General features: G+C 33.1%; 12 protein-coding genes across 17 annotated transcripts in view; 5 read left to right on the top strand and 7 right to left on the bottom strand.

The window, feature by feature from the left end:
• Positions 1-5,614, top strand: part of LOC125860816 (uncharacterized) — a 20,659-nt gene extending 15,045 nt beyond the window's left edge. Inside the window, exons 2-5 of one of the 5 annotated variants that reach the window (XM_049540839.1) lie at positions 3,539-3,631; positions 3,722-3,818; positions 5,040-5,169; positions 5,295-5,614. In XM_049540839.1, the coding sequence (XP_049396796.1) occupies positions 3,575-3,631; positions 3,722-3,818; positions 5,040-5,169; positions 5,295-5,391 (381 nt within the window). In that variant the 5' untranslated portion in view covers positions 3,539-3,574 and the 3' untranslated portion in view covers positions 5,392-5,614. Of the gene's footprint in view, positions 1-3,538; positions 3,632-3,721; positions 3,896-4,902 lie in introns of those variants that run through there. The other 4 variants (XM_049540840.1, XM_049540841.1, XR_007445882.1 and 1 more) reach the window with 4 other exon arrangements.
• An 18,858-nt stretch (positions 5,615-24,472) lies between these two features.
• On the top strand, positions 24,473-28,728 carry LOC125859620 (leucine-rich repeat receptor-like protein kinase TDR). The gene is made up of 2 exons (XM_049539403.1): positions 24,473-27,301; positions 28,239-28,728. Exons 1-2 carry the CDS (start codon positions 24,652-24,654, stop codon positions 28,634-28,636), a joined length of 3,048 nt encoding a protein of 1,015 aa, XP_049395360.1. The 5' UTR covers positions 24,473-24,651; the 3' UTR covers positions 28,637-28,728.
• Positions 28,729-55,459: 26,731 nt separating this feature from the next.
• Positions 55,460-57,937, top strand: LOC125860842 (F-box protein At5g07670-like). The gene is made up of 2 exons (XM_049540873.1): positions 55,460-56,777; positions 57,642-57,937. The coding sequence occupies exons 1-2, from the start codon at positions 55,570-55,572 to the stop codon at positions 57,934-57,936; spliced, it is 1,503 nt and encodes a 500-aa protein (XP_049396830.1). The 5' UTR covers positions 55,460-55,569; the 3' UTR covers position 57,937.
• Positions 57,938-59,942: 2,005 nt separating this feature from the next.
• On the top strand, positions 59,943-72,496 carry LOC125859838 (uncharacterized). Its single transcript, XM_049539669.1, has 15 exons — positions 59,943-60,351; positions 60,453-60,536; positions 61,361-61,434; positions 61,520-61,553; positions 62,077-62,135; positions 62,307-62,421; positions 62,529-62,566; positions 62,719-62,816; positions 62,887-62,942; positions 66,775-67,036; positions 67,179-67,294; positions 68,669-68,725; positions 70,812-70,877; positions 71,931-72,005; positions 72,159-72,496. Exons 1-15 carry the CDS (start codon positions 60,208-60,210, stop codon positions 72,219-72,221), a joined length of 1,341 nt encoding a protein of 446 aa, XP_049395626.1. The 5' UTR covers positions 59,943-60,207; the 3' UTR covers positions 72,222-72,496.
• A 998-nt stretch (positions 72,497-73,494) lies between these two features.
• Positions 73,495-74,841, bottom strand: LOC125860214 (NADPH-dependent aldo-keto reductase, chloroplastic-like). Its single transcript, XM_049540137.1, has 5 exons — positions 74,712-74,841; positions 74,442-74,617; positions 74,105-74,348; positions 73,814-73,993; positions 73,495-73,722 (listed from the first exon to the last, which is right to left on the bottom strand). The coding sequence occupies exons 1-5, from the start codon at positions 74,829-74,831 to the stop codon at positions 73,495-73,497; spliced, it is 948 nt and encodes a 315-aa protein (XP_049396094.1). The 5' UTR covers positions 74,832-74,841.
• Positions 74,842-77,651: 2,810 nt separating this feature from the next.
• Positions 77,652-78,994, bottom strand: LOC125860215 (NADPH-dependent aldo-keto reductase, chloroplastic-like). Its single transcript, XM_049540139.1, has 5 exons — positions 78,875-78,994; positions 78,621-78,796; positions 78,265-78,508; positions 77,971-78,150; positions 77,652-77,879 (listed from the first exon to the last, which is right to left on the bottom strand). Exons 1-5 carry the CDS (start codon positions 78,992-78,994, stop codon positions 77,652-77,654), a joined length of 948 nt encoding a protein of 315 aa, XP_049396096.1.
• Positions 78,995-89,184: 10,190 nt separating this feature from the next.
• Positions 89,185-91,040, bottom strand: LOC125860320 (NADPH-dependent aldo-keto reductase, chloroplastic-like). Its single transcript, XM_049540251.1, has 5 exons — positions 90,913-91,040; positions 90,605-90,780; positions 90,256-90,499; positions 89,499-89,678; positions 89,185-89,420 (listed from the first exon to the last, which is right to left on the bottom strand). The coding sequence occupies exons 1-5, from the start codon at positions 91,030-91,032 to the stop codon at positions 89,193-89,195; spliced, it is 948 nt and encodes a 315-aa protein (XP_049396208.1). The 5' UTR covers positions 91,033-91,040; the 3' UTR covers positions 89,185-89,192.
• Positions 91,041-96,093: 5,053 nt separating this feature from the next.
• Positions 96,094-110,211, bottom strand: LOC125859494 (structural maintenance of chromosomes protein 2-1-like). Its single transcript, XM_049539263.1, has 21 exons — positions 109,717-110,211; positions 107,945-108,625; positions 107,651-107,794; positions 107,270-107,560; positions 106,975-107,160; positions 106,690-106,854; positions 106,553-106,612; positions 106,322-106,384; positions 102,206-102,297; positions 101,963-102,059; positions 101,056-101,172; positions 100,672-100,890; positions 99,436-99,576; positions 99,138-99,305; positions 98,859-99,043; positions 98,618-98,711; positions 98,461-98,549; positions 98,098-98,323; positions 96,867-96,941; positions 96,473-96,601; positions 96,094-96,339 (listed from the first exon to the last, which is right to left on the bottom strand). Exons 1-20 carry the CDS (start codon positions 110,032-110,034, stop codon positions 96,485-96,487), a joined length of 3,528 nt encoding a protein of 1,175 aa, XP_049395220.1. The 5' UTR covers positions 110,035-110,211; the 3' UTR covers positions 96,094-96,339; positions 96,473-96,484.
• Positions 110,212-112,213: 2,002 nt separating this feature from the next.
• LOC125859429 (putative nitric oxide synthase) lies at positions 112,214-118,611 on the bottom strand. Its single transcript, XM_049539180.1, has 13 exons — positions 118,161-118,611; positions 117,755-117,940; positions 116,573-116,659; positions 116,391-116,470; positions 115,999-116,080; positions 115,117-115,137; positions 114,935-114,980; positions 114,222-114,340; positions 113,560-113,673; positions 113,351-113,458; positions 113,175-113,264; positions 112,679-112,788; positions 112,214-112,594 (listed from the first exon to the last, which is right to left on the bottom strand). The coding sequence occupies exons 1-13, from the start codon at positions 118,551-118,553 to the stop codon at positions 112,345-112,347; spliced, it is 1,686 nt and encodes a 561-aa protein (XP_049395137.1). The 5' UTR covers positions 118,554-118,611; the 3' UTR covers positions 112,214-112,344.
• A 1,671-nt stretch (positions 118,612-120,282) lies between these two features.
• LOC125859430 (probable aquaporin TIP5-1) lies at positions 120,283-121,531 on the bottom strand. The gene is made up of 3 exons (XM_049539181.1): positions 121,372-121,531; positions 121,038-121,282; positions 120,283-120,674 (listed from the first exon to the last, which is right to left on the bottom strand). The coding sequence occupies exons 1-3, from the start codon at positions 121,493-121,495 to the stop codon at positions 120,288-120,290; spliced, it is 756 nt and encodes a 251-aa protein (XP_049395138.1). The 5' UTR covers positions 121,496-121,531; the 3' UTR covers positions 120,283-120,287.
• Positions 121,532-124,736: 3,205 nt separating this feature from the next.
• On the top strand, positions 124,737-128,399 carry LOC125860820 (uncharacterized). The gene is made up of 2 exons (XM_049540846.1): positions 124,737-124,906; positions 127,771-128,399. Exons 1-2 carry the CDS (start codon positions 124,857-124,859, stop codon positions 128,006-128,008), a joined length of 288 nt encoding a protein of 95 aa, XP_049396803.1. The 5' UTR covers positions 124,737-124,856; the 3' UTR covers positions 128,009-128,399.
• An 869-nt stretch (positions 128,400-129,268) lies between these two features.
• LOC125860794 (uncharacterized) lies at positions 129,269-134,968 on the bottom strand. Of its 2 annotated transcripts, none has more exons than XM_049540813.1 (7): positions 134,794-134,968; positions 134,576-134,720; positions 133,537-133,638; positions 131,736-131,848; positions 130,349-130,623; positions 130,160-130,250; positions 129,269-129,806 (listed from the first exon to the last, which is right to left on the bottom strand). In XM_049540813.1, exons 1-7 carry the CDS (start codon positions 134,902-134,904, stop codon positions 129,357-129,359), a joined length of 1,287 nt encoding a protein of 428 aa, XP_049396770.1. In that variant the 5' UTR covers positions 134,905-134,968; the 3' UTR covers positions 129,269-129,356. The 2 variants fall into 2 exon arrangements, with proteins under 2 accessions (XP_049396770.1, XP_049396771.1); XM_049540814.1 differs by having other exon boundaries at positions 134,670-134,720; positions 134,794-134,957.
• Positions 134,969-144,179: the final 9,211 nt, after the last annotated feature.

The following is a 144,179-nucleotide window of genomic DNA, read 5'->3' as shown; positions in this document are numbered from 1 at the left end:
CTACCTGGGCCTATTGTTGAGATCCCTCCTGCTATTGAGGTACCTCATAGAAGGTCAACTAGGTCCAGCAAACAACCACTATAGTTGCAGGATTTTGTTACTAAGCCTAAGTCTTCTGCCTGTTCTTATTCACTCGCAGATCACCTGTCCTACAAACACTTATCCTCCTCATATAGAGAGGTTTTGAATGCTTACTCAGTTGTCTCTGAACCTGGTTCTTTTAAAGAAGCTGCTACTGATCCTGAGTGGAGACAGGCTATGCAATTAAAGATTGATGCTCTGGAAAGTAATAAGACTTGGAGCATAGTTGATCTACCACCTGGAAAGAGACCTATTGGATGCAAATGGATATATAATATTAAGTTCTTAGCTTCAGGGGAGGTTGAAAGGTACAAAGCCAGGCTTGTGGCTAGAGGTTTCAGTCAACAAGAGGGGCTTGATTATGGTGAGACTTTTAGTTTTGTTGCAAAAATGGTGATTATCAGATCTGTGGTAGCTTTGGCTGCATCCAAAGGGTGGTATATCTATCAGATGGATGTCCACAATGCCTTCTTGAATGGTGACTTGCAAGAGGAGGTCTACATGGAGATTCCCTGTGGTTTTGCCAGAAAGGGGAGAGTCACAAGGTCTGCAAACTCCACAAGTCATTTTATGGCTTGAAACAAGCACCTAGACAGTGGAATCTAAAGTTAACTGAGGCACTAGTTCAGATGGGGTTCAAACAAAGCCACTATGACACTCTCTATTCACACAGCAAAGTGGGAGTGACATTGAGGTGGTGCTGGTGTATGTAGATGATCTTTTGATCACCGGAAGTAATCACCAACTTCTATGCAACACAAGACAGAAGATTCAAAAGAAGTTCAAAATGCAGGACCTAGGGGAACTAAAATTCTTCTTAGGTATTGAGTTTTCTAGATCAAACAAGGGTATACTGATGACACAGAGGAAATATGCCTTGGAGCTGATTTCTAAGACTGGCCTAGGAGGAGCAAAGCCTGCTAATACACCATTGGAGCTGAACAAAAAACTCACATCAGTTCAATATGATGAACATGTGACTGGTTCAAATCCTGATCATGATAAGCCACTTGCTAATCCCACAATGTATCAAAAGCTGGTAGGAAAACTTCTTTATCTAACCATGACTAGGCCTGATCTTGCTTTTACTTCACAAGTTCTTAGCCAGTTCATGCATTGTCCTAAGGAATCACATATGGAAGCAGCATTAAGAGCAGTAAGGTATATCAAAGAAGCCCCTAGTCTAGGACTACTAATGCCAGCAGAACAAACTACACAGCTAACAACTTATTGTGACTCTGACTGGGGGGCATGTCTTGAAACAAGGAAGTCAATTACAGGGTATCTGGTGAAGTTTGGAGGAGGATTAATATCTTGGAAGTCGAAGAAGCAAGGAACTGTGTCAAGAAGCTCAACTGAGGCAGAATTCAGGAGCATGACTACATGTGCAGCTGAAATAACTTGGTTAATAGGCTTATACAAGGAGTTGGGAATCAATGTAACATTACCAGTCAAAATGGTATGTGATAGCAAGGCAGCCATCCAAATAGCTGCCAATCCTATCTTTCATGAGCGTACAAAACACATAGACATAGACAGTCACTTTGTGAGAAGAATCTATCAAGGAGTACTGCAGACAGAATACATTAACACCAAGCATCAACTGGCTGATCTACTTACAAAGAGTCTTGGACAAGAACAACACAATCTACTACTAAGCAAACCTGGAATGAAGAATGTATTTCAACCATAAGCTTGAGGGGGAGTGTTAGCAAGTGCAGTGAAGAACTAACAAGTTGTATGGTTATGTTAGGTATAGCATTTAGAAATTAGTTACAAGCTGATGAGGTGGCAGTAGTTAGTTACAAAGTAGTTAAGAGATATTTTGCACCCTTTCATTGATAGTGTAGTATAAAAGGGATACATGTATAGATTCATTGTATTAAGACATTAATAAATCCTTTCGTCTTTCGTCTTCTCTCAAATGCTCTGTAATTGCTTCTAGTTCTCAACCTCCATTCATGGAGTTATCAACCTCATTATTCCTTTCTAATTTGAGTCATTTATGAAAAATTTGAGTCTATATTTTAAGGTGATTTAGGAGTCTGTAGTTTGCCTAACGACCTGTATATGGAAATTTTTGAGTCAAAATTAGCAATATTTTATTGTGATTTAGGAGTATGTAGTTTGCATATCAACCTTTATATGAATCTAGGGTAGTTCCCACCAGCCTCAACCTGTTTATTCCATTCATTTCACCAAAATGACTAAAAAATCGGCTTCATTTGCAGCTGGTTTGTTTAAATATTGTACATGATAGTAGATAATGGTAAGATGAGCTTAAATGGAGCATCATTATCAACGATAATTCATGTAGTTGACCTCAACTTGCTTGTGATTGATGGATTATAGTAGTTGTTGCATAGATAATCATAGGGAAAGCTGATTCAACTTGTCAGATTATGAATCCAAATGAGATGGATCGCGTGAAATGTTAAAGAGATCTTAGGTTTAATAAGTACATCGAAGCATGGATAAGCTCCAGGATTAGAGAAGAATTCTTTTTGAGGGTGGGGGAGGCAGCATAGATTGGAGTTCAGATTAAGGGTTGATCTAAGGCTGGCTTCTCAGCTTTTGAAGAAATTTCAATGACGAGGAGGTGAAAGAAATCGGTGAGCTGTTGAGTTTATTGGATAACATCAGCATTGCTGCAAGAAGAATAGATTCTAAAGTACGGACTGTTAGTAAAAGTAAGAAATTTAGTGTGAAGAGTTGTTACAAGCTATTGGAGAGGCAGATTGATTCGTGGAGAATAACTGGCCATGTGAGATGTTTTGGAAGACTAGAGCTTGATTCTCCTAAAGCAGTTTGTTTTGGATACGTAGCAACTAAGAATGCATGCCTCACTCAAGACGTGTTGCAACGATAGAGAGGCTTTTGTTTTATGCAATAGATGCTTCCTATGTGAAGAAGCCGCAGAATCTGCTAGTCATCTGCTTATTAAGTGTGGACAGTTTACACAAATCTACGTGGGGTGGACTGGACAAGCCACTCAAGTCTCAGTATGAGAAACCTGTTGGAATGACGGCAGCATAAGAGGGTTGACATTAGAGCAAAGGAAATCTGGAGAACTATCCCTTCATGCATAATGTGGATGGTCTGGTTGGAAAGAAATAGGAGGTGTTTTGAAGGCCAAAAAGTCATATCCGTTGTTAATTTTGTTTAGACATTTGTTGAATCTTTTTTTCCTGGTGCAAGGCAAGGACAGCTGATATTTTTTGGCAATTTCTAGATTTCGTGAATATGCTTAATTGAAATTGTAACAACTTTCCTACTTGGTACTTACTACTCAATTATCTTACCTTGTAAAAAACACACCATGTTATTTGGTACTTCCAAGCCAATGTACCTTTGGATACTTGCCTGATATAGGTTCTACAATTTTTCTGAAGGCTAACTAATTACATAGAAAATTGGATGCAATAGGTGATATTTGTGGTGCATTGTACTTCTGCAGGGATTTGATATCACAGATTATCCCGTACAGTGTGTGATGACAACTGTCTACCCAGTGCCATACTACTTGAATGATCCTAAGAATGATGAAACGGTATACTGTAGATGCACTTTCCTTGTCTTTACTAGTTGTCCTTTTCCTTTGTCTCCTTTCAGTATCTAAGAAATTACTTGACTGATTTAGGGCATCAATTATGAGGTCAATGGCATTTTGATGGTGAATGGAGGTGGTTGTCATGACTTCATCTTCTATATCACCTCTTCTGTTAAAACGTCTGATGGTAAGGATATCATTTTTCAAGCAAAAGTTATGAAAGATTTAAATTATTGCTTGCCGTTTCCGGTGATCAGGCCGAAGGTAAAAGATTTTATTGGTTAAGGCTGTTATCAGCACCATTATGTCATACATTCTATTTCTTCTGATAGTTTAAGTGTGCTGATATTTCTTCAGATGCTTTCAGCATGTTTTATTTCTAACCAGAGTCTTAATAGAATCATGTGTTCTATGAGATTAGGCTGTTGTACCACAAAGTCAGTAATCATGTATCAGAATGGATACCAGAGTTGCTTTGTCATGATTATGTAATTAGCGTGTCTTGTAAATTTAACTGATAGTAGTGTTATATCCCCTTTGTCAATGATCTTTAGTTTTTAGTTTTATGAATAGCTACATTAATTTTGAAGGGCGAAATTTCAATAAAAATAGCACTCCCCGAGAAGTTCTTCACTGCCTTTTTTCCTCTTAGCACTGCTTTGTATTCACCTTAAGGAGGTTATATAAGTGCTTGGGTAACTAGAAGCTTAGAGAGCAGTGATGCTCCAGTAGTTCCTAAATTGGCGTGGAAATCTCTAGTCTGAAACATGAGTTCTCTGAGTCGAACCCGCCNCCCCCCCCCCCCCCCCACCACCACCTTATAGTAGGGTTCACAGAGATGGTGACTAAATTTATGATACTCATAAGTTTTACTCGGCCCAAGTAGATAGCTGAGTGGTCAAATGAACCGCGTTTGTGCCTTTTCGCCGTCTCTCAACCAATCATTTGCAAAAAAATAATCATCTCTGTTGAGATGTGCAGGCAGGTTTGGCATTCTGTTACAAGGCAGAGCTTTTCTGGTTGATAGAGCTTTTTAGTAGATTGATTGCAATGGAGTCTCTGATTGATAATCAAAAATGAAGTTTGAGGTCTAATCGCATTGTTTTGTTGTTGTTATTGCTTCCATCTTTGCATCCTCTTTTCAAACTATTTGGCAAAGCTTATTTAAGGTCTATTCAAAACAACCTCTCTATTTCTACGAGGTAGGGATAAGGTATGCGTACACTCTACCCTCCTACCTCACTTGTGGGATTACAGTATGTTGTTGTATAGCAGTCTTGCTTTGCAAAATGGATTTCCTCTTGTTCTTCTCCTTATATGAGTTCCTGGAGTCTCCGTTGGTATTATCTTTTTGGATCTTCAGCTATAGTCATGAGACAATCTTTATTAACGAAATTACACATTTCAGGGATCATACTGACTGAAGAATTAAGTCAGTCTAGCGAGATCAATCTACCCCCCACGATCAGTGCTCAGACTTATGGATACTCTATCTTGAGGTTCGCTTTGACATGGTGCCTCTGTGTCCTGGTAAAAGCGTAAATTTTGCCAAAACATGATTAGCATTTGTCAACAGTGAGATGGCATTCAACTTGTTAATGTATATCATACATTGTTTTTAACATTTTTATTTTACCAAAATTTAGTTTTAATTTTTGTGCAGGTATAAGTATCTTATGCAATCTACTCTTCATTTCCCCTTGCTCTTGCACGTGAAACGTAGAAACATTTGTTCAGTTGGAAAACTAACAAAGTGGTAGTAAGAATGCTGCATTGCTACCTGATGGTTTCGTTGCATTACGTTATAAACTTTGCTTCGGTTTCTCTTCCTTTGTATTTTTCGAGATCAAGCTGAGTTTAATGCAGCATTATTAAGGTGGAATCTAAGATGTAATTACTATACAGTAACAGAATAAGCTCTCTGTTCAGAGGCTTTACTATTTATTTATTTATTAGTACCTAAAAATGTTCTGTTCAGTATCATAGGATGCTGCATATTACGTTTAAGTTCATATATCCTGTATAGATTTTCATTCTACTCATTATGTCAGTTCTCTTTTATCATTGTGTGGACTGTCTCTAGATACTTTGTTTGGTTCCACTTGTAGATAAATCGCGCTCTCACTTTATGCAACTTCACAGTACAGACTGATGATCCTAATATAACAGTAAAACATGGTCAAATAGAACTAAAGTATGATGGAATTCAAGTGATCATAGGGACTCCCATGGATGTATGCATGTCTAATGTCCCTACAACTTTTTTTTTTCAAACAACTCTATGAGTGACCTACAATGGCAATGTTTTATGATTATATGCTTTGAAAGGTTGAACAGATAAAGTAGCCAAAGTGGGGAAGTGAAGGTTGTGATGATTAAGTAGACTTAGCGCTTAGTCCAGTATACAAAGAATAGGAAAAAGTGAACAAAACTTAAATTTTCTAAATATCAATGATTATTAGTTTGAAGTTTTTGGTCGTTAGGTTGGACTTCTTAATGGAATTCATGCAACCTTGCTTGAAATTGTAGGATATTAGATGGATTCCATGAAGACATAATGTGTCTTTTGAAAGATAGCTAGAGGGAACTTGATGTAGTTTTGTAGTCCTAGTCAATAATAGGAGAGTGTTTGTTTGACCACTCGATTCCTATAGAGATATTCTGATTGTGTATTTAATCTTTTTTATTTGATGATTGTCATGTTCGGACCAGCTATTGTGCATTTCGATTAATTTCACAGAATATCTACCACCTTCCACCAGCAATAGGTATCAAATAACTATGTCCACTAAAGCCAGGACAAATGAGAAGATTGTGTATTTAATCTTCCAGAAAATACTTGTGAGATATTGTGCTAAGAGCTAATTCACCTTGGTAAGTAGTGTTTTTTTATCCGACTTTTCACTTAAGTCCACCATGGTGAAATTAGAAGTTGTTTAACTTTTAACCATTTTTACCCAAGTTGACATCTGGTGCTATTACAAGGTCAGAGAAGTCTTTAGTTTTATTGGGTTAAAACATATTTATAAAGAGTGTTTATATCAAAACAATAAATATAACACACATGTCTTGTATACGTACTTTTTAACACTTGGTTAAGTGATACACATTTTCATTTCGATGTGTTGATTCTTAAAGTTAATTGTTTAGTTAGATGGAAATTAAACCTGCGGTGAGTGTATTGGCAGGGAACACTTTTTGTTCTCCACTATCTATAGCTACTAAAAGCTTCACTTAATTATATATTATATAGGTGTAATGTTTAGATCAATTATATCTCTCCACATCTATGAAAATGCTACTCTAGCATTCTTAGTTGCATGCTATTAGACTTAATCATCCATACTCTAATTCATCTATTTAATATAAGAGGAAAAAAGAGGTAATTTTGAGTAACACAAAGGGCAAATAGAATTTAATCACCTCCCAAAGATGATATATATGTAATGATTATAAATAGGAAAATAAGAACATAGTGATGCCTTTCCCTTTTCCATTAGCTAAGCATGTCAATTATATTTGGAGTAATTCCCAACAACCTTGTCAATTTAGTTTCCATCCCTTTTTAATTTATACATACTTTAGAAGGTCCAAATCATTTTCTTGTCTATTAGTAATAATAATAAAAAATAAAACTTTGGAAACTCATGGAGGTGGGATTTTCCACTCCAATATATCTTCACTTTAAAGCAACTTTATTTATGATATAACATGAGTTGTAATTATATTTATGGGACCTTCTTTGAAATCTTTTTTTGTTCTCATCAGTCTCAAAATTTCTTACCGCACTCCCAAATAATTCAAAATGGGTGATTATGTCACATGCATGCCTCAATTACTTTCTTTATTAATTACCTATCTAATCATCAAAAAGATTTAAACAAAGAACTCAATAGCCTAACTCTATTAATGAAATATCCCTATGTCCAATAATAGCTATCAACTATTAAGAAAGAATAAACAATAGGGGTAAATTACCCTTTGAATATATTAAATGTAATGCTTTGAAAAATGTATTAGATATTGAATAGTAAGGATAAAATAGACACAAAAGGGTTAACTATCTCTTGATTATCCAAACTGAACAAGTTGTATTACTGGACAACTATTTTTAGTATAGTGGATAAGTAAAGATGGACAGAGGGACAAGTGAAGAACGAATTTAGTTAGACTAATCTAATCTTTGCGAGGTAATACTAGGTTAGGGGAAATATTTTTTGACTTAAGATAAGGTCTTTCACATGGCAATTTCACTCACCTTCAAAGCCTAATGATTATGTTCTCCATTAATGGCAAAGGAAAGTCGTTTTATGTGATGAAATTTAAGGGCCTACTCTCTACTTTGTGTGTGTGAGAAAGATGAAAATTAGCCCTAGCATGGCCCAAAGTTGGAGGAAAGTTATGACTGTGAAGTCAAACCACTAGGAGTCACCTTTAGTCATGCTTGGTTATGGTTTCTTTGTTTGGAGTTTACACTGTTGATAGCAGCCTTTTTGTGCAGTGAAGTGGCTATCCTTGTGGTCCTTTTGCGCTTGCTAAATAACTAGTACATATAGTTGATTATATGAATTTTTACTGATCATATCGTCCTTTATAGTTTATTGTAGTATTGTAGGTGGTGTTGATTTTCAGCCACTTGCCAAATTTCATCATGCAAGGGCCATCTCCTTATTATGTAAAATGAAATAAAAAGGTATTAAAATTCTCTATATTTTTTATTATTGAAATGAGTTTTTTTTTAATATGTGTAAAAGATTTTTAGAAAGTATAAGATCTAAAATATAACTTTTTAATAGATAATTAGTGAGGCTTGCTTAAGTGGTTAAGCATCTTCAGTCTTCACCATCGATCCATAGGTTGAGCTTTCGAATCACGCCGATAAAGAATAAGTGAAAACACTATTGATTTTGTTGGCTGTGGTGAAAAACAAAAGAAAAAAGAAACCTTACTTCGGCTAGTAAGGATTTTCATTTTAGGCAAGCAGGCAAACCAACTAAACCATATCATTTTTACTTCTCACCAATCAATACTTTTCAAACATTTGCTACAAGTGGGCAGTGGTGGAGTCACATTTATCAAAAATGTTTAACTAATTTTCATCCAAAATAATCATACTATGTACATACATAAATTGTTTTATTGAGATACGTATCAATGATTAAATTTCCTAAAACACAAGAGACTATAGTTTTTTCATCTTCATGATAAAATTTCCACCTTTTTTTGTTACAAGTGAGTGTAAACAAATATCACCTGGCTAATAAAATTTAAATTCTTACTACAATCTACACCTTTCTCAATATCCAAAATCTTGTTTGGATTGTTCACAATTCATTTCCTAGATTTACAGATAATTAAGTACTTCACTACACTCACAAAAAAACTAATTAAGTTAAAAACAAATATAGACTGGCATGGCTAACAATAAATTGGACCACAATGTTACATCTATAGCTAGACCTCCTAACAATGTACTCTTTGTTTGTTCCCAATATTTGAGTATATGCATGGTTTTGTGAGAAGGAGAAAGTGCAAATTTTGTCGTTTATTTTATGTTATTATTAAAACTGGTTAGTTGGAACTAAAGGAACTTTTACTTTTTTTTTCCTTTTCATCCTATAATAATGTGTTTTAAAAGTTTGTTTTTTGTGTTAAAAGGTTAAAGAGTTAATTGTACCTTTATACATGTTACTTCCCCTCCTTTGCTGTTAATCTCAGTTACAGGCATTTTAATAGTTGTATTGCTAAATTACCTTTTGGAGGTGTGATTATTCCGATAATTAAGTTGACAAATGACAAGTAGTGCGGCATTTAAACAAATTGTGTACAAAAAAAAAACTATAAATATGCATGCACTTAGTGAAGACACTTGAAGAAAAAAACTTGAAGTGAATTTCAATTTTAATATGTGTCAAAGCATTCTATACCATCAGATTGATCACTACTAAAGAAACGTTTAAGATCGAGGATCAAAATTGATAGATAGTTTCAGTTTTTCTGTAAAATTGATGGACTCAACTATGTCAGTAAGTGATGTGTTGGTTTAAGTAAACCAACGGATTATCTCGGTTAAAATTAAGGAATATCCGTTAATTTTATTATTAAAATAGTGATATTAATTTATTTATTTTTAAAATCGACTGACTGCGTAGATTTCCTTAAATAAAAAGACCATGGACGACATAGATTTGGTCGTTTTTTCATGAGATTCATAAAGTAGTAGCTTGTAATTGAACCCAGGTATTTTACTACGACATTGAACAATTCTATCACTAGACCACATATTTGATAAAATACTTTTGGTGTTTTTAATTTGAAATTTATACTACTCAACCCCAGTTTTCCACTTAAAAAATTGACGAGCCCCTCGGTTTTCGTTTAAAAAAACCTTGAGGACTTGGTCGGGTTTTTTATTTTAAAAAATTATTATTATTTTTTGATAGTTTCCGCCTATTTTTGCACAGAAGTTAAATGAAGGAACTATCACCAAATAATTATTATGAAACACATCTAAGCATTGACTAGACTAAATGTTTGTCTACAAATACTTTTAGACGTGTTTGATCATTAAGTCTTCCTCCACCTGACATATATAACAAGTCATATTAATCTTTTATATATAAAATTTCTCAATTGATTTCTTTAAAACTCAAAACTCTCTCCTTTCAAGTCGGAGTTATTGACGACATGGCTGAGACGAGACCACGGCTAAGAAGGTGGAGATGAAGATGTCAGATGTCTTGGTGGAGAATAAATCAATTTATACAGTGACAATTTTGTCTGTGGTAGAACTTTTAACAAAAGAGAGTGTAGTACAACACCATACAAAATTAGTCGAATTGTATTTTCCTAACCATTAAGTGATAGTTCGGAAACTCACACTCTCAATAATATCACGTTTGATAGTTAAGTTATTCATGTATAAAATTAATATGATATTTAATTTACAACATAGAAATTCACACATATAATTATACAAGTACAAGTTAGGAGGAATTCATATATTATTTTATACATAATCAAAGATGGAATAACCAATAAATCTGCATAAAATAATACTATAGACAATAAAATTATGAAGAAACATAATTTTATTGATAAACATTGTGGGTATAAATCTGTTTATTTCCTTGATTTTTCTCTTCTAAGATTTTTCTGTAATTCCAGGGTTGTTAGTTACATATTTCTCAAATTAGTATGATTTGGACTTGATCTCCATGAAAAGATTTATGGATTTTTTTTTTGAAGTATTTGATTATCATACATATTTTGATTTCTTTATGAATATCCCAAGAGTTTACCGAATCTCTTTAAAGAAATATAATACCCTTTATATAGGCATACCGCATACACTAGGATTTATGATAGAGTAATCTACAAAAATCTTAAATAGAATCGAATACATCTTGTAATTGTTTAATCACATTTTTTAGAGTTTTATAAAGTTTCAATATCTACGAGTACTTACAAAAATTTTCTCATAATAATCTCTCCATAATTAATACTTTCATAATTGAGGACAAATAACCCAATTTACACTACACGGGTATTTTCAAACAAAAAGTCTTGCTTACACTAAAATGGAAATAGGTTTATTTTCCCCCCTCCTTCCCTCCCTCCAAAATTTGAAAAAAAAAAGAAAAGTATTTCCCAAGAAGGAAAAAAAGAGATATAGCTACATCAAATAATGAAGAATGTTCACTGAATAGAATGTGGTTGAGCACTTGTAATTTTGTACCCCCATCACTACATCAACATCAACATCAGCATGCATTCTTTTAGATACAGAAACTCAAAACTCCTTTGCTGGTAGCCTAGGCCACTGTGCCACCACGCCACACATGCACCTAATTGATATTGGGGCCCTCTTACCATCGGTGACGGAGTTAGGATTTTCAATTAGGTGGTTCGAAATTTGAAGAAATAGACACATAAGGTAGCCGAAGAGGGTTCGATATCTACTATGTATATCTAAAAATTTATTTTAATCATGTATAAATAATATAATTTTCTGCCAAAGGGAGTTTGAATGAACCCCTGACTATAAGGTGGCTCCGCCACGGCCTACAACAATGAAACTATCGCCATGATCAAATAGTTACCTTTCACCGAAATTTTTACTCAAGTTATTTTTGAATTTTCTTCCATCATTTGAATATTAATAAGATTTTATTTAAGTCACTTATAATTTATTTTTTCTTCTTAATAAGATCATTTCATAGTAGCTTTATGGCGTTGGAAGTAATATTCATAATTCAAACCTCTTTTTCTTATGTGATTTCTTGGTTGACATGTCATGTTAGATCAATTTCTTATTTTTATGTTATGCAGTACAAAATCTATATGTGAATTTTATATACACAATAAAAAAATGAAATTGAGCTATTTAATTTTAAGCATACCAACCAAAGATTTCAACAAGGAAAAAAAATACTAGTGACACTGTTGTATGAAGTTTAAGGACTTATGTCAAGTAATTATTTACTTCAAAAAATATACTGTATAATTTTATTTGTAATATGCTTTATTCAAACATTTGATAATGGATTAATTATTTAATTTGTAGGAATATAAATTCACATTCAAAATTTACAAAAAAAAGAATAAAAAAAATCTATACTTAAATTAATGAATAATTGCACCAAAATTAAAATCATTCTCGCTACGACAATAAGACTTCAATTTTAAATGTTTAAACCTTAGACAGACATATAGTTAAAACTAAACGAGTATTTTTGTATTCAAAATTAGTCTAGGTTTTATCGCATACATGACATCAAATATAAGAAATTAATATGATGTGGCATGTTAACTAAGAAATTTATTGAGATAAAGAGACGCTACTTTTTTTTAAGATATAAGAATTGGAAAAATTTAAAAGTGACTTTAATGAAATCTTTTCAATAGTTGAATGATCATATAGGAAAGAAAAATTTAAAATTAACTCTAGTGGATCTTCTCAATACTTAGATGACCATATGTGATATTAACTCCATCTCAATCATATTTTTAAAATATAATATTATTCATTACTTTCTTCGTTTTTATTTTTGTGATCATATTAAATCGAAATTTTAAACCAACCCATGAAAATAGTTGAAAGTACATTTGCAATTGAATTAGCCTGGTACACATATATAGTATAGTACCACTACTATTTAACGAGCACTCTATCTGACATGTCAATGATGAATGTTTTTTTGGAAGGATTTGTTGTTTGGTCATGCTCAATCTTTCCTTTTACACTACGAATATTATATCCCTTTGTATTTATTTTTTCTCCGTTTCAAATTATTTATCGTTTAAAAGTTAATTATTTAAAATTAATTATTATGTTAGAAATTTGAGATAAATTGATTGTTTTTTCCCGTATTTTATCTTTAATGTTAATTGTTCTTGAAAGCTCCAAGAATCTTAATTATAGGTTGATAACATATAGTAGAATTCAATATAGAGTGATTATATCTCAAGTACTGTATAACAAATAAGATTAAAATAATCAAAATTTGTCTTAGTTAATATTTTTTTTAGAAAAAACATGTAAAAAAGAAATGCGATAAATAGTTTGAAACGAAAGTATGTTTTTTGAATTTACCATGAGATTAGAAGTGCTCTCTCATAAAAAGAGACAATGCCACCCTTATACTACTTTTTGAAGATAAAGGCTCAGTTCCTTTTGTTTGATAAACACCAAAAATTGTTTATGATTTATGTTGGTAAAACACAAAAATAAATTGCTTATAAGTACTCTTTTAGTTTATCCACGTGTATAGCAAACACTAAAACTATGCTTATAAGACAAAATCAACTTAAAATCATAGTTGATCATTCTTAGCTTATAAGTTTTCACTTTATAAAACACTTCAAATTTGATATTTTTTTTAATTCTTTAAAGTATTGTTTCCAAAATAAAATTCCTAACTTTCTGTTCACTATGTATAGGTATATGTCGTTTCTCCTTTTCTTTAGAAGGATACTTTAAAATTTATAATTTTTTATCAAAAATAAAAGAGTTCTTTTTTATATTAGAAGAAGAAAAGTTTATCAATATTCTTTTATCAAATAAATAAATTGTTTATTGTTAATCTCAATACTTTAATTCAAATACGTAAATAAGTTACTAATTGATGTATTCTGATTTTAGAGTGAATTTTCAAATGTCATTCAAGATAAGAAAATTATGAAGCACAGTCATTTTTTCTAATTTTATATCAATAAAATCGCTTAATTTGTAATATCACGCTTTAGAAAATTAGATATTACCGAAATATGAACTAAGATTTCAATGGATTTTCATATTTCCATTTTAAGTTTTATTATTAAAAAAATGCCTACATGACTACTAGATGGTGTATGAAATAGAAATTTTAAACTAACAATGCCAACCAAGATTTTCGATGAATTTTAATTCACAAATGCGGAAATAATAATCTTTGAGATAGGCTAACCAATAAATTAAGTGATTTAATTGAGACAAAACAAATAAAATAACTTTTGCTCCATTGATCATTTGAAAATTTTACTCTCTAACTTTATTCAAGACTTAATATATAGCTAGCTACATTATTAAACTTGTAAGGATATTTTGTTTAGGAATTCAAACTAAATTTTGTTTCAATTGAACATTCCAACTCCTAATAAGTAATCGAAATAGACACTTTTGCTTTAAATTTTGAACAAACTTTTCCGTGTATTTTCATCCATCTATTAAATAATTAAGTTAATCACATAAAATATATCATATTCTTTAATGATAAGCATCAATCTTATATAACTTATTGAGGTGTATGTATATAATCAAAGAAAACGACATATTTTATGAACTAACTTAACTACCTAAGCTAATGATGAATAAGAGCACATAAAACAAATTCATATTGTTTTAATTGTATTGACAACACTTTTCCGAACACTTTATTCGAAAGTGTCTAGTTGAAACACTTTATTAGGAGTTGTTGTGTTCAATTACAACAAAGTTTAGTTCAAGTTTACAAATAGAATATTCTAACAAGTTTAAGAGGGTGATAATATATCATGAGTATTTAGTACTTACCTTCTCTATTCTTTTTTACTTGTCACAAATTTTTTTTAAATCAACTGATATGAATTTTGACCAATATTTTAAGATGTATTTTATCATCAACTTGATATGGATAAATTGCAGATTATGATACTTTTCATATAGTACTCTATTTTATTAGTTTAATTTTTGATTTAACATAATTATAAATCAAAAAATTAATAAATTAAATAAATAATACATAAAATCGAACCGACACATGATGCATAGTGGGGACTTGGCAGTCACGCGAGTGACGCGTGATGAGGCACCTACTATTAAGGGAACAACATAGAAATTATTTCCAAAAGCTAATATGGGCCTGATGGGTATGAGGGAGACAAACAAATTCCCCTCCTTCTAGGGCCCACTTCATTCTGGCCCACCTATTCCTCACTAACTTGGCTTCAACCTTTTTTAAAAAAAATAAATAAATACAAAATTGGCATATATAGTGATGGAGTAGTTCCTTTCCTAATAATGAAAAGGAAAAATTACTTATCTACGATCCTTTTTTGCCATATTTTTTTAATTATTTTTGACCATTTTAAAAAATTGCAAAAATTTCTTTTTTCGACAATTTTTCTTTTTTTTTTGGATACATCACTGTAAACTATTATCCAAAATTTGAAATTCAAAAAAGAGTGACGGAGATAATTGATGATATCATTGCGTGATTTTAGGCGTGTAATACCATTATCATCCCTAATACTTATGCCTAGTTAATACTCAAACTATTACCCAAGATTTTTTTTTTCTTTTTTCACTCCTAAAATCACGTAATGATATCACCAATTATCTCCATCACTCTTTTTTGAATTTCAAATCTTTTCTCTTTTCTATTTATGATAAGGGGTAACTCTTCTTCATCCATTTTTCCTTCCACTTCATCAAGTATCGTTTATTATTTTTTTAATTTCTTAACTTTTTCATTTGCAAATTTAGTCGAAGAAGGATTCATCTTTGACTTCAAAATCTATTGTGGAAAAAATGCCCAAAAAAAGGGGAAAAAGTCGAGTTCTTGGTGGCTCCGATAAGTGCTTTGGGTCGAGATTCATGGGTGACGCCATAGTTGAAAGTGAAAAAAAACTACAAAAATTAATACAGAGCAAAAGAAAAGGCGTGGAAGGATTTAGTCATCTTTTTTTTTTTGCTTCCAGTAGATCAGATTGTTGACTTTTATTATTATTATTATTATTATTATTATTATTATTATTTGTTGTTCATCTTTTTCTGATACATATGAGTTAGTTTTTTAATGTATCTAGTTGTTTTGTTTCTTAAATTAATGTATAATGCATTCGTTTCAACGTTATGATACATTACAATTTTATTAAAGGCATAATACATAAGCATGACCTTTAACTTGGCTTCAACAGACAACTATGCCCTCGAACTTTGAGTGTGCACAAGTAGACACTTAAACTTGTGTAAAATTGAACAAGTAGACACACGTATCCTACATGGCATAATACACGTAGGACTTCACATAGGACACAAAATTGCCATTTAGGGTGCCATGAGGGATGAATGTGTCTATTAGTTCAATTTTATACAAGTTTAAGTACCTACTTGTGCACACTCAAAGTTAAAGATCATAGTTGCAAGTTGACTCCAAGTTAAGGGTCATGTTTATGTATTATGTCTTTATTAAAAGTTGTTGGTGGCTCCGATAAGGGCTTCGGGTCAAGATTCATGGGTGACGCCACTGTTGAGAGTAAAAAAAGCTACAATAGTTGATATAGAGCAAAGGAGAAATTAAAGTGTGAAGGATTTCTTTATATATATTTTTTCTTTTGCTTTTAGCAGATCAAATTGTTGGCTTTTTTTGTAATTGCTTTCAACAAATCTTTTAATGTATCCAGGTTATTTTGATTCTTAAATTAATGTATAATTCGTTCGTTTCACCTTTATGATATATTACAATTTTATCATGTACAATATATCGTTTTTAGATATTAGTTTTGATACATAACTCTAATTTATTGAAACACAAATTAGTATGTATCATGTTCATAGTTATGTATTGGATACATGACTATTACAAATTTCATTATCTTTTATTAGTGATACATACACTCAGCCTTATTCTACTAGTACAAAGCTATGTATATGTAGACATTATCAAATATTCATGTTGATATATAAACACTAATGTTTTATAACAAAATCAATTTGTATTACATTCATAGTTATGTATATGACACATAACATAGTTATGTATCAGATGTTGTGATGCATCACATGTTGTTAAGTATCTGCAAAACTGTTTTATAAATAAATCAGTGTATATCATATTCATAATTTTTTTTATATGATACATAACTATATAAAATTGTCAACTTTTTTTTCAATCTGTTACGATTTGGGAGAGATTTGGGAGAAGAAAATTTGAAATTTGAATTGTTTGAAGCTGTTATTAGGGAGAGATTGACATCAATTTGATTTGCATGATTTAGAGACCTAACATTTGATTTTATATTTAATTTCCTTTATAATCGCAATAAACTAATTGTATAATGTATCAAATGTGATGTGTCCAGAAAAATGGAGTGTATCCGGATGATAGCAATTTTGAGGGATTTTTGTAAATTGAAAAAAATAGGAATATGATGTAATTTGCTCCTTACGAAATTTTCAAAATTTTTACATAATGAAACATAATTATAATTTGTGTATTTATAAGATAATAAAAAAACATAAATATCACTAGCTTAAGAGTAAATTAATTTTTTATATGAGAGTTTTTGGAAATTGGAAAACAATATAGATTCCATTAGTTTTGGAATAAATTACTTTTCTTCATACAAGTTTTTAATTGTCGAAGAAGCAATGTCACTTGATCATTATCAAACTGACTGCAATCTTTTTTTGTCTCTGAAGATCCCACCAGAGCGCCCTATTACGAACTTTATCACATTTTGGACTTTGGACACAAGTATCTGATGCATTCAAAAATATGTATCTCAAATATATGAAATCAAAATTAGGTGCAATTTGTTCTAAATACATTGTATTCAAGTGGATTCGTATGTATCTCTCTCCCCCTCTCTCCCCTCTCTTCCTATGTATATGAATTTCAAAATGTATCTGATATCACAGATACATATATCTAGTGTGGGATACATAGACTATCTCGTCTCTCCCTGTTTCAGTGCATTAGATAGCAAAAACATATGCATCTAGGTGTAACTAACCTAAAATATGACATAAAATTATTAATTATTGAAGACAATATATAATTATTTTAAACTATAGGGAGAATTATTAAATATGATAAAAATATTCGTGTAAAATATAGTAACAATTGATTTCATAATGAAACAAAATATCGTGTATTCATAGTATTTTATTTTTATTATAGGACACTTGTGTTATCATCAGAGGTTATCTCAATCACCATATATATGACTGTATTTTACGAGATATATATGCATTTCAGATTTGAAATAAGAAAATACACAAATTGCTATATGCAAGCTAAATTCCAATTCTTGTTATGTACTCTTCATTAAATACTTACTCGGTAACTCTATTGAGATGTTTGTGGTCTTTAAAATGATTACTATTAAAAATAAAATAAAATAAAAATTATTTTATTTTAAATTTTTAAAAATTATAAATAATTTGAAGCAAAAAGCATCACTACCCTATAAAGGAATTAATTAGAAACACTGGACGAGGTTGGACTTAAATTTGAATGTTAGATTTTTCTCTATGTATGAGAAATCCATTGGGTTACCAAGAATCAATGGACATTTAATTTTTTCATTTCCCCTACTGGTATTTCTACAATAATTCATCTTTTGAGACCATGAATAGCATTTATAACATCAAAAGATGCAAATCTTTATTAGAGTTGTATCTTGAAATTGTACAAAGATTAGTCAAAACCCTTGCTTGGTTCTCTATACTTCTCACTTTTCATGTTTTACTCTTGATTTAATTATTTATTGCTCAAATTATTTTTCAAGATCTTAAAATAAATATAAATTAATATGAAAATTATGGTAAAACACTCATATCTACTTTTTATTCTTTCTCACAAAATGTGCAAATTCAAATTGGACAAGTAAAAGTGAGAAGATGAAGTACTTGTCAATTTACAAAATCAAGATAAAATAAATTAAAACTTTCTCATTTTTCCATTAAAATTAATTCTTTTTGAAATTAAGTGTAAACAATATTTGATCACTTACTGCATAAATATTGTAAAATTTCTAAAAAGTTACTTCATTATTAAGGACTTGTTTGACTATGCGATATAAAATCATGATATAGAATTAGAGAAAATAGCCAAAAGCCTCTCCAATCTATAGCCGGATTCCCAACTACACACTTATTATACTTTTCGAGGACCCTATTACCCACCTTGAACTATTTTAAAATGGAATTAATGTCACCCTATATGCTGAGGTGGCAAAGAAAGTATATTCACTTTCTCAAAGAGAATGAGAAGACACTTTTTTTTTTATTAAAACTTTAACTTTGCAAGTAATTTTCCCTTTTCATATTAAGTTTCTAATTTTTTTTTTAAAATTATGTTATCTTTTCTTTTTAATTTTTTTTTGTCTTCTTTCTTTTTCTCTTCAACACTTCTCCGAAAAATGTCATAAATTTATTTCATTATTCAGCTATTACTAATCGTATCTTTTTCCTCTTTTTTTCAGAAGAAATTGGCTCTCCTTCTTTTAATCATAAACTTCAATTTTTCATTCTCACATACTAAGTTTGTTGTTGTCATGTCGCTATTTTCACCATCTTTTTTTTCAGATCTATCATAGTACGTGTTGTTATTGAATTTTGAGTAATAGTAAATTAAGAAATATTTAAAAGTGAGACGGATAGATTAATTTCTAAACACTAAAAAATAATTTTCGTAGACAGTGATTATAACAACGAGATTAAAAATAGAAAAAATAATTTTTTATACTTCAAATCACGAATTCACTTTGAATTTGCAATCATATTCAACTCCAATATGCCATCTACTTTTCGAAAACTAATTGACCACACGAACTTATCAATGTTGTCATCTAATTTTATTTTTTTTCTGAACAGAGATATCGATGATTTTTCATTGCAACTGGTTCCAGAGCTAGCTTCAATTGTCATCACGCTATTACCCCGAATTACCACCATGCCAATCTCATTCTTATTGTTTCCATTGACCTCAACAGTATTGTCGATAACCAAATTCATGAACTGATCGAACCCACGAAGAGTCCCCACAACTTGGCGGCTGGCATTCAACTTGATTTGAAGCTGCTTGTCCATATACTTTTTGAGATCTGGAGGCTGACCTGATCTGCTCATCGTTTCTTCCTCTTTTTGTCTTTTGAGAGAGAAGCAATGGAGGAGCTGAAAAAATTTCCGATGCTCGATTCTAGGTTTCATATCAATGGAGAAAAAGTTGGTGTCAAAGAAAAGTCAAAAGAGGATTAAAAAATAAAAGAGAAAGGAAAATATAAAAGAAAAATATAAAATAAAGACAAAGAATAATAACATTTTTACTAAAAAAATAATTATATATGATGTGGCAGGCGAGTGTATCTCACTCCTTAACATAAATTTGGGTATGACTTTTTAAAGGGTATATATTTCACTTTTAAAATGTTAGGGGGTAATAGGACACCCGTGAAATTAGAGTGTGTAGTTGGGATTTCAGGTATAGATTGGGGGGGCGGGGGCGGGTTTAGACCATTTTCTCTATAAAATTATATTGATATGAAGTTTTTATTCGGACATGCAACTTGAATTTTTTATATTATATTTTATCATAAATACAAATTGTGAAAACTATTAAAACCAAGTTTCATATATATTTTATAAATTGAACAAGAAAATATATATTGGGTTTGTACGAACAAAGACTCGTATATTTTTTGCGACTCGAAATAATTGTATTCAATTTGGAACAAATGTAGAGTGACGACAACATTGCTCCTCATAGGCATTTTCTAGTACGGAACCATCAACCATCGTCTCTTTTTTCATTTTATTATTCGAACTTTAATTCTTTTGGTTTTTGTTTGTACGCTAAGAAGTGTCAATTGGTGTGCTAGCTAGTAACCGTTTTCTTTGTGAATTATGTTTGTTTGTTTGTTTGTTACACTTTGTCACATACATAATACCACACTTAACTTTAATTCCAATGTCATGAAGATCGCATGTTGTCACTTGCTTCTCTTGCTTATTCACTATCATGAATATGAATAAGACAATTTGTGTTTGTTACAATCTATGACTTTATCACAATTATTCTGTTAAATCAATTATAAATTATCTTTTTGATATGTATCGCTTTCTCTTTCATGTGAAAATTTTCGGTATGAATTTGAATTAATGAAATTTTCAAATAGAGGTATCAAAGATTGAATTGTTTTAAAAAATGTAGAAAATAATTATTTATGCCAAAATTCTCTCTCCGATAAAAACTAGATAATTGATTATTGATAAATTTTGATTTTTGTTTTTATAATATTTTAATAAGCATATTTAATTAATCAAAATGTGCATTTTTGATTTATTTACTTGTGGATATTTCATATATTTATTCTAATTATTAGTCATTCAACTACTTAAGTATTCATGTAGTATGTTAAGTTTACATTGTTATTTTATATTTAGTTCAAGAAGTGGATAGTAATATAGTTTTAAAATAAATCAAATATAACATACTTTCTTTATAAAGGGAATAAACACATTTCAACTTATTAAAAATTGAATATACTTGATAAAAATATTATGTACTAGAATCAAAATCAAAATCAAAATTTACTTATAACCGATCGAGGTGCTAAAAGTATTATTATCCATTTTAACAAATTCAGAATTGATTTCCCCTCAATATCTTCTTAATCGAGTCTATCGCATATGACTTGTGTAGTGAGATTTTCATTCTCTATATCGTTTGCAGTTTAATACACAGTAAGACATTTAACTAATACGCACAAAGTGCTCACCACAGAATGTTCACTCAAAGGGCAGAGCCTGTGAAACAAGTTTTTTTATAAGTAGATTTCAATAGACTAGAGTTACACGTAAATTTTATCCCTTTCCCTTTAAGTTGATAAGTATACCTTAACAATTGGTGGGCAAAAAGATGATCAAATACTATGAGTAAAGGTAAAGTAGAATGGTAGGTGACAAAAGATACTAATTAAGTTATATATCATCAAAAGTACATTTCGTAGTATGGTAGAGGGAAAACACTGAGAAATGAGAATCATTATGTTGATTTAAGTTTTATTCTTTATCAAATCGAATACACCTTACAAAACATTAATGATAGTTCCCATCATTTTAAGTGTTTACAAAAGTAAAAAAAAAAATGTTGATGTAAAATAGCTGGAATTTAATGCATCCAGTTCCTCCGATTCGTCTCTTTATTTGTTTATATTTATATAATATGAAATACCTCTTAAATAATAATAATAATAATAATAATAATAATAAATAATTTACTATATCATTTTTTGAATATAATAAACTCATATTTTAAAAATGTGTTAAAAATAACTATAATTAATAATAAGAATATTTAGAACCTGGGAGATAAATTATCTCTTATTTCATGTAACCCCGTTAATATTTATAATGAGTTTACTTTTCAGATAGTCGTAGACATTGAATTTTATTGGATAAAAATTCATATTACAAACCTTAAAAGTCAACGAATTTTGAATTTAAGGTTTTAATCCAAAATTTAATGTAAACTTATAATATTTAATACTTCTATAAGAATTATTTTTAAAGTTAAAATAGATTTTTTTTTTACCTATTTTGATTTTGTAAACAAATACTAATAGAATATGAGATGAAGAGAATATTAATTGAGAATCAAATTGCATTGTGTTTGACCAATAATTTAAAATATAGTATTATGACTTTTTAAACATTAGTCAAAATTCATATAATTTGATATTTTTTATAATGGAGGGATAATCTTTACAGTATTTTGTACATATACTTAGAATTTCAACCTCGGTACAATAAAAATTTCTCACTTGAAAGTACCAATATTAAATGTTAAAAACAGTCATCTATATTTAATGAATCCCAATGTACTATCTTTGAAAAGGCCATACTTGTTCACATTGGAGTAATGCATTTTTTATTTTTATTTTTATTTTTATTTTTATTTTGTAGGTTTCTCACTTTTCCTCTTTTTGTTTTTCCTTCTTTGCTTTGCCTTTAAGAGGAGAGTAGTGGATAATAGATTAAAATCTTATCTAATAGATTATATTATAAAGTAGTATTAATTCAATAATGGAACATTATAGATTTGTTTGTAATATATACTTATGACCACATGGAAAGATAATTAATTGATTAGTAATCATCATTAATCAAGTTAATATTAGAGCCACCTGATGATTAAATTAACATTTTGAAGGTTTTTTTTCAGTTAAAGATAAATATATGTGGTCCTTCTAGCATGGCCCAATGTCACAAGGTGCTTTCATCTGCTAGTTCAAAGTGGAAATAAAATTAAAGGAACAAGAATTGCCAATAGGGATAAAAAGGGGGAGCAAATAAGATTAAAGGAATAATGTGGGGAAGTGGGAAAATCGAAATTAAACTTTCTTGGATCCTGCCCTTATAATATTCTGTCAATTCATTACAAAATAAGTGGTATTTTTAATTTAAATGTATATTCATTCTTGGAAAATATAAAAATAGTTTTTTCAATTATTTCTAATAAAAAAAAAGTTAATTAATAGTTCTTGATTACAGTAATATCACTTAGAGGGTGTTTGGATTAACTTAAGTTGGTCAAACCTACTAGTTTTTGAATTCTGAAAGTGTTTGACAAATATAAAAATTAACTTAAAATAAGTCAAAAATGACTTAAAATAAGTTAGGAAGTGTTTTGACAAAGTCACAAATACTTAAAATAAGTCAAAAATCAAAAGTAGGTCTCTTTTTACTTTTTATTTTTTGACTTAAAAGTCATTTCAGTTTAACTTTTTATTTTTGACTTAAAAACTACTTCATCCGTTTAAAAAAGAATGACATAGTTTGACTTGACATGAAGTTTAAGAAAAAAAAAAGACTTTTGAATCTTGTGGTCATAAATTAAAGTTATGTCAAATGTACAAAATTGTCCTTTAATCTTGTGGCCTTAAACATGCCTTGTGGAAAACTGAAATTAAAATGTTACGAGAAAAAGAAAGAGGTCATTCTTTTTTAAATTGACTAAAAAGGAAATGAGGTCATTCTTTTTTAAACGGAGTAAGTACTTTTTTAAGTCAATCCAAACAGGCTATTAGAGTTTGTTTGAATTGACTTATCCAAGTGTTTTAAGTACTTTTAGAGTGTTTGGGTAAATTAAAAAGTCCTTATAAGCACTCAATTTTAAGATAAAAAGACACAAATAACTCAAAAGTCATAAGTCAGAAATTTTAACTTATAACGACTTATAAGTGAAAAGCAATAAGTCAATCCAAACGAGTTATTATTTTGAAAGGAGTACTACTCAAATTCAATTTATTTTTGGTTGGCTAAAGATAAAGGTACAAGGAATGATGCAAAAGTGGTGGGGAAAATATATTAAAAAAGAAAAGAGGAATGAAATCTAAGAAAACCAAAAAGTATTTCTAAGAGAGCAGAAAAAGTATGAAAATACTGAGAAAAAAAAGAGAGACAAACAAAGAAATTAAAGCAAAAGAAAACAGAGCAAGACATGATATTTATCATTATCAAGAAATAGTGAGTGATGAAATGTGTGAGTACAAGTATTGGAGTTAGAAACTACTAAATAACAAGAAGAAGTATAATTCTTTTTCAAATTTACTTTCCTTTCTTTTGTCTCTCTCTTCACACCAAACTTAACCCACTAAAATCATCATGAAACACACTCTATTTTTCCAGCACTCCTAAAAAGCATTTTTCTCTCAAATTTACCTCTCTTTACATACCCCATTTCTCAACCATTTCCACCATAAACAACATCACCATGAGACACTTGTTTCCTTTCTTTCTTACTGCAGTTTTATTCTTCCTAACAAGAATTTCACTTGTTTTCTCCATTACCAATCTTCCTCTACAACTTATATCTCTTTTGACTTTAAAATCTTCTTTGCATGATCACCACAATACCTTCAATGACTGGGATCCCACCCTCGCCTTCGCTAGACCGGGTTCTCACATTTGGTGTTCCTGGTCTGGTATCAAATGTGACAAGAAAACTAACCAAATCACCTCTCTTGATCTATCGAAGCGCAATCTTTCTGGTACAATTCCAGAAGATATCAGAAACCTGGTACACCTTCATCACTTGAATTTGAGTGGAAATGCTTTGGAGGGTCCTCTTCAAACAGTCATTTTTGAATTGCCTTTTCTCAAGACACTTGATATTAGTCACAACTTGTTTAATTCAACTTTTCCCTCTGGTGTGTTAAGGCTCAAGTCTCTAACATACCTAAATGCTTATAGTAATGACTTCATAGGCCCTTTGCCTGAAGAAGTTGCTCAAATCCCAAATCTTGAGTACCTTAACTTTGGGGGAAACTATTTCAAGGGTGTGATTCCAAAAAGTTATGGTGGCTTAGCAAAACTGAAGTTTTTGCACTTGGCTGGAAATTTATTGAATGGTCCTGTTTTGCCTGAGTTGGGTTTCTTGAAACAGCTTGAACATGTAGAAATTGGTTACCAGAATTTCACTGGAGTTGTCCCTGCTGAATTTTCTTCTTTGTCAAAGTTGAACTATCTTGATATCTCATTAGCCAATCTTTCTGGTAATCTCCCTGTTGGACTAGGCAACTTGACAAACCTTGAAACTCTGCTTCTTTTCAAGAACCATTTGTATGGTACAATTCCATCGTCTTTTGCCAGACTGACATCCTTGAAATCATTGGATTTGTCTGACAACCATCTCTCCGGAACAATCCCCCAAGGGTTTTCAGGATTCAAGGAGCTTACAGTCTTGAATTTGATGAACAATAACTTAACAGGTGAAATCCCACAAGGCATTGGTGAGCTTCCTAATCTTGAATTATTGGCTCTATGGAACAACTCACTCACTGGGATTTTACCACAGAAGTTGGGTTCAAATGCAAAGCTACAAAAACTTGATGTCTCTTCAAATTATCTCTCAGGTCCCATTCCACCAAATCTTTGTCTCAGCAATAGCTTAGTGAAACTAATCCTGTTTTCAAATCAGTTTATTGGTGAGCTCCCTTCTTCCTTGGCAAATTGTACTGCATTATTCAGGTTTAGAATTCAAAACAACAGACTCAACGGGTCAATACCATTAGGCTTCGGTATTTTGCCCAATTTAGCTTACTGGGACTTGAGCAAAAACAATTTCACTGGTCCAATTCCAGAAGATTTAGGGAATGCCGCGACATTGGCGTATTTGAACATATCGGAGAATTCATTCAACAGTGAATTACCGGAGAGTATCTGGAGTTCACCATCTCTACAGATCTTTTCAGCTAGTTACAGTGGGCTTGTCGGGAAAATCCCCAATTTCAAAGGGTGTAAAGCTTTCTACAGAATCGAACTGGAAGGAAACAATCTCACAGGAAGTATTCCATGGGATATAGAACATTGTGAGAAGCTCATTTGCATGAATTTTCGACGAAATTCGCTGACGGGAATCATTCCTTGGGAAATTTCTGCAATTCCTTCCTTAACAGAGGTTGATTTGTCTCACAATTTTCTCACAGGAACAATTCCTTCGAATTTCGCCAATTCCACTACCATAGAAAACTTCAACGTATCCTACAATCAGCTCACTGGTCCAGTTCCTTCTTCAGGCTCAATTTTCTCCAGCCTACATTCCTCTTCCTTCATCGGAAACGAAGGCCTCTGTGGTACAGTCATTCAAAAGCCTTGCGGGACTGACGGACTCGCAGCCGGAGCAGCGGAAATCAAGCCACAGCCGAAAAAAACAGCTGGCGCTATTGTCTGGATCATGGCAGCAGCATTCGGTATTGGTTTATTCGTCCTCATCGCTGGTAGCCGCTGTTTCCACGCGAAATACAGCCAGCGATTTTCAGTAGAGAGAGAAGTTGGGCCATGGAAATTAACCGCATTTCAAAGGTTAAACTTCTCGGCGGATGATGTACTTGAGAGTTTGACAATGACAGATAAGATCCTGGGAATGGGTTCAACAGGGACAGTGTACAAGGCGGAAATGCCAGGCGGAGAGACCATAGCAGTAAAGAAATTATGGGGAAAACAGAAGGAAACGATCAGGAAAAGGCGAGGCGTTTTAGCTGAGGTGGATGTGTTAGGCAATGTGAGGCACAGGAACATCGTGAGGTTGTTCGGCTGTTGCAGCAACAACGAGTGCACCATGTTGCTGTATGAGTACATGCCTAATGGTAGCCTGGATGATCTGTTGCATGGTAAGAATAAGGATGCTAATTTGGTGGCTGATTGGCTTACTAGGTACAAAATTGCACGTGGGGTCGCTCATGGAATTTGTTATCTTCATCATGATTGTGATCCCGTCATTGTTCATCGTGATCTTAAGCCTAGTAATATTCTTCTGGATGGTGATCTGGAGGCTAGAGTGGCTGATTTTGGTGTTGCTAAGTTGATTCAGTGTGATGAATCTATGTCCGTGATTGCTGGATCCTATGGCTACATCGCACCTGGTAAGTTAATACTCCCTCCGTTTCAACTTGACATGAAATTTAAGAAAGTAATTCGTAATATTCAACTTTTTATCGTGTTCTTTAATTTAGTTATTAATGGCAGGAATATTTGTCTGTTTGCTTGATGGAATTACATGATTGTTTTGGAGTTCAAGTTTTTTTCTTGTGCGGCTTATTGCTATCCAAAATTATTTTGTTCAGATCAGTTTAGTTCGTTCTGTAGGGTGACGAAAAGAGTTCACTTGCGTGCTAAAACGTGGTGTCTTGTCAATAGCATGATGCATTTTTTTAGTGAAAGCATGATGTATATTGTTTTTTTTTTTCGTCCACTATCGTCATTAAATCTTCTTTGCCCACACAATTGTCAAATTCTTCAACTGCTTCATACTAGTGGAATCTTCTTTTAATCATAACCAGATCTTGGATGCACTAATTCATTTTTTGAATTTGAGCGCCACAATATGATATAAATATCTAAATGTTGAAACTTTTATTAGGAAGTTAAAATAATATTCTTATGAAGATTCTAATATTAGTGTAGTGAAACAGGTAATATAATTTTCTTAATAAAGGGTATCAAGTATTTCTTTTCTCATACTTCTTTATGGCAATTGGTGCAAATATTTATTCTCTTTGTTTTTGTCCATGATTTTGTGGTGCTTAAAGAGGGCATGGCGCACTAGTTGCGCGTGAATAGCTCCATTAGCCTTTAAGCTTTTATTTTACACTTTTTGTTATTCTTTGGACCCACCAAGATTTTGTCTTAGTTACTTATCTGTGATTAACCCTTTGATTTATTAGTATATAAAATAGTACTAGTACTACATTCCTTCACTTTAATGCTTAAAGTCAACCATTTTGGGCACTAGTAGACAGAGTCTTATCTTTTTTTTTTTTTTTTATATCGTTATTGTACTAAATATGTTTGTTGATACAGAATATGCATACACATTGCAAGTTGATGAGAAGAGTGACATCTACAGCTACGGGGTTGTGTTACTTGAAATTTTATCAGGGAAAAGATCGGTGGAACCAGAATTTGGCGATGGAAATAGCATTGTGGATTGGGTTAAGTCGAAGATCAAGACTAAAAATGGCATAAATGATGTGTTGGATAAAAATGCTGGCGCTTCATGTCTTTCAGTTAGGGAGGAAATGATGTTGTTGCTGAGGGTGGCATTGCTGTGTACTAGTCGTAACCCGGCTGACAGGCCATCGATGAGGGATGTAATATCTATGTTGCAAGAGGCTAAGCCCAACAGGAAGTTGCCTGGAACTGGTGATAATGCAATTGCTGCTATTCCTTTGGCTCAAAAAGCTAATGTGGAGTGTTGATATTATAGGACGAGATTTGGGGTTGTTTTGATTTTACAACTTACTAATGAATTGTGGGGGAAATTGGTATAGGAGAAGATTAAATAGTTTTATTTGCTTCTTAAATTTTTGCATAGTAGGAAATTCCCCAGTGTTGTCATTCCAATGTTGTGATGAAATGGGTATCTTTTCCAACAAATTAATCTTCAATAGCGTACTTGTTATGTCTGTCTAGACCCCATTCATGCGATTTCATTGTTATTATTGATAGTCATAGAAGAAACTTAAGTAATAACTTGATCTCTTATTGTGAATCCCACATCAACCAATTATATTAAAGCTACAAGCAACTCCTCTTATTGGCAAATTGGATAAAATGGACATGAACGGTGAACCCGTTTGGGTATGAGATTTTTTTCATTTTTTTTTACCACTGTATCTAAAAATCAGCTGTTAGCTATGGAAACTCGAAATACAATTTAGAATTGTTTTTGAAATTTGGAAAATCAACCTTGTTTTTCACTTTTACTCTATATTTCTTTTTTCAATTTTTACCCTATTTTTTTTTTATTTTATAAAAATAATTGTATTTAAATTATCTTTCATATTTTTCTAGAAAAAAGTACATTCAAACAACCTAATATTATTCGTAAAAACTATAATCAAATACAGCTCGAACTTCAAAAATGTCAAATAAAGTGAAAAAATATTTGTAACAATATGTAGTAGCTTGTATATGAAATCTAATTGATGAAATTATGTGACTGTCAATTTTAAGATATTATTCTTATAGAGCAGATTTAACTATACATATGTTTCAAGTATATTAGTCAAGAAAGTGTTTTTACTAGTTTTTAAAAATTTAAGGAATATAAATCATATTTTTTAAAAATACATTCAGATTCACGTGGAAAGAGAAAAGGCCTAAAATGAATGTTCACGTCGTCAAGATGATCGCAATTTTGTTTAAAATTGATCCATATGTAAATTGATTCAAATCGATTCAATAAACCAAATTTTATTTGATTTTGGTTTTGATTTGTATTTAAATTTTTAAAAATGATAATATTTGGATATATTTTATTAAAAACAAATTGAAGAAATATTGAATCCAAGCGATAAATTATATACACAAATTTTATAATTATATATGTATAATGTATTAACATTTATAAATGATTTTCATACTTTGTATATTTTTTCATGAAAATTTTAATTATTTCTAATATGCTAATGAATTTTACTCCTTAAGCTCATTTTCGAAATTAAAGTCATGAATCTAAACTTATTTATTTAAAGAAACAATTATACGATTTGCCTATATATTTCATTTGTATTTCTTATAAACTTTATACACTTGATTAAAGTTAATAAATCTTAAGACAATTTCTCCATAATTCAAAAAAATTATAGTCACCGCAATAAAAGGTTAATAACAGATTATAAATTAAAAAATGATGAAAATTTATTTTCTATTATATGGTAGGGAAAAAATGAAACATAAATACTATTGGCTCTTTTTACAAAACTGAACAAAAGAATTGAACCAAATCGATAAATGTGAATTATATTTGATTTTAATAATTAAACCATTAATCAAAGTGGTATTTTAATTTTAACCAAATCCCAACCCGAGTCGAACCACGATGGGCATGCCGTTGAGCTCTTGGATAGCTATAAAAGTAGGCAGGGGCGGAGCTATAGATTCGTTGAACACAAATAACTTTGGTTAAAATAATATATATATTCAATTTAAAATCCAATTATTGACCCTTCATTCTAACTCATGCATGCTTGTTTCTATTATATTGTCAAATGATAACCAATCAAACTAAAGATTTGTTTCCCCTAGCAAAAATTCTCTCTTTATAAAGTCTTTTCTATAGTGTTGGACTCTCGAGCTGTTAAAACTTTTTTAGTTGTCATTGTATCAAAAATAATTTTTAGCGGTAATTAATTAATGACAATAGCTTAATTGCCGCTAAAAACACATTTTTAATGACATTTAACACTATTTATAAATGTCCTTAAAGTCTATAGCGATACTGAATCCAATGACAATTAACTAGTACTGGTAAAAATTTTAACACTTTTTATTAATGTGTATATTTATTGTCACTAAAAGCTGTTTTATTGCAATGTGTATTGCATAATCAACCTATCAACAAAAGTTTAAATCGATAATTGATTGACTGAATTTCAATTATTTTTATTAGAACTTCAGTGATATGTGTATAAAGTTTAGACAATCATATGTGCAAGAACTTCAAGTAAACTGGTTGAAGTTCAAACAAAAATAACTATATGAAGTTATAACAAAAGTAAATAGACTAGCAATTTTGTATGCATTCTAAATATATTTAAATGGCGATCTCAAATTTGTATGCATCCAATAATTATCAATTGTCATAAAGTCCCCAAATTTGTAGGCCTAATTTGTGGAGTGGGCTTCAGCCCAGTAAACTGTGAGTAGTCTAAGGTGATTAGTGTTTTGATAACTTAGCAAATGCTACAATTAAACTCTCTGCTAATTAGTGTTTTGATAACTAAGTAGGCGTTTGGCCATGCGATACCATATTACGATATGATATCGTGAGATGGAATCAGCGTTTGGATATGCGATTTTACGCTGATTTCATCTCATGATTCCATATCATGAGATGTGATTCCATATTCTCCAAAAACCATGATATGAAATTATATGGTAATTCCATATCATGATTTGAGATATTTTAATATAAAAATTGATCCACGAGTTTATATTTTGTTAAAACAACCCCACATTTATATCTACTAACCATTTATTTCATATGTAAATAAAATTTATAATCACATCATTACTTTTTAAAATTTATTATTCTCACCGACATAAAATTTATTATTCTCACCAACATATAGTCACTTTAACTCACACCAACCGATTGTTAAAGTGATGAAATATGTATGGTCTATGAGCATGAAAATATAGTTGCGGATGATATTGACCAACAAATGGCTCAAAGTAACAATGTTGGTTCGTCTTCTCGGTCACATGATCGAGAAATGCAAGTTCAACGTGAGGAAATTGTTCATACTATGTGGGAGAATTATATTAAAGACTAGTACACTACAATTTATGTTCAATTTTTTTTTGATTAAATTAAAGTTAGATGAAACAATTACTTAAGTGGAGAACAAATAACTTTGTAATAATTTATTATGTGATTTTATAAATTTTTGTTTATTTGATAAGATTGAATAAACAATTGGGGTTATTTTAATAGTTTACAACTTATGAGATTTTTATGTTTATGAGAAAATATACAACACAAAAATTTCATATCGCATGTCCAAACAAAACTTCAATTTCATCTCATGATTCCATATCATGATACCATATCGCATGGCCAAACGGGTTAAACTAGTAACTCACAATCTACAATTTTTATAATTTATGATTTATAATAAGGAAAAACTACATAATTAGACATACTTAACTATCATATATACATATTTTATCTATAGTTTAAAAATATTGCTCATAATACCACTTTTTAATAATTATACAATATATTTTAAAAAGTTAAATCAGATACACAAATCTCTTAAATATGGTATTAAATAATTATCTTAAAATTCAAACTCCTTAATTAAAGGTAAATTAACAATTATCCCTTAAACTCCTATGCCAACAATATATCTCCCCTCACCCCCACGTTTTCCATCACATCTGCATATTCTCTCTTCCATCATCTCAATCTCCAATCCAAAGTTCATCTCCCCATTCTCTTTATTTCTTCCTTCTCCCTCATAAATCTTCTTCATTAAACTATCCATGCTGCCCAAACAGTCGATACAAACAAGCACTTTGGAGAGGAGAAGTCAAGATAATCATAAGTTAAAGCCCGATATGTTGTTCGATTTATATGATCAAAAAGAGACTTCTTGATAATGCACATAACTTTGTTTGTATCTTTGCATCCAACAAGCACAGAAACACTGACTGTATGGCACAAAAGAACCGTAAGTCTAGATTTCACAGGTAGAGTCATCTTGTATTCATGCTCTTCCAAGTGGAACCTAAGCACATCACAGATTCCAAGAGGCGGGATCCAGATTCCCTTATGAAAAATAGGCCCTAGGACCACATCAGAAAACTCAGATGCAGAAGTCGAGTAAGATGATATTTAAAATATTTATGTAAAAAAAATGCAAGATCTATTCATAATTCACAGTATTCTTTATGTATCTATCTAACAATATCAGATACCATGTCGTATATTTGATATAGTTATTTTTATTTTTTGTATCTAATATATAACAATGTTATTTATCAGATACATGTATGTCTAAAAAGTATCAGTATTAATTAAGACTATATGACTTTTAAATCTTGTGTTATATCAGACACAAAGGGATGTATCCAACAATTAACTAATTCATGTATATTACACATATTCTAAAGTGTATCAGAATTACTTAAATATATAACATGTATCTGATCTAATATTAACGACAACGTAATGTATCTATCATACTTATTAGTTTAATGTATCTGAATTATCTCATATACTGTTTAAACGAAATATGTTAAATAGTGTATCTTGACACGGATACACCAAACTTTATGTGATATAATAGAAAAAAATCTGTATCTGAACTACCTTATATCATAAGGTATCTTAAACAAGTTAGAAAATGTATCTGGATTAGTTAGGCAGTGTATCTATAATAGTTTCACACTATGTATTAGAACTACAATCGAACTTATGTATCTGGATTTATAAAATAATGATATCGACTATTGTTGAACTAAAAATGTTCGAAATTATTTAAGAAGAAGAAGTGTAAAGTTTGTTGAATCTAAAAAAAAAAGCAGAATTTTAATTATTTTGATTATTTGTGATACACCAAAATATTCCATAATTGTTACAAGCGTGAATTTCTCCTTAATTTATGATTGTCAGTTACAATCTTTAATTAGATAAGCTTAATGATATGTATCTGACTAACATGGATCTCGGATACATGTATCTAGATGCGATAGATACATGTATCCGAGGTGAAAAATATGGTAGGACTTGTAATTATGCAAACTGAAGGGAAGAGAGGTAATTAAACCCAAACTAGTGGGATTTGTGTTGTTTACCTTTATAATAAACAGTAGAGTTTTCGACCATTACTTAGTGGAGATAGGATTATATCTTAAAGTGGATGTGCGGTATATCAAAGAATTACCTTTCAATATCTTATTGGAAATATATTATGGGACTCACCAATGATCAAACTAATTCCCTATATTATCTGAAAATAACAGTATTAAGTGAAAAAATTCACATAATATAGTAATAGTTTTGCGGTTTTTTTATAGCGGATACGTACAAATATATACACTTATTTTGCACACAAATATAATTAGACAAAGATATTGTATCTGAAGTCCGAAGCTAAAAGGGCAAAAAAAATTGTCAAAAATTCCAAAAGGGCACATCAATTATTTTTTTAACCAAAAGGGCAAAATCGCTCCAGACGGAGTGATTTCCTTCTGACAAAATTGACTCCGTTACTCCGTTAAAAAACATAAAAATTGTTGCTGGGACAGCGATTTTGTACAAATTTTTTTTCCTTAAAATCATTGCTCTGGCAGCAATTTTGTCATTTTTTTTAACAAAGCCGCCATTGCAGCGTTTTGCTCAAAAAATAGCTGAACTGTTTGGTGCCTGCCTCTATTGCTGCAAAGAGACGAAGACCAAAATGGGTGCTTTTGGTAAGCTATTGGGATTGCTTCTTTTCTTTTACTTCTTGTTAATCGCCATTGTTGCACCACTCTTTGATGGCCAAGTTTCCCTTCCTAAACACGTTTCATCCTGTGTTGGTTGACCTAAAGAGATGGTACACTCAACAATATGGTGATTATTTGGTTTCTAAGAAATCCCATTTTTTTGTTGGCTTATTTGGTTTCTGAGAAACCCCATTTTTTAAGCCTTTTAAGCAATTTTTTTTTAAAAAAAATAAACTTTCTTAAGGAAAAGGAAATCATTGCTATATTTCAATTTTAAAAAGTTTTTTTTGAGAAAAACGCTGCAGGGGCAGCGATGTTAAAAAAATAATTAGCGGTGTCAATTTTGTTAGAAGAAAATCGCTCCATCAGGAGTGATTTTGCCCTTTTGGTTAAAAAAAATTGATGTGCCCTTTTGGAATTTTTAGCAATTTTTTTTGCCCTTTTGGCTCTGGACTCATTGTATCTGCACAGATACACTTATTAAGTGCATGTGATGTAATGTTTATATTTCACAATTGTTATGCACGTGGATATAATGTATTTACTATTGTTACATGCATAAATATAATATATTTTGCTATAAAAATATTGTATATACACGAATATATAATTTATTATGCACGCAAATACAATATATTTTACTTGCACATGAATACAAACTGTTGGCACGTTTCGTAAATATAAAGCTATAACTATGTTTTGTAAATTTAGAGGCGAATCTATAGCCATATAGAAAATTTCAATATCTGATTTGAACTGAATAAATCCAAACAAATAGGGTCATATTTTTTCTTTCAACAAGGTGCCTTTGATCAGTTTTAGCATATATATACTATTGAAGAATTAACTAAGTATGAAGTCGACTGAATTGAACAAATAATAGATTAAGACTATATTGCTCATTCAAAATTGAAGAGGGGAGAACAAACCCCACGAATGACTATTTTCGATTTCTACAATACTGTAGGCACGTTAAATATAAGAATCTCATGAATTATTAAATTCATTTTTGTAGAATATTGTGGGGGTTAGAGAATGTCTCATTATGTTTGTGCCTTTATCATTGTGATTATTTGTGATGGTACTTTGGTGGTCAGATTTAAAATGAAAAAGACCATTATTACCAAATATATTTGTTGAGAAAATTTGTGCCCCCATCACTAATTTGTGTTGAGGAAATGATGATCATATTGTCATAATTCATAAATACAAGAAGTTTACAAAGTCTTTTTGGAGGAAGGAGATGAAGAAGGTTAGAGAGATGGGTTTGAAGATTTAATTTGGTATGAATTTATTTAGTTTAGTGGGTCGAATTCGGAAAAAAAGAGGAAATTAAGTTATTTTAATTGAAATCGGGTAATATTACTTGATTTAGGATTTTCTATCTAATTAAAGAGTACATGTGACAAGTTTGTAGACGGTAAGGTATAAATAACCACATAGTATAATGAAAGTTGAGGGATATTTTAGACCATTTTTTCTAAAAGAAAAAGTAATTTAACTTTGTCTATGTATCACATAAAGTCTTTAAGAGAAAAAAAAAACATTTTATATGGTACATAGATAAAACTAGATAATTTTTTTGTTACAAAATAAATTATTTCAGTGAGAATTATTGTGATTTTTAGGGAAAGTTGATACTTGAGAAAACTTTCTTTGCATAATTTTTATACTCTGAAACATGATTACAAGAAAATAGAAAAATTGTGACAGACGATTCTGTCACAAATCCGTCACAAATCAACATTTGTGATGGATTTGTGACGAAAAAATGGACGTCCCAGAACCTGGGGTCATAAACTCATTGTGATGGATTTCAATTTCGTCACAAAATTATTGTGACGGCATAGTGACAGACCTGACGGTGACAATATAAATCCTTGTATTTGACTTAAATTCCGTCACAAATTTGAGATAGAATTTTGGACGGAATATTTCGTTACAAAATAGTGACGGAATAGTTTCTGTAACAAATTTCTAAATATATTCACAATATTTGTGACGGAATATTTCGTTACAAGTAAATTGTGATGGAATATTTTGTCACAAAATTGCTCTGTTGTAGATATTAGTATCAAATTTAGGATTAATTGTGACAGATTACATCCATCACAAATTTAATTTTAATTTAATAAATAATAATTGCTATATGTAGTAATGGACAATTANCTATATATTGTAGTGGACAATTATTATTTATTTATATATATATATATATATAGTAAATTAGTCAAAGACATAAAAATAATTAACCATCATGATATAACAAACATAATATTAGATTTATAATACAAAATTATGAAGTTAAAACATGTCAAAGCACAACTTCAATAAGCAAAAGTGTACAAATATTTAAACACATAAACATTTGGTCATTTCCTTTTAAGGAGAAGGACTACTAGATGAGCGTGAGGATAATGCCATCTCGCTCATCATGTGAGACCATCGTTCCTCCATAGACTTGAATTGATCATCACTTTGTTGCCTCAAACGCGAGACCGCGTGCTCTACTCGTTGTTGCACCTCTGCCTCTAAACGTTCTTGAAGAATTCTCTCTTGATTTTCTCTCATATGCAACACTTCTTCCTCAAGTAGTTTAATGCGCTCTTCAGCAACATCATCAGACACCGTAGGTAAATTGCGCGAAGTGACAGAATTTTGATCTTGATACAACGCCAAACCTTGAGAGCTTAAACCATACACACGTTTTTTTTCTCCACCCACAACATCAAAGTATAAGCTATTTATATCAAGTTCTTGAACTTCTTGTGAATCATCTGAGGAGCTAGAAATAGCAGCAGCTAAGACAACCTCAATTTTATCCTGAATTTTTTCAAACAATCAACCACCAAAAACTCAAGCTTTCCACAAATATGTGCATATTAAGTTGCTTCTAGAAACTCTATAAAAAAAAAACACCCAAAAGACAGCACAAACTCTTTAAACAAAACAAAATCTGCCCCCTGTTGACACCCAATTTTGACCTTCCCCGATAGAACTAATTTCCGAACTTCTTAATTTTCAAACGATTTAAAATAATTAATTTTAGAAATTTCAAAAAAAAAATATAGTTTGCAAGTTATTTTAAATAATTTGTCACTTTTTATAATTTTAAATAATAATATGTCTTTTATATAATTTTGCATATAATTAGTATTTTTATGAATATTTGAAAATTGCCTCAAAAAGATTTTATTTTGCTTAAATACTTTACTAATTAGTTTAGTTATATAATAGTTTACACTTTTGAGTTAATTAGTTTATAATTAAGTCAATTATTTTATTTCGTTGATATTAAGAAGCTCATTAATTAATTTATATTAATTCGCCTTATTTAATCACTAGCCGAATTTATTAAATGAATTCAATTTGGCTACACTCCTAATTCATCGGCTAAATTCGTAATGCAATTGACCACTCAATTCGGTTAAAATTGTAACTTACTAGCCATTACTTTTACCTCATTAATAGGACCGATTTTTGGGCTTTTATCTTACAATTTTCAGCTGCCCAACTCTTCCAAACCAACCCAAATCAGTAAGGCCCATCAGCGATGCATTTTTCAGCAACACCATACGTACAACAACCCACAAAACAGAGAAAAACCCATCCCAAAATAACCCACCTGCTATACATCAACAAATATATATCATCAGCCCAACTCCACTTTACTTCCAGCCCAAACAATTCCTAAATAACACAATATTCACCCCACTAATAATCCCATACCCATTCCAAACCCTACCAACAGCAAATACATATACATACAGTATAACCGACCCCACCCTTTATTTTTATTTTTTTCAGCATTTCCCAAATTCCCAGTCAATACATATACGCACAATGTACAATTTCAACGTGACCCCACCTCCCCCAACTTTGTCTTCTCTACTGCGAAACTCAAAAAACGCGTACCAGACGCAAACCAGCAAAAAACACTGTTGTTTCCGTGTTTGCGTCTTTCCTAGCACGAGATCGAGTCGCGTGGCATAGAGAGGACGATCGAATCATCTCGGTCGTCTATCTCCCTTTCCCCTTTCAAAATGAATCGAAACCACAAGAAAATGGTGTTTGTCCGAAATGGTGCAAGTTTTTGGATTTTGAAATTTGAATGGACCCTTGAATCCAAAAGAGGACCCGTTTCTCCCCCCAAAAATAATCATACCCTAATTCCTATTATTTAAACGACCTCTTTATTCATTGTCAGGGGCGGGAGGTTTTTGAGCAAAAAAACACCTAGATCAACCCAAGAAAAAAATAGCTAGTATACACTTCGAGAAAGGATAATTAGTTTCAAAATTTTGGGTTTGACATTCTTCCTTGTTTTCCTGATCGCTGTCTGCATTCGAGTTCACATAGTGGTGAAAGCTCGCTGCCCTCCTTGCTTGTCCTGTCCTAGTCCGCTGCCCGGAAGAAGGTATTGTCTTCTTCATAATGTTCTTTCCATCTTGAAATGACTGTTAATGTTTGAAATGTCTTTAGTTTGTGATTAGTCGGCTGTTAGTCACTGTTTAATTCGTAATACCTCGGCATGAGGTATATGTTCTTAGTCATTTCATCGGGTTAGTTGCAATATGGAGTTAAAGTTTTTTGTAGATTTGTGCTCAATATCGTGGTCTCTCTTCTTCTCGAGTTTGAATTAGCTGCGATTTTCTGCTTTATGTGTTTTGTTTGGCTATAATGAATTTTTTTTTCTCGTATCTTGCCGGCTTGAAACTCCAGAAGCTCTTTTTTTTTTTTTTTGTTACATTGTTTTCTTTAAAGCAAATAAGTCAAAAACTTGACAACTAATTGATATAGAAGCTCTGTGTTGCGCTATTGTCTATTTAGCTCTGGGTTCTTTCGTGCTAGGCATTGATGCCATATATTTGCTCTAAATATACGATACCTTTTTCACCTTAACATATCCATGTTTACCTTATCTCGTTGTTCCATTTCCTTTTGTCAAAACCCGTTCCTTTTAAATTTCGGTTGATATTTCTTTAAAAAATTTTGAACAACATGTTGTTATTTTTGTCTTCTTGTTGCCTACAATCCCTCTAATTAGCTTTTTTTTTAGGACGTTATGAGTTCATTCAAAAAAAATTAACTAAAAAAAAAAGAAAAGGAAAATTATATAGGAAGTGTACTATAATGACCAGAATGCTTAGTTTGTTTTGATTTGGTCTAAATTTATTTTTTCTTACTATGTCATCTCTTAATTTGCCAATTTTACAAGATTTGTTACTGCCCCAATATTAATTTCATATGGCTTTGTTTGTTTGTATTGTGTGCACATTCTTGACATTTCATTTAATAGCATGTTAATTTGAGGGTATGTCATGGAAATAGGGAATGGGCTGAGATTGAAATAAAATTTGCTCATAATTTGCATGTCATATTTGCCCATGGTCTCTGGTTTATACTTTTTGTTTTGGTTTCTTGCTTGAATGACACATATGGTATAGTTTGGACTTTTTTAAAAAAAAATAAAATAAAATAAAATAAATAAATAAATAAATAAATAATAAAATTAATAGTATCTGTGAGGGTGAATCAAAACAATTTTTGTCCATTCTTTCATTGTAGGTAGCAACGAGTAATTGGCCAAGTCTTTCGTTTTTATTAGATTAGTCCTTAAATATTTTATTATGATTTCGTCATGCCGAATTATCAGTCAGCTTAATGTTGTTCATTTTATTTTATTTCGTCATCCTGTGCTAATATGATTTTATTTGTTTTTGTATGTAAAATCTGTCCAAGTCCCCACGGACTGTATCTTCGCATTTTCAAGAGGGCCATGGAGGCCCTAAAATTCTTGTACCGAGTCAGATTCCCCGAAAATTTGGTGAACAGGGTTCAGAGCAGATATACAAGATCGCATACACTAGTATACATCTAGTCTATAAGAAAGAGGGAAAATGGGCCTAAATTTTAAAAAATTGTATTATGTTATTTTGGGCCCAAAAAAAAGAATGATTACTTTGTGTTAGTCTAGGACAGGTGCAACTCAAATGGGCCTTGCCCAAAACGAAAATGGGCCCAAATACTGATCCAGACGGACATAAATCAGATTTTGGTCTAACCCTCTTTCCTTCTTTACTTTACTGTGTTTGTTTTGCATGTTAGTATTTGTCGTTAATCTTTGGGTCGAAAATTTCAAATCCCCAAAAGACACCCATTTTGAATTAATCACCTAACTAAATTAGCTGTTTCTCACTCGACTTTAAAATAAATAAATAAATAAATAAGTAAGTTTACAAAATACTTCATTTAAATAATATTGCGACATTTTTATGTTTTTCCTTAAAATGGTCCTAATTACAAAATTTGTTCAATCAAGTTAAGTTAAACTACTCTAGCCAAATAAATTAGTTGTCGGATAATCGCATTAGCGAATATTCTAGGTGCTTTAAAAACCTTCCTAGAATATTAATAGGAACCCCAAACCCTCTTTAAGTATTTTTCAATTGATTTCCTGTTTTAATCTATTGAAAATCAGTTTTCTTGATTTTTCTTAAAAATTAAGTGGCGACTCTAAACCAGTCTAAATTATATTTTCCTAATAAAACACCCCCAATATGGCATAAAATTTATTTTAAAAAAAAGGCACACAATTTGCTTCAAATTGCATTAATAACTGTCCAAATAACTACTCTACATTTGATAAAAAAAAAAGTATGATAAAAATCTGCACAAAAAAAGGCACAAAATCTACCCCAAAAACAGCACAAAATCTACTTCAAAATTGCATTAAAAAATTACTCAAATAATTGCAAAACATATGATCAAAAGTATGATAAAAATCTGCTCAAATTTGCACCAAAAACAGAACAAAGAGCTGCCCAAAACAGCACAAAGAGCTGCCACAGAATCTATCCACAATAGCACAAAATCTGCTTCAAAATTGCATTAAAAAATTGCCCAACAAAACAGCACAAAGAGCTGCCCCAAAAATTTGCTCAATTGCAACACAAACAACTATAACAAATCTTCTTAATAGCAACACACACAACTACATAAAATCTACCTTTTTCTTTTTTAAAAGCTTCACAAAATAAGGATCAGTCCTACAATGTTTGGTTAAAGAAGAGCAACAAACACAACTTACATTAATGCATTTAGACTTGGCATCAACAAAGTTGCCATCGTTTCTTTTATGCAACTTCTTAAATATATCCCACGAATTTGGTGGACGACGTAGTTCTATTGCCAAAAAAACAGAGTTTAATATTAAAATAAAAGATAAGATTAGATAAATAATATAGAAAGTGTTAAATTTGGTACCAATTTTATAATATGCTCCACTGTTGATCTAGAACCACCAGTATGCTTGCTTGGACTAGTGCCTTGTCCACCAGTCTCACTACATCGATTTCGAGTGGCGATACGAGATTTATCCATCCATTCATCTGAGGCCCAATGCGTCTTCCAACTTCTCCAAATATCCTCCAAAACAAATTTAGGTTTGACTGTACCTTTTTCGCCAAATATACATTTTCTTGGAGTATAAAGTGGAGGCCACGTTATTCCATGTACGTTCCATTATAGAATTCTTAGTAGGATTCCACTGATATGATTTCTGGAAAAAAATTACTTAGTGAAATAAACACATAGAGACATATATTAAATAAATTACTTATAAATTGTAAATATAAAGCAATAGTTACCAAAAATTCATGCCAATAAAATTTACGAGTTGATTGACTGACATCCTTCCATGAGTAGCCAGTAGCATCTTGTCATTCCTTGAAAGTTTCTGTGATGGTCTTAGAGATAGAATGACCATTAGGAACGAATTTGAAATAAAATTAAAAATAAATAACACATTTCATAATACTTATATTAGAAAAAATTTGATCAAAGTATACAAAAATATTTTTTCTTACTTGTCTGCTACAACTGAGATGACCAACCGAGCAGATGTTGATGAGCAACTAGGAGACCCATTAGAGACATCTGGAGTACTAGGAGTGGTTGGAGTACTAGGACCAGTAGGAGAACCAACATTTGACGATGGCGTATCACTCATATTCTTAAATTTTAATTACCTAGACCTAGTACAATTGTAGCAACAAAGTTCTTGATAAAAAAATCAACTAGCATTCAAATTATATTAGTTCATTTTGTAGATATATAATATAAGATGCCCAACACAAATCACAAGATATAATAACAAAACTAAGAAAATGAAAATCACTTGTAGCATAAAATAGTACATTCAACTTTAGATTAATAGAAAAACTAAATTTAAAAACTTCAAGTGACATTAATCTCTACACTTTCTTCTCTTTTTGTTTTGATGTTCATATTCTTCTTTCCCTTCCTCATTATCATCCTCATCATCATCATCCTCATCATCATCCTCATCCTCATCCTCCTCCTCCCCATCATCAACATCATCCTCATCCTCATCATCATTGTCATTATCCTCATCAGTTTCTTCCATCTCCCTCTCTCTCTCCTCCTCCTCCTCCTCCTCCTCCTCCTCCATGTCAATAAAAACACCATCTGGATCATTTAATATATGAGGTGTTTCATCTTCACAATTATCAATTTCATGCATTTGACTGTTATCCTCTTGAAAAGCTAGATCATTCAGTGTATGAGATTTTTCTACTATGTTTGGAACATCTACAATTGAATGTGCCTTTATCTGACAAACAGCTAACCAATCATTATATGTCCTTTTTACTGAAGAATAGGTTTCAAAATACAGCTAAGAAGCTTGTACAACCATAATAAATGGCTCATATTTATTAAAAGTTCTTCTTCTGTTAACATTAACAAGATTATATTGTGGATGTACTCTTGTACCATGTTTTGATGTTGGATCAAACCAAGAACATTTAAATAATATGGTTCGCTTAAATGGCAATGCATGATACTCTAGCTGCAGAATTTCTGTCAATATACTATAATAATCGATCTCATCTGCACTGTGACTAGAGCCCTTAATGCATATACCACTATTCATTGTAGATTTATTTGAACCATACTCTTCAGTGTGAAATTTGTAACCATTTACAACATATCCATTAAAGGGTTGAACCTTATGCAGTGGCGCTTCTGCAAGATCTTTCATGAATTGATTGGTAATGCCGGATGAAGGATCACGTGCCTATTGACATTATAAATAATTAGGCATACATTAAGATTATATTGAATTTACTGTATAGATTAATTTAGATCTATTAGTACTTACGTATTGATTAAACCAAGACACAAATTCTGTTTCAAGTTTAGCATCAATCTCGCTATCTTGAATACATGGTTGTATTTGTCTCAAGGTATCCTCAAAAATTCTGAAGAAAAAAAGCTAATTTATTTCAAATGTAAATAATATGTATATCTAGATCATGGTAATTAACTTACTTTATATATGGTTTCACTTCATCATAATTCAACAAAATATATGTCCGAGCTGCATGATATTCTCTATCATCTAACCTTCTTATTTTCTTTTTACCAAAACCACGACCAACATGCTTGAAAATAGACAACATTTCAGGATGGTCCTCTCTAACCCCACTATCATCCGCATTTCGTGGCACTTTTCTATATCTTGTCGAAATGTTTGACTTAAAGTAGTGCGTACAAAGTGTTGATGATTCTTTAACCAAACATGCGTTGCGTATACAACCTTCACCTCTATTTTTATTTTTGATATCATACTTCACCCCATGGAGTTTCCTTCAAACATAATGTAAGTATATGTCAATATAGTATCACTAGTATATTTATATATCTTATAATATATAATTAACTTAAGTTACCTTTCACATAGATACATCCATTGTTCTTGAACTGGGCCTGCTAAACGTGCTTCATAAGTTAAAAAAAGACTCAACTCTGTCAATGGTTCCCACACATTTCGTGGAAGCAAATCTCGAAATGCAATAGGTATGAGCCGTTGCATAAATACATGACAATCATGACTTTCCATACCAAAGAGTTTAAGCTTGTTCATGTCAACACATCTTCCCATGTTAGACACATAACCATTAGGAAATCTCAACTCTTGCAACCACTTACAAAGCACTTTTTTGGCATTATCATCTAATATGTAACAAGCTTTCAGGTACTTTTTAGTAGTTTCATTTTGATGCAACTCTGGACGATTGCAAAGTACTTTTAAATCTTCTCTAGATTTGGCATTGTCCTTTTATTTTCCCTTGACATTCATGATGGTGTTAAAAATGTTATCAAACACATTTTTTTCTATGTGCATCACATCAAGGTTATGCCTAATAAGATTTGTTTTCCAGTAAGGCAAGTCCCAAAATGTACTTTTTTTTCTTCCAACCACATAAGCTACTCTTTGAGATTCTTGCATTCACTTTGTCAGAACAAAGTTTTGTCACTTTCATGAGTCCCAAATCCTCAATCTCCCTAAGTATTTGTAAACCTGATTGTTCGGTAGATGCAACCTTATGTACTATTTGACCCTTCTTGAACCACTTTTTATTTTTTCTCCATGAATGATCTGGTGGTAAGAACTTTCTGTGATTGTCAAACCATGAGACTTTTCTATCATTGGATAGTGAAAAAGCATCAGAATCTTTCATGCAATAAGGACAAGCTAATTTTCCAGCTGTACTCCAACCCGAAAACATTGAGTACACTGGAAAATCACTTATTGTCCACATCAATGCAACTTGAATTTGAAAATTATTTTTACTTGAAACATCATATGTTTGGACTCCCACCTCCCATAATTCTTTCAACTCTTCAATGAGGGGTTGCAAAAAGACATCAATTTTCTGTTTTGGATTTTTTGGACCAGGTACAATCACAGATAAAAACATGTATTCATCATTCATGCACATCCAAGGTGATAAATTATATGGTGTAACTATCACAGGCCCAGAGGAATATTGTTGGCCTGATTGACCAAATGGTTGAAACCCATCAGTAGACAAACTCAATCTAACATTTCTAACTTCAGATGTAAAATGTGGATACGTCTGATCAAAATGCTTCCAAGCAGGAGAGTCTGAGGGATGACACATGACACCATCTCTTTCATGCTCTGAATGCCATCTCATATGTTTTGTTGTTGCATTAGATGCATACAACCTTTGTAGCCGTGGAGTTAAAGGAAAATAATACATCTTCTTATAAGAAATATTCGTTTTCTTCTTGGAACGTTGATGCTTGATCTCTTAAATCGAGGATGAGAGCAAAATTTACAATTGATTAGTTCACTGTCCTCATGCCAATAAAGCATACATCCATTTTTGCAACAATCAATCTTCTCGACTGGCAAGCCTAATCCCCGTATTAGCATTTTAGTACCATAGAAGCTATCGATAATTTTGTTATCACTTGGCATCAATTCTGATATAAACTGACATAACTCATCATATAACCTTTTCGAAAAATGATGTTCCACCTTAAGATTCAACAAACGAGCAACAACAGACAATTGTGTATGTCCATGTGGATTTCCCGTCCAAATCTCTTGTTCCGATGCTTTAAGCATATCATAAATATGTTGTGTTGTTGGATTTGGGTCCTCTTTCACGTTACCATTATAAGAAGGCCCAACAACATCAAAAACCATTGATCGGAATGCATAATGGGATTGAGGATTCACGGTTTCACCATAAGCTTCTTCTTGATGATTATTAAGCACACTTGGATTTGAAATATAACTTTCTCCATGGTGATACCTGTTACGACCCGATTTCGAAAACTAAGGTTTTGAAACCAATTTCGCAACTTTGGCAATTTTTGTTGGTTTTGAAAAAATTTATAATTTGAAAGTCGCCACTTAATTTTTTAGGAAAAATTAAGAAAAACCGTTTTAAAAAGGGAATTTTTTGAAAGAAAACATTTTAAATAAATAAAACCAGAGTCAGGTAAAGGTTCAAATAATTCTCTAAGGAAGGGTTTAGGCATCTTAGAGAATCCACTAACACGCAGTTGACCGATAGATTTAAAAGTTGGCTAATTTTAAAAGGAAACTTAAATTACTTGAAAAATCTTATTTTTATTATTTATTTATTTTTGGTGAGAAATCTTTTGATACTTGTACATTCGTATTATCCCAAATAATGAAATAATTCAAATGTTAAAGCGCCAAAATAAAATTTTAACTTAACAACTTATCCGAGTCAAGTTTTTGAGTTGAATAATCGACACAATCACTTAGACGTGGATTTGAAAGCTAAATACTAACTATGAAAGAATATGAATAATTCTCAAGTTAGTCTTAGAGAATAGATTGCCCAACTTAAAAGAAGTTTTGAAAAAATTGAATAAATAAACAAATGCCAAAATAGAAGAGTCATTAGAAACCTCCAAAGGATTCATCTAAGTTAACAAAAATAATGTTAGAAGCTAAAAAACAAACTATCACAAAATCATGATATAAGAAAAATAAAAACGCGAATAGAACTTGGACAATTGTAAGTCCACTTGTTGCTTCTTATTTGTTGCTACTGCTGCTGTTTTTGACCTTTTTAAAAGTCCAAAAAATGTTATTTCCGTCCCTTCGAGGCGGCTGCAAATCTGTTGCACTTAGTGGACTTTTGAGAGTCCAAAAATTATCAAATTTCAGCCTTTTCAAGGCAACTGCTGCTGCTGTCTTTTGGGGGTTTCAACCCAATTTTGCTCTTCGTTTTCGGCCTTTTAAGGCTGCTGTTGCTGCTACTTTCTTGGGATTTTAACCTAATAATATTAGCTTCCTTTCGATCGGCTTGGATGAGGTTGACTCGAAGAGAGGAAAATGCAAGAGATGAGAGTCCAAGTGGACTCAATGGAAGAGTATCATGCAGAGAAGAGAAAGAAAAATGATTAGCGCAAGTGAAGTAAACAAGTAGGTGCCGATGCTTACAAAATAAAACAACTTAATGCTGCAATATTCGATGATCTAACAATAACATATTTCTTGTTAACTAATTTAACACCAATTTGCCCACAGTGAACTGAAATACCCAACTTTGTGCAACATAGAATAATTAAAACTTCAAAGAAAACCATCAGACCCTCCAGGTAGGTAACATAACCAATGGGATAGTATATATCTCATCTAACAGAATGTCAAAAACGTCTTAAGAAATCATAACTAACTCTAAAATGCAAGAGACTACTCATATGATTCACTTTAAAAATAGAGATAAATCTGTTCGGATTTTGGAAATAAAATTGAATAAAACAGACCCAATTTAAGCAAGCAGGCAACCATATCAACAGGTTAATACAAAATTTCTATCTCAACCAATTCGAACATGGGTCCAAAGATAATGAGTTAAAGAAATTAGGATGCATAATGGTTGAGAGCTTTCAATCATCCGAGCCTAACTCTTTGGAAAATGCTAAAGAGTAGCCCCAAAGATGAGTTATCTCTCACTCAAATAGGCCCTCGATTAGCTCTGAGAGCCGATGGGTCTGTTGGTTGGCAAATCAAAGTAGCAAGTTTCACAAAATAGGCAAGCAGAGATGACATTTCAGCAACAGAGACGGACTATCGCAATGCAGGAGATAGAAAAACTTTAAAATCGATGTAACTAAACATAATATTTTCAGATCACATTCTCAATATAGAAGGACACATGAGTGATAAAGAAAGCTAAGCATGGAACTGCAAATTTACCGAAGAGGCTAAAGAACAAAAGACAAGAATCCTTAAGATCAGGTGTAAACAAGATGCATACTAATCATATATAATTCAAAGCATTCATCTAAGCTATTGTTCACGTAAATATTGACTAAAACCAATCGATCGATTTAACATACAAGAGAAACTAAACATAAGGGCTATTACATATAAACAAGACAGATATGATGCTAGCAACCATCCCTTTTTCGACAAATATGAATTTAATAACGAACAGAGAGCATAAAACAGAGAACTGGACATATTTGAAACACAAAAGAGAAATACAGAGAGATATGAACTTAAATGATTTAGCCAAACATTATCTACAACAAATAAAGAAAAGAAAAAAAAATTGCTTTCCTAATACTAAGGCACTGGAAAGTAAAACCAAATTTCTAACAAACTACAAGAAATAAATTAATCTAATCCAGTCATTCAACACACAACGAAATAACAAAATATTTAAAAGAAGAAAGAATTACCTTTCGCTGAGCAGCGAACTAAAACGACGAGTTGAGAAGATGACTCCACCACCTCTTTCAACTCGAACAACCACAAAAATTGAACTATTGAACCAAGATTTCCCAAACCTTTTAGGGGTACTTTCAGGTTCAAAAACCAGTCCCGTGAACAGTGAGCAAAAAGGGTATTTATAGAGCACCTTCTAGGTCGAATTTGAGGGGGAAAACGATGTGGAAATTCGGAAATTTTCAAAATCCTTGAGCAGATAAGGATTGCCCACTAGCTAGTGTACGAATTTGTACCATTTTTGAAAAAAAATCGGACAAGAAAAATATGAAATTGGAGGATAAATACCGTTTGGGAACGTTCTGGAAGCCTCCAGCTGTCTTCGAGCTCGTGCTAGGCACACTTAACCGTACAAATTGAAGGAGAAAAGGGAGATTGAAGAGGCAAAAATTTGTGAATGGGTTTGTTTCTTGGGTTTGCGTTGTTGGAGTTGGAGTTGAACGCATCTTGTTTGAATGAAGAAAAATAAAATGGGTCTGGGTATTTTAGAAGAAGAGTGGGCTGGGTCATTGAAAATGGGCCAAATATTGGCTGATTTACTAAAGTTTAGAGGCCCAATTGAATTAAAAGAAATTCAAAAGGGATTAGGTCCCTTAGTTCACATTTTCATCAAATTCAAATTGTTAGTTTAAATTTGATAAAATGGGGACGAGATAAAGTATGAATCTAATTAATTATTTAAGCTTCTTAACTTCAACAACACAAAATAGTTATTTCGAAAAGAAAGATCTTTACTGAATTGTGATCAGTTTTAAAGGAATTAAGACGAGTACTTACTTAAAAACTCTACTTTTGGTAAAACGATTTACTAATCATTTATTCAAAATTTAAAAAATTATATAAATCTATATATTTTAAGTATATAGAGATATATTTTATAGTAAAAATGAAAAAATTGCTTTGAAAATGATATCAAAAGTATTTTTGATTTTTTCCAAAACAATTACTTCAAATTGTTCGAAATTGAAGAACCTTGAAAATTAATTAAATTGGGGAGGGTCAAAATTGGGTGTCAACAATACCAACGGTAATAATCCGGTACAAAGCCATAAGTTCCTAGATGTGTCATAATTGTAAACTCATCCAAAATATTTTTATTTCGACACTTACAATGATTACAAGGACATCTTAACTTCTCACCATCCATGCATTGTGGATGTTTTTTGCAAATGTAACAAAGTTCTCAACTCCATCAATAAACTTTGGATTTAGGAATCCATCTTCTAGTATTCTAACATACATCCACTCACGATCAGAGTTACTCATATTATACTCTGACACAAATAATAAATGTGTTAAAACTTACATGATGATTACTAATTTTTATATGACACTAGAACCTAGAGGTAGCAAAATATAATGAATTCAAATTCATAAACAATCAATTAATCACCAAAAGTTATAGTAGTTAGTGTTATACAATTTAAATGTACACTAGAAATAGTGTACTATTTTATTTTAAATAATACTACATGTCAAGGTGATCATGTAAAAACAAATATGCCAAAGATGTATTCAATTTATAAGCTTCATTCTACTCGTACGACACCAATATCTTTTTTAGTGATAACATCCAAAGTTTTGCAAAACATTCATAGCAAATTACTAATAATGAGTTAGTGCATCTTCACTGAAGAATGAACAAAAGTCCAACAGAAAACTTTAAAATTTCAGTCTTTGTCAAGTGATATCCAAAAACATCAGCAGAAGCAGCAAGAAATAAGAAAAATCTATTAGAAAACTTTGAGATACATTAGCCAAGAATCCAACATCTATTTTGAAGAACCACAACTAAATAACATTAGGTAGATAATATAAGCAAATGGAATAAATTAGCATAAAAGACAAGCTAGATTAACAACATCTCGGTAGAAACCGTTAAAACAGGGTAGCTGGCAGCGATATTGTTACAGCATAGTAGAAAATTTTAAAACAAAATTTATTCGTTATGAAGTTGTGTAGAAAATAAAAAACAGAGCCAGCATAAAAGATATGTACAATTGTTGTTAATTTAGAAATTAATGTACTATGTTCTAAATGTTACGCCTTCTTACTTTTATTTGAAGGCAATGCATCAGTCTCTCGACTTATCTCGTCACCTCACCTCAACTCGTCTCCTCATCTAACTGACTTTGTTTAAATAAATTAAGAATTCAAATGTAACTCCAACTATTCTCTAAATAATCACTAACTTTGCATACAACTATAGATAAATAGAAGTAGTATGCTAGGTGCAAACAGATGTGGGTACCGCCGGAGTCTGGATACAAACTAAACACGAATGGCTTTTATAGCTAATCTACCAAAAATGGGTGAGCTGGAGGAGTCATGTGTGACAACAACGTCTCTTGGATAACAGGATTCTAAGCAAGAATAATTTTTTTCAACTCTCTACATTCAGAACTACTAGCTATGGTAATAAGACTGAAAATGGCGGCTCTACAAAATATCTCGAATCTACAAATTGAAACTGACTCAGCAAAAATAGTGCACCTAATTCACAAAGGTTATGATTCATACAACTAATATAATTTTTGAATGCAAACAGTTGCTCTAGAGGCTGGGGAACCTATGGATCAACCATAGTCGCAAGGAGCAAAACCAGGTGGACTGTAATATTTCTGCTAAGTCAGTTTCAAATGGACTGAATGAATAACATAAAAGATGAGCTGGAGTAACAACATGTTGGCAGAAAACGTTAAAACAGAGCAGATGATCGCAGCAGAGCAGAAAATTAATGTACTATATATGTTCTAAATGTTGCGCCTCTAAGCAGTAACTAATTTTAACTCTAACTATTCTCTAAGCAGTAACTAATTTTGCATATATTTATATACAAGAATCCAACATATATTTTTAGAAACCATAACTTAACAACATTTGGAAGGAAATAGAAACAAACGAACTGAGTGAATAACATAAAAGGCAAGCTGAAGTAACAACATGTGGGCAGAAAATGTTAAAAGAGAGCAGTTGGCTGCTATGTATAACAACATGTGGGCAGAAAACAAGCTGCATACTTCATGGATAAATGGCCATCTAATAGTACCTTCTTTGACTTTTTCTTATAATTTCTGTTGGAATTACACTTAAATTTCAATGTAACAAATGATCACCTGCTATTCTTTTTTTGTCTCTTTTAAAATTTAACTGAATCTCTTTGTAATTAGACTTAAATGATATCCATCGTAGTAATTTAAACTAATCAATCCCAAAAAGCCCTTCAAAATTCATATTTATACTCAAAGAAATGTCATTGAATACTTAAACAAGAGGAATAGATTAATACCCCATTATTGTGAATATGTAAGACTTATAAACAGTGAAACAGAGAGTCATTTCAAATTTAAACGACAGGTTCTCCATAGTCCTACTTCAACCTATAATTCCACAACAACAAAATCAGTCTTTCACATCTATGTTTTTATACTTGGAGTTTCTAATATTTACTTGTAACCAAGAAGATGAGTCATTGAATTACAAGTCATATACTTGTATATTTCTGTATCATGTATATGGTCGCAAAATCTCAACACCCAATAATTTTTGAAGTTAAAGTCAGTAACCTAATAAATATTAAAAAAGATGAAGAAGAAGTAACTTGAATACACAAGAAAAAAACGTCATTCATATAACTTATTATATTGAAAGAAACACAACAACTCGATCGGAAGATGAACCCACCTGAACTATTGTCCAAACAAAGTTGTGTTGGATTATATTTCGAACAGCGCAGCAATAACTCGATCAGAAGAATGAACACACCTGAAATTTTGTCTCAAGCAAAGTTTTAATGGATTCTATTTCAATCAGATCGAGCAACAACAACACGAAGAAGCAGAAGACACCTTTACCAATTTAATGGAAGAATGTCATTGAGATTAGGGGAGACAACAATAGCACAAAGAAGAATACACATCTATCCATTCAAGGGGCACAACATCGCTGAGATTAGCTAGGGCAGCTGGGTTTCATTCATGCTCAGTTGTAGTGGTGATTTGAAGAGATTAGGGCAACTTTTAGGACAAGCTTCTATTTTGAGAATTAGTTTTTTTCTTTTTACTTTTAGAATAAATTTTTAAGCGCCTCAAAATTTGATAAAAGAAAAACTTTTCGTATTGGCGGAAAGACTTTTCCGCTCAAGCCTCAAAATATGCATCCAATTACATTTAGGGACTAGCTAGTAACTTTTTTAGGGATCGAATTTAATGTCTTCACAATAACATATACCAATAAGGACCAAAATATAATCTCGTCCCAATAGATATACTTTTAGAGATAAAAATATATATAGGCTCGTCCTTAAATATTGGTCTTAATAAAGGCTTTTTCTTGTAGTGAAAACTAAAAGTGTTGAAAATTTTGGGGGAAAGTTAAAAGGTCATCTAATATTTTTTAAAATTTTCGCGGAAAAAATGGTTCATTAAGTTAAAGATTTTATAATTTATTGTCTTTTTATTAAATTGAGACGGAATGTAAATCCGTCATAATTTTTGTGATGATTTTGTGACGACATATATTCATTTATTTTCATTTGCTATCATTTTGTGACAGAAATGTTCTGTCACAAAACTTATATTAAATATTTGTTATAAATCTGTCACAAATCCGTCACTATCTGAATTTTAGTAGGTAAAAAAATTCTTTTAAATTTTTTTATTTATATAAGATTAATCTGTCACAAATCCGTCAAAATTTCGTGACAATTTGTGACAGACTTCTCTGTTCCAAATATTCCGTCACAATTTTACTCTTTTCTTGTAGTGATGTTCTTTATAGCTATTTACACCCTATTTTATTTTTTAAAATAATTTATATCCTAATCTTTTTATTTCCTTGCAAAATGATAAAATACCCCTTTTTCAAATTTTCATGAAGGCAAAATCAGAAAGATATATTAATATGTTCCTAAATTGAAAGTATATTCTCGATCAAGGTTTATATATGATTGAAAAAAATATGGCTTATGATTGCTCAAAACAAGCACGAAAGTAGCAATTGTGGTTTTCAACTGACCAATAATCCCTTTTAGCTGATTTGTCATTTGTGTGCTGCGAATATGGCTGGTTTAACTGAATTCATGACTTTTGATGTAGAATATAAATTTATGTGTAGATTTTTATTTTTTTTAAATTAATATAAAATGGTAGATATGAAATTCATAACTTTAAAAATATAACAAGTTCAAAACGAATAATCTTCAAATTGAATCTATTGAGTATAAATCTTGAATGTTGTCAACTTTATATACTATTGTTTGGTGTGAAAGATAACACTAAATAGTCCCGTGATTAAATTATAGTACCAGTTAATTTGTTGTTTGGTTAGCAAGTCTGAGATCTCCCCTTGGGTGGTATAGTAAACTCGGGATAACTTATCCCGGGATAAAATAGGTAAATGACAAAAATATGTCTTTAAACCGTTTTTATACATCACTTTTCATATTCATGAAGGGTATATTTAGAAACAAACAACTTGTTCTTAAAATTTTTGTCATACATATTGTTTTGAATACAATAAACCAAACACTCAATAAAAATAATCTCAACATTACTTATCACATCATAACTAATCTCTACATAAGTAATGGAATAGCAAATTATATGGCCAAACACTAATTTTCAATTTTTTTCTCAAAAATATTTGTGGTCAAACCGTCCCTAAAAATCACTCCAAAACAATGAAAAACAACCTCTTTCATGTTGTTTATTATCATTTTAAATATTTTAATGGTAACTAATACATGTTATGAATCAGTCATCTGCTGTTCTAGATTTATTAGATCAATAGCAAAATATCTTAATACAATTTCACTTGCTTCATCCCAGTTGTACTAATTAAGGATAACTTATTCTATCCTTCAGAAAAGAATAGGGAATTGAGAGTGGCTCGCAATCCCTCAATTCAAATGTAATAAATACCCCATCTTTTTGGAGATGGATAAAATGTCTCTTTTGGGGTTTAAAAAAAAACCGAAAGAAATTTCTTTTTCCAGAAAAATCAATTAATTCTTGTAAAAATGGATCAATTTTACGCGTGAAGTATTCATAATTGGGCAATTTTACCGTTAGTCAACTAACTCTTTTTTTTTTTTTTTTGGGCATATTTAAGTCAGTAGTGAAGAGACTTTTTGATAGATTTTACATCCTTAAATTGAAGATCATATAATTAGTTTTTTTTTTTTAATTATCTTAAATTCAATGAATCAAAATTAAATACACAAATTAAAACGACAAAAACTACTAGTTACCATTACATTTCAAATTGGAAATATTACCTAATTACATGACTTAAGATAACATAATCTCTGAAAATTCCTATCATTTGAATTAATTACAAAAATCCCCCGTTTTCTTTTCTTTCTCTTAAACATCCGGATACATCACTCCATCTCTATCAGATACATTACAACTTTGTTTGTATACAATATATCTAGTACAAAATGTTATTGTTAATATATAACCCCAATTATGTCAAACCTAAATCAGTATGAATCTGATTTATAGTTATGTATCCGACACAAAATTTATGTATCGTTTGCTATATATCGAGTGAAGGAATAATGTATCCGCGAGTTCTAAAAAATAATTTAAAAAACTTTCACGATAAAATATAATTAATGCCCAAATTATCGAGATTTCCGTACTTTATGCTTTCAAATTAGAATAACGATTGAAAGGGTGAGTAGCCCATCCCATCCCATCCCATCCCATCCCATCCCATTTATAGGAAGTATGTTGGACTTTAGCACATTGGCAAAAGACAATCCGAACAAACTTGTAAATTATAATTTGGAAAAAGTGGCCCATTTTCAAACGGGAAAAATCCCCAAAATTCCTGTAGTGGGCCCCATTTACCCAAATTCAAATTCTTGGATGCCTAGACCCGGTCCCACTCCTTACAAGTCCGTTAGACTCAAATATCGAAATTTTCCTAAACTACTTTGCACGAAAAAAACAAAGAGGAGGAGGAAGAAATAGTATTCGTAGATGACATCTGAACTTGACAACAAATTATGCAAGATTTTGAGTGAAACAACCAGACCTTTCATGGTGTTTCTTGTTGGCTGCTAAGAAAACAATGGCGTTTTCACCTGAAAAATCAAATTTCAGGTCACCATTGAAAGGGCCACCATCTCCTAGCTGGAATGATTTGTTGCTCAAGAACAAGAAAGCACTCAATCATGTCCTTTTCACTATGCATCTTCAATCCAGGTCCAATAAGCAAACCCCATCATCATCCCCTTCTCCACAACTTCGCAAATCCCTAGATTTCACTCTTCCCTCACTTGTATCCGATCCAATTTCTCTTCTTTCTGATCAAATACTTCTTTCCATTCTCTCTAAACTCCCTGATTCACAAAGAAATTGTAACTCTCTTGTATCTAAACGTTGGCTCAATCTCCAAGGTCGTCTGGTACGGTCGATTAAGCTTCTTGATTGGAATTTCCTTGTTTCGGGTCGGTTGTTTGTTCGGTTCCCTAATCTTATCCATGTTGATTTGGTTAATGGGTCTCTCATTTCACCGGGGAATGCGGGTGTTTTTTGCTCTAACAGGTTGCTTTCTTCTCACGTGGATTGTAGTGCTGATGCGAAAGATTGGTTTCTTAAGGAAAGATTTGTGTTGCCTTCTGATGAGATTGATAAGGGGTTGAGAATACTAGCAAGTGGGTGTCCTAATTTGCGTAGATTGTTGGTGGTAAATGCTAGTGAATTGGGATTGTTGGGGGTAGCTGAGGAATGTCCAACTTTGCAAGTGTTGGAATTGCACAGATGTAATGATCAGGTTCTTCGTGGTATCGCGGCCTGTCAGAACTTGCAGATATTGAGATTGATTGGAAATGTTGATGGGTTTTATAAATCTTTGGTTACTGATATTGGATTGACTATTTTAGCTCAGGGGTGTAAGAGGTTGGTGAAGCTGGAGCTGAGTGGTTGTGAAGGGAGCTATGAAGGGATTAAGGCAATAGCACAATGTTGTCAAATGCTCGAAGAGTTGATTCTTCGTGATCATAGGATGGAGGGTGGTTGGTTGTCTGCTCTTTCCTATTGTGAAAATTTGAACACCTTGAGGTTTATGTCTTGTAAGAGTATTGATCATTGTGGATGGTTTGATGAAGATGTAGGATCTTGCCCGACACTTGAAAGATTACATTTCGAGAAATGCCAATTAAGAAATAAGGAGAGTTTGAGAACGTTGTTTCTACTATGTCAAGAAGTTAGAGAGGTTATTTTCCACAACTGTTGGGGACTGGATAATGAAATGTTCAGTCTATCCACTGGTCTAAGGTATTGGTTATATTATTCTGTTCTCGTTTACTTTGCTTGCTGTTGCTGGAAAATTTCGTGCTGGATTAGCATTTTGTTATGCATTTGACATACATGAACTTATTGTGTTTAGGTTTTATGACCTTGAAATGTAGTTCCTTATTTTTGTTAAAAATGACTTTTTAGTGTTGCTGTAACCCCCATCCCCCACCCCTCGGGTATAATAGACGACCAAATGAAAGGATAGTTGCTTGTAATAGTGCATTTTATTTTGGTCATAGTATACCTTTGATCTTGTTTTCTTGGTAAAAGGACAAGTGTGATAGATTTCCTTAGCTATTTGTGTTGGGGATAGATTGTTTTTTTAAGGCCAGTTTGTAGATGCATTTGTAATCATGCACCCTCTTAGTGTTTCAGTTATCAATGTTAAAATAGCCTTACCATTTCTTGAAGAGTATACACTTCCATCTTGCATTAGAGAAAACACATAATGTTGATGGCATGACAATTATGTTTCAATTCATTATTGATGCTTGATTTATCAATATCATGTGTGCTATCTTGGATTATAAAGAGTCCAGTTTTGAGTTTTATACATTGAACTTGCTTCAGTTCTGACTGGCAATTTGGTATCATATTTTGTTTTGCATTCACCTGGAGCAACAGTAAAGTTGTTTCCGTGTGACCTATAGGTCACCAATTTGAGCCGTGGAAGTAGCCACTAATGCTTGCATTAGGAGGGTATCCCCTTGCGTGAACAATGGATACTTTATGCACAAGGCTGCCCTTAAAGTTCACTTGAGTAAAGGGCCTGTAATTAACTAAATATAACATTATGTTAGGAATTTGGGTTTCACAGCTTCATTTTGGTGTTATTTTCAACAGGAGAGTGAAGTCTCTTTGCCTAGAAAGCTGTTCACTGCTCACAACTGAAGGCCTCGAATCTGCACTCCTTTCATGGAAGGAGATCCAGAGCCTCAAGGTGATATCATGTGGCAATATAAAGGATAGTGAAATCAGTCCAGCACTTTCTACCTTGTTCTCCACGCTAAAAGATTTTCAGTGGAGACCAGACACAAAATCTCTTCTTTCAGCTGGTCTTGTGGGAACTGGCATGCGAAAAAGAGGCAGTAAATTATTCAAGAAGACGTGTGACTGGAAGTCACTGCCTGGTGCATAGACTGCCTGGTGCATAGACTGGCTTCCTCATCATGCATTCAGACAATAAATTATTCAAGAAGACATGCGACTGGAAGTCACTGCCTGGTGTATAGACTGGCTTTCTCATCATGCATTCAGACAACTCTACTAGATTTTACCTCCTCATTTATGCATATGAGAACTCTAACACATGAAAGAGGTCAGTGCGACACTTTGCTCCAATACTGTCAGCAATGAGGCCTTGATGTCATTATCCTGTATTTGTAGTCGCTTAAGTATGTAACGTAGGAACTATAGGATCGAAGATCGGCACTTTCTCAGGGTAGAGATGGAGAAAGAGGCCTAAGTTAATGTATAGAGCTCGATGCTGTAACCTCATGAGCATTCAGCTAAAGCCATCTTGCTGTATCTTTGTCAAGCTTAATGGTATTTCTGTATTGGAACCCCAAAAACTCTTAAAAGGGGTTTTCCTATCTACGATGTTATAAAGAATTTCGGCACCTTTTATGCCATGACTACTGCCTTCCACAATTGTGTGAAAGCATATTTGATATGAACCATACCAGCAAGCATGTCATTTGTGGAGGAGATGAGAACCAGAATAATTTTCTACATCAATGGCATCTATGTCGAAATGATTATTTTTTTTGGGTTTTTGACACCTTCAGTCCTTGGTAACTAGATTTATGGATCGAAAACTTGAAGATAAAAAAGGCTAGTAACATTCTATTTGAGACTTCTCTTTCAGACCTATTTTGATATAAGATGCAAAAGCAATTGGAACCAACAATCTTGCAACATCATGTAAGACATAATTTTTCATGCTCATGCATATACATGATCCATTTGGTATTTAAATGGAACTACTAATCTACTCATACTCCAATTTAGACTATTACAATTGGGGCACTCTATGATCACCTTACCTATAATATGTATTTTTGGTTTCGCCACGATCAACTCATCCACAATGTGTTCATGGCATATATCCTCCATAGTTGCAATTGTCGATACACCATATAAGAACTGAAGTAAAGATACAAAAAAGTTGATGAACTTCAGTAAATCAGTGATGGTCCTTATATACAAAAATTTTAAGGATTGATCTCTATCTCTATTTGTTGTTTTTTACAAGCACACGACACAAGAGGGAGGGTAAACGAATTGAGTCACATTATAAATATGTTGCTCGAATTAGTAGTTTCGAAGAAGATTGACGACTTAACTACAATATAAATTAAAAGTTTTGCTGAACTATCATCTGTAAAGCTCGACGATTCTCCATTCAAGTAGCTTTAGCATTAGTATGCATCTCTACACCTTAATTGAGCTATTGATGTGCATGTTACACATTAAGCCATCGTTCTCTACTTGCCTGCATATACTGTAAGTTCAGTATCTCATCTTCTCCATCATGAATACCAATTTAATTAATTTATTTTCACATCCTAGATGTTTAATCTAATAATTATTCTTACTGCACTATGCATATCGAGTTGTACACGTTGAGTGCTCATCTCCCGTGCAGTCAAACATTTTTCTTCACCTCATGTGTGACGATATACCTTACACATATGTAAAATATTTAGTGCTTATTATACACAAAAGTAATACATAAACATACCTTTTAATTTGGTCTCAACTTACATCTATGTCGTTCAATTTATGATGTGCACAAGTAAACATTTAACCATCATAAAATTGAACAAGTAGACATATCCTACTTGACAAATCTCACGCAATTTGATAGGTAGGACGCATGCATCTCATTCGATTTGATATGCAGGATGCATGCATCTCACGTGATTTACCATTTAGGACATTTAAGTATATGTACCTTCAAAATTAAAGATCATTGATATCAGTTGAGACAAAATTAAAATATATTTATCGCACCTGCCCAAAAGGTGTAAGTAAAGGAGCCTCCTATTTAGTAGGAGCTAGCATGCTAGCCGATGAATCCTTTGTTAGTTTCCTACCTTTCGAAGTATACTTTCGTTAAAATGACACATAACATGAAATATTTCCTATTTAATTACATGAAGATTATTATATTATATAAATATTAGGTGAAACAGAATAAATTATAAAATATGCCCTAAGATATTTCTTAATCGCTAAAGCCAAAAGGAATCCCACCCGACAGACAGTTCAATAAAAGCGAAGAAAGTTTTATGTGCAAAGCACAAGCACAAGTTGTTCGTAAAGTTGATTGTCCACATTCTCCGTCGATATTTACCGGCATCATCTTCCCGGCGGGCACAGTCCCCGAGATATTTATCAGTGAGATATGAAGAAGGATAAGGCGGTTGTAATAGAAAGCCCTAGCACCAATGAAGAAGAAGATTGCGAACAAGAAGATGCTGCCGCAACTAATCATTCAGCTCGTCGATTTTCTACCCGAAACGCTTCTTCCAAATACGATTTCGTTAAGGTTTATATTCCTTCCATTGCTGCAATTTTGTCGACTCTTTTTTTTTGTTCTTTATTTTAGTTTAATTTTGTTCTCTGTTTGCTTGCTTGCTTGTGTTTTAGGTGAAAGTATGGCTGGGTGACAATGCCGATCACTACTATGTTCTCTCTAGATTTTTGCTCAGCAGAATGCTCACAGTCACTAAGGTTCAGCATCGATCCTTCCTTCCTTCGCAGATTATGAATCACATGCAAATTCATAATCAGCTAGATATCATATCATGAATTGAATCAGTTTTTTTTTTTTTTTTGACAAAGGTATCAGATTTTATTTTCTATGTTGAAAAAATAAAATTTACTATCAAATTGGAATTATATGGGAGAAAAAAGAAGAAGAAAAGGTATTGGCTTGAGCAGCTTATCAGTTGCCATGTAAAAATACAAACATGTAATCCCTGGTTCACTTTTACTTGTATACCTTGGATTTTGCACGCTCCTTTATAAACAATGATTAATATGAGTATTTTACCACAATATCCATTTTAATTGATGTATAGTCTTTGGGTAAACCACCAAAAAAAAATTTTTTCTGTGCTAAATGTGAACTAGTATAGTGGACAAGTAAAAATGAACAGAGGGAGTATATCTCTAGGTATCACCTTAAGTTCTGCTGCTTCTCTTAGTCGATGACTAAAGTTGTCGCTTACCAACACTGTTCCTATTAAAATTCTAACATCACAACTCTGCTGTTCCTTGAATTGGGCAAAATGTATGGTTATTATGCTGTCATTTGTTACTTTGTTAGGGTCCCAGGTTTCCTTATTTCAAAAGGATGGCCTACTACCAGATCTATAGCTTTTGGTATTATGCTGTTCCTTGAATAGGGCAATATGTATGGTTATTATGCTGTCATTTGTTACTTTGTTAGGGTCCCAGGTTTCCTTATTTCAAAAGGATGGCCTACTACCAGTACCAGATCTATAGCTTTTGGTATGAATGTGGAGTTAATGTGCACTGCTTCTCGTTTACAGATTCCAAATCACGTGGCTATTAAAATTGCACTTGAGCTTAAGAAGCTTCTTGTTGACAACAGCCTACTCGATGTGTATGGCATCAAAATTTGTATCTTATTTTCATTGAGTTTTACCTGACTTGCTCCGTAGTAATTAAACAATTATTTCTTAATGCAGCTCACAATCAGATTTGGAGGCAAACTTGTTCAAGGTACCACATGTCTTATTCTCGGTTATGTTCCGTTTCCAATTCTTTTCAGAGATTCAGTTATTTTTTCATGAATATTTAACTATCCAAGGTACTTAACTGCGAATGTTTTAGCTTACTCCATTGGCTCTACATCTTGACACAAAGATGTTTATGTTTTGTATTGAATTACCTGTGTAGGAGAGTTAAGATGCACAAATTGATAAGCATATTATGCTGTCAGGAACCAACCCTTTGGTTGAGGGTATTATAGGTCGTTTATCTATTGATTGTCTGAAAAAACAAACACTGCCATAATACATCTGTGCAAACCCTATTGCCTCAATCACAAAAGTTATACATGAAGAGATTTTTCCAAAGAAACATTTAATTTCTGTGATTTCTTTCTCTTAATTCGACAAACATCTCATACTAGTTTCTGTACAAGTTGACCTTGTAGTATGTGACTTGATTTTCCTTTCTATTAGAAGTTGTTCAAAGTTCTGAAAGTAGCTAAATAACACTGAATTGTTTGGATGCCATGCAGCTTATGGAGCGAAGAGGTTTCGGAGAAGAGTATATAAACCGTTATAAAATGATTACGAGGTTGATGATATTTTTTTGTCAACTTTCCCTTTCTTTTCCTATTGAGGATCATTTTCTTGTATATTCATTTTTGTAGAGGAGAGAGCAATGAGGAAGGGAATGATTGAAACAACCTAATTTAGTATTTGATGTTGCTTTCCCTCTGTTTTTTGGCTATCTTTATGTTCTTAGATTTCACCATATGCGAGTGCCTTTGGTAATTCTTGTTTGTGGTACTGCTTGTGTTGGAAAATCTACCATTGCTACCCAACTTGCACAGAGGCTGAACTTGCCAAATGTCTTGCAGGTTCTTCTTTAATCCCTCTGCATTTTCTGGGTCTGCTTATCTGTATCTTTGAGCAAGCGCTCTGTTTATCCTTGCTTGCTTATCAATTAAATGTGTTTTTTTTTCAGACTGCCATGGTGTATGAATTGCTACGGACATCAACAGAGTATGTAACTGTCAATGCAGATTTAGTTATTTTGGTTACCTGTTACTTCCAGAAAACTGTGTAGTCATGTTGTTCATGCTTAACTAAAGGTTATCTGAGAAGTGTGATATCATGTGGCGCTCAAATACTTGTATACCTTGTAATTTTGTCAGTGCACCTTTGGCATCTTCTCCAGTATGGGCACGTGATTTCAGTTCATCAGATGAGCTAATTACCGAATTCTGCAGAGAATGCAGAATAGTAAGGAAAGGTAATTCTTGTTGTAAACAGCTGTTTTGGAGCATGTCAAGGAATTTGATCAGCATCTCAATTTTTTGTAGGTTTGGCTGGTGATTTGAAGAAAGCTATGAAAGATGGAAAACCAATTATAATTGAGGTATTTGTCCTCCATAAACTACATAATGAGTCTTTTCATCACTTGTTTTGTCATGCTTAGATGTTATAGACACTTGTGTGACCTCCCTGTCTTTCTTCATAATCCTCTCTTGACATCTTGATTGGAAAAGAAGCATTGCTACTGGTCCTTATAAAAATAAAAATAATAAAAAAAGAATAAGAAGAAAGCATTGCCACTGGCAGAAATGAGTTCTCAAGATTAGAAGTCTTAAGTTTTTACATTGAGCCCCACCTCTGTTAGAACTAATTATTTTTTAAAAAAGGAATTTTGCGGAGGAAACATGGACTATTTCCAAAGCTCCCAGTGGGTGTGCTTTGAATCTATAAACAGATTTATCTCCTAATATATATGTGTGTGTGTGTATATATATATATATATATATATAATACTTGTACATCCAATCACTTGGGAAAATTATGGATGTATCGGAACTAATTTTCTAGATTAGCATTTTGGATTTGCCAAAAAAAAACTAAGTAGTTCTAAACCTCCTTGATGTCTTTATATATGCATCTGATATCGATGTGACTTGTGAGTGTTGTCTTCTGATTCTAAGTCTATCTTGTTCTTGTTCTTTGTATACAAAAAGCTTTATCAAAAATGTCTATCTTATTCTTGTTACTGACTAGTTTGGACTTTCATTTGCACCATCAAAACGAGGGCTTCTTGTCAGATAACACAGTTTGAGCTCATTTATGTGGTTATGCATCGTCAATAATAGAAAGAGTGGCAATCACTTTGTAACTTATGATCGGGAAGGAAATGATGTGAAAGTGCACAATTACCTTATTTGACATCCAGAAGGAGAGAAAATCTGGGAGAAGGATAAATCTCCACCCAAGTTCTTCTGGTGCATCTACATTTGGGATCAGAAGGAGGGGAGGGAAGAGAGATTGAAGAAGTCCCGGAGAAATCATTGGTGAATCTGCTTTATAGCAGTATCAGAAGAGTTTCTACCTTCATACACTGTGCAGGCAAAGCATTATCAGCTGCATATGACAAGAAATCAGTTGGAAGAAATCAAATGTCAAAGTGGGTAAGAAAGAATATTCTGAGGCTTAGTAAGCTTTGGGGTTTCTGTTCATAGGTTTAAAAAAGAGGTCATAAGAGTGGTTCTATCTCAAACCAAAAAGGTTAGGAAGAGCTTAAAGAGTTGGAGTTTCCTATAAATTATGGGAACGAAGGAGATTGGAGCAACTATAAAAGGTCAATGTTATGTACCTAAATGAAGATTGAAATTGTTTGCTGAAATGTGAGGGGGTAAATAAAAGGGAAATAATCCGCATTGAAGATAAAATTTTGACATGTATTATTTCCTCCAAAGCTCCAAGATAAGTAAATGGACAGTAGACTAACAAGGCAACTAGGCAAGTATGAGGCAACTGATACTGGGAGCCCATGGGGCCAAAGTGGGGTTTTAATTGGACAAAAGAGCAAAGTCTGCCAAAGAAAGTATGAAAGATGATCGTTCCATCTTCATTATTCGGTCCATCACTTGATCTGATTATGCACGGGTATTTACACGGGGGAGTATGGACCACATTCCTTTGATGAAAGAAGGGATATGTGGTAGGAATTGGAGGGACTGAGAGGATTGTGCAATAATGGGTGATTAGATCGGATTGTTAGGTTTGAAGTTGAGAAGTCCAATAATACTTGAGTTACATGGTCCATCAAAGATTTATCCAATCTCATCTCAGAGTTGGATCTAACTAATCTTGCACTTTTAGGCAGTAAGTTCACAAGAATAAGAGTTGAAGACAGACCAGCTGCGTCAGGATAGAAATATTCCTTTTCTCTACTGAACTAGATGATTTGTTCAGGAAAACAATAGCTTGGGTGAACCCAGTATTGGATGATAAACAAATCTTGCTAGAGTGTGCATTTGGGAATAGAAATGGTTCATTTTTCAAGTTTGAAATGCTTAAATTTTGATCGATGAACACGAGAATTTGTGAAAACCTGCATACTTTCCCATGTCTTACCTATAAAACTCGGTAGGAACTTATTAGCACCAATGTTTTGCTTGCATATACATGCTTGATATTAAAGGAAGTATTTTTAGCACATACCTAAACAATTATAAACTTGTGAGTTTCAAGATTTCCTTATAGATTCAAACTTCCTGCACCACCAAAGGAAGGAATAAACTTTGCAAGGGATCTACTTAACAACAAAAAAGAATCTAATACTTTCCTGCTCTACTTCCCGATACAATAGGAAGATGATTTTATGGATTTGGTTAAAGATGCTGATATTAAAGGAAGTGTTTTTACCACACACCTTTACAATTATATACTGTGAGTTTCAAGATTTCCTTATAGATCCAAACTTTCCGCACCACCAAAGGAAGGAATAAACTTACAAGGGATCTACTTAACAACAAAGAAGAATCTAATTCTTTCCTGCACTACTTCCTGATACAATAGAAAGATGATTTTATGGATTTGGTTAAAGATTGGTGGCATCTTACAATACAAAAAGGCAGAGCTGATTTTGAAATCACCTGAAAGCTGAAGCTTCTCAAAGAGTTTCTAAAAGATTTGAGCCAGTCAATTGAAAAATGCCAAGAAATGAGGGAGATGGAAATTGGAGCAAGCTAGAAAGCACTGAAAAAAGAAGCTAAGTCATACAGTCTTAACTGATGATGAAACCAAATAGAGAATTGACCTTTAAGATGATAAGGAAAAGTTAGCAAATGCAGAGGGGGATTGTATCGGGGAGAGGGATAATAGGTAAAATGGCTGATGCCAATAACGTCAGCACAAATTATAAGCTCATGATAGAAAGGACAATTGTCGAGGAAGCAGATAGGATTAAACAGAAAATTGCTGAGGTTCTATCAAGAGTTAAATATGAAAGAGCAGGCAGGAGAGCGATGTGTGAGAAGGAGATTCTTAATGTCTCTTAGGAAGAGAATGAGTGGTTGCAAAAAGACCCTTTGAAGAAGATGATGTTGAAACAATAATTAAGCAAAGGGTTATGAACCCCTGGACATGATGGATGTGGAATGAATGTCTTGATAGGAGAATCAAATGAAAAGCCCGGTGTGCTATGTAAGTGGGGCACAAAGAAGGTTTATGACCACATAAATTGGTATTTTCCGGTTTCTTTGGTGAGGAAATAGTGTTTGGAGAAATATGGTTCAGCTGGATATCCTTTTGCATAACCACTCTGAAATTCAAATCAATGGAAAACAAATTTCATAGTTCAATCTCATAGGGGGCTTCTATATGCAGGTAAGGAAAACAACTAATGCATCTGAAGGCTGTACTCATTGGTGTATCAGCCTAAATATCTTTTTTGTACCTTTGTCTTATTGGTCTAAGTCTGAACGTGTAAATGAAATTGATCATATGGTAGACTTCAGTGGCTCCTTTAGGTAGAGACAGTGAAGCTCTTAGCACACTTGAATATAATTTTCTAACACAATACCTCCATTGTGCCTTAAATATAATGAGATTACCTTATTTTTTCTTGAAAAGAAAGATACCCGAAGAGAGTGTGGTGCAGTTCAGGAAGCATTTTATGCGAAAAGAAATAATATGTATTGACACGTGAGCATGCATAGCATAGTCCATTCTAGTATATTCATCATTGTCATGTTGCCTTTCTCCAAAAAAAAAGAAGAGTATATTCATCCTTGTTGCTGCAGTAGTAATTAGAGGATTCATCACAGTTTTGTATCACATCAACTATTTTATCAATTGGTGGTGAATGTCGAAAATCCTTTTGGCTTTGCATTCAGTTCAAATTTAAAAATAATGCTTGAACATTGAGTGATCCCAGTTGGATGGTATATTAATGGCAGGGGATACACCTAGATCCTAGTATTTACCTAATGGATGAAGAGAATAAATTGCCACCAGCTTCTCCAGCAAACCAAGCAGGGCCAGAATCTCTGAAGGTGGAAGAACAGAATGAATTACAACAGAAAAGCAATTCTAATGTTAGACACAACAGTCAGAGTGACTGCAATATGAATTCAGAACCAGGGAAAACTTCTGAGTTAAACAACCTCACAACTGCTCTGAAATCCTTGGACATTGTTAATGAAATCTCTGAAAATAGGGGTACGTGCCTTTGCATTTCTGCTAGTTTTTCCATCTCCACTAAAAGCTACTCAAGCTGCTTTTTTGGGGGGAGGGTTGTGTGGGTTCTTTCTTTATTTTTTCTCTCCTTTGATGCTTCCTCACTGCCTGTCTGGTAATGCAGGTGATAAAGTTAAAGTATCAGGGGCAGACCAAAATCCTTCTCATAAAAGAGAAAAATCTGGTGCTCAACCAATAATTGTACCTATAGTTCTACGGATGGCTGAGTTTGACCATAAGGTGGTTTCCTTAAATGTCTATTTATCCTATATAATCTCCAGTTTTTTTTTCATTATATCTTCTTTCTCTAAAATAGATCAAGATAAAGAGCTGATCCAAATTCTCTAAGCCTTGTCTTTGAGATGGCAAAGTAAAATATAGTTTATCTATATGTACCTGTTTGGAACAGCTATTGCTTTCTTACTAATCTGCACATTAGTCTGTTTGAAGTCAAGGGATTTAAGTTATTATCTTCCCTTCAATGTACCCAGTTCCACCTTCTATTTTGAGCGACAAATTTTACCTTCTACATCCTTCCTTACTCATGTCCCTAGTACTTCTCCCAACTGTCCTTTCCTCCTTTATTTACTGTAAACTGATGTCTCAATTTACGTTAAACTAGCTTTATGAAATAGCTCAACATTTTTTTTGTTTAATGTTTTTCTTGAGCAGAGAGTTTATTGGACACAACTTCTCTACCTCATATGGTAGGGGTAAGGTCTGTGTACACTCTACCCTCCCTAGACCCCACTTGTGGGATCACACTGGTTTTTTTTTCCCTGTTAAATGGTGAAGTAAAAAATATGCTTTCATGTTGGTTATCTTATACATTGCATTCACACTAGTCCACCACAGCTACTAAGCAAGATTCCATGGATAGCTTTGAAAGGAAAAGGCAACGGGGCAATGAGGTTGGAATATATGTACTAGCTGATTATAATAATGTAAACTATGAGATTCATGTGATTTATTCATCGACTGAAGTAGTGAAGTGCTCCTCGTTGAACTTCTCAGTTGTTACATTCTTAAAGTTAAATTGTTTGATTTATTATTGGCTGTCAGTCAATGACAGGAAGAGATGGGGTTTAATTAGAGAGAACCACTAAAGCAAGATTTATCCATTTTCAGAAGAGCAAAAGAGCAAAATGGAAATAGTCAACCATTTATATATGTGGAGTCTTTTACTTCCTGAGTTTACTACTTCTGCTTCCAATAATTTACGAGAACCTCAATTGTATGCAACAATAGTGGGGCGTTCCATAATATTGTCTTACTTCCTCCCCTCTTCCCCCTCTTTTGCAGTGCAATTTTCATTTGGAACATACCAAATCATTTATAGGTTTTATCACTATACAGCATCCTTTATTTTCAAAACTACACATTGATTAAACAAGTCAAAGTTACCTGCAACTGAGCTATGTGTACAAAGTACAAACTACCCAAAAAAATATAATTGTCTCCTTCCTGCTGCTGATACAATATGCAATGAAATTGAGTCTATTATTATCATCCTCAATTATTATCCATTGCCTAAAGCAGGATTGAGGCAGTAAAACTGCTTTCATATTTAGTCCCATGTCTTACCTTCTTGACAAAGTTGTGTCTTTCATGCAGGCATTGCTGGAAGAGTGGGTAGCGACTCGTACATGCAGTGAGAAATATCCTACCCAGGTTCCACAAGTTCTTGAGTTCTCTTATATATCATTATCTGTACGTGAATGTTTAACATAATTATAAGGCCAAACCCATCGGTGGTCCCCTAAAGTTGGCACTAAGTTTCACTTAGACACCTCAACTGGACAATGTTCATTTCAAAATCTTCATATAGGGTTCCACTATGTCATTTTAACACTTTTTGGTGACATGTCAAAGTAAGTGTGATACACTCAACAATGACGCGTGAAAGTCTAGATTTAGCCATTTTTTATTTTATTTTCTCTTCTCCATTTCTCAAGTCACCACCTCCCACCATTTTTCAAGCTTAAACTCCTTCCATGGAGGTTTGACTTTTTTATTCAAATCCATTAGAAGTTTAGGAACTGACCCATTTTAAGATTTAAATATTGAAAAAGTTTTATAATTTTAATTTTAGATAAAATACGATTTAGTAGAATAGAAGGAGGGAGAGAGAATGAGAATAATGGCGGTGGTGGATCTCCATTTTTCTGGTGAACAAAGTGGTGGAAATATTTTTCAGATCTGAATAAATATAGTAAATGGTGATTGAAAATTATATTTAACTCACAAATTATTGTTAAGTAAAGAATTTAAAAAATAAAAAATAAACCAAAAAAAAAAAAGCAGAGAAATGACCGTCCACTTCTAAATCTTAAAACTTTTGGGAGAAGACGATCAGCAGGGGTGGCGTGGTGGGGGGTGGGCTGCTTCTGCATTTTTTTTAATTGGTCAAACCTCTTTTTTTTTAAAATTATTTGGAAAAAATGCCACAAGTCATTGATTCATTGGTCATTTTTTATCTTTACTCAAAATTCATTAGTTAATAATTATTTTGAATACGAATGACAAATGTCGTCATTTAATTCGTTACTTTACATGTCATTCGCGAGTGTAACACACACATTATATATTTTGGCTGATTGTTAAAAAGTGTCAAAACAACACAATGAAACCCTACATGAGGTGTCTAAAATGAACATCACTTAGTTGAGGTGTCTAAGTGATACTTGGTGCCAACTTTAGGGTGCTACCGATGGGTTTGCCTAATTATAATTCAAGTGGGTGGCTTTTGATATAGTAGCACATGATCTCTGCAAAGCCTGTGATACACGTTCTTATCAGTAGAAGGTTTGCCTGGGACATTTAGCATCTATTATCCACATATGCTCTTCTTTTATTTTGGTTTAAATTACTAGGAAATTGATTTTTTTGGATTTATCTATGCACATGTGTAGATAGGGCCAGCTGACCTCAACTTTCTGGTACAGTGGTGGAGACCTTTTCCAATAATTAAATGTAGATAATTCAAAAAGAATGTGTAAGACAGAGGGTGCAATGTCTTGTCAAAAATGATCTGTTTACTACAGCATATAAACTGTTCAAGATCTGTTTCCCTTCTATTTGGAAAGTTGAAAAACCAATTTGAAGATATACTAACCAGAGTCTATGTTTCTCCCTACTTTTCTTCAAAGCATCAGTTCTTCCAGTTATAGCAAAAGAGAATATTAAATATCTTGAGTTTGAAAACAACATATGCATACAATGTTTAAACTTACCTATGAAGATCACCAATTTAATGATCCTTTCATCTTTTTTTTGTATTTTTATATATCCAAGTTAGGTTATTTTCATACTTAATTGAAGTACCATTTTGTCTTCTAGTCATCAGTTAGGGATGTCACAGTTCCCTTTTCATTATACCCATAACCACCGTCCACCACCCACCACCACTACCCCCCCCCCCTCTCCCCCCCCCAAAAAAAAAGGAAAGGAAAAGGGATGGCAGTTCAATTTTGTCATTCTTGTCAGTAGCATGGACTTAAGCGCCAGAAGAGAAGTAAAGAAAACTGTGATATTTTACGAATCAAAGAAAGTTGGAACACATATCATAAAGCTCATCAATCTACAAGAAAATTTTCACCCTTTTCTGTCTCTGTATCTTGCTTCAATTCTTTCTATATGTTTATGCGTGTGATATTACTAAGCACACATATGATACATAATGTACTTGTATCTGAATATTTTTTATTTTCTTATCTTGTTTTTTTAGCTGGTAATCCTCTCTTGAATTTCTTTTCAGGACAAAGATAACATGATATCTAACTTGAAGACTATACAGGACTATCTCTGTTCCTTTACCTCACAGGTATGGTGTTGCTATCTTTCCCAACATCAACATAAAATTTGGAAATCCTTCTACATAGATATAACTGTCTGAGGACCCATAGACGAAAATATCTGAAGAGAAATCAAGACTAATAAACCTACCAGTAAGAGCCTAATCTGCATTAAACCTACTGTAGTATCTAATGAAGCTCAAAAGTCAGAAATTCCTCCAGACTATTTATAAGTCTTCTTGGTATTGGATCCTCTTCTCTTTTGTGTTTTTCTGGTGGAAAGCAAATTCAATGAGCACAACTGTATGATGAAAGCCCTATAATCTGTCTATATACGAAATAAAAAAGGCTTGATAATCAAGCAATGTATTATTATCACCCTTAAAATGCCGTCATTGCAGATTTGATACGTATTCAATTTGAAAACGTTGGATGCATGATGTCCTACATTCTCCTAAATGCAGCTAGTGATGCACGATGCTATTTCAATAGTGTGTTCTTGCAGCTAGCCAGCTTGTATCTGGAGTTTGAATCTAGTGTCCGTTTCTTTCAATTCTATTCTTCATCCAGATGAATGAATAGAGCTAGAGGAAAGAAGGGGACCCCAAAATTGAGCATGGCATCCAAGTCAAATAGGTTTCAGTTCGCTATTGGCTGGTCTTTTTGTTTTCTTGTGTGGTAGTGGAAGGTGCTAAAAGGGGGGGGGGGGGGGGGGGGGGGGGGGTGTGTGTGTGTGTGTGTGTATATTTTCTTGTGGTGCGAGGGACTTGCTAGGCAGTTCATGTAAATTTGTCAAGTTATGGGAGAGTCAATTCTTTTCTAGAATTCTCGAAAGGCATGCACCAAAAAAGGAATTTTAACTTATGGTGAGTTGAAGACACAAGTTACAATAAATAAAAAGCACCCTACAATTGTAGTTGGACATTAGTATGAAAGTTGTCTAATAAGTGATCTTTTACTTAACTTATTATTTTAAAGAAAGAAAAATAACTATTATTCATGTACTTTTTCATGCCTGATCGATTTGATTTGACTTTTACAGACTACATCCCATATTGACTTGTTGCGTTCTTTATTGACAGGGTTTAACGGTGGTAAACATATCAGCGACGACGTTTCCACAAACATTGGATTGGCTGCACAATCATCTTTTACAGGTAATTTGCCAATGTATTCTTCTTTCCCTGTGGTTAATTTTGTTGATTGTCACTGCTGATTTCTTGTGGGAAAGTTGAAACCTGAGCTGTCACAGTTGAAAGAGAGGTTAAGATAAGTGAAAACCATTACTTACTTTTTCTCCTGCTTTCCAGTGTATCGAGCAAGGTACATCACATGTTTCTAGGGGTAACAGTGTGGAGATAGCCAAAGACTAGATTACTGCCAGCCGTATCTCGATGATCAAGGTACTCAGCAGACTATTAAGTCTGTCTACCGCCTTATTGGGCTGGTTGGATATTTGTATTTAATGGTCCGCTTTATCGGTTATCTGTTTTAAATGTACTAAACTGCTAAGATATCGGTAGGTTTGATATTAGCTTAGCAGTTATCAGTCAGTTTATTGGTTAAATTAATAATACCTTCGTAAATGAAATTGTATTTTATCCCCTTAATAAATTATAATATCATTACTTTTAAGTTGTTTCTGCTACATGGTCTTTTGTGTAATTCATTCAGTCAAAGACAATCCTGCTCTATTGGTAAGAGGTTTGAGGTGTTAAGGCCACGTCATCTTGTACCTTATGTTTCCCAGATGGCTCCCATAATTTACATGTAGCTAGTCCTTGAATTAGAGGAATGTGTAGAATTATTAACACGTTAAATTATAAGGTTACCCTTCACACAACAGACAATTGAAACGACAAATTGATAGTTGGTTATCATTATTTATTTTATTTTTGCTGAATTTGATAATTTTCGCAAAATGATGAACATATTCTCTATGATAATTTATATAATCGATATAGAAGAAAAATAATCAAAATATCATTTCAATGTTTGACATCAATAGAACACGAGAAAACTTTCTTTGGCATCTTATTAATTTATTTATATTTTTCCGACCTATAATCATTTATAGTTATCCTTTTTGTTGAATAAAATATCATAGATCCAGATATGCTTGAACTTAAATGGGATATATATGGCCCTTAACCTTTGGGTTATGGATGGATAGATTAGTGCTAATTAGCAAATTTCCCTATTGACTCAAAGCTTATTAAGTCAACGACTAGAAAATTAATCAGAAGCTTTTTCTAAGCAATCATGCTACCAGTACTGACCGTATCACTTAATTAGGGCCTACCGTATATCATAAGTTAGTACTCTTTGTTTGTCTTTACTTTCTTTTTTAGTTCGTTTGAATTTTTTTTTTTTTTAATATAACGTCTTAATTTCAGCTTTTCATATGACATGGTTAAAATTATAAGATTAAATAACATTTTGGTACATTTTACATATATTTAATTTAAGACCGTAAAATTCAAAATCTTTTTTACTTTCTTAAACTTTGTCGTTAAAACCAGACAAACAAATTAAAATGAATTGAGCATCTACATTAGAGTATTGTATAGGATCTTTTGTGCAACTAGCTAGCAAGTACAATTTTTCAGAGCTGACCAAATTTAAAGGCCACTTCCAAAAAGAGAATTAAATCTCGTCATCCCAAAGTTCCTGGATGGTCCTGTATGGGCTTGTAGTATGATTAGATAGCCATTCTCCCCTCATAATCTTCCTCTCCTCGATTTTATTTATGTCAATTAAATCCCATTCATCTAATTTCAAATGAAGAGCTCCCATATTCTCTTTCATTCTTCGCATATTAAAGCTCTTCACTATCACACTTGATCCTTGACACAATCCCCATCTTAGAGCAACCTAAAAAAATCATCAACATTAATTAGTTTCGTTCTAGTCTTCCAAAAAATTAAATGATTTGCTTGTTTGAGACGTGCATTTAATTTCTTACTTGAGCTGGAGTTGCATCATGCTTTTGGGCAATGGATTGTATGATTGGATGATCAACTACAGTAGTAGTCCCCCAAGCATTTCCAGGACCACCAAGAGGTGAATATGCACTTAAATGAATTCCATATTCCCTACATATTGATCTCAACTTACGTTGCCTCCACATTGGATGCATTTCCACCTATAGTTAACCACAAAAAACATATCATCAGAAAATATTACAAACAAAAATTAAATTATTTATTTATTCGTATGTAACAGTCCAGCCCGTTAGTAATACTGTCCGCTCTACCTGATTGACAACAGGAGTGACACAAGCAAAATCTAGAATGTGTTGTATTTTTGTTGAAGAAAAATTGCTGACGCCGATGGATCTACACAATCCCATCTCTAAACACCTCTCCATACCGGACCAAGTATTTTCCATGTCTAATTCCTCAAAGTCTTCTTCTGCGGGAATTGGGTAGTCCACCCATGGCTTCAAAGCCACTGGCCAATGCACTAAATACATGTCTATGTATTCCATTCCTAGTCTCCTATAAATGAAAAGTTCAAAATTAAATTATTTTCAAATATAGAAATGTATCATTCCTCACTAATAACAAAAAAATGTAAGTCAGCGCGCTTACTGTAGAGTTTGTTGAAGAGCAGTAACAGGATCATGATGATCACTTGACCAAAGTTTAGAAGTGACATGAATATCTTCCCTTTCAACCAAACCATCATGAATCGCTCGTCTTAATGCATTTCCCACAGCCACCTCGGAACCGTATATTTTCGCGGTATCAAAATGTCTGTACCCCATCTATACGTACAGATAAAACGTACTATTAGACTAATTTCATACACAACAAATTGCGATAAAAGGTAATTGCAGATAACTATATTTGAAAAGTTACCTTGATGGCGGTTCTAATGGCTGTCTCAGTTGTTTCTCTATCGTTTTCGCCTGAATAAGTACCCATACCTATAATTGGTAAAGTTTCACCATTGTTTAGTATTGTCTGATAATTTCTCATCTCTCTCTCTTTTTTCCTCTCACTTTAATTAATTTGTGTTGATGCATGAAATGAATTTAGAGTGGGTTTATATAGTTTGCGTTCCTCACCAAAAAGTCGAATAGCTTTCAAATGTGACGGTGCGATACATGATACATTATTAAATACAAATTCGTAATTAATAATCAGCAGATTTTATTTGTCTCAATATCTGGAGGACGGCACAACTGGCACAAATCACTTAATTAAATTGCTAAATGTTCTAGTACAATTTTTTTATTTGGATTGAAGAGAAAGTGTCAAGCCGCTGACTTGCATCTTGAATTTTTTTTTTAAAATATGGTTGACGACCGCCCATTTTAAATTTTAAAAATGGTGAAGTAATAAAGTCAAATGGCTCAAAACTAGAATTATAGGGAGACCCCCCTTTGTTCTCTTCCCTAACAGAGAATGGACAGATGAACCCAAAGAGCAGTCTAATATTTTAAAGTTTGACAACAAGTTTGATTTATTAATACTAATAAAATAATAACAATAATACTAACTAATAAAATGTTGAGTAAACAAAAACTTGAGTTGACTCTAAATTAACAGAAACGTATAATTAATAAGACTTATGGAAGACAATATAATTGGGATGGTAAGGTGAATGAGGAATTTGTTTCAAGGCACCTATTGATGCGACTGGCGAAGCAAAATCATATGATAGTGTCAACAACTTTATCAAGATCCAACAAGAACTATCAATTATTTCTGGACAGATTTGAAGAAGAAGACAAGAGGGAAATACTTCAGATTACTTTAGACGGACACACTATCTTTTTTAGTTCATACATATATCAAATGAAGTTTGAGGTGGATAACTTATCTTTATTATTAGCTTTTATATTCTTGCACTACTTAAGCATCTTCATTTGTAATATCATCATAGTGAGTATTATAAACTCCGTGATGATCATAGAATACCTAATTTTCTCTAGTTCTTATTTTCTTCATGCTTGTTAATTAGTAGAGACTTGTTATCTCATTGGGAATGGTAAGGTAAGGCTAGTCCCTCTTGCTTGTACTTAACCCTATGGGCTATGGATATCTTTTTATTTTTAATAAAAGGCCGCTAAACGCTTAGTGCGGTAAATTTGCTAAAAAAAAATATGTACATATAATAGTCCGTGAATGGCCTTGATCAATTTTTTTCTGAGTGCCGCCCTCCCGTCCATTTTAATTAGGGAAAATTACACCATTCCGCTCTCTGCTTTACAACAAAATTAACCCAACTTTTAAAATTAAAGTAATTGACCGCTCTCTGCTTTACAACAAATTATTTTTTTGGCATAATGCATAGAAATGACCCTTAACTTGCATCAGTTGGCAACTATGACCTTTAACTTTGAGTGTGCACAAGTAGACACTTAAATTTGTATAAAATTGAGCAAATGGACACATTCATCCTACATGGCACCCTACATGACAATTTTGTGTCCTACATGGCGTCCTATGTGTATTGTGCCATGTAGGACTCTTGTGTCTACTTGTTCCACTTTATACAAGTTTAAGTGCCTACTTGTGCACATTCAACGTTGGAGGGCATAGTTGTTCGCTAAAGCCAAGTTAAGGGTCATGTATTAAAAGTACACTTTAATATTCAACCGTTTAATTTGTTTTGAATATTAATTTGCACTGAAATGGTATCTTTTTTTAAAAAAATTAAATTAAATTAAAAAACCCGTGGCAGCATCGATTCTTCACTTTATTTGAAGTCAGAATATTAAACGGTTTGGAAGTAGTTATCCATTCCAGCGACCACAAAATAAATCTCTGGCTACTTCTACTTCTAGTCTAGTGAGATACTCATCATGTGCTGTGTACAGATTCAGATATGTTTAGCCTTTGGGTTATGAAGGGCTAGATTAATTAATAACTTGCCAATTTGTTTTAAGTCAACTATTAATACAATAACATATCTTATCACATGTAAGGTCCGGAAAAAGTAATGTGTATACAAATTTTATTTGTATTTTATAAAGATAAAAATATTGTTTACGACAGATCTCAAATTTTAAGTCAATCGTTACAAAATAAAATTAATTAATGGGGGCACTCTCTTTAAGTAATGATGCGATCGATAATGAGCAGTGTATTAGTTGCAGTTAGAGGTGTCAAAAACCAAAATGTATTAACGTGCCTCTAAGTCAAGCAATTTTTATTTTGGATCCGAAAACTTTTGTTATTCTGGTTCTAACAATTTGAAGATAGTTCTCTATGACATCCACATCAATAACGAACATCTTTACTTAATCCTAATTTTGAAATATTCGATGGCAAAGACATTCCTTGATGATGTGGAAAGATGAAATTCTTTTTAAGACGCTTAAAGTTGGCATATGTTCTTGAGAAATCTTGTCCCAAGGCTCCCAGTTCTGAGAAGCAATGGACGAGGCTACTTTGATTAAAGAACAAATTGCCAAATGGCAAGATGATGATTAATTATGCAAGAATTATATTCTTGGAGGAATGTCCAATAAATATTAGGGATAAGGGTTTGAAAAATACCCCAACTTTTGTCGAATTTGTTGTTGCGATACTAAACTTTCATGAGGACCTATTACCTCCCCAGACTATTTAATACCGTATTTTAAACATATATATGTGCCCATGTGGATATAAAAAAAATGCAAAATTATAAATAGTAATGTGTCCACGTGGACACATATATATTTTTAAAATACACTATTAAATTGTATGGGATCTTTTATGCAACTAGCTAGCAAGTACATTTATGTTGTATCTTTATACAATTTTTTAGAGCTGACCAAATTTAAAGGCCACTTCCAAAAAAGAGAATTAAATCTCGTCATCCCAAAGTTCCTGGATGGTCCTGTATGGGCTTGTAGTATGATTAGATAGCCATTCTCCCCTCATAATCTTCCTCTCCTCGATTTTATTTATGTCAATTAAATCCCATTCATCTAATTTCAAATGAAGAGCTCCCATATTCTCTTTCATTCTTCGCATATTAAAGCTCTTCACTATCACACTTGATCCTTGACACAATCCCCATCTTAGAGCAACCTAAAAAAATCATCAACATTAATTAGTTTCGTTCTAGTCTTCCAAAAAATTAAATGATTTGCTTGTTTGAGACGCGCATTTAATTTCTTACTTGAGCTGGAGTTGCATCATGCTTTTGGGCAATGGATTGTATGATTGGATGATCAACCACAGTAGTAGTCCCCCAAGCATTTCCAGGACCACCAAGAGGTGAATATGCACTTACATGAATTCCATATTCCCTACATATTGATCTCAACTTACGTTGCCTCCACATTGGATGCATTTCCACCTATAGTTAACCACAAAAAACACATCATCAGAAAATTTTACAAACAAAAATTAAATTATTTATTTATTTGTATGTAACAGTACTCCAGCCTGTTAGTAATATTGTCCGCTCTACCTGATTGACAACAGGAGTGACACAAGCAAAATCTAGAAGGTGTTGTATTTTTGTTGAAGAAAAATTGCTGACGCCAATGGATCTACACAATCCCATCTCTAAACACCTCTCCATACCGGACCAAGTATTTTCCATGTCTAATTCCTCAAAGTCTTCTTCTGCGGGAATTGGATAATCTACCCATGGTTTCAACGCCACGGGCCAATGCACTAAATACATGTCTATGTATTCCATTCCTAGCCTCCTGTAAACAAAAAGTTCAAAATTAAATTATTTTCAAATATAGAAATGTGTCATTCCTCACTAATAACAAAGAAATGAAAAGAAAAAAAAAAAATATAAGTCAGCGCGCTTACTGTAGAGTTTGTTGAAGAGCAGTAATAGGATCATGATGATCACTTGACCAAAGTTTAGAAGTGACATGAATATCTTCCCTTTCAACCAAACCATCATGAATCGCTCGTCTTAATGCATTTCCCACAGCCACCTCTGAACCGTATATTTTCGCGGTATCAAAATGTCTATACCCCATCTATACATACAGATAAAACGTACTATTAGACTAATTTCATACACAACAAATTGCAGATAACTCTATTTGAAAACTTACCTTGATGGCGATTCTAATGGCTATCTCAGTTGTTTCTCTATCGTTTTCGCCGGAATAAGTACCCATACCTATACTTGGTAAAGTTTCACCATTGTTTAGTATTGTCTGATAATTTCTCATCTCTCTCTTTTTTTCCTCTCACTTTAATTAATTTGTGTTGATGCATGAAATGAATTTAGAGTGGGTTTATATAGTTTGCGTTCCTCACCAAAAAGTCAATAGCTTTCAGATGTGACGGTGCGATACATGATGATAGATTATTAAATACAAATTCGTAATTAATAATCAGCAGATTTTATTTGTCTCAATATCTGGAGGACGGCACAACTCACAACTGGCACTAATCACTTAATTAAATTGATAAATGTACTAATACAATTTTTTTTATTTGGATTGAAGAGAAAGTGTCAAGCCGCTGACTTGCATCTTGAAAAATTTTAAAAAATATATAGTTGATGACCGCCCATTTAAATTTTAAAAATGGTGAAGTAATAAAGTCAAATGGCTCAAAACTGGAAATATAGAGAGACGCCTTATTTTTGTTTTGAGGAGATTTGATTTCGTAGTCTTAAAAAAAATTATTTTTAATTTTACGTCTTTTTATAAGAAATTTTTATTTATAATAGATTTTTATTTTTATGTATAATATTTTTTTAAATAAAAAAGAGATATTTTTAAGTTTTAATATATAAATGATGATAAGAAATTATTTTCCCCGAATAATCGTGGTCAACAGTGAAACAAGAGCAGATGAACCCAAAGAGCAGGCTAAATATTAGTATAAGGTTTGACAACAAGTTTGATAAATTAATACTAGTTAGTAAAATAAAAACCAATAATTAAATGTTGAATAAACAAAAGCTTGAGTTGACTCTAAACACGAACATAGGCCGTGAATGGCCTTAATCTCCCTTCCCCCACCCCACCCCACCCCACTTTTTTTTCTTCTTTTTTTTAATTATTGTGTTTTCTAAAAATAATTGATCTAAAATAGTTATCGTACTTTTTCTAGCTCATATTGTTTGTTCACAGCTCTACATTATTAAAAAGAAATCTTAAATCACTTATCATTATAAGAAATCAAGATAAAGATAAAAAATTTAATTTTTGCTTGTAAAATTAATTTCTTTTGAAAGTGTAAATACTTTTTAAAACACAATAAAGTGTATTGAAAAAATTAAGGGTAAATTAGTAAATATACCTTTATTATTTTTCTTGAGGGATGTGTAAAGGAAAAAAGGGACAAAGTAATATGAGACATAGAGGATACTCATTCCGTCTCATATTAATTGATCATTATACTAAAAATAGTTATATCATACTAGTTGTTCACCTCACTAAATCAAGAAAACATTAATTAATTTTTTTTCTATATTACCCTTGCAACTAATTCTTTTTTAAAGTGTTTACATTTATTTATAAAATTCGCAAGAAATTTTTTAAGGAATGAATTAGTAAAATTATCTTTTATTTATAATCTCTTAAGTATAGTGCAAAATGAAAAACTAAAATATACTCTCTATATAACGTAATGTAAAAAAAATATATATATTAAATGAGATCAAAGAATAAGTAAATAGTATAGTCAAACTGTCTTTTTTTGGTTAATGTATTTTAAGGTGCGAGAAAAAAAAAGGACAAGTAAAATGGATAGGGTGAAGTAATTAATTATTTTTTGGTACTTCTACTCAATAGATGTGTCAAATTACGTGCCCTTTTAGTCGATGATTTTTTAAGAAGTAAAAAAATAAAATGAATCAAATGAAATTGTATTTTTCAGAGAAAAGAATTTGTTATAGCTATAAAACTCTAGCTACGTCTAGAGAGATACACATCATGTATTGTTCAAAGATAATTCAGATATGTCTAACCTTTGGGTTATGGAGGGGCTACAATTAATTAATCACTTTTCAATTTGTTTTAAGTCAATGATTAATATAATAATATAATCTATATAGTTTCACATGTAAGATCTAAAGAAGATAATGTTATCTCTTGTATTCAGGTTAGCAAAAAACAAAAATAGAAAAAAGATGAAACAGACAGAAAAATAGAATTCAAGTCCACAGAACTCACTGTGTTTCCTTAAGAAATTTAATCCCCTCAAATACCCGAGGTTACAGATTAATTCCTCCCAAGATAAAACTGATTAACTATTAGAGAAGTAGCGGTACCTCAAACTTCACTAATCTCAGCGAACGCAATGAACAACAACGAAAGCACACACAGACTCTATCGATCGACAATTTATTTTTGTAAGAAAATGTATGCAGAGAGGAAAAAATTTCAGTGTTTGAAAAACGAAAAAAACCTCTTATTTATAGCCGTTTGCAGCAAGGAACGCATTTGTTCAGACCCATTTTTTCCAGAACGTTGTGTCTTTTGGGAAAAGTAACGACTTTTCGGAAGGAACAAATCATTTCAAACGAATTTATCGGTACGCGCAAATTTCAAATAATTCGTTGTGAAATTAATTTCGTTATTTAACTAACATTCTGAATTAATTGATAAGAGAAAGGAAATCAATTAATAAGATTGGTTAAATAAATTTTGTCCAAAAATATAATCAATCAATCATTTGCCAAATCCAAATTTGAAGCCTAGCCGAGCGAGCAACGACGACGGCGGGAGGGGGCACCTTCTTCTTAACCCTTTAAGAACTATAGGAAATGTTTCATAATATAAGGACAACAATTTTCCTTTCTTGTACCAATATGGGAGAAATGACTTTTCATTTGCAATTTGCATTGACTTTTCATTTTCCCTCCAAAATTGGTTCCCCCGCTTTTCCATTTTCTCTTCTTATTTCCCATCCACACCTTTCTAAAACCCAACAATCCCCCACATGAATGGGGAATGGCTATTGTTAAAACATATGCATGAAAAACTTGTGTGTCTCGTAAGTAAGGGTTAATCGCATTTGGATAAGTAGGTTTCCCTTTAAACTTTCCGTAGTGAACATATATTGGATATACTCGATCAATCGGTAGATTTGATATCTTTGAATTGTCGAGCTTTGGTATATACCTAGACAACATAAGTCACACAATCAACCCTTGAATTGTTTTTGGTTCTCATTATTTTGTTCGTTTCAGCCATGAACACATCTCAGTTAATAAGTGCTTAGAGAACTGGCCTTACCGGATTCTCCTTGAAGCGGCTTACACTTCACACTTACATAGGTGGTTTCTAATTGTGTTATCCCGTAGATACACTATTTGATATACCTTGTATCAAACTTAGAAACCATTAAAAAGTCCTTATGCTTTTATCCTAGTTACTGAACATTGTCTCATCATGAGAATGGACTATAAAATAAGTTTTGACAATGTTGAACCGTCATCTATAACTTTGTTTGATCTCCTTGAACCTAGATCTTGGAATCTCCAGTCTTCTAGGTAGTGTTACTGCCACAATGATTTGTTCTCGGCCATAGTCTCATTCTCGTCGATGATCTCTCAACTCCATCTCTAGTTAGGCCTTTTGTAAGTGGATCTGACACATTATCCTTTGACTTTACATAGTCAATTGTGATAATTCCACTAGAGAGTAGTTGTCTAACAGAGTTATATCTTCGTCGTATGTGACTTCCCGTTATACATAACACTTCCAGCCCTTCCTATTGCAGCTTGACTATCACAGTGTATGCATATAGGAGCTATTGGTTGGGCCAAAACGGAATATCTTCGAAGAAATTTCGGAGCCATTCATCTTCTTCACCTGCCTTGTCTAAGGTGATAAATTCAGACTCTATTGTAAAGCGAGCTATACATGTTTGTTTGGATGATTTCCAAGATATTGCTCCTCCACCAATAATGAAAACATATCCACTCGTGGATTTCGTTTCAGTTGACTCAGTAATCCAATTTGCATCACTATATCCTTCAAGAACTGTTGGATATTTGTTGTAATGCAAAGCATATTTTTGAGTGTCATCTAAGTACCCCAAAACTTTCTTCATTGGCATCCAATGATTTTGATTGGGATTACTTGTATATCGACTCAGTTTACTTATAGCGCATGTTATATCTGGTCGTGTACAATTCATGACATACATCATACTTCCCAATACTCTAGCATAATCCAATTGAGACTGACTTTCACCTTTATTCTTTGCAAGATTAAGGCTCACATCAATTGGGGTCTTTGCCTTTTTGAAATTCAAATACTTGAACTTTTCAAGTACCTTTTGAATATAATGAGATTGAGACAATGCTAGACCGTTAGGAGTTTTGTGATTTTTAATTTCCAATATCGAATCGGCAACTCCTAGATCTTTCATATCAAACTTACTAGCGAGCATATGTTTAGTAGCTTTTACATTGACAATGTCCTTACTCATTATCAGCATGCCCTCTACATATAGGCATACAATGACTTCCTGATTCAGAGTGTCTTTAATTTAGACACATTTATCACATTCATTGATCTTAAATCTATTTGACAACATGGTTTGATCAAATTTTGCATGTCATTGTTTTGGTGCTTGTTTTAGTCCATAAAGTGATTTAACAAGTTTGCATACTTTCTTTTCTTTACTGGGAACTACAAAGTCCTCAGGTTGTTCCATGTAAATCTCTTCCTCCAGCTCTCTATTTATGAAGGCGGTTTTCACATCCATTTGATGGATTTCAAAATCGTATACTGCATCTAAGGAAATTAACATCCGAATTTATATAATCCTAGTCACTGGCGAGTATGTGTCAAAATAATCAAGACTTTCTTTCTGTCTAAAGCCTTTGACAACAAGTCTTACTTTATATTTGTCAATAGTTCCATCATTTTTTCTTTTGAAGATCCATTTTGAACATAAAGGTTTGTTCCCTGGAGGAAGATCAACCAAATCCCAGGTATGATTGCTTAGGATTGATTCAATCTCACTATTGACAGCCTCCTTCCAAGAGGTTGAGTCGCTAGACAACATAGCTTTCTTGAATGTTTGAGACTCAATTTCAAGAAGGAATGTTACAAAATCATATCCAAATGAAGTAGCTGTCCTTTGACGTTTACTACGCCTTGGACTGTTTTCATTAGGTTCATTCTCTTTTGGTTCTTCTTGAGGTTGTTTAGACCTCCCACTAGATGACTCAGGTCTAGTTTTATACGGATATATATGTTCAAAGAATTCAGCATTATCTGATTCCATTACCGTATTATCTTGAATATCCGGATGTTCGGACTTATGAAGCAAAAATCGACATGCCTTACTATTTGTGGCATATCCAATGAATACATAATTCACAGTCTTAGGCCCTATTTTCACCCTCTTAGGTATAGGAACTTGGACTTTGGCTAGACACCCCCACACTTTGAAATATTTCAAGTTGAGTTTTCTACCTTTCCATTTCTCATATGGAATAACATGTGTCTTCGTGTGAGGCACTCTATTGAGTATTCGATTTGCTGTAAGGATAGTTTTCCCTCACAAGTTTTGTGGTAAACCTGAACTTATAAGTAAGGCATTGATCATTTCCTTTAAAGTTCAATTTTTCCTTTCCACAATTTCATTAGATTGGGGAAAGTAAGGATCAATAGTTTAATGGATTATTCCATTTTCCAAACATATTTCTATAAATGGAGATTCATATTCTCCACCTCTATCACTTCTGATCATTTTGATCTTTCTATCCAACTAATTTTCAACTTCAGTTTTATATTGCCTAAGTGCATCTATTGCTTCATCCTTACCATTTAGCAAATAGACATAACAATATCTAGTGCAATCGTCAATAAAAGTTATGAAATACATTTTTCACCACGTGTTGGTGTTGACTTCATGTCACAAATGTCAGTGTGAATCAGTTTTAAGGGATATGAATTCCTTTCAACAGATTTATAAGGATGCTTAACATACTTAGATTCAACGCAAACTTGACATTTTGATTTATTTCACTCAAATTTAGGAAAAATATTTAAGTTAATCAGATTTCGCAAGGTTTTGTTATCGTGTCCCAAGCGTTCATGCCATAAACATTTAGACTCAAACAAGTAAGAAGAAGCAGAATATTTATTCATATCAACTACAATTACATTGAGTTTAAAGAGGCCCTTAGTGAGGTAACCTTTTCCTACATACATCTCATTCTTACTCACTACAATTTTATTAGAAACAAATACACATTTGAATCCGTTCTTAGTCAGAACTGGTATAGAAACTAAGATCTTGCGCAATTTTGAAACATACGAGACCCTGTTCAAAGTCACCACCTTGCCCAATATCATCTTTAAGAGGACCTTGCCAATTCCTTCCACCTTTGCAACAACGGAGTTTGTCATAAACAATTTCTCGTCTGTAGTTGCTGGAGTATATGATGAAAACAATTCTTTATTGGCACAAACATGGCATGAGGCACCAGAATCTATCCACCATTCTCTTGAATTTCCAACCATCTCTCCTTTGGGATTCAACTAAATTTGCTTGATCCTTCTTCTTGTCCTTCTTGGGACCTCGACATTCAGTACCCTATGACCACGTTTGCCACAATTGAAGCAGCTTCCATTGAATTTCTTCTTAGGCTTAGGAGGATTGCTCTTTGGACCAGATGTTTTCTTTCTTTTCTTTGATTTTGTGAGATCTTCTTTAACAATATTTACTCCAAATATTGTTGAATTCCCGCGTGACCTCTTTTTTGTGGCCTTGCTATGCTCTTCGATTCTCAGCCTTACCATGAGATCTTCAACAGACATCTCCTTGTGTTTATGTTTCAAGTAGTTTTTGAAGTCCTTCCACAATTGAGGTAAATAATGGCCGCCACTTGAATAGCATCATTCACAACCAATCCTACATTAAAGATTATGTGAGTATCAAGAATTGACTTAATATTTCCAACATAGGCATTAAATAAATTTATACCTTCAGCAAGGAGATCGTGGATTATGACCTGCAATTCTTGAACTTGGGTGACGACGGTCTTAATGTCTATCATCTTATAGTCCAAAAATTTTGCCACTATGAACTTCTTCATTCCGGCATCCTCTGGTTTGTACTTCTTTTCTAAAGCATCCCAGAGTTCTTTTGAAGTCTTGACATTACTGTATACATTGTACAGATCATCTTGCAGGCCACTCAGAATATAGTTTTTACATAAAAAATCTGAATGTGTCCATGCTTCTGTTACCAAGAATCGTTCTTCTGGTGGAGTTTCATCTGACATAACAGGAACGTTCTCATTAATGAACCTATGCAAACTCAACATAGTTAGACAGAAGAACATCTTTTGTTGCCATCTCTTGAATCGACTCCAGAAAACTTTGCAGGTTTCTCAGCCAGTGCAAGGGTAGCAGTTGAACGATTGTGTGCAACCGATGTTGTTGCAGCACTCACTGATGTTGTTGCAGCACTCACTGTTCCAACATTTACTTTGACTTGAGTTTGTCATTTTTTCTGTCACAAATGGCAAACAATTTTAGTATGTGAATTACTAACAGTAAAGAATTAAACCTTACACAGCATGTTTCTAACGATAAATTTTTATGTTCTTTTAATCGTTAATCGAATGAATTTAAAAAATTCAAACAGAGTAGAAAATCATAAATGTTTTAATCTCCAGAAACCTTAAAACAGAAACGATTAAATTTCTTAAGCTTGCTATCTCCTGTATTCAGGTTAGCAAAAAATAGAAACAGAAAAAAGATGAAACATACAGAAAAATAGAATCTGAGTCCACAGAACACACTGTGTTTCCTTAAAAAATTTAATCCCTCAAGTACCCGAGTTTACAAATTAATTCCTCCCAAGATAAAACGGATTAATTATTAGAGAAGTAGTGGTACCTCAAATTTCACTAAATTCAGCAAACGCAAGAACAACAACGAGAGCACACATATACTCTGACGATCGACAATTTGTTTTTGTAAGAAAATGTATGCAGAGAGGAAAAAATTTCAGTGTTTGAAAAACGAAAAAAACCTCTTATTTATAGCCATTTGCAGCAAGGAACACGTCTGTTCAGACAAATCTATTCAGACCCATTTTTCTCATAACGTTGTGTCTTTGGAAAAAGCAACGACTTTTCGGAAGGAACAAATCCTTTCAAACAAATTTATCGTTACGCGCAAATTTCAAATAATTCATTGTGAAATTAATTCCGTTATTTAACTAACATTCTGAATTAATTTATAAGAGAAAGGAAATCAATTAATGAGATTGATTAAATAAATTTTGTCCAAAAATATTATCAATCAATTCCAAAGCCGAGCCAAGCGAGCGACGACGACAACGTGAGGGGCACCTTTTTCTTAAACCTTTAAGAACTAAAGGAAGTGTTTCCTAATATAAGGACAACAATTTTCCTTTCTTCTACCAATATGGGAGAAATGACTTTTCATTTTCCCTCCAAAATTGGTTCCTCCACTTTTCCATCTACTCTTCTTATTTCTCATTCACACCTTGCTAAAATCCAACAGATAATATGTATACAAATTTTTATTTATATCATATAAAATAAAAAATATTGTTTTCAACATATTTAGATTTTTAAGATAATTATTGTAAAATTAGTTAGTAGGACGCTCTACTTCAGAAAATGATGCGATCGATAATGAGTATTGTACTAATTGTCGTAAGCAGAGGCACACTCAATGCCAATACTAATTTCCTTCAACCTCCAAATCAACTGCCCCTGCCTAATATCAATGTATTGGACCCCTTTTTATTTATTTATTCTTTTACTTCTTCTTTTTTTTAATGTGTTTTGTTCTTTGAAGACGTGTTTGAGAAATAAGTGTTAGGGCTTAAGTCGTGAAGACTCGAGGTGTATACGTGGCATATATGATAAGCAAAAATTATACTTTGAAGGTTCATTTGATAGATTGCGGTTAATGAGTTCAACCTAGACTCTTTATCAGAATCCAGAGATAATCAGTATAAGAATAAAGATAGAAATTTATGACCCAGAGTTAAAGAGAAATTTGTGTCCCGATGATAGAGCAAAAGGACAAATAAAATGATTATTGGAACTTTTTTTTAATTTAATTAAAAAGGAATTTACAAAATAAAATAAAAAACTGATATTGTCTGTTGGTTTATTTTTTATTTACATGTTGGTTGTAAAATAAATATACGGATCTCATGAAGACATGAACTTAAATAAAGCGAATATTGATTTCCCTCGATTAAAACACACACTGTCCGACAATTTTTTTATTAAAGTATGACAATTAGCGCATTGGTTTCCCTAGAAGTACCAACCATGCCCATCGGTTTTAGTCCTTATTTTTTAGGGACAAATTTTAGTAGTTATAATTTAAATAAGATAAATAAAAATTTGTACAATAACAATAACAATATATCTAATATGATTTCAAAAATAAAATCTGAAAAATCAATTGGTAGATGTATGATACAAATCAAGATCATATCTCTTAATTGAGAGGAAATCTGATCTACTTGCTTCTGAAGAGTATAATATAAAGAAAATGCATGTTTGGGAGTTAGGAGTCTAAAATCATAAACATGTGATTATGGGATTTTGAGACACCATATAGTAACCCCTACTCCCTAACCACATCCACATGGCTAGTGAAACGCTGTCAACAGTATCCTCTTCGTAATTTCCACACAATCTTGTACGGTTGTGTACAAGTATATTTCACCAGTACCATAGCTAGGTAGGAATTTCTAATATTTTATTAATACATTACCAATTCATTCCAAAGTCAACAATATTGCAACAAAGAGGTGTTTACCGTTTGATTTGAATCCGTTATTGATCTAAATTAAAATCAAATCAAATCAAATATAATACTATATTTATCGGGTTGGTTACTATCATGTTTGGTTCGGTTTGTTCGAATCTTAATCATACACAAAAATTAAAAAGATATACATTCATAAAGAAAAACGAAAAAGGGAAAATTACGCGAAATGACAAACATCTAGAGTATATTATGTAATATAGCTATAGTTTTGATTATTTTTAATCCATGGCTACTGTTTCGCAAAATTTTGCTATTCGCATTTTTAATTGTATAAATCCAGAATTTGTATATATAATTCGGTTCTTGATTGTATAAATTCAGAATTTGTATATGTTTATTCTATCTATTTGTATACGATTTATGAAAAAATCATAATAAATTACCATGTAAAAAAAAATAGTTAAAACGGCTAGCATTAGATAAGTTTTGATTGTTTTTGTTTTGTATCAATATTTGTGCTCAGCAGACCAAGGGATACACTTAGAAAGACATCATTTATGTTCTTCTATCAATAATAATAATATAAAAAACTAACAAGTACATTAATTCATATTGATCTTATTTAAATTTTGTAGATTTAATAATTAAGCCACAATGGCAATACCAAATGTAGAATTAATTATATCTCATCATCCCAAAGTTCCTCAATGGTCTTGTATGGACTTGTAGTATCATTAATTAGATATTCAGCCCTCATAATCTTTCTTTCTTCCATTTTCTCAATCTCAAATAAATCCCAATCGTCCAATGTTAAATCAAGAGCTCCAATATTCTCCTTCATTCTCCGTGGATTGAAACTCTTTACTATAACGCTTGATCCCTGGGACAACCCCCATCGTAACGCGACCTAATAAATAAATAAATAAAATTCAGTAATTTATTTGAATATATCGCGATGTTATAAAAGATTATATTAATATTGTACCTGAGCTGGAGTTGCGTTATGTTTGTGAGCAATGGATTGTATAATTGGATGATCAACCACAGCAGTAGTTCCCCAAGCATTTCCAGGACCACCAAGAGGTGAATATGCACTTAAATGAATTCCATAATCCCCACATATTGATCTTAGCTTTCTTTGTCTCCACATTGGATGCATTTCTACCTGAAAAAAAAAAACCAATTTAATATATTATCAATTAGTATTAGTCATACGCTGATAATAGAAGAAAAATATATTAAATAATCCTTAATTGTCAACGATTATTAAGAAGACATATATATATATATATATATATATATATATATATATGTGTGTGTGTGTGTTTATTTGGTCATTAGTCACTATATTGTAACGTACATATGAATACGTGTTTAATTGATGCATATGACAAGAAGGGGGTCGGCTTTGGTTGACTACAAAACAAATTATGGCCCCTCAAATAACTGATGCTACTCACTACATTCCAATCTAAGTGTCTTACTTTGATTTGAAACGAAGTTTTAAAATTAAAGGAGGATTTTCAAATATTATGATCTTAAACTTGTCAGGTAGAGTGTTGGAATTTAAAAAACTTATTAAATATAAACAGAATCACTCTTTTTATAACAGACCAATTAAACGGAAAATAAAAACACTTAAATTGAGTACTATATATTGTAATCCAACATATTCAAATGCATCAAATTTAAATCTAAAATTAGTGACAACATATTAGCTAGGTTGCAAAATATATATGTACCTGATTGACAACAGGAGTGACACAAGCAAAGTCTATGAGTTCTTCAATCTTTCTAGATGAGAAGTTGCTTACTCCAATGGACTTACACAATCCCATTTCTAAGCACCTCTCCATGCCAGACCAAGTATTTTCCATGTCCAATTCCTCAAAGTCTTCTTCTGCTGGAACTGGATAATCCACCCATGCCTTCAAAGCCACTGGCCAATGCACCAAATACAAGTCTATGTATTCCATTCCTAGCCGCCTGCAAATGAAAAGTTTAAAGTTAAATTATTTTCAATAATATAGAAACATGTCACTCTCCTGACTAATAGAAAAAAAACTCATGTATGTCAGCACGCGCGCTTACTGTAGAGTTTGTTGAAGAGCAGTAACAGGATCATGATGATCACTTGACCAAAGTTTAGAAGTGACATGAATGTCTTCCCTTTCGATCAATCCATCATGAATTGCTCGTCTTAATGCATTTCCCAAAGCCAACTCCGAACCGTATATTTTTGCCGTATCAAAATGTCTGTACCCCATCTACACGTTCAGATAAAATATACGAGTTTAAGCTTTGTGTACAGACAATATAAAAAATATCTACATACTGAAAACAATCACTTAAAAGATAATTGCATGTAACTAACTCCGTTTTAAACGTTCATGACTTACCTTGATCGCTGTTCTAATGGCTTTCTCAGTTGTTTCTCTATCGTTTTCGCCTGAATAAGTACCCATACCGATAATCGGTAGGGTTTCACCATTGTTAAGCATTGCCTGATAACTTCTCATTTTAATTTTTTTCTTAATGAATTTCTCTCTCACTTAATTGTGTGTATGTTAATATAAAATGCATGAAACCACTTGACTTAGAGTGGGTTTATATAGTAATTTGATTTCTACTAAAAAGTCAAAATTTCAGTTGACAGTTGATAAATGGACCCTGAGAAATATTTTTATTTAAAATAAAATAAAAAAGACAGAAGGGAAGGAATCATAAAGAAAGAGATTCTTTGTTATTTTTATCAAATGTAAAGATATGACGGTGCACTCCAATTTAAAAAAAATAAAAAGTCATATACAAGTATATGTTTTTTGCAAATATACTGTCAAAAAATGATTGAGGATCTTTAATACAGATGGAGCATTGCCCTTCAATTGGAAGCTAATTAAGTCAATCATTAAATTAACCAATAAAAAAAAAAGTCAATCAGTATTTTCACCGTCTCAATTTATCTAATATAGTTTAATAAGAAAATAGTCTCTTGAGATGACTTATGATCTAAAAAAGTGAATCAAGAACCAAAAGATTGCCTTCAATAATCAAAACAATGATCACAATCCGAAAATTAGTTATTCTCTCGCGCAACAGTGTTTTAGAACCCAAAAACTCAAAAAAATAAATTAAAGAACATTTGTTCTGATTACATCTAAGAGTAATATTCTCAACATATTTTCTGTGGGATTCGATCTCAACTTTGTTGGGTTCTATATTTCAACAACGACTGCTTTAATTTATACACCATTAAGAAGTGTAATATGGGCGTATATAACTGTGTGGTTATAAATCATCTCATTAAAAATTAAATAGATTTATAATAAATCACAAATTTTAAAAGTTTTTTTTTCTTTTTTAAACTTCGTGTCAAGTCAAACTAAAAAGCGGAAACAGAAGTAGTATATATAGAATTTTGTTTCTTTTAATTACCACGTTTGTAGCATTTGGCACATATATACGAAGGTGTCATATAGAGTAATTATGTTTCCTAATATTTCTCAACAGATTTTGTTTGCCGGCGTATCTGCAGGACGGCCCAACTGGCTCTCAACACTATATTTATTTCCTTAAATTAAATGTAACAATTTTAATTTTATTGACACAAAGAAAAGGTCAAGCTGCTGACTTCCATTTTGAAAGAAATGTGTTCAAAACCGCCCATTTTACTATTTTTTATATTATAAAAAATGGTGCTATCATTAAGTCAAATGACCCAAAATTGGTAACATTACCAGACCAGGGGAGGCCCCTCTTTATTTTCTTTCTCTTTCATACTAGATAAGTAGTCTAATTATTTCTCAACAAGTTTCATTTATTGATAGTACATAAATGTATACAACATTAGGGGTGGGCATAAACACTGTAAAATCGAAAAATCAAACCGAACCGAATTATTTTGATAATTCGATTTTGGTATTTCGATATTTCGGTTTTCGGTTTGATATTCGATATATGGTTTTGTATTTTTCGGTATTTCGGTTCAATTTTCGGTATGTAATTTTTGTGTAATTCGGTATTTCGGTTTATCGAAATATATTAAATTATAATATATATTAATATTATATTAATTATTAATATTTAAAAAATAAATATTATAATTTAAAATTAAAAACAAAAGTTTGTCTTTTCAACTTTACAAACCCACTTCCCAAAAGGCAAAAATCACCATTCCCACTTCCCACGTCTAGTCGTCTACAAACTATAGCAGCGTGACCGTTTCGGCGACCAGCAGCTGCCAATCGACCAGCAGGCAGCCGTAGCACAACAACGACCGATAAATTTCAATGTTATAACAAGGCTAAATTTCAATGTTAACGACAATTTATTATTTTGAATCATACAATAATTTGAAAAACAGAGTAAAATAAGCAAAAAGAAATAAACATAAATAAAATAAACAAAAAAATTACAAAATTTTAAAAAGCCCACTAAGCTGGCCCATAACAAAAAACCGAATTAACAAAAATCGAACCGAAATAACAAAACCGAACCGAAATAATAAAAACGAACCGAACCGAATTATTTCGATTCAGTGTTCGGTACACGTTGTACAAGAACCGAAAATCGAAAAAACCGAAAAAAAAACCTAAACTGAACCGAAATACCAAATGCCCAGCACTATACAACATAGATAATATATGAATGTGATCTTTAATTTGGCTGTAGTTCATATCTATAATATTTAATTTTAAATGTGCATAAGTAAATATTTACGTAGCAATTCGCATTTTATATAATACCTATGTGTATGATGTAGGGCATGTATATCTAGCTACTTGTTAAGTCCCCTTAAGGGAGTTTTCTTGAAAATTACATTCTTGAACAAAATAGAGACTTATTTGTCACAATGACTAAAAATAGTTGATTTAAAATTTTATTAGTTTAGAAATTAAGATAGTTATTAATATTTTTTTCCGTCTTTATCGTGTCCATAATATATGTGGAAGAGGTAAATGTGGTGTGAAAAAAATATAATAAGACAAATACTTATAAGTAAGGATTAATTACTTAGTCAAATTATTTTTTCTATTAATTTTATTTACAAAAATGTAATAGATAAATATAAGTACAGTTTTATGATAATTAATGACAAATCACTTCATATGTGTAAAACGTAGAAATTTAAAGAAGAAACTGAGGTACTTTAATTGAATCTTCCTATTATAAGTCTTTTCTATTATTTTTCCCCTCCCCACCACCACATGAGGATGCCTGATCCATTATTGACTTAACTAGATCCTATCGTCTTATATTAGTTATCCATTTTACAGGTTTTTTAAAAAATTATAAATAAAAATAATAGTTTTACTAAGTTACCTCTTAAGAAACTATTTTGAAACTTTACAAAGTTATTTACACTTTTGCTTACCTTAAAACATACGCTATATTTGAATTTATTTGAAGTCAAGAACACGTATTTTAATCTAATTTCTTTTTAGTATGTTTACTAACCGTTTGAATATTCGATTAGTTATTAAGAGAAATAAAATGTTGTAAACAGTAATGAGAGTAAATCCAACTGTTTTTATGTGTTTGCAAATAAGTCCAATCAAAAGCTCAAAACCCTTTCTCTGAGAGTGAATGTATTAAGCCATGCTCATTCCTATCACCTCCACGTGGTCTAGATAAGTTTTATTCCAATACAACTTCAAAAAAAAAAACAATTAACGGTAAAAGTCAAATAAAAAGAAAATAATTAATTTTATCCTGATTATATATATTAACAAATCATTTTAAATAATTATTTATAGTTACGTGGACAACTAATATAAAGAGAGACGATAAATAAAAGTCCAAAATATTGTTAGTTAATAGGCAATAGCTATCCATATTCCATGTTTTTGCTAGAGATACTAGTATGATGCTGTGCTGTCAGCTGTATATGCATCAAAAATAAGATATGGTTGCATTCAATGTCATTAACCTTTTGGGCTCTTCATGGGTTAGGGATACTTAATTAAATAATACTTCTTAATTAAATAATTAATTGGGTCAAGTCAACCATTAAACAATTAATAATACACACATATCTTTCTAACTTCTAAGCATTAAATCAATGGGTCATTAGCCAGCAATATCATTGTACAACTATATTACATGTATACGCAATACTCAAGGGCTCCTATGCCTATTAATTTATACACGTGTAAGTTGCGAGTTCAGTCGACTTCAATAATTTTGTTTAAATTTTATTTTTATTTTAAAAACTCATTGAATATTTTTAAGAATATGTTTAGACTACTAATTTTAATTCAAAAATATAAAAAATTATAAATTTCAATTTTTGACTCTATCATCTCGTAAATACTTAAATAATACTTTCTAAATTTTATTTTGTCCTATTTACCCACTATTCATCAACCTAATTCCTAACCCCTTAATTAATCTCACTTGACGTCTGACGAATGTTAGAGCCATGCGCTGCCACGTAACTTTTTTATTTTTTGGTCAGTGAATTTTGTATAAAATAAAGTGGAACGTAACTTTTCGTGGAACAAACATGTTAAAAAGAATTTCATTTTTAAGAAAGATGAGAGTAATAAATTAAAATACTACTACTTATGGTTGAATGGAGTACCAAAGCATGTTGGAACTTGGAAGTTGGGAGTGGAGAATCATAATCATGAGATTTTGGATTTTCACACGTTATAATAAATTTACTACTCCATATGTTTTATATTATTTGTCTATATTTTTCTTTTGCATGTTTTAAAAAAATTATAAAAGTATTTTTACTAATTGACTCTTAAATTTTTTCAATGCAATATATTTATGTGTTTTATTTATTAATATCAAGATTAAGAATGAAAGATTTGTTAAATTTTGTTTATAATATTTATACTTTTATAAAGAATTAATTTAAAAGAAAATATAAAAATTTAATTATATCTTAATTTTATTAATTTGACAAATAATTTTAAAAATATGAACGATAATACGAGACAGATACAGTAACATTAACTTTGTGTGATATTCAAATGAGACTAGTGACCAGTGAGGCTGTCAATTCTAACATGGTGTGCAATTTAGGACCAAAATATGAAAGGAGGGTAACTCTAAACCACTGATCAAACAATAGGGGTATTTTTAATCTTTTCCAGTATATTCTCTTTGCATGTGAAAAATATTGAACCTATGGCATACATGTATATTCTCTAGAAGTAGATGTAATATATGACCAAATCATCTTTAACTACCTTTTAGTTTAATCTCTATGTGCAAATTGAACAATTTGACGAATATATTACTCAACAGTAATAGTAATAACCGTGAGTAGCTGCATCGGCCACTCACTGTTAATGACAAGAAGCTGCAAATTATGCCTTCTCCAATTAATTGAATATATTATGCCTCATAATAGTAATTGGATTTGAAACCAAATTCTAAATAATACTAACATTTCATCTTAAAGCAAAGTAGATATACCGGTAAGCTACAACTGACTTTAAATTTCTACAAGCTAATTATGATGCAGATAAACTCCAAGGTGTACAGAAAGTGTGTGTAATTTGACTACACTAGCAAGTACGCTCTAGTCAAAATGTGAATTAATGGACTTACTGCACATCTTATGATAAAGCTAAAAAGTACTTAAATAAACAAAATGCCACCGGCAAAAATAAATGATACAGAAATAAGCCAAAATTAGTTACAGATGCTACTTAAGCAGAAATGGCACGGTGTTAGGACAAGGTTAAAGCACAGCTTAGAGAGCCTACTGGGGAGAGTACATCATACAAACAAGATAATTAGAATGTATTAGGGATGAGAATTTCTACATATTGGAGGGAAATAAGAATATACACATTGCCCCCAAGTATCTGCCAAAAAACAAAAAGTGCAGAAACATTTAGGACAATAGCAAATAGGAGAATTTAGACATCAAAAGGAGAACTTTGAACAGAAACATAACATGCAACTCTGAAGTTACTGCAAACAAAATTACAGTCTCACCATATCGTGAAATCATTTGTTTTTAGCTGCAACTGTTCTCTGCACTGTTGAGACACCATCCACAAATTTTGTCCGGAAGAGAACATTGGCATTGTTAAACATACCCTCTTTCAAGGATACAACAATAAACTGCAGAATCCAAAATAACAGAAATCAAAAAAGGCAGACTAGCTAAAGCTACAGAACAGTTAACATTGTCCATCTGACAAACTAGTTATGCTGGAGTACTCTTCAATTATTAGCCACTAGATAATCATGTTATGAGCATTAACAACAGCAATTAAGTTTTCTAGAAAAGTATGTCACTGATGTTATTTGTTCCTCTCCAGACCAAAAGTATTGTTCAAGAGATAACATAGCATTGTTAAAATTCAATCATGATAAACTAGCGAACCTGAGAATGTGGAAAATGACTCTTGATCATTCTTCCAATGTTCTGTGTATGACTTAAGTCAAGAGCTGCATCAACCTGACAAGCAATAAAGATGCAAATTACTAGCAAACTGTGTGGGAAGGTAAGTAAGAATTGGTCACAAGGTTCAGTAAGAATTTCATATGCACCAATTACCATCAGCAATGTCAGGTTGCATTGGAAATGTTCAAACACATTACAGAGCAATAACAGAGAATATAAACAAATTATTCAATACGTTAAGGTGCTTTTTTACAATTCACAAGAAGACAATTTTGAGATGACAAATTATTCAGTAAGGCTAACTATGAATAGATCAATATTTGATTATGCATATTTAAAATTCAGTACATAAATATACAACAGTTCTTAAAATTTCAAGTGAATAAGACACACAGATGGACTTTGAAGGAAACTTCATTTTACCGCAGCCTATAGCCTTAAATACTACCTCCATCCCCTTATGCCACACCAATTGACAGGCACAAAGGAGGAGATGCTAATTTAACTTTTGTGTAATAACAGTAGTGGTGGAAGACAATTTTTAGGCTATTCATGAAATGTTTGACAGAAACAAATGTCAAATTAAATATGTTTTTTCCTGTAGCAACAACTATGTCTCAATCCCAAACAAGTTAAGGTCTGTCATATGAATCCTCACCAACCATGTCTGAGAGGATGAATTAAAATAATTGGAATCTTTTGAAGTTCAACAGAATAATATTGTTCATAGACCAGTATAAAGTACTTTGGATGTTCCAGAGGAACTATGAATCTCTAGTTTGATGAACATCAAATATTATCTCAGCCTATAGACCACATGGGTGAGAGACATGTCTTATGAGTCAACCTTGTCTAACTTAGCTTCTTCTGCTCTATGGCTACTTCAATTAAAAGTATACAAGAGAAAAACGAATGAACATCAGATTGGCTCTTTCAGTTGTTTTTTCAAAAGATGCTTCTATCACAGCATCAAACGATATTTCTTACACATAAATTCCTTCATTAATTGTATGGTAATAGCGACTGGCCACTGCCATAAAACTACATGATGCACTCTGCCAAATAGTAACTTGCAGTACACACTTTAGGAATCTGGTGCTTAGCACTGACATTACTTAGCCTCTTATAAATAATCAATTGTTTAATGATCAAATACTCTTTCTCGATATAATAAATTTCAGAGCATATTACTGTAAGAAATTTTCAATACCTCGTCCAGGATATAAAGTGGGGCTGGCTTGAAAAGAAGCAAAGCCAGAATGAGAGAGAGTGCAAGTAGAGATCTCTGCCCACCACTAAGCTCAGATAGTGATTGTTTCCAAACTGATCCAAATGCAACACGAACCTCCAAGCCATCTAAGAAGCTGCCTCCTTCAGGTGGATCCAACTTTGCCATTGTGCCAGGTAACAAAGTAGAAAATATGGATCCAAAATCTCTGAAGTATGAAATTTTACCATGAGTTTTTGTAGAATCTGAAGAATAATGTCTATTCTTCCACCATTCAATACAAATATATGTCAAATTAGCAGATCTTATGACAGGTTATCATCACAGAGTGCACAAATTTGCTACCTGTTAACTTTTTCCCAAGTAACTTTAAGCGTTTCCTTCTTCTTCTCATCAAGCTCTTCAATCACCTTTTTAATTTTTGATTTGTCATTCTGCAACAACACAAAATAAGTAAAAAACATAATATAGGGAAAATATATAGTTACACTATTATACTGACCTCAATAATATTCTTCTTTGACATTAAGTCATTGTACTCATCCTCAGCTTTTTCAAACATCGACATAACCTTCTTATTCACTCTCTTCTCAAGGCTTCAACATAAAATGGGAAGGTATAAGGAGAGGTAAACATAGCAGTGTGATTAGACAAAGTCCACATACTAACTGTTGTTATTTGGGAAGAAACAGAATGTTCTGCAACATTGCATAAACATTTAAAATAAGCTAGAAGGTTCTCACCCTGACTGATCAGCTTGAACCTTTTCAAAAGTTTCCCTTGCATCACGAGGATCACGAGATCCAAAATCATAATCAGTACCACTTCTTCCAAACAGTTGCTTCTCAGATCCAATCCAGGCATGTTTTTCTATTAATTTCTCAACTTTCAAGGAACAATCTTTTTGTTCCATCTCCATGCGCTTCACCTTTGACGAGGTTAGGATGAAAGAAGTTAGTTTCCCATAAAAGACATCCTGAAGAAGAAGAAGAACAAGCAATAAGGATTAACAGTCAGTAAACCTCATTTTCCATTTTCTTCTTCTCAAGATTGGTCTCACTAATTTTATTCTGAAGTCGCTGCTGTTCCTTGAGAATGCTTGAGATTTGAGAATCACATTCCTTGATCTTCAAACGAGCTGAGTTAAGTTCTGACTGTGCATGGCCAGCATCATCTTGCAAAGAAGCAACCTGTAAGAGAAGGTCAAGAAAACTCGCAAAGAAAGTTAACAAGGAAAACAAATAAATATCAATGTTCTTCATTTTAGTTTAGCAATAAAAGTAACTGTTCTGTTATGTGTATGCTGTCTGCAAAGATCACCTTTGCCTTTTGGGAATCCACTTCAGATGCAAGATCATCAATCTGTTTGTTCAGAGAAACTAACTGACTCTCAAGGGATGCATGTTCCTGTTTGACAGCTTCCATCTCCATTATAAGTCTCTCCCTTTCATTGTCATGCCCCTTGAAGAATTAACAATCATATCATTATGGATTAACAGATTCAGAAAACTTTCATTTGCAGCAGCCAAACTATGTATGGCAGAACTGTTAACAATGTGAAATTAAAGTAGTATCAGTCCTAGGAGAACCTCGTCCACTCGGCTAAATTCCCAAATTGGTAAAATCTTAGACATTGTCCTTTTCTTCTGTTATTTAGATGAAAACCATTGCGATACTGTAGAAAACAAATCACAATAGGCAAATCAAAAGGCCTTCAGAACTAATAACCTGAAATCAAAGATACATCTAGTGGGAGACACATTCAGGAGATACCACTGGACACTAGGTTACATGAATGATATATATTGTCTCACTGCACTATTTCAACTTAGTATGAAAGTTCAAGATTTTCAGACATACATTATCTTCTTTTCACTTTTCTATTATTTTCTCACTAAACAAACTGATGAATGGAGCAACACCAGTAACAAGGAGTTATATAGCCAAACCCAACTAGATTGGGTTTGAGGCATGTTGTTGTAAGAAACAGAAGCATGCTCAAGTGCTACGAGAACTTTTATTTCTACAAGTGATAAAAGTTCTTGTAGTCATGAAGTAGCAATAAACTGATAAACCAAAGATTGATATTGAGAGGTTGGTTACTTGCCTTTGAGGACAATAACTTTCCAATCATTAGCTTTGAAGTATTTTTCTTTATCAGTTATAATTTCCACGTGCCCATTTGGCCACAAAAATTGTGAAATTAGAAAAAAGTTGTTTTAGTTTTCAAAGTGAAATGGTATTTGGAAATTGGAGTTGTGTTTAGCCATGAATACAAATTGGAGTTGTTTTTTTAATTTTTATAAGTGATTTGGAGTGAAAACAACTTTTTGGTGTATTTCAAATTTTATTACCAAACATGATTTCCGGAATCCAACTCCGGGGAAAAAGTAAAAATATCCATGGTCAAACAGCCAGTAAGACTACTTAGAAGATGAGGGAAACCAAGAAGTGATGCTATTGTTTTAATATGGACACTCATGAAAGAAATCATTCTAGCAATTTGCTCCCTAGTGCATATCACTTTCACAAGTGATATAATCGCCAAAAATATACCTTTAGGTCCTTCAGTGAAGACTGCATCTGACGTTTTATAGTCTTAATCTTATTTTCTAGATCTTTCAGTCTGCTCTCCCTATTACCAGCATGGTCATGAATTGACTTTTCAAGACATGACACTTTCGCCAGACAGCTTTCGTAGACAAGTTTTTTCTCTTCAACACCTGACTTTGCTTCTCCAAGCTCCTGCTCTATCTTTTTTACAAGTTCACCAAGCTACAGGTAAAATAACGAATGTTAGGAGATACTACAAGCATTATTACGAATATCTTTAAAGAGGAAATAGAGAAGACCATACAGGAAGTAACAAAATGCCAAGGAAAAGGAAATACCACTGTCCATCTATTAAAAAATGATACTGAATAGAATAAGGTGGACAACCTTGTGATGCTCATTTTGTTCGGCCCTGCTCTGGGACAAAGACAGATCATAAGATGCAAGTTCCAACTGAGCCTTAAGATCTTTGAATTTTCTTTGAAGGGGAATGAGCTGATTAATCTGAACACCAGAAACAACAAAAGTTAAGTCCACAAGTGAGCCAAAAATAGACCAACTTATCCCGAATAAAGTTTTAAAAAAAGACTAAGGGTCAGATGATGGAGCTCAAGCTTGTATCCAAAATTCAATTCTGCATTGCCAGACTGATCACTCAAAAGAATCGCTAAACATGAAACAATAATTGGAACTTACTTTATCGTGCACTGTCCAGCTAGTTCTTAATTAAGGGGATTGAAGCAATAGCTAATGAAAAAAAGATGGTCATTGACTTACAATGAAGCAAGATTATCCAAAGAGAACTTTGAACATTCCTTAGAACTTTCTCTTGTTTGACAATGATTAAACCTTAGAATTAGCAATATATCCATGCATCAAGATTCATTAACCCTAGCACATCTTAGGGTCTCCTTATATGGTCTTGGGCAATCCTTATCTCATGAACTAGCTCATGGAGTTGCACTAGGTCCAAGGTCCATTTCCTCACATGATGCCAAAGCAAAATTCATTCTCTGTCCTTTCTTGGTTTACCCAATGTGGGCCCTCATATTATGTTGTCCACGTTAAACAAGCCAAGTGTGTCGGGAGTGTGTTAAGAGGTCCACATTTGTTGATGAATGAACTGTTATCCTCACTTGATGAACTAGCTTCTGGAGTTGTGTTAGGCCCAAGGTTTATTTTTTTATGTATAGAAACTAATGACCTACATGGCTACTACCCAACAACATATCCTTGAAATTCACCTAAATTGTGATTTATCCCTTTCCCCAGCCCAAAAGTATGCATGACATACCTTGGCATCAATTTCGGAGAGACGCTTTTGATGAATAGAAAGTTTTGATTGTGCCTCTGCCAAAGCATGAAGTTGTCTCAATAAATCACCACCACCCCTGGAAAAAGTTATTAGTGCTTTTAAAATTTCACGTGTCATGATTAAATGTGTAGTACTACAGCCCTCAAAACAATAGAGATATTCCAAAATTTATTTCCACAAAAAAGAATAAAAACCCATATGAAGCAGCAGATGATCAATTACCTTCGACTACCGCCAGTTAAAAGTCCACTAGGCTGAAAAATATCACCTTCAAGTGTCACACTGGGTATTCCAACCTCCCGACTAAAAGCAACCTATAATTCATTTCATAAAATACAGATCAGATAGCAGGGAGTATGAAACAAGAAAGTGGGAAAAAAAAGTTCCGTGCAACTCATTGCATAAAGCTAGTAAAGTCATTTATAGAGAAAACTACCCAAAATAACCCATATTTGGGCTAAGACTCAAATTAATCCTTATTCTTTAACATGAAGTGCTAACACTCCGACTTGTTTGTTGAATTGGTGCTCATTAGCTTCTCCCTAACCAACCATCAATTTCTCACCGTTGAGCAGCTCAGATAATGTTCTTTTATCAAGTAAAAGATTTCATAAATAATATCAAGGCCAAAGTTTTAAAAAAATAAAATAAAAAAAATTCTGCAGCACTCCAGCAATTTGGTGACACATGAGCAGGATGTAACTAGAATATAATTAAGGGCTTCAAAAAAAAGAAAGAAATGAAGACTATCAGCACTCCAGCAATTTGGTGACACATGAGCAGGATGTAACTAGACTATAATTAAGGACTTCAAAAAAAAGAAAGAAATGAAGACTATCATGTACACAACTTCAAGAAATTAAATTCAAAGTTCATTTTTTTTTTCTTGTATTTCTGCATTGAAAAGATCACACTGGGTATGTTGTTATTTCTGCGCTGAAAATCATGGTTAAAATAAAATGATGGGGAAAGAATAAAAAACTAACAAATCTCCTCTTCTTTGGTTATAATCACATAATTAGTATAATAATTATACTTTTTTAAGCTTTAGATTAGGTGATGATCGCTCTTTTCTTCTCTGTAGTGTGAAGAACAAATCCATAATTCCATCAGATTGCCACTTCTGTTTAAACGTTTCCCAGCACTTTATCACCATAAGCCAATATATAATTGACAGAACTAAGATTTGACACTTTGTTCTTGAGAAATGAAATTTGGAAGTACTCACAGAGGATTTGAATTCCCAAATCATGATTACGCACACCATGATGTTCTAAAAAACTAGCAATATTTAGTTATGAGCTGTTGATGGCATTTCAGACAGTTCTTGGTCTTTAAAACCAAGAATGTGTGAATTGGTATTTTGGAGTGGATTGAAGAAGTGGTGCAAAAATAAAACTTTGTTGAACTGTGAGTAGCATATGAGCTAGAATTACTGTAGAGAAAGTTATCAAAAAAAGATGTCAAAGAGATCAGCGTGTGAGTTGCTCTTCCATCAAAACTTAACTGTTAGCTAGGGAAGAGACTAAACTGCACCTACTTCGCAAACAAGGACTACTATTACTCCATGTGAAAGAATAGGGACAACTTTGATTCCAATGCCAAATATGAGGGACAAACTTGGGCCTTTTCTCTCATTGTATACAATTGTATAGTGCCAAAAATTTTAATATGCTAGTGCATCATTATTTTTTTCATTTTGTTTCCAGATTATCAGCTCACCATCCCTGCTATGCTAATAGGATTAGTTTGACCAAATACATAACTCAACAAAATACAATCTGAATAGATAAATACGTTCGGGATTTGCAAGCTATGTTAATAGCGTGTGGATGATTTTTTATGTTTAGATGAAAAATCACATAGATACTGAGATCTCAGCCTTCGTTCATCTAAATTTATGATGATATTATGTGATACAGTCTACTTCTCTGTAATGTTCCACAACACTAACAGCAGAACCAGAAAATAGGATTCTTATGTAAAAGCCAAAGAGTTTAAATAAGGCAAAACCTGTTAAGAATCAAAATTTAGTGTTTTCAACAAAGATTTGACAAAAACCTTATCCCTACTAACAAAGCCAAACCCACAAGCCTAATCAGCCAACAAGAAAATAGGAAAAGAAAATTAACAACCACAGAACCATTAACTGAAAATAAAAGTATTCCCCAGGCATTAACATTGTGTAAAATAATAATGCACAAGAAATACTCCTAGTACAGGAGTTTTAAGATTATGTCCATATGGTAAGGAGTAATTACCTACCACTTACAAGGTAAGTAATATTTTACTACTAAATACATAGTATTTATGGTGTAAATATTTTTATACTTAAGTGGACACTCGTCAGTAAACCAAAAGCTAATCAAATCTCTACCAAGATTATGGAGGCTTTGCTACTATGTGAAAATTTTAGAGACTTTGATAGCATGTGATAAGAAAACTACAGAAGAGAAAACACTTTCTGACATTTTTTTCCTAACTTAATTAAGTTATAATGTGCAAGAAGAGCTCTTTAAAGGAATCCTGTATTATATGCAATATGTCAAGCATTATTTTCAAAGGATAAAAAACTCAAAAAATAATTGAGTGTCTACTGAACTTTTATATGTGGTAAGCAACCAAAATGCAAGCTTCAGTGAAAAAGGCAAGGATTAAAGAAATATGTAATTTCACACGTTTATAGATATATGTGTTGTGTTTGTAATTATTTTTGTCTGTGATGGGTGATATAAGTTCACCATAGCTTTTACTTTTTGTATTTGTCAAACATTTTTTAATGCTTTTCTTGAGCCGAGGGTCTATCGAAAACAGCCTCCCTTCCTATATCAAGGTAGGGGTAAGGTCTTAGTACATCTTACCCTCCTCATACCCCATTTGTGGGATCACACTAGGTATATTGTTGTTGTTGAGTGATATAATTAAAAACAACAATAATAAAAACTAAAGGATTCAAAAACTTCATTTTTATTGGAATATGAAGTAAACACTATGTCAATCGAGTTCAAAAATTATACTCCCTCTGTTTTAATTTATTTATCTCACTTTCCTTTTTTAGTTTGTTCCAAAAAGAACGTCTCTTTCCAAACTTGGCAACTCTTTAACTTCAACATCCCATATGACATGTTTAAGACCGCAAGATTAAAGACATTTTGGTACATTATACAAATCGTTAGTTTAAGACCACAAGATTAAAAAGTCTTCTTTTACTTTCTTAAATCTCTTACTCAGTTTGACGAACAAATTGAAACAAAGGGAGTATTAAATTTCTAATATCAGATGTAATAATGTAATTTCAAGTTTCTGATACAAAGTAGTGACTAGTGCTCTTATATTAAACTTCTACTTCCTTATTCTCATCCTTGACACATTCTTCTTGCCAGCTATATTATGTTTTCTTAGTTAAGAAAAAGTCAATGAGCATTGAAGTGTGCATTGGCCATTGAGTCTGCACTAAAACGCTAACTTAACGAGAAGATATATCCAACTTGTGTAGCAAGAAGCTACAGAACTAATGTGCACCTCAAGGAGTCCATTGGTGAGAAGGGGCTAGGAAAAGCTTGAACCCAATTCCTATGGTAATGAATATGCAACCCTTTACAACATTAATTGCAAGCTGTAATTCTCAACTTCTAACAAGGCAAGTAAATTCAACACACTAAGGGGTCGTTCATAGAGTGTATTAGAAGAAATAATGCATGCATTTGCTTTGCGTATTAATAGTACCTTGTTTGATAGACTTTTTCAGCTCATGTATAACTAATACTCTATTGTGTATTGACGAGTGTATTATTTCTACATGAAAATCCATGGGATTAGTAATGCAAGGGGATTTAATGCATACATTAGCAAGGTTAAAGACACAATTGCCCTTCAAAAACTTTTTTACATCTTTCCCACCATATTTGTGGAGGGTATCTTTGTAAATAAATACTACTTTTAAAGAAAATTATGCAATGCATGCTAGTTTTAATACACCAAACCAAACAATGCATAATTCATGCAAGCATAACTAATACAAGCATTACTAATACACTCTATTTAGCATTATCCTTATACACCCTACCAAACGACCCCTAAATATTCAGTTCCTCTGGTATTCCGAAGAATATGATGAAGTTTCTCCATATTTTCCTGCTTAATTCAATAAATCAAAACATGAATAATATCATTAATTCCCTGAATTTCAAACAAACACAGAGCTCAGTAGTCTTTCTTTAGTTGAAGAACATAATTTTCTGCCGTCTGGTATCTTAACCAGATTGAGACAAGGACAATGATAAATGCCATACTAATATAAAGTTATCAATATTATAAATATTACATTTGACATCTTACCTCTCGTGCCGCATCAACAGTTTTGCAAACAAATGTTGAACCAAATACGTACTCCATTGCACTCTGTAATTGACACAACACAAAACAGATGGATCCAAAATTTTCCAACTCAGAAACCAGAGAAGCCCAATCAATAATGAGATATCACAAAGTTGGTGTCATACACAGAAATTTGTGTTATAAATTTACAAACATCAGAAACAAAGAATTACTGGTAGAGTAGGGCCATACTTTGAGTTCTTCATCATATCCAACTAGAGAAATTGCCACTTCAGCGTTACCCTTCCCAACCTGTAAAATAAACACGTGTGTTCTAATAAAAGCACCAACTGATGGTCATTACATATCATGAAATTGCAGTGACTTACTAGTCTAGCAGCAGCATTTTGCTGTCTTGGTGGAACAGGATGAGTTTGAATTTTGTTTAAGGGTATAATAGTCACTCTCTTCCTAAGACCGCCTTTTTGTAGAAGTTGTTTTCCTGTGTCTTCTGTGTCTACCACAATATTAAACAACTTCCCTCCAGCAGCTACCTGCAGAAGATTAATATTATAATGCCACAACCAACATACTTATCAGCTATAGTAAACCCTTACAGGATGAGACTATTAGAGAACTAAAGAAAAATATCATAATACATGTAATTCACAAACCTCTAGCGCAGTCATTGCAGAACTATCCTTCACTTTAATGAGTTTCGCGACAACGCCTTTCACCTTCGATCTATTAAAATTCTTCACTGGGTCACTATATGTGAAGTCAATATTGGACAGACGAGAGGAAAGAACACGTATTTCATCTTTTAACTTTTGTATAGCCTCTACTTCAATGGAACGATCCTGATTAAAGAGACAGCATCAATCAACAACAAGAAAAACATAAAGAAATTTAAAAAATGACTTTTGTACGAGTAGCTTAGATTTTGGGGGCATCCAGAGAGAGACGTACACATTGTAATAAATCCATCTGCTCCTCTTTGTATGAAAGAGATTCCAAAGCTTTTTGAAGCTTTTCCACTTGTTTCTTCCCATTGTTAAGCTCATTTTCCACTGCAGCAGCTTCTTCACGCTTTGATAATAGCTGAGTTTTCTTCCCTTTTAGCTCTTTCTCACAATGGTTTATTTTTGTTTGCAACTGTTTCAGTTCTGTTTCAGCATTTCCAACTTCTACTTTGGCATCGGCTAGTTGTTCTTCAAGGCATTTCTCCTCATTCCCACTACTCTTACCAGCCAACACACCCTACAAGAGAATTAGGATCAGCTGATAGAGATGAGATAGGATTTAATAGGCATTGTGCAGTGATCCCCACAAAAAATCATATATGCTCACCTGGTACTCCTTTTCATGTGCTTCAAGACTAATAGAAAGCTCCTCGGCTCTTTTCTTGAGGTCTGATGCTCCTTCTTCAGCCTTACTTACAGCGGCAACCTTTTCTTCTGCTGATTGCTTCAATTCTTCGAGATTTTTTTTAATCTGCAATGTCAGTGCATCATTATTAAATCCAAGGGACATAATAACGATGGAGCTTAAGAACAGACAAGTAACAGAAAAATACAGTGAAATCTCTGAGAGGGAAAAAGGAAAATTACAAACAGGCAAGGCTGGGAAGTATGAAGTTCTGACCTTTACACAATTTTTTTTCTCAGTCTTTAGAATGTCCTCTTGATTTTTTAAGACAGATGACTCCTTCACCAGATCACATGAAAGAGCATCAACCTTTTCAGTCAAAAGCTTTATCTCCCCACCCATGTTTGCATCTTTCTCAGCTTGCAATTCTGATGCTCTCTTTTCCATTTCCTGTACCTCTTCCTGAATCTTTCCCACATTACTATCAATTTCAGTAATCTTAGACTTCATACCTTCTAAACCCTGTATGGCATCAGCCATAACTTTTTCAGCTTGAACATACTCATAGGCAATGCAAAACCGTTTAAGTCTGTCCAATTCTGCATTTCCATTTGCCCATTGCATATACTGCATCCTCTCTTTCCTCAACTTCTCCAAAGCAGGAAGAATTTCCTGATCTAAGAGCTTGTCAATCTCATCAACTTTACTTTGTTTCTTTTCAAGAGTTTTGAGGGCAGCTTCTTTCTTTGTCTCGTACATTCTTGTACCAGCAGCTTCTTCAAGCATAGACAAGATTTCAGGAGGTTTCATGTTTAAGACTTTTGTAATGCGCCCTTGCATAATAAGAAAGTGTGGATTGTTTACATTTAGCTGCACAGAGTGAAAAAGATTCTGAACCCGATTTGGCTGTGCAAGGTGCCCGTTGATCAGATATTTGTTCCTTCCACCAACTACAATCTGCAAATATATGATCATTGAATGATTAACACAGTAGCCTTGCAAATAAAAGCAGATATTGATAAAGGATGAGTAGAAGAAGAGTTTCAGTCTTTGACTGTATTTTTTATGACAACAGTTATTGATTTCAAATGGATTAGGAATTAAAAGAGAAGGGGAAAAGCAAGATCCTTGACTTCTCCTTAACTTCCAATCTAATCAATCAGTTCCAAGTTGGATCTTGCTATCTTCTATTTAACACGGAAGTACTATCTACTGACAGATATAATATACTCCCTCCATCCACGTTTTACTTGTCCACTATACTAAAACTAGATGTCCATTTTTACTTGTCGAGATTAGAAAACCAAGAGATAATTTATCACTTAGTTACTAATTTACCCTTACTAATAACTATAGTCATTTCCCAAAGCATTGAATTTATTATGTTCAAAGGGTAATATGGTAAAATTGTCATTATATTTACCGTTTCTTAAGGGTGTGTCAAGTCAATGTTGGACAAGTAAAAACAGATGGAGGGAGCAATATAGTAAACCTCATTGTAGGATTTTTCACCTATAAGCATGGTTAATCCTGATTAGAAAGAGAAAAGGGGGCATAAAGGCTGGTTCACATAACAATGTGTGCAATAGAAGCCCTAATATCCTGTAAACAACCCCTTCATGTAATTGAGATGGCTACATTTTTTATTTGAAAACTCACTAAACAATTGCATATGTAATTGAGATGGCTACATTTAAATTATTTGAAAACTCACTAAACAATTGCATATAATAAAGGCAGTAGCAACATTCTTTTGGCAACCAAGATACAAGCTCAATCCTTGGTTTGCACCAATTGAAAAACTGTTTATTTCTGATTGATATGTCTAGGGAACTCTTTTCAACAGTTGTATGCAAATTCAGCCACATATACTAACTCAGTGACATTCTAACGGCAAAATTGTAACCTCGTCCAAATTCGTACAGTCTAAAATGACTGCAAATTTAAACATCGAGTTCAACTTCAAAATGAAGATTTTCACAATTATGAACCCCTTTAGCTAATTATACATATTTTCTCAAACACATTAAAAGAAAAATGGAAGTCACCTGACGGGTAACTGTGATCTCGGCACAATCTTCATATCCCAAAGGACTTCGACTACGGTCCGAATTATCAAAGACAACGGACACTGTAGCTTTAGTAATTCCAGCTTGGCCTTGCTTGTACACCAACTCCTGCAGATTAGAAGCCCTAACCTGCTGCAAATTCGTAATCCCTAAAACAAAGCAAATTGAGTCCAAAATGTTGGATTTCCCGGACCCATTCAAACCGGTTATTGCATTGAAAAACGGATCGAAACCCGAGACAACTGTTCTTGTTGCATATGACTTGAACCCCTCCAAGCAAATTTCTTTGACATGCATGGTCACTGAGAGCTAGGAGTTCCCAGAGAGAAAATCAAAACCCTAGAAATGAAAACTAAAATAGGGCTTTGGAGATCAAAACCCTACTGTTTTCTGAAGAATGATTAGAGGAAGAAAGAAGCGTTTTGTTTGAACTTTGAAGATGCGGATGGATAGATTAGTCCCAATTGGGGGAGCTTTAAGGCGGGAAAACGGATTTTTCAACACCTTTCCTATTTTTGAATTTAAGGGCTCCTATTTGTTGTTAAAGAGTATTTAATTATGTCGGGTCGACTGATTTTGGGCCTGGGGTCGGCTTTTCCAGGCTCATGATCTTGTTCTTAAAGCCCATATTCATTCGGTAATCTAAGTTATGATTTTTAGCCTATTTTAGCTTAAGTGGTCTACATCTTATCTAGTTTGGCATAAGTGGTTATCCTACAAAGTACAAACAATGCAAATTCCAGGTTAATTATCTGTCTTTTCGTGAGTTTCCGATATTAAAATTCTTACCATAATTCAAAAAAAAAAAAAAAAAACTCTTTCTATTTTTTCCAGCATTAGAAAATTATCCAATTGCTTATTCACAGAATTTCTTCTCCAAAAAATTTAAATTCCTTCCCATTTTTTTCGAGCATCAAAGTTTTTTTTTCCATAAATACATATAATATTAACTCATATACATATACATTTTATCATATAGTATATTTTGTTAGATACATGTACACCTAATCAGATATATATTTCGACCACTATCTCTCATCCTCTCCCCTTTGTCACTCTCTTCTCTCCGACCAAAGACCAACGTCATCGCGTTGCTCATCTCCGATGAAAACTCCACCAAAACAGCAGAAAAACCTTTGTTCCTTGTTGTTCTTCACCTCACCAACAAACACCCGGTGAGCCATCAAAAATCCAACGATACTCCATCTCCAATAGGTATCAAAGAAATGTCGGTTCTTGATTTGAAGTGAAGTAGTAAATTAGGTTAACAATTAAATGGGATGTGGCTCTATTTTAGGCTATTTTTAAGNTTTTTTTCAAGCATCAAAGTTTTTTTCCCATAGATACATATATTATTAACTCATATACATATACATTTTATCATATAGTATAATTGTTAGATACATGTACACCTAATCAGATATATATTTTGATCACTATCTCTCATCCTCTCCCCTTTGTCACTCTCTTCTCTCCGACCAAAGACCAACGTCATCGCGTTGCTCATATCCGATGAAAACTCCACCAAAACAGCAGAAAAACCTTTGTTCCTTGTTGTTCTTCACCTCACCAACAAACACCCGGTGAGCCATCAAAAATCCAACGATACTCCATCTCCAATAGGTATCAAAGAAATGTCGGTTCTTGATTTGAAGTGAAGTAGTAAATTAGGTTAACAATTAAATGGGATGTGGCTCTATTTTAGGCTATTTTTAAGGAGTGATGTATGTGACTCCAAATCTAGTACATAATTAATAAAGAGTGAGATAATGGATAATTATTTGAAAGTATAAATAAAATTAGTAAATATAATATGAATATATGTTCAATTATGTAGTTTTTCGTGTAAAAATTCAATCATAATTAACACGCGATAATAAATAAAAGGTAAAGATCACAAAGTAAGAATTGATATTTCAATACACAAGTCTTTGGCCTCTCCTCTTTCGCTTTCTTACAATGAATCATTTCTATATCATACTCTATAGTATATCTATATGAATTTGTTTGATTCTTCTCAAGTGTTCAAGTTTCCTTCAAAATCAACTTGGATTTCTTTAAAAGAAAATTCTGAATTTTATACAATTCTTTATCATTACCCACAAATCACAATGAGTCTTACCGAATTTGTTACGATGAGGAATCTCTATTCTAATTAATATTAAAGTGATTATTTTATAATCATTAGTTTTGGGTAATGATAACTGTGAGATCTAAAAAATTCAGAAATTTTATTTGCTTTGAAATTATAATTTATTTACCAATTTGTTTGGAATGGACTTGTTATCGATTATATTTGTTTAAACATGGTTATCTATTTTTATGAAAATCAAATTGATAGATTTCTCCAAGTTAGCTGTTAAAACTTAAAAAAGGTATCAGGCCTGTTTCACAGACAGCATATGGCAATACATGGATTGAAGCAAACTAATTTTGAGCGCAAGATTTTTTTTACATTACCCGTATATACCTGTTTTAGCAGGTAACCTGCGTTATTTCCCAGGTTAGGCATCTATTTTTTTTATGACGAATACTTAGGTGATCTAATAATGTAAAAAATAAGTAACACTGTCAATCATATAAAAGTTCAACAGAAACTAGTAACAATCAGAAAAACCATTTGGGTCTCACTTCTAATTCCTCCTCTGTCAACTCCCTGTAGTCGTACCACTGTCCTCCTGCTTTGCCCACAGGCATAGGAGATCGAACAAAAATCTCTACTGGCTTCGGAACATGGACAATAAAAGTTAGCTCCCCAGCTGTAACTTCTGAAACTGGATTAGATATTCCGGCTGATTTGTTAACTGGTACAACGGAAAACCATCCAAGACCAGATATAGCCACATCGCAGGTAGGTCTATACCGACAAATTAGCAACAACAAAAAAGGCATATTAGGCATCCAGATAGTGTTACAGTTTGTGATATATGAATGTGCTCACCTCTCAATATCTTCATACTTAATTTGTAAATGCCGCTTTGTTTCAAGTCCCATCCAGTCATCTGCCTTTTCTTTTCCTGTCGGAGGTGTCAATAGAACTCCGAGTTCTTTCTGCAACAATGAGAGATGTTTCACGTGCAAAGTACGTATAGAAAAAAGATCTCTATACATCCGTTCTGTAATGATCTCTCTAAAGGGATTTATACATAATTGGCAACTCTACCTACTATGAATGCCCATAATGAAATTATCATGAAGGTAAGAGCAAGGGGTTGGAACAAAGAAAATAAGAAACCATGAATTCTATTACTTTTCCTTCATTCAACTCTTTCTTCCTTGAAAAAGAAAATAAACACAGAAGAAAACTTTCATACTTTTTTCAGTTCTGTATTTGTGAGTGCAGTGCTTTCCCTTTTTTCTTTTTACATTACCATCCACAACCAAAAAGGTCAAAGGTCAAAGACCACTTAGTATAAAATACAAGAGTTTGGAATTACCTGGTAGAATTCATCTGCTTCTTCAGTAGGCACTACGTGAATTTGCAACGCCTTGGGTCCATAGAATGTCAAACAAGTCTCTGGGAGAACCTGAAGTAATATTAAAGTCCACCAATTGAAAATGACTGATTGGGACTGCCTATATATGCAAAGGAGACAAGTTTTTTATGAGAAACCTTCAAAACGTCAATTCGAACAAGGCCTCCCCAGAATATTGATAATCCACTCAAGCCACTTGATCTCATTCGGTTAGCTATCTGCGAGTCCAAGTTTTGCCCAGAACTCTGTTACATTAGAAAACCAGGAAAAAGAGAGAAAGAGTGAATACACGTCAAGTTTGATGACATCAAGATCTCTTAAAGCAAATGTTGGAGAAAGAGCATACTGGAAAAACTTGACCCCGAAGACGACTTTGAGGAGCAAGAGTAGGGAGATCTTCCGCGTGAATAACTGCAGCTTGCCTATGATGAAGATGGACTCCAGGGGTATCATACAATTTCTAAATAATAATAAAGGGCATAGAATCTGTTAAAACCACACACATTGGAAGAGCTATCAATCTATTAAGTATTCATCTTTTAACATTGGAAATTAAACAAAAAAAAAAAAAATGACAAGAAAGTAAAATCAATCAGAAATTAGTTTGTCGGACATTAAGGACAATAGCTATGGTGACTTCGATTAATGTGATTAGCTATTATGAATCTTTATCATTTTTTTCATAAAGGTTTGTCATCAGCATGTGTAGATATGGTTTCCTGGGCATCATTTGAGACTAAAAAAAAGTTATGAGCAGCTTGACTTTTGGTCGAATGAACTAATTTAGCAGCGTTCCAGTGTCAAATTAATAATTCAAGCATTAGGGGAAAAACATTCTCAACCTCAGATTAAGTTCCACGAGTATAATAGAAGTTAGATAGGATCTCTTCCTCTTTTAAGATTCAAGAACTACACTTTTAACGTTCCCTTGCACCCAGTAATTCAAACACCGTTTTAGATTATCACATAAAGAAGTTGGTTTCATTTGCTACAGTGAGATAAACTTACTTCACCACCAAGGAAAGCATCAATTGGGATTGGACCCAGTGTCGTTCCGGGAACAGCTGATTGTATTGGTTTGTATTTCCGTGCAGAGGCTGCCACTGGGTCCTTATATGACATCGTATCTGATTACACAGTCATAGTAAGATACAATAGCAGAGACAAAAAGGAGGAGTGGACAAAGCAATGAAAGAGCAGATTTAAAGAACAAATAGGCATTAAAAGAGAAGACTGAAAATTACAATCCCCAGTTGCCATTATATTGCTAGCACATTAGTCCAGGTCAAAGCAAGATTTCATTGGAAAATTGAAGCGACCGTCACTTGGTAAAATTACACATTATCTATCAAATAGAAGAAATTGATAAGCTAAACTCATAGAATGTTGTTGGAAGTAATGGAAAAAGTACATCTACATATTAGGTTATGTTAGGTAGGCAGAGTTGTTGATAGGATATTTCTAGTGATTCCACAGAACAAAATTCCAATTTGAGACAAACTCTATGACCAGAGATACTAAGACCTACTCTTGTCTGAAGTGACATAGGGAAAAAAAGAGCACAAAATTACAGAAATTGTAGACAAATCTATGGGTTTATGAATAGCAACTCGGGTACTGCATTTGACCCTCCAAAGAAAAAATACTTTAAGGAACTAAACCCTATGTACAAAATCACCCCCCAACAGTGTGATGAATACAGAGGTTCATAAACGACTTACTTAACAGTGCATTGATGAATGCAGATTTTCCCACATTCGCTGAGCCCTGAAAAGTCAATAGCACTTGACATTTACATAAATTGATTACAAACAACTAAGAATTAAATTGAAGAACTAACAAAGACACAGCACAACACAAGAAAACGTGACTAATCATCAAATTCCAAGTTTCAGATACTAACCAGAATGTATACATCCCTTCCCTGCAGGAAAATACCAACACTAGATTAGTAAGCTGTAAAATGGTGTGAACAAAAGGTATTCAAGAGTAAAGCCTACAATATATCTGTTTAAGCAGGAACAAAGTTCCTTGACAAAGAAATAAAGATCCTTCCAAATAAAAACAAGAACGTTCACATAATAGCTGAAAGAACAAACAATTAGGTTTTGATCTCACAAATACTGGACAGACTAGATCCAAGTATTGAATAATGATCACACGATATCTAATTTTATGAGAGGACTAACAAGCCTTCAATACAAATTACTAGCAAGATGGACTAACTTTTACTTGAAGAGATCAATTTGATTTTATTAGCTGTCTTTATCACTACATATCCAGACACAATCTCGTTCATACTTGAGTTCATCCAGTCTCTGTCTAAAAAGATCCGTCAAACAGAATCATGAGACACATCCATTTATTTATCAGCTGATTTAGTAATGGATGAACTAGCATAAGCCATGAAATGTAGTTCCAGAAAAAATGAGATTTATCCTTTGGAGATGCTTAATGAGATTCTGTGAGAATGGACCACAATACACTGATCAGCATCCAAAAAAAGATGCACTGTGAACATCCTATTCACATATAAGGAGCTCATGAAGGTAATTTATTGCCTTTTAGTTCAAGTGAAAGTTGGTAAGCGTCAAGATAACTTTAAGAAGAAACTGCATGAAAATGTACAGGTATAATCTTACATCTTCATAGACAAGAAACCAACCTTTTTCTCATGAATATGTATATATCAAAATGCATATTTTCAAACAGACGTACAATACCAAGGCAGTTTTACCCAAAATGGACAATTGTAATCTTACATCTTCATAGAGAAGAAACCGACCTTTTTCTCCTTTTGGATTTCTAACACCACCCCGGAGATTCCAACCAATGACTTTGAACTTGTTAAATGAACGCTCAGAACACTGCAAAAAGGAGCATACTGTTTCAAATTTTTATGTGATCTTTTGTTCTTGGGATTAGAAGTCGGATATGATATTTACCTTAACTACAATCACTAACTGAATATTACTAAACAGGAGAGACATAATCAAATTACTACAAAGTGAACATGATCTACAAAAGGATCACACTTAAGCAATACTGGTTGGAGATGGCTAACTGACAATTAGGATCTCAAAAGAAGCACACCAACTAATCCAAGCTGAAGCTATAACTTCCATTGCACCAAACGAGTCAAAGATATAAAGGATACATAATACACCTCAAACTTACTTAAGCTTCTTCTTCATTGTGGCCTCCACAACCCAGTCACCAACACAATTAAGATCAGTATCTTTTGGAAGAAGATCCACCTTAAGAAAGTGAAATAGAGAGTACAAAATAAGTTAGTTGGAAAAAATATAAAACAAGTTAGTACTGCCATTAACTGCATATCACTTATTTGCTATTATTACCTTAGTTATAACCAAAATTATGGGATTTGCACCAGCAAGATCTCGGACACGAGCCAAAAAACTGCCATTGAAGTCTACAATATCAACCTACAGACGGTGATCCATGAAGGTATAAAGAGTGCAGAAAACACAAATAAACAAGGTTTAGTAGTCAATGACATGAACTGAAAAATGAGAACCAACAATCATATTTCTTTGCTTTATCAATATAGTAATCAACACCAGTGTTATCAATCTTAAGACTGAAATACAAGCTTTCACAAGGTTGGATGGCATTTCTTCAATCCATTAGATTAGAGGTTAATTTGTCCGATATTGTTGATTGATGAAAGCTTTGCTCATGAGTGACTTCATTGCAAAAGGCACACTTGTACTCCCTCCGTCCCTATTTACTTGTCCATATTTCCTTTTTTGGTTGTCACTATTTAGTTGTCCATTTTGACAAATCAAGAAAGGACAACAAATTTTTTCCTATTATACCCTTATTTACACTTCTTGAAAATTGTAAAAGTGTATGTTGTTTCTCTCCAATTTATTTCACTTTAATTCAAATAAGTGGTTGTAATTTTGAAGTGAAAAGTTGTCATAAGGGTAAAATTGTAACTTCACTGTGCTAATCATTGTTGTCTTAATCTGTGTGCCATTTCTAAAGTGGACAACTAAAAAGGGACGGAGGGAGTATTCCTTAGCATAAAGAATATATTTTTTCATGGTAACTACACTTCATTTTTAACAGGAAAAATGATGCTTGAAATTGTTATCATCCATTAATTACTTCTGGTTGCAAGGCTGTTCAGCTTTATCTAAGATTCCTAATGCGCAGATACTAAGCCCAAGCTGAGCCGGAGGCTACAAATTCAATGCAGGACAAAGCTGTATAACCATTCAAATAGGAGAGTGAACATATGAATAAAGCAGTCAAGAACATATTATAAAGTAATATTCCTATAGTGAGAGTCACTGTAGTGTACTATTTGAGTTAGTTCACTCTGATGTACGGGATGAATTAGTCTAAATAGAATATAGATAACTGACTTAGATATTCAAACAATGTATTATTTTAAACTACATTTATACAATCTTCAGTTTAAAAACTCAAATTGGCAAAACTCTGGCAGCACCTCAGATTACCACATCATTAAGAAATTACAAACAAATTGGAGTCGTTTTTTCGTGGCTTACCAATTTAACAATCAAAGCTTTCTCATGGCGCACATGAGACAACTTTTCTCGAAGCTCTTCTGCTGTAACAAATTGCTTTCCTCCAGAATAACCTCCATTTCCACCTACTGCAGTTATCATGTGCCCATGAGACAATAGACGACACCGTCCACAAAGAATTTTACGTAGTTGATGATGTTTCTTTTTCTGTCATCCAACCAAAAAATAAAATGAGCTAAAAGCATCAACAGTAAACTATACATTCCATATCTAGGAAACAACAGTAGCAACTAACCTAACAAATTTAGTGAATATGATACTTAACTAACTTAAAATTTTCCGGATAGAATTAGTTCAGTAAAACTCCCAAAATTAAAGAGACCTTATCACAAATACATAGAACGCATTAATTAGAAAGTTTTAATACCAAATCGTATGTCTCCTGGTCAACATAACCCGGAGCATCCACTTCCAATGTGTGTAACGGAGCTCCACAGCCGTAACAGCAAGGAGCCAAGTTGGAAATTTTGAAGATATTATCCTTCTTCTTCTTTTTCTTCTTAGTTGTGGCTAGCACCGATGAAGATGCAGCGACGACCTGTTGGCGTTGAAGATATATGTCACCACGGGTCGGGGCGGCAGCTCCATAGCCCTCGGGTTCGGATTCTGAGATAGCTTGGGGTTCAGTGGATTTGCAGAAGATAAGGGTGGATTTAGGAGTGTGAAATTTGTAAATGTTGAGGCTAGAAGGGGAGGAATTGGGTATAGGGAATGGGCAAATGGAAGATAAGGAGGATAGAGCTAGGAGTTTAGGCGCCATTGTTAATTGTGAAAGGAAGCTCGAACAAGAAGGATATTGAAGAGATATTATTTTATGTACTGTGACTTTTTTGACTAATGCTATTTTATAAACAACTGAATAAACTTTCTCCATGTTGACCCTATTTTCTTTTTTTAGTCTAATGAAAAAGATATGTCTTTTTAAAACTTAATAATAATTTTACCTAAATTTATGTTTTACTTTTGTCGAGTAAATTTTACTATCACACAATTATGATATATATACAAAAAATATTTTCTTCTTAAAATTGTATGAACAATCATACTATTTAGATCTCTGCTTGGCATGAGCACATTGCATGTATACTTTCAATTGATACTAATAATAATTTAAATTTAACGACAGATTTCAATTTAGTTGTCAGTCTTTTCAAACAATTTTTTTGAATCTTTTATGATATGTGAATATTAAGAATAATTATAAGCATTTTATTCAAAAATACATTTTGAATGTGTTATTGATCAGTCATGTTGTTTTAACAAGAATGAAAAACATTTGTGAAATGTGTAAGAATTGCTTTTTAGATGTTCAATTGGCTTAATTTAGAAATTTGTGATATGATATTTTAACTAATGCTAAACAATATCCTAATTCTATCGAGCTTATAAAATCAAGTGTTATAAATAGGGTTCTTTTTTTATTTTCATGCATATGAAAACTACTTGCTTCCTACCATTTCTCTTATAGTTATACTTGTTTGTATTAATAACATAAATATAGTCATGGCACAAGATGATATTGTTTTGTTTACATATGTTAATTTACACGAGAAGAAGAAGAAAGAAGCAAGCATTGATTGTAGCGGGCTATGGATAGTTGTGGCAACTTGCTTCAAGCCTTTGGCACCTCAACTCAATACGTTAGAAAAGTCATCGTTAAAGCAATTGCAATTCGTACAACATTGAAAAATGCTAGAGAAAAGGATTGATCTAACTGCAAGTCTTATTAGAGGTGGAAAATGTGGTCGATATGATCCTAAAGAAGTCTTATTCATTAGCACATAGAGTTGCTTACTTTTATGTTTTTCCGAGATAAATAGTAACTAGTGATATCACATCATTTAATTCTTTGAACCTTTTTAGGCATTAATATAACAAGTTGTTGGTTGTTGGTTGTTAATCAATTTTTTTAGCACAAGTAAGAATGATTCTATACCATATCTTCCATTCTAAAATCATGATTTAGAAATTACAAATGGTAGAGAAAGGTTTGAACACTTGATTAATTATTTGAACTGTGATTTAAATTCAAAACTGCAAACGTGGTTACATGGTGTGTACATAACATCAATTTCATACCAATTTTTCTAGTTGTGCCCATCCCATTTAAAGTTTCCCCTCCCATAAACTAGATTGTGGTCATATGGTCGAGACCTTTTTTGGACTCTGCACATAGCGGGAGCTTTAGTGCACCAAATTATCTTTTTTTCCTTCATCTTATAAGTTTTATGGTCCTCTTCTGAGGAGTTCTAAGTTGATGACAGTTGAGATGAGGACGTTATTTTCACAAATCTTTAAATTGACATAAATAAAAAAATAACAAAGGAGATTTGAATAACCTTAAATTCACAAAAACAACTAACTAGACTATGACTAAGCACTAGTAGTTCTAGTAAAGAGAAGGCAACAACATCCTATTTTATAGACTAGCAAGAAGTAATACATACATACACATACAACAATAGCAAAAAGAAAAAAAAAAAACCTGCAGCACTTAAACAGTAACAATTCCACCACCTATTCCCCTCAAAGACTCAGTCACTTGTAAAGGGAAGACCACATTATCATACACAAGTCCTGCTATAGCTGCACCAATGAAAGGTCCAATCCAGTACACTGCTTGATTCCTGAAGCTCCCTTTAACAACAGCAGAGCCAAATGAGTAAGCAGGGTTCATTGATCCCCCAGTAAATGGCCCTGAAGCCATGACGTTTGCTCCCAGCATCAGGCCAATTGCCAACGGCCCAATTGCTGCGTGGACGCACCTCCTAGGATCAGCAGCTGCATAAACTGTGTACACTAGACCAAATGTCATCACGCCTTCGAGTACTGCTGCTCCAAAACCAGTCATCTCTTGTGGAATTCCATGTGTTGGAACTTGCTGCAATGAGAGAAAATCAGCGTACCTTTAATTATCAGCAAATTAAAGGAAAATGAGTTCATATTTATGTCTGTTTTTGATCATGGGATTCAGTAAATTACAGAATGTTTGTTCTTCCACTAATCCAGCATACACAAACAGGAAATTCTCCAGTTTATTCCATTTGGCAACACAAGTAAAGGAAAAGTCATTGGAATGAAATTAGTTTGGCTAATTGAATAAACGAGTATTCGACCTAACTCAATTGCAAAAGTTCAACTCATCATTGAGAATTGCGCCAGATCTCAACCAATGTGCGACATTTAACAGGGATAAAAAGGCAGGGAAATTTCTCGAAATTGAAAGGTACGGAAATCAACTAACCTGATTAGTGAATTTGAGAAGAAGGCAAGCGGTGACAGAACCAATCATTTGAGAAATCCAGTAGAATATAGACATGGGAATACTTATATGGCCTCCTACAGCCATTCCAAACGTGACAGCGGGATTCACGTGTCCTCCAGAGATATTGGCTGATATATACACAGCGACGGACAAAGCAAATGCATTTGCAACTGCAATTGCCACTAGGCTAGATGGATCTGATGTCGCATCAGGCACCATTTTCCCTGTGATCACATTACACAAGTTACACAACACACTTAAAGTAGACTAAGGGAAAATTGTAGAATTAACTTATACTAAAAGAAGAAATTACTGGTGGACATGGCAGCGCCTGCAGCGGCAAAGACGAAAAAGAAAGTGGAGAGAAACTCAGCGAGATAGGATCTGAGGGCATTGGGAGTGACAGAGTGCTGCAAGCGGGAAGCAAGGGACGCCATTAATTAAAACTAGTGATCTCAGAAGAATTGAATTAATTAAGAGAAGTTCAATTTGCTCTAAATCTCAATGAAAACGACCAAATGAAATGTCTTACAGACGGTTTGGGTGGTTTCCAAATGCTTATATAGGAGTTTGAGAGGAGTTACTGGTTGCAACGATTCCATTCAAATATTATTAACCGCCAATTACAGGTGTCCTCTTTATGCTTCACTGTTAGGCTATTTCATTTCAATAATGGACCCACAAAATTTTCAACTTTTGGCCGGTCCTTAAATTTTTGTCTTCAAATTATTTATTTTTTGTTCTTTGACAAGTAAAAAATAAATGACTGAATATAGCCCTTGACATAGTAAAATAAAGGCGAAATGACCTGGGAGACCTTTGTACTTGTCCCCGTTTGTCAGTTGGACCTTCCTACTCACCATTTTGTCAACTAAACCCTTAAACCCATTGAAACATGACATTTTAAACCCTTATATGGATGACTCATTGGTGCATGGAATACAACTAAATACACATTAATTTCCACGTCATTAATAAATGCCACATAGAAAATTATATGTTAAAAGTCTAAAAGACCCTATTCCACTTCAGCTCTTTGTTGAAACAAGAAAGGATCTTGTTGGTACATTTTTTTTATTTAACTTTTTTCTTTCCTTTGCAAATGAATATGAAGAATCCGGTTAGTGGTTAACTTATGAATCCTCTATTTTCATGTGTTATTTTGATGGTAAAACTATGATCGAAAGAGCTTGTTACTAGATAATTAAGTGAAACTTTCATTTGATTAAAGCTTCATAGTTTGATTGCAACTCAATTTTCTTTTTAAATAGTTTTTCATGATTTTTATTAATTCTATATTCTTATTCATTGTTTTTAGATCTGGATCTGTATGTTAGTGCAATAGTTAGTTTTAAGGGGTGTAAAAAATTTTACTTTTTGTTTAGTGTAATGGGTATTATGGAAATCACTCAATCGCCTTCAATTCTTGCGTATGTTAGATTTTAGAATTTAACAATTTTGTAGTAATTATCGTGTGATCTTTAATTTTGGAGAGTTTTTCTTTTTTGAGTGTTTGATGAAATTGAAAAATAAATTCTTTTCGGGATGTAGTGAGATCGGAGATTTTATTTTTATTTTTTTAGGGTGTTTAATGAAATTAGAAAAAACTTAAATCCTTTTTTGTGTGTTTAATGAAAATGGAGAATGATAAATTTTTGTTCAGTTGTTTGATGAAATTGCAAAAAAAATCATTTTTCTTTTCTTTTCTTGGTGTTTGATGGAATTGAATATATATATATATATATATATATATATATGAAAGAACACTGAAATTACGGGCTTGATCAGAAGATTAAGTAGAAGAAGAAGGTTTTGTAGAGGGAAATTATTGGAGAAGAAAAATCGGGTGGAAGTTTATAAGGAAATCAAAATTTGATCAACAATGATGTTGAAATAATTGGGGAAGAAGATGATTNAGTTGTTTGATGAAATTGCAAAAAAAATCATTTTTCTTTTACGGGCTTGATCAGAAGATTAAGTAGAAGAAGAAGGTTTTGTGGAGGGAGATTATTGGAGAAGAAAAATCGGGTGGAAGTTTATAAGGAAATCAAAATTTGATCAACAATGGTGTTGAAATAATTGGGGAAGAAGATGATTGTTATAAAGGTCAAAAGTGGTTGTCATCGCCTTTACAGTACCCCCTCACGCACCCAAAATATGTGCATCACATGCACTTTGGACAAAAATGCCACATAGAATGACAAGTCAAAAAATGGATTTTACATGTTATGTTTCAACGAGTTTAATGGTCTAGTTGATAAAGTGGTGAGTAGGAGGGTCCAACTGACAAACGGAGTCAAGTACAAGGGTCTTCCAGGTCATTCCGCCTAAAATAAACAATGTAGTTTATATTTTCGTACTATAACATAACAAAAGTTATGCCTTAAAAGGCATAATAAGTTTATGCGGCTTAATTCATATATAATTTATGCTTATCAAGACAAAAGTTTAGAATCCACAAGTTATGCAATAATGAACATAACTTAGCTCTTAAAACTTATGCCGAGTGAGATAAAAATTTAGTTTTAGAATTCACAAGTTATGTCGTATTAGGCATAATTTATTCCTACAAAACCTATGTCATGTGAGGAAAGAGTTTTGTAAACTTATGCTAAATGAACTAGATACTATACCACTTATATTGGGTAACTTAATTTTCAAAGAACTTATGTTAGATGAAGCATAAGTTTAGATAAAAACATTTTGACCCACAAAATTTTATTAATTTTTTTTAGGTCATTATATTTGAGAGAAAAAATTAAAAATCATTCAAAAATAGTGACAATCGGTGCAAAAACTTCAATTTCCACTCACAAGTCACAAGGGCCGGGAACCACATGATTTTGACAAATAACCACTTTTATGGCTAAAGGAAAATCAAAGATAACTGAAATTAATTCACTTTTTAATAAATAAATAAATAATATTTTTAGATGATAATAGGGATAAAGCACAAGTACTCTTAGACTATGATCGAAATTTCAGAAACACACCTTAACTAAACTAAGTCTTATTACCCTCATGAACTCATTTTTTGTTTTTGTAATTTTATACACCTTTTGGATTATGTAGCATACTCCGTGACACCACGTAGTTGAGGCGCGTGGGAGATATTTGGATGTCACGTAACCCAAAAAGGTGTACAAAATTACAAAAAAATGGATTCAAGAGGGTAATAGGACTTTAGTTTAATTAAAGTGTGTTTCTGAGATTTCGATCATAGTCTCGGAATTCTTGTGTCTTATGAAAGTTGGCTAAGTTTTATAAATGGAAAATTTACAAAAATCCCACATTTTAGTTTACTTATCACCATTATCCCCTATAAGTTTTACAAATCTCCAAAATCCCTCATTTTCGTGCATCAGGTTAGTGTATCTCGCGCATCAGATTAATATATCTCGCGTATCAGATTAGTATATCATGTATAAAATGTACATCAGATTAGTGTATCATGTATAAAATGTAATGTATCTTACTGAACGATTAATGTATCTCGCACATCAAATTAATGTATCAATGCTTATATTATTGTATCCCTTTGAGAGATTTCTGCAATTATAAACTTTTAAGGGATATATTGTAATTTTGCTTTAAAAGTATGTGGTTTCTGTAATTTGCCCATGGAAAAATTACATGGATTGGGCTGCAATTTTCGTAAAATGGGTTATTTTGCAAATCGGCCCATTGCACCACATGAGTCGGTATTCATCGGGGCGGGTCATAACCTATGAATGTCAAACAGGTTTGAAGAGGAGATCGTCACTGTAGAGGTTCAATTTTTATGGTAGCAGAGAAAAAATGGCTGCTCAAGAAGAAGTAAAACAACTGTCAGAGTGCTCAGTCTCCAAGTTAGTTTCCTTTATCTTCATCAACATCATCTTTACCTATCCCTTTATTTGACAAAAGTAGACATTTTTTATCTCAAAAAATTTCTGAATCTATAGGCAGAATATTTTTTCGTCTGTTAGGATATTAGGAAAGAAATTTTAGGTTGAAACGTTCTATGCTTCTCCTTTCAAAGAACCAATCAAATTTTTGAGGATGCCAATTTTTTTTTCCTTCTTGTTGAGGATGTCAAATTAACAAAAGGGAAAATGGTTAATAGTTTCATCATTTGGATTTCAATCTTCATCGTCTCAAAAAATTACTTTTGAATCAAAACGGTAATTAAATCCACAATAATTGAACATTTAATTTGTCACTAAGGGTCCTGGTACGCAGACTAAATTATTCTGGAATTATCCCACCTCGGAGTTGGTATAAAATAATCCCAAGTTGGGTTGGATAAGGTAGGATACCCATGATTAAGTATGGGATAAATTTAGTGCTGCATTTCGTTGACGGTATAAATATCATCTTATCCCACATACCAAACAACCCCTTAAGCCAAAATTGCAATACCTTTCAATGACGTTGAAATGAAGAGGATGAAGTCCAGGACTTTTTTCTTCTTCTTTGAAAGGGAAAATAGGTGAGAGGATTACAAACCCTGGTGAAAGTGCAGGTAGACAATCAACCGAGCTTCTAAGATCCCAAGTCCAGTACTGAAATACCAGTAGAAGCAAAATAATTAGGCAATTTGTTTCAAGTGGCTTAAACAAATGTTGAGGGTGTCTCAAAGGGCAGTGTCTTATTTTCTTACCTTAGAATTAGCGGAAGTGGAACCTTGCTTAATTTGGGGATGATATAGTATTACAGAGTGATTGAGTTACTCCCTCTTATCTCTTTTCCCTTCTTTGTCTGTCAAAAAGATTTGATCTATTTCCTTGAATCGAATTTTTGTCCTCCAACAATAAACAAATATTAACTAGAGTATTTCATGTGAGTCTTCACTTTTTGAATATTGCAAACCTTTGAAGCTTAAGCACTCGTTTTAGGCAAACATTTCACTCTTAATAACTGTGTGAGTCAAAGCACGTCATGTTTGATAGAGTGGAGGTAGTACCATATATAAATGCTTTTGTTCAATAGGAAGATTGGAACAACGTTGAAGGCAAGGGTGGGAATAATGGTGTCAGTATAATAAGTAGTGCCACACCCTTCGGGCTCGGGGTGGCCCAGTGGTTTGGGCTTGGGACTTCCATGTTGGAGGTCTCAAGTTCGGAACCCCTTGCCAGCGAAAGCAAGGGGTTTGCCTTCTGGGTCGAGCTCGTCGCACCGAGCTTGCCTAGTGCGGGTTACCTCTCCTATGTGGTTTGCAAGCTATTACATAGGAGCGGAGGTTTTACCCTGTGCGCACCCAAAGGGTAGCGGCTACGGTTTCCCTTGTCATCAAAAAAATAAAATAATATGTAGTGCCACACCCCTTTCATTGCCTTTCTAGTTCCTTTTAGGGTCATCATGCCTTGTACTGCATATGATAGCAGTATCGTACAGGTGAAATGTGAACAGGAAAGTTATGAGAAANTAGTTTGCAAGCTATTGCATAGGAGCGGAGGTTTTACTCTGTGCGCACCCAAAGGGTAGCGGCTATGGTTTCCCTTGTCATCAAAAAAATAAAATAATATGTAGTGCCACACCCCTTTCATTGCCTTTCTAGTTCCTTTTAGGGTCATCATGCCTTGTACCGCATATGATGGCAGTATCGTACAGGTGAAATGTGAACAGGAAAATTATGAGAAAGCAGTATGATGGATGATATTTATCCACACCTTGTTTGGTCGACTTTTCATGGCACTGATTATGTGCTTCATCTTCTAAAATTGCTATTTGCTTCCTTCTATTTTTATAAATTGTGGACGTCTTTGCTTTTCTATCTGGTGTATGTTCTTTGCAAATAAACTTTCACGAGCTTCTGGTTATCACACTGTATAAAATGAGTCACTTTGATCTTGTCATTTGAAGTATTTCTTCTTTGATTGAATTCAGTGTTTCTATTTCGTCTTGGAGTTTTCAGACAACTTCAAGCTACAACGGTCATGTTCTTCTACCTTTCTCATTTTTAAGTATTCTTTAGCTCTGAACAATAAGAACAACTTTCCCTCAATTCTAAACAAGTTGGGGTAGGCTATATGAATCCTCATTGACAATGTTTCTTGGTTTAAAATAATCTCATGCCAACATATTTTTGATAACATTTTACAAAAAAGAAATTAAATAGGAAGTATTAGAAGTTCTCTAGTCCAGAACATGTCTAAGATTTTTCAGGCCTTGGGAGCTTGTGTGATGATTTTTTCTCCCAGGTAAATTTTTTGAAGGAAAAGGGTAACAAATTGGAATATATTTGATCTCCATGAGAATTGCAGCGGTGACGTAATTTCTCATTCGTATCATGCAGATATTATATTACTCTGTCATGGCATTCCCAAAATCAACAATGGAAAATTCAATATTCATGAATGTCTTTATGTATCTATTATGCAGAGAATTTGAAATTCGTGCTCCTAATACATGTGTGTTTTTTTTCTTCTTGAGATGGGTATTAAAGCTTAAACTTGGAGATGGTATTGAAACAGTTATGTTATTTTGGGTTCTAAGACAAATGATTTTCCTCGACTAGTGCTTTGAGCTTACCTCCTGGCAATCAGGCAATGCATGGGATACCACAAATTCTGAATGTGAATGTTTGTATTTGTCATGAGAGAAATTGAATTCATGCTATACTTTGTTCTAATGAACTTGGTATAATCATGATTGCCTATATATGGGTCATGTTGCTTGTCTTATTTATTCTAGTCCGGAACTTTCTGGTCTGATATTTAAATTACTGCAGTGCTCTGGGGACATGGGTTTTTTCTGTAGCTGGTGCACTGCTTGCAATTCCGGTGGGTATTAAACGGAAATCTTTGGCACCCCTTGTATTCTTTGGCACAACTGGTACGATGCTAGATATAATTATGGGTATCAGTGCTTGTGAGAGGGAGCATGCAGAACGGCAAATGAAGCTTTTGGAAGAAGCACAAGGATCTGCAGCTGTTGATACCTTGGCTGGTGCAGCAACTGAACATTGATGGCATTCAGGTCGCTCTGGATTTTGTCTTCAACTAATAGCTGAGGGTTCATGACTTCATGTAGCATTTTGAGTACTGTTGGCCTTCAGTTTCCGCTTTACTTGGCTTGTAACCTGGATATTATCATTATCATTAGCAGAAAAGAAGGCAAATAATGTGTGCGGTGATTGAACTTGTGATGTGGCTTCAGAACTATCTTTTTTCTTCTTCTTAAAAAACGTTCTATTAGTAACCATGTAGAGAAGTCCAAAATAACTCCATCATGGCCTGATGGCTTTTAACACTTTCATACCTTGAGTTTGTTTTTACGTTCTTGTACTTATAAAAGAGGTTTACTTAACCTCGTACTCTATTTCATTTCATTGTGCAGCAAACTATAGTTGGAAACTTGGAATCTAAAGCTCTTTTGAATGTGAAAAGTCATCAGCCAGCTTTTAGACAAATAATAAAGTTTTGTTGTTGCTGTAGGAGTAGCTTCTTAAACTAGTTCAAATAATATGAGACCACCCATGTCTTCATTTTTAGGTACAACCCCTTCGTTGCAATTCGTCTTTTTTAGCAGTCTGTCACTCCGAGAAACTTGACCAAGTTCATATACCTTGTTCTAGTTTTCACCGTAGCTCATCTTTTTCAGACCCAAAACTTAAATGATTTTCTCGTGTTTAGGAAAATTCAAAATCGAAGTTCTGGTACAAACGTCTTTAGTTTATGTAAAGGATTGAAATGCTTTTTGAAACAGCATGTTTGACCATCTTGTGGCCTGGACTGGAGAACGTCCACTCACCTAAGCCTTTAGCCACAAAATGAATTTATATGTGCAAGCATATTGCACCCTGATAACTTCGCCTCAATCCCAAATAAATTAGAGTCATCGAATCCTCACTAAATTTGTCACTTCATTTGAGCCTATCGCAAACTCATATTACTCAACAAATAGTTCTTTTCTTTTTCTATTAGCATATAAGTAGCTGACAGGATTATAAAACTTCTAAAGAGAACAGGTGAAGTAACCATACTACATCACAATCACAATGACATTTTTCCTTTACATGATGCGGGTCTGGCTTGGGTAAAACATAGCACCTGAATACAGCAGAAACGAACGCACCCAGCTCAACCCAACCTTTCCTCCCCAGGAGAACATTACTCAAAATCAATTTTGTCTTTAGAAGAAGCATCCTTTAGACAGAACGAACTATGCAGAAGCATTTATAGGGATATTATTCAAGATGGTATATTCTTCACTCAAGGAGTCCAGAAAAAGAATTCCCAATTATGAGTTTATGAAAAACACATGAATTCTTCTGAGAACATTGATATTTGAAACATTTATAGATAAAAAGAACTCCTATACTTGATTGACATCAGATATAAAGGACGGCAGAGAAACAGAGATCATCTCGTACCTCCCACATTCGCAATCTCTTGTTGCATTAATAATAACTTTAAATTTCAAAGGACTGTTATTCTCCTGTTGCAGTAGCAACTTCAACAAAATTAACCAAACCAAATAGAAATTTGGTCTTACATCAAATTTATTTTTTTCTTTCAATTCCTTGCCCTCATTGGTGCGTGATGTGTCAGTGACTGAAACACCTTCCCCAGCAACACTATGTTTAAGCACCGTACTTTCAGCCATGCCCTGCCTTCTGGAGACTAAATTTGAAGCATGATTGGTTCTATCCTGCCTTTTGTAACAAGAGAACACATCTTCAGCTCTGATGTTTCCAAACAACATTTCAGCTGCCTTGTTTTTAACAAGAAGTGGAACATGCATTGAATCATCCCACACATAAAGCTGCAAAATTGAAATAGTACCTTAAAAAGTCTCCAAATAAACAACGATAAACTAACAAATAATCGGTTGGGTGCACCTTATGGAACTTACGATAATTTCTGCTCTGAAAGTAAATATCTCACACACCCATCATTATAGTTGAGTGAACACAATGTCAATGAGTTTGAAAAATATCTTGATACTTGTGTCAACTAGAGTTGTGAAGTTTTAGTACCAACATGGACATAAAAACTTCAGGTGCCAAATCCCATGGCTTGGAATGAAAAATGCAATATAAGTAGTAATGGTGACGGGGTTTTCTGGAGCTAATTTACAAGAAAAAGAATGTTACCAGTTGAAAGAAAAACTCTTACCATGAAAGGTCGATATATCATGCTCACTGCATGAAGGTGATTGGAGCTCTCCTGACAATAGAGTGATGAGGCTTTTTTAATACTGCCTGAACTGTTGAAACCACAATGATTTCGCAGTTACTAAATGTTAATAGACATATTATAGGCATATACAAATGGAAAGAGGACTGGTTCAGATTTTCCTCTTACCTAGATTCATCACTCAAAGGAGTACCGCATAGATGGCAGCCAGCAGTAATCAGATCATCAGCCACATTGCAATCTGAGTGTACATATAGCCTTTTGCTAATGAACATGCTTCCAACATCAGATTCAGGAAGATGTCTCCAGGTAATTGGCAGAAATAATTCACCAACAGATGCATATATGGTTGCCTTGCAGGAATCAGGAAGATCAGATAAATATTTAAGAGAGATGCAATCCTGAGATTTCGTCTCTTCATGCACTTTCCAATTAATAGATGCCTGCTTCCATTGCAAATCCGTGAGGCCAGCATTCATTATTATATGTCATAAAGCAAGTCAATTGATAAATACCCTTTTAACTGGAGTCATTTGACAACAGATGTGAAGCAATACACGGGTATGCTCTTATCACTATCACACGGATACCAATCAATCTTGAAATACTATTTTTGAAAATCAGTAATAAGAAATAAAAGTCATAGCTTTCTTCCATCAAACAATGATAGAGTACTTAGACCTTCCTTATTTTGACAAATAACATATCCTCTTTACCAGTAAAAGTTGGTGGTTTTAATTTCAGCACAACTGGGACAAATTATTGTATTGCATCTTCTACAGAAACCCAACAAGGTCTTAAATATTAAACTCAAATCCTAATCTTGAACTTTGTAAAAGCTAAAATAAAGAAAATTATCCAAACTGATATTTCCATTATTTCCTAGGTAATACAATAATAATTGAGGGTAAAATAGGAGCAACAAATTAAAAAAACTTTTTAATCAAATCATTGCTTTTAGTGGTCCCAGTAAAGGCATGGAAAGTTTCTACTAGAGGAGTTTTAAGATAATTCTCAAACTATAGGGGAGATCCATTTAGTTCCAGTAAACTAGAGCGGAGGTCCAAGTATTCACTCAAATTAATTCATCAACTAAATCTGCTTGCCAAATTGTTTTGTTTTCTATAGTATCAGAAAACAATTCATTAATTAAATAAGAACGAAAGGCACTTATAAGTTGGTGCAAAACTGTTTCTAGCAGGTGCAACAGTGTACTAGGATATCCAAATCTTAAGAACTATAACTCTTCGGCTTGAGCCAAGTGGGGTGGGGTTTGATATGACAACGCAGCCTGAAATACATAACCGAGGACAAGATAGTCTACAAATAAATCATTTTGCAACATAAATACATCCAAATTTGGACTTCATCAACTGTGGAAACTAATTAAGAGAAGAATTGAAACCTCCTACATCTCAGCCAAGTGATTGGGCATGGGGAAGTAAGAAATTTGAGAAGGAGAAAAGGGTGCTTGATCAGTGGACTCCTAGTCTCTACTCAAGTCTATGCGATTTCAAATTTACAACAGCAGTTCCAAGAGAAAGAGGATACATACTTGATGGTTTTTCAATTCAACAGCAGCTCCCTGCTGCAGCAATGTAACAATTTTCTGAAGCTTATCCTTTGACGCCGTCCCAATTCGACAGCTGCGCATCAGATCGTCCACACCTGCAAAGACGTTAAGTCAATATCTTAGCCCAGGTCAGGAGCAGACTGGTCTAATCTCAGCCGAACTACAGATATTGAAAAAAAAAAACACTAAACAAACAGTATAAGCCTAATGAAATCTTTTTGATCCCATTCTTATATTTCGCTTCTTTATGCTTGTGAAGAACTAATGTTGAGACAAAATATAAAGTTTTTAAGTACGTGAAGTCTCATCAGAGCAGAAATTAATTTATTTCAGGCACTCATGACAAGTGAAGCATGGCTAAATCAAATTTGCTGTCCAACATGTTTTGGTGGTGCCACATGGGAGTCGAAGACTAATTTTTCAAACCTCCCTAGAAGTATAGCAATCCGGTGGCAACCTTACTACAAGAGGAGTCTGATTCGCACTCAACAATTATTTGGTTGAACTATATAAAACTTTAGACTAATCTATTTGGAGAAAGGCTAATGATGAAGCTGCATATAAGTTTTTTCTTTTCATGTTAGCAAGAAAGATAACATTAGCTAATAGATAAGCTTCCTGTTACTACAGTCTACAGATTGAGGGTGTGATTTCCCAAGATTACACATTTACGGTTGATGAGAAGTTTGTAAGAGGTTAAAAGTAGCTGATTAGAGAAATAAATTTCTTTATTGAGTATTTTTTATGGCTGAAAGCATGTTTTATTGGTTATGGGTTCTTCTTGTTAAATCTCAACCTTTTTTTCTAGAAAACTCCCTTTTCTAGACCCGTCCCCAACTTGCGCGCTCGTTTTGGGGGCCAACGAACCCCGGCGCGGAAAGCGCCAAGGAATACTAAAATTGACAGCCCTCCCCTCGCGCCCCGTTCGCGGATCGTGCGTGGGACGCGTGCTGCTCTTTAAACAAAAATGACTCTCGGCAACGGATATCTCGGTTCTCGCATCGATGAAGAACGTAGCGAAACTGCTGATTAGACAAGGAGGGATCCATTCTCTGAGTAACTGAACCAACACCTTGAGGCTATGCTATTCTCAGTCTAGGAAGGACTGGGAACTTGATTGTTATCATTTTTAACAAGTTTAACAATTTACATGCATATAACATCACGGTACTGCAAAAAAGAAAAAGAATAAAGGAAATACGATCAATTTATTGTAATCAATAGTTAGCATGTTGGTCAACTGCACTCTAATATGCAAGGAACAAAAGTTCATTGGCATATCACATTATAAATGGGTTCCAAAGAGGTTCAACGAAAAAAGGAAAAGTGCACTTCTTTATCATCTGCAAGAAAGAAAGAAAGAGAGGGAAAACAAAGACTTTCAATATAAAGTATTATATCATGAAGATAGAAATGGTGTTCAAAATAAAAGATATCGTAGGAGAAACAGGTGTTCGATTTATGTTTGTTTCATCAGTTTGTAACTCAATATACTAGCCTCCTGAAGGTTAATTTAGTGGCATCACCCAATTATTCAGAGAAGATTACACATATTTAGCATCTAAACATGCAATCTTCTTGGGCTCTGCCCCCTGGAAATCAGTAAATGCTAGGCAGACATTAAGGACTTCTTTTTCAATTCTAGTCACCCTTTACAACAATTGATCTAGTCATGTATTTATGATACTCCAAAGCTTGATCATATCTACCAAAGATAATGTATCGAAGAACCTTACTAGTTGTAGAGAAAAAGAGAGAAAGAGAGAAAGAGAGAAGAGAGTACCTTTAGAAGCAATTGACTTGTATGAATGGACTATACATTGCAAAGTTGAGCAATGTACAGTTCTAGCCTCAATTAATCCGCTAACTCTTGTAATCTTAACATCTGAAATTGAAAAAGTTATATGCATTACCTGAAGATTGGAGCAACATCATTATTTGAAAACTAAAGTTTAGAGCACACAAACTCACATATTCAACAGTTTTTAATAATGTTGATTAATATGTTAACCTGATCAACAATACAAGCATAACAGATTCCATGGAAGTGAGACGGGGGAGGATGAGACAGCTATATGAGATAATGAATTTAGAAAGACTTTTGAGGCAATGACTGAGCAGTGAGCACTATTACACCACAAGCAAATTCTATGCTGCATACTATGTTTGAGAAGCTGTTTACATATAAATTCAAACTGAAACTTGTTATTTTCCATGGGCTCTTGGAACATCAACAAGAAATAGACAAATGAAAAGAGAAGACAACAAGGAAGTTCAATAATTCAAAGTCAACAGTCATATACGCTTTGTCCCAATTTATGTAGCACAATTGGAATTTCGAGGGTAAACCAAGTTTTTCTTTGACTGTAAAAGTTTAATGTCTTCTAAATATTTTAAGTTGTTAATCATTGTGATGTATAGTACTCTTTTTACATAGTTTACAAATATATAAATTTTTATTTCAAAAAATTTAAAGTTTGTATTTCTGTAATCACGGTCAAAATGTAGAAGTTTGAATCTCGAACTCTGCCATATAAATCGGGACAAAGGGAGTAGTACTAAAGAAAACCTGCCTATTGCCCGTTCACGCTTATAAGATCTTATGATTTAATTTCTGAAATTTAAATCCCATCTGTATTCCTGTTGAGTTATAGAATATGAATGCCACATATGGCATCAGTCATGAGTCACTCACAATTTAGAATTAAACTATAAATATATTGGGTTGAAATATTTTAAAACTATAACATTCCACAGCTCGTGATAAACGAAAAACAATAACATAACCGTCGATAAATATTTCAATTCCCCAAAAAACTTACTTTGAAGCAAAATGATATCTCCAGCAACAAATGTGGAGGCCAATTGCTTGTTCCATATTGCAACAGGAAAAAATGGACGGGTATCGTCAGCGACCTGTATGTCGGTCCTTACGACCTCTGCTCCACCTTTTCTCCATAGCTTGTACTGCAAAATTATATATATGCTGAACTGAAAGTACCTAATTAAGCCATTAGATACAGAGAAAAAGAGAGAGTACCTGAATTGGGGTGATATTGTGAACAAAAACGAGGAGTTGGACGTACTCGTCGATGTGAGCTGCTGCTTTAGAGAGGTCGATTAGAGGACCATAACATACTATTGCCGCCATTTTCTTTCTTCTCTTCTGGTTTTGCTCATGTTTTCTTACTTCTTCTCTTTTGGGCTTTTCATGACCCGACTTTCATTATTCCCAGCTGTATATATAAAAAAAAGAACACCGACAAAACTTACCCGTATAGGTGTTTACACCAAACTAATGCAATTTGTATGTGTTTCGATTCGAATTATTCTCATGTTTCGGATGTTAAACGAAACAGGATTTCAGAAGACGGGCGGTAATCCGTACGGTCATCTTCAATCTAGCTTGTTAGCATCTGAAACATGAGAATAATTCAAATCGAAACACATATAAATTCTTAAATAATTTAATGACTGTATGGAAGGATCTAATCCTTTTACCCAAGCAAGGGGTCTGTCCAGATTCAAATACGTATTGTTAATGAGCCCATGTGTCTAGCAGTTCTAACCGGGTATGACACGCCCTTTTAACTCATTTTGCGGGCTAAGACCACGACTGGCTAGACGGAGTCACTTAGACAAAGCCATTAACTTGTTGTATTGAATCTGACTGTACCACCATCTCGAAACCAAGTCAAAGAATTATATATGAATTTATGCATATTTAGATAAAGTCTAGATCTTTCATGGTAGATATAGAATTGAAGTTAGTTATCTGGCATAAATATAAGTCTTTAGCCGGACATAGTCACGGTTTAAATAGGAGATTATTAAAGAAATAAGAAAGATAATTAAGAGAGATTACCTTAGGAACAAACAGCACACTTTTATTTTCCGGCCAAAGTCCGGCAAACTCACAAACACTTCAAACTTTACAAAGGAGAGAGAGAGAAAGTAGAGAGAAGAGTTGGTTTCTAAAACCTGCCTCTTAACAAAATAAAATGCCCTTATTTATAGATAGAAAAAGGCATCTAGGAATAGTAAAAAGAGTCCCTTATGTGGGGCCTAAACAGTACATTCACTGTTGGTAGTGCTTATCTCACTGAACAGTACATCCACTGTTGGTATTACTGCTGATAGTGCTTTTATCCACTAAGCTTTGTCTCTTAGCTTTGCCAAAAGTTCTTCAGCCCTTTTCAGCGTATTTGCTGGTTTTTCTTCTTCAATTTGTTGGGCTTCGTGCATATCTTCACTAGCCTCACTACGCATTGAGGAATATGATTTTGCATAATGATTTAAATTTGAAAGAAGAGTCTTTTTCACATCTTCTAGGTAATCCAAAATCATTTTATTTTGCTCCTCTTCATCATGATTAGAAATCCTTCGAGCCATATGCTTTACCGAAGTCGACTCATCAATTATTATTCCTTTATTAGGAATCAATTTATATTCTTTAATAGTTGTTGCAATTTGATCCAACAGTTCTTGTCCATATATTGACTTTGTTTGCGGATTTTTTTTCATTAACTTATCCCAGAAGTTATTATAATATGTGCGATATGAACATGGGATTTGTTTTTCCGTAAAATCCACCTCTGGAACCCATTTGTGGATCCATGGAACAAAGAATTCTATAAAGAAACATATCTGTTCAATCTGCTGTAAATAAGAAATATGTTCTTGCTGATATAATCTGTTAAGATCTGGGGAAATCTTTACCCATTCTTTGTATAACTTAAGAAATGGTTCGGGCAATATTTTTATTGTTGGCCCGTGGTATGACCACTAATTTAAAAACCAATTAGGTATAGGACTAGCAAATATCTTTGCACATACCTTTATGAACCGAGTATGTTTATGTCTCTCATTGTTATAACAGAGGACTTTATCGAAGGCCTGAATATAATCCCAATATGTGAAACTCATTTTAACATTGTTAAGACTGATCTGTCTTTCAGTCATTGAGGAAATACCTCAATCTTCGATGTGAATAATTTGTTTGACAATCATTTTAGAGAATTTATAAACATTCTCACCTGTATTGTATCCTGCAAAGTGTTGGAATTCAACACCCGTGCTTATCAACAAAGTTTCATAGTACTTTCGAGTTTTGTATGACTCACCCGGAAAGTATAGCCCATTAAGTAAGTACCTCTGGAATATCTTCCAAGGTTCTTCTCTCCTTTGTATATCAGAATTTTCTAAGAGAAATATCATTTCTCTTTTCTATACCTTTTCATAGGTTTTTATATCATCAATAGTATCTTCTTTGGCTATTGAAGCAAAAGTATTACTTTGCTTTTGGTTTATATATTCTTGTAACTTAGCATACAACGGGTCGCTTTCTGGAATATCTTCTAGATGTATTGACGAAGAGGTTTTCTCTTGTGTTTTTGAATTTAGTTTAACTAAACTCATTCCTCCTCTCTGTATAATAGGAGTGCTGGATGATGAAGAAAATCTGTATGACGATCTTGATGAGACTGAGGATGATCTTCCTCTGCCTCTGCCTCTACCCTTAGTCATCCAAGGGTGTTCCATTCTGCAAATGAAACAATGAGTTTTAAACCCAATTCGTGTCATAATAAGTGTTTGATTCTTCTATTGATTGGAATAGGTCTATCAACATTCCATCTATAATTTTCCAGCAAATAAGTTCCTTTATATCTTGATTAAAAGGAAGAACCTTTAAAATAGTAATCAATCTTTTTTCAGTAAAAAACATAGAGATGGGAATATCATTATCTCTTTCTGAAAAAGTACTATATTCACTCATTTTGAATGTATTCTCTTGATAAGAAGTTTGGGAGTGAGTTATCACTTCCTTTCTTATATAGAATCTCAAAATCAAAAGGTGCCAATTGTGCTTGCCACCTTGCAAACATTAATTTTGACGCATCATGTTTAAAGTCTTTGTCAAACATATACTTGACTGATTGAGCGTCTGTTTTTATCAAAAAATTTTGGTTGTAAAGATCATTCTAAAATTTCAAAACACATTTAACGATAGTCAACATTTCATGAGCTACCGTTGCATACTTATGTTGAGCATCGCTCCATTTTCCCGAATGAAATCGAATAAGGTATTCATGCTTATCATGTAGGTTAATTTGTTTTAGAATTCCACCATAACCCATATTGGACGCATCAGTCTCTACTATTTTAGGCAAGCAGGATTGGCAAAGATTAAGCAGGGTAAAGACTTAACTCTTTCTTTGATTGTTTAAACAAGATTTGTGAGACTATCAGTCCACGGTTTTTAATGCTCCTTTTTCAGCATGTCGTGTAACGGAGCTAGATCGCGAGACAAGTTCTTGTAGAAAGGAGAAATATAATTTAAGCTTCCCAAGAAACGCTGTAACTGCGTTCTATCAGTAATTATATCAAGAAACTTTGATGCGAATTCAATAGATCGCTGAATAGGAGTAATCTTTCCCTAACAAATTAGATGACCCAAAAATCTGACTTCTATTTGAAAAAGACTCATTTTAGGTTTAGATATTACCAAACCATTTTGAATGACTATTTTCTTGAAAATATCCAAATGCTTAATATGCATTTCAAGAGTCTTTGAATAAACCAAAATATCATCAATATAGACTATAATGAAATCCAAATAAGGATTAAAAATATCATTCATAATTTTTTGAAATTTAGAAGGGGCGTTTTTCAAACCAAATGGCATTACATTCCATTCATATTGTCCGAACGGGACATTAAAAGCCGTTTTATAGGAATGCTCTTTAAAGATTTGAATCTGCCAATATCCTGATTTTAAATCAAATTTTGAAAATATATTGGCGTCATATAACCTTGAAAGTAAATCTCTTTTATTTGGAATAGGATATCTAATCCATTTTAAATATTTGTTTAAAGGTTTGTAATTTATAACTAACCTGGGGACACCACGTTCTTTCTCTGATGCATTATTAACATAAAAGGCAGTACAAGACCAGGGTGACTTGGAATGTCTTATTAAACCCTTTTGTAACAAATTATCCATTTCTTTTTTGCAGAATTCAACCAATTCAGAATTCATTTGGCAAGGACGAGATTTTGTAGGAATATTTTCCTCAGAGAAATCATCTTCATATGGAAGAGTTACAATGTGCTTTTTTCGGTTACAGAAAGCACTAGGATGATCGGCACAAATATCAATGACCATTTTTTTAGAGATTAATTTAATCTTCTCCTGTACTTTAGTAGCTTTCAGAGTGTCAAATATATTCATACTAAAAATCTCAAGCTGCAAATAATTAATATGCTTTTGTTTCATTTCAATTAAAGCATTAATATCACGAGAAACAGGTTCAGTAATAAAAATTTAACTAATATTACGATCTTTATAAGTGGCTGAGAATCCTTTAGCATTTATATTTGTAAAAGGATAAATAGCATTTATAAACGGAGTTCCTAAAATGATAGGAGGGTATAACTGAATTTTTACCAAGAAAAAGAAGTGAGGAATACAAACTTTATTTTGGCAAATACGAGTGTTGGATAATTTATACTTTATATCTAAAGCATGTCCAGATGGGGATTTAACCATATGAGTAGTTTTTTCAAAATATTTTGTAGGCACAAGACCTTCTTGAATGCAACTTACATCTGCTCCACTATCAATCATGGCAATATTAGATATAGAGAAAGAATTATCAATTAAAATAGTACATTTAACATACCATTTATGAGTTGTAACAACTTGCATCATTCCCAAAAACATGTTTTGTTTAGGGTCACTACTAACTGGTTTAGCAAGAATATTTTCTTCAACTGAAAAATCAACTGGAAAATCATCAATCTTAGTTTTTCCTTTGCTATTAGTAGACTCAATTTGAGTAAGACGGTGGTCACAAATAATATGATTTTGTTTAAGAAATTTAATTTCTTCTTTTAAATGTTCAATTTCTCCTTTTAAGTCATCAAAAGAAGAATCACGAACTACCATAGTTTGTTTAGATGAAAGTCTATTATGAACTTCAGACAAAGAATATGGAGCAGAATAAACAAAATCATCTTTAACCTTTTTATCATCAGAAATGCTATGAGCTGAAGAGCTAGTTTTACTAGCTGCTAACTGAATGATTTTTTCATGAATAGTGTTATCAGTGACTTCTTTAAGAAGTTCTATAACATTGTCTGCGATAATGGTGAGTAAGTTCATATCTTCGAACTGAGATTGAAGTTTGTAGAACTCGTCATGTTCGCAATTACAGATATCACCATGACATTTACAAGAATCACTTGACTTGTTGATCCTTATTGGAAGACTTGGGTTGATCATCTTCTGTAAAATAACTTGCTTCAGACTCCTCGTAGTCTGACTTGGAACCAGAAGTATAAAGGAAACTATACACCTTTTCTTGAATATCTTCATCTAGTTCTAAAGCTTTAAGCTTTTCTAGTTTACAATTTGGAGCTATATGCCCAAATTTTTCACACTTGTAGCATTTGATCTTATCAAGGTCTTTTTTTGACCTATTCTTAGTAAATCTATGAGATTTACGAAGAGTCTTACACTCTTGTCTTTCTTCTCTAAATCTTCTCCTAGATCTTCTTCTCCTTTGATGAGATCCTCCTTTGATGAGATCTATGGTGTACAGACTTAGAAGTCTCATGTTTGGTACCTTTTGAAGCATCTGGTAAATCAAACTGTGTACAAAAATCTCCTAATTGAGATTTTTCTCTCAGCTTGTCCATTTTAAGCTGTCTAGAGAGTTTCAACTCATTGCACAAATTTATGCCTTCTTGAGTACAAGCTCCAATAAGCTTTCCATAAGTATAATTGCTATAAGGAATAATCCCTTGAGAGTCCCTCAGAGTTTTCTTAACTCTTTCAGCAAATAAAGGTGGTAAGCCATCTATGAATTTGGCTTTCCAAAATTTTAATCCATTTTTGGGAAGTTCCATTACCCGACTTAAATAAGTATCTTTATACCATCTAAACTCACCTAAATGCCTACATCTTAAGCCATTAAGTAGAGATCTGACAGTTTCATACTGATTGATAAATCTACCACTAAAATGTTCTAGGATGGTTAAGACTAAGGTATACACAATGTCTTCTCTATTTTTGACTAAGGCAAATCCTAGGTTATCAACTCCTTCACTGGCAGCTTTAGCATTTATAACCGTTGCTTTTGCCTCCATAGTCATATAGTTGTCCCACCAGCCTCTTAGTTGACCAGTAAAACCTGCAATGATCATCTTGCAAATAGTTCTATCAGTGTTATTAACACTTTTGCATATAGTAGCATACATGAGCATTCTATGAACCAAGATTGTTAACTGCCTATCTGTTAACTCGTCTAGATTCCATTCATAAATTTCACTTCCACTGTAAGAAGTGTTAGTTTGATTCCAATCTCTTTCTTCTATAAGAACATCTTGCGGTGTGGGCCTAGGGTAGTAGTAGGTTTGCATACTAGGTTTTCTAGCATAATCACTATTCTTTTTAGGATACCCACGAAGTTTATTAACTTCCATCTCCACTTGTCCTTTAAAGTCGAAAGTGGTTTCCATTTCATCTGCAAAATCTTCAGCAATACTTATCGATTTTGCACCGAATTCTGAAAACTTCTTATCAAGAATGTTGAGACCCAATTTTGGACCTCCACAATATAAATTAATCATCGAGCTTCTTAAATTTCAAATGACTTGAAAAAATTGACTTTATAAAATTCAAATATTTTTTGCGAGTTATTTTCAAGTAATTTTATAATTTTAAATAATAAATATGATTTTTATATAATTATGTGTATAATTAGTATATTTTATAAATATTTGAAAATCATTTCAAAAAGATTTTAATTTTAGTAAGTATTTTATTAAATTAGTTTAGTTTAAATTATGGTTATAATTTTGAATCATTAATTTACAATTAAGTTAATTATTTTATTTTGTTAATATTAAGAAGCTCGTTAATTAATTTCTTATTAATTCATCTTATTTAACTTTTAGCCGAATCACCAACTAAACTCAATTCGGTTATTTCTTAAACTCCAAAATCTAATCAATCTTTGGCCCACCCTAAATCCATTTGGACAAACCAATTTTGGGCCTTTTATCTTTGCAAATTCAGCAGTCCAACACTAAAAGCAGCAACCCAATACTCTTAAGACCAAATTCCCAGCCCACTCTTTAACATCCAACCTTCCCAATTCCATTGCCTACAATTCCCAACCCATTTTATTAATATCCAAAAGACCCATCAGCATATAATACATACAACAATACACGTACAACAAGACCAAATACCACAAACACCACCCGACATTCTTCTTCTTCTTCCAGCCGAGAGGAAACCCAGAAAACTCCAGCGATCCAGCGAAATTGCAGCCCAGACCCGAGTCCATCGCACATCCTCTCCTCTCTCCTCATCATTTTCGTACAAGAGCATTCTAGAATCGGGACAGGTGGAGAAATCTCATGTGTTCTTCGTCCTTTGCTCAGAAATCGAACGGCTCTCCTCAAAATTTCGTTGGAATTAGTACTAGTTGGAGCTGGCAGCCTTACCTTTTGAAGGAGTTTTGAATTTCAAATCTCAAATTCTTGTCCTTTTCTACCCGATTCCCCCCTAAATCTCCCCTATATAAATTATCCTCTTATTCTTTGTAAAAAGGTTAAAAAAAAAAAGGGTGGAGAAAATAGAGGAGGAAGGACGATTTTTAGGCAAAAGAATTGTGTTTTTATAACACCGAATCTATAGAACTTTGACCCCTAGTTTTTGATTTTGTTTTTTTTCATCCGAGCTTTTCCTCGAAGCTCGCCGGAGTTAAAGGGTGGTGGTGGAATCGTCTTTGGAGTCTCGAGTCCCGGAGTCGTTGCTCCGAAGAAGGTAATTCTCCTCACCTCTTAAATTTGTTTTGTCATTCTAGCTAGATTTGGATGTGCTTTATGTAACTTTACTTCACTTTTGTGATTCGAGTTGATGATTTTTTTATTTTTTTTTATTATTATTATTATTATTTTTTTGATGAAAGATGTGATTGCATATTGTTTAAAATGGACAAGTTTGTGATCTCATCACTGCCTATTGTTTTCTTTTGATATGATGCATACATCTAAGATACAAATCGATTTGAGGGTTATATGTTATTGTTGCTTTGATTTCATTTTATTTTGAAAAGAGATGGGTTGATGTATCCTACCAAATTCACCAAGAGTTTTCCTCTTTCTATAGCTTGCAAATATGTGATTGTTTGCTACAAGTTTAATTAGTTTGTCTTAACTTTAGGATGCTTTCTTTCATGCCTTGTTCTTGATGTCATAGTGTGAAGATATGAGGCAGTGTTGAACTCTATTTTCAATTAGTATTGTCAAAAGGTGCCGAAAATGCTTATTTGAATTCCTTGTTTGGAAGGTTGATGCCATGTAAGACATTCTGTCATTATGTAAATTAGTCAGTATAAGCATCGAACATGTTTCTGTTTGAATGGGTTCTTTTGCTTTGACATTAATCTCATGTATGCATTTTTTCTAAAAAAAATAATATGACAAATTGTGACTGAATAGTTTAGGCAAAGGTGTATGCCAGCTACTCTAGGATAAGTAAAGTTTTTTTTTTTTTTTGGCTAAGGTTTGCCTTCTAACAGTTTTCTCATTTCACAAATTTGAAGTGGTAATATGTTTGTCTCCTATTTTTTTTTTTTTTATGTATTGTTAATATGTGACATCTTGTGATATTGTTGCCAATTTGCTTTGATTTTATTTATCTTTCTTTTGACATGAAACTTATCTAAACCTATCTCGTTTCAATGTCACTTGGTTATTATATCAAATTCATTCATTAGTCATTTTCTAATGCTTGTCTTTATTTCTTGCATGAACTCCCTCGGTTTGAGTCCATTTGACTCCCTTTTATTCCTCTCCTTGCATCTCGAGTTGGTTCAAAATTCAACTCTCATCTCGAGTCAGTCCGTTCATAGAAAAGTCGGTGGACAGGTTGAAAGTTACAAATAAAGGCTGAAAACTGAAATTACAATTTCCAGAAGGCCGAAAATAGGTTGAGATACGGCTTGTATACGCCGATATACAGTGGCATACGTTGATATACCAGTCACAAATTGCAGGGATACATGCCCGAAGGCAAAAATACAAATCAAAGCTGATATGCAGGGGTAATACAGGAAAACAAGCCTAAAATATGGCTCGTATACAAGGGTATACCTAAAGTGTATACACATATTTCTTGAAGGCAAATGGGGCCAAAAGCCTAAGGAAATTTCAGCAGGCCCAAGATTTGGAGGATTTGGGCTAGAGGCCCAAATTTGATATTCCCTTTTCCTCTCTTACTCATTTTATTGTATTTAACTAACACTCTAATTATCTTATGGTTTAATTTAATTAAATTCCCCAAGAATGGTCATTCCATTTTATTTTCGAATTAAAGTATATATATTTTATTACTTTTTATTTATTTATTTA

Source organism: Solanum stenotomum, chromosome 3, assembly GCF_019186545.1.
Source record: "Solanum stenotomum isolate F172 chromosome 3, ASM1918654v1, whole genome shotgun sequence".
Classification (NCBI taxonomy): Eukaryota; Viridiplantae; Streptophyta; class Magnoliopsida; order Solanales; family Solanaceae; genus Solanum; species Solanum stenotomum.
The sequence above is the reverse complement of the archived record's forward strand: the minus strand, read 5'-3'. Positions and strand labels throughout refer to the sequence as shown.

Bases quoted from the DNA above. Each gene is read 5' to 3' on its own strand.
- LOC125859429 (XM_049539180.1), bottom strand. From the start codon at position 118,553: ATGGCGCCTAAACTCCTAGCTCTATCCTCCTTATCTTCCATTTGCCCA. The intron at 113,674-114,221 runs GTAAGTTTATCT...ATTATTATTTAG, and splicing joins ATGCTTTCCTTGGTGGTGAA to AAATTGTATGATACCCCTGG. The intron at 113,265-113,350 runs GTTTCTCATAAA...ATATTACTTCAG, and splicing joins TTCGAATTGACGTTTTGAAG to GTTCTCCCAGAGACTTGTTT.
- LOC125859430 (XM_049539181.1), bottom strand. From the start codon at position 121,495: ATGGCGTCCCTTGCTTCCCGCTTGCAGCACTCTGTCACTCCCAATGCC. The intron at 121,283-121,371 runs GTAATTTCTTCT...ATGTGATCACAG, and splicing joins AGGCGCTGCCATGTCCACCA to GGAAAATGGTGCCTGATGCG. The intron at 120,675-121,037 runs GTTAGTTGATTT...CTCTCATTGCAG, and splicing joins TTCTCAAATTCACTAATCAG to CAAGTTCCAACACATGGAAT.
- LOC125859838 (XM_049539669.1), top strand. From the start codon at position 60,208: ATGAAGAAGGATAAGGCGGTTGTAATAGAAAGCCCTAGCACCAATGAA. The intron at 62,567-62,718 runs GTATGTAACTGT...TAATTTTGTCAG, and splicing joins TTGCTACGGACATCAACAGA to TGCACCTTTGGCATCTTCTC. The intron at 72,006-72,158 runs GTAATTTGCCAA...CCTGCTTTCCAG, and splicing joins TGCACAATCATCTTTTACAG to TGTATCGAGCAAGGTACATC.
- LOC125859620 (XM_049539403.1), top strand. From the start codon at position 24,652: ATGAGACACTTGTTTCCTTTCTTTCTTACTGCAGTTTTATTCTTCCTA. The intron at 27,302-28,238 runs GTAAGTTAATAC...TTGTTGATACAG, and splicing joins CTATGGCTACATCGCACCTG to AATATGCATACACATTGCAA.
- LOC125860842 (XM_049540873.1), top strand. From the start codon at position 55,570: ATGGCGTTTTCACCTGAAAAATCAAATTTCAGGTCACCATTGAAAGGG. The intron at 56,778-57,641 runs GTATTGGTTATA...TATTTTCAACAG, and splicing joins AGTCTATCCACTGGTCTAAG to GAGAGTGAAGTCTCTTTGCC.
- LOC125859494 (XM_049539263.1), bottom strand. From the start codon at position 110,034: ATGCATGTCAAAGAAATTTGCTTGGAGGGGTTCAAGTCATATGCAACA. The intron at 106,613-106,689 runs GTAAGTCACTGC...TTTATTTTACAG, and splicing joins AAAATGCTGCTGCTAGACTA to GTTGGGAAGGGTAACGCTGA. The intron at 99,577-100,671 runs GTATATTTTTGG...TAATTCTTCAAG, and splicing joins CTTCACTGAAGGACCTAAAG to GGGCATGACAATGAAAGGGA.
- LOC125860794 (XM_049540813.1), bottom strand. From the start codon at position 134,904: ATGGCGGCAATAGTATGTTATGGTCCTCTAATCGACCTCTCTAAAGCA. The intron at 134,721-134,793 runs GTACTCTCTCTT...ATAATTTTGCAG, and splicing joins ACAATATCACCCCAATTCAG to TACAAGCTATGGAGAAAAGG. The intron at 129,807-130,159 runs GTAAGAGTTTTT...TCAATTTTGCAG, and splicing joins TGATATATCGACCTTTCATG to CTTTATGTGTGGGATGATTC.
- LOC125860320 (XM_049540251.1), bottom strand. From the start codon at position 91,032: ATGAGAAGTTATCAGGCAATGCTTAACAATGGTGAAACCCTACCGATT. The intron at 90,500-90,604 runs GTAAGCGCGCGT...TTTCATTTGCAG, and splicing joins GCTCTTCAACAAACTCTACA to GCGGCTAGGAATGGAATACA. The intron at 89,421-89,498 runs GTACAATATTAA...TTTATTTATTAG, and splicing joins ATAACGCAACTCCAGCTCAG to GTCGCGTTACGATGGGGGTT.
- LOC125860820 (XM_049540846.1), top strand. From the start codon at position 124,857: ATGGCTGCTCAAGAAGAAGTAAAACAACTGTCAGAGTGCTCAGTCTCC. The intron at 124,907-127,770 runs GTTAGTTTCCTT...AAATTACTGCAG, and splicing joins TCAGAGTGCTCAGTCTCCAA to TGCTCTGGGGACATGGGTTT.
- LOC125860214 (XM_049540137.1), bottom strand. From the start codon at position 74,831: ATGAGAAATTATCAGACAATACTAAACAATGGTGAAACTTTACCAATT. The intron at 74,618-74,711 runs GTAACTTTTCAA...CTGTACGTATAG, and splicing joins CCATTAGAACCGCCATCAAG to ATGGGGTACAGACATTTTGA. The intron at 73,723-73,813 runs GTAAGAAATTAA...TGATTTTTTTAG, and splicing joins ATGATGCAACTCCAGCTCAA to GTTGCTCTAAGATGGGGATT.
- LOC125860215 (XM_049540139.1), bottom strand. From the start codon at position 78,994: ATGAGAAATTATCAGACAATACTAAACAATGGTGAAACTTTACCAAGT. The intron at 78,509-78,620 runs GTAAGCGCGCTG...TTTTGTTTACAG, and splicing joins GCTCTTCAACAAACTCTACA to GAGGCTAGGAATGGAATACA. The intron at 78,151-78,264 runs GTAGAGCGGACA...GGTTAACTATAG, and splicing joins TCACTCCTGTTGTCAATCAG to GTGGAAATGCATCCAATGTG.